This window comes from Acartia tonsa, chromosome 3 (genome assembly GCF_053477335.1).
Source record: "Acartia tonsa isolate MP-2025a chromosome 3, ASM5347733v1, whole genome shotgun sequence".
Lineage (NCBI taxonomy): Eukaryota > Metazoa > Arthropoda > Copepoda > Calanoida > Acartiidae > Acartia > Acartia tonsa.
This window is the reverse complement of record NC_137262.1, coordinates 60897162-61041340: the sequence shown is the minus strand read 5'-3', so window position 1 is coordinate 61041340 and position 144179 is coordinate 60897162. Positions and strand designations below refer to the sequence as shown.

Sequence of the window (144179 nt, the reverse complement as noted above, 5' to 3'; positions counted from 1 at the left end):
GAAATGATCCAAAAGACCTGACAGAACAGTTTTCTCCAGATTGATCTAAGCAAAGCCTTCGATATGGTTAACCATGACAAGCTGCTGAAAGATCTGGATGAAACCAATCTTCCTCCAAGTTTGAAAAGATAGTTCTGTTGCTACCTTAAGGGACAATAGTCCCAGGTCAACTTCAGAAACCAAACCTCAAAACACAGAAACATCAGATCAGGAGTCCCTCAAGGAGCAGTCACCTCTCCTATACTGTTCAACTTTTATCTAAGACATCTTCCTAAACCACCATCTAACATACAGGTTGTACAATATGCTGATAATATAAGCATTTATGCAACAGGCAAGCCATTTCAAAGCTTAGCCGATGCCATCAACAAGTATATTCCTAAGGTTTTGGAATTTCTGGAAGAAAGGGAGCTCCAAGTCTCCCCCACTAAATCCACAGTCACTCTGTTCACCCCTGACACCAAGAAGTATAAAGAACAGCCAGAAATCAAGATGAAAGATGTCACTGTCCCCCATGAACATAAACCCAAGTTACTAGGTGTCACCTTTGACACCATGTACACCTTTTCACACTATGTCAAAAATATCACTAACACAGCTAAATCTAAAATCAATCTCATGAAATGTTTAGCAGGTTCAACATGGGGCCAGGATATGGAAACATTGGCAATAACATACAAATCCATATGTCGCAGCGTCTTGGAGTATGCTGCCCCTTTTTGGAGCCCGATTATATCCGACACCAGCTGGTTAAAACTTCAAACTACACAAAACCAAGCTCTCAGAGTTGTCACAGGTAACCTGTGCATGGCCTCTCAACAACATCTCCATCGAGAAGCTAAAATATTACCTCTAAAGGACCACTGCAGAATGATAACCAATCAATTTCTTCTGACCAATCATTTGCCTGACAGAAGCCCCCCTCCCCCCGCGCAGTTTAAAGCAATTAAAAACAATTCAACACAGAAGGAAAGACATTGCTCATCTTCTCCCTGTGAACAAGGATGATATAAAGGCCAAAATGAAATCCATTCATACTTCAGAAGTTCAAAAGGCCCTAGCACAATACCCGCCAAACAAAGTCCTGCAAAGAAACCCACCAGAGGTAAACAATGAAGAAACCAGCCTAACAAGAATAACCAGATCCAGATTATCCCAACAAAGATCTGGTTATAGCAGATTACTGAACTCCTATTTATACAGAATAGAAGAAAAACCCGATGATAGTTGCCCATTATGCAACCAATCAGCCCACATCTGTTTGAATGCCCAAATAACCCAACCAACCATGATGTTTTATCACTATGGACCCAACTAAAAATGGCGGCAGATTTTCTACAACTTGACGAGGGCATAACCTAAATAGATGATTCTACAAAAACTGACTTGATGAAGCTCTGGAGGCTAATCAATCAATCAACCCCCATCCCCTCCCCACCCACTGCATGGACAAAATTACCAATGAATGAGGTCCATATTAGCATTAGCAAGCAAACTTTTAATTTTCCCCTATATCTCATACATCTATCCATTTGAACATGAATTGAATGGAAATTTCCAAAATAAAAATATTTTGTTAAAATGTTTACTTATAATTCTTATAATAAAGTTACAGGATGACTATTTGTCTGTCTGTGTGTCTGTGTGTTTGTACCAAAGGATATCGTTAACCGCTGAACCGATTGGGTTCTCCTTAACAGGGTAGCTTATCAAAGGTTCCCACCCCAATTTTTTCTTTTACTTTTTCTTAATAATAAAGAATAACAAATTCGACTCTTCCCTCCTCAAGTGTCCCTGGAGGCCTCTAGGAGCGTAGCCGCTAGTTTAAATATAACAGAATTATGAAAGTGTACATTTTAAACTCATTTTAATACTTGAATGAATATCCTATTATAAATCTATAATAAGTATTCTTTTCCATTCATTACATTTTTTTTGTAGCTTAAGATCTCAATAACTACTGCCACACATAGTTCCTGAAATGGTTCCACGGTATTTTATTTTATATTTAAGACTTTGGATGAATTTTTCTGTTTTTTTTTCTATCCCTACCCCTCTCAGATATAAAGGCCCTAGAAACTGGAGGCGCATTTAATTAAATGTGACTTGAAAAGGTTGCAAAAAGTTACATTTTGATAGTCATGTTTTACAAACAAAATCTGGTGCTTTTTTACTTTAAAGATACAAGTACTATATAAATCTTATTCTTCAAAGTGCCTCGCCTTCAATGGCTCCAATGCCGATTATTTCTTTGTATTTATTATACAAAGTAGAACGATGTCTGTCTGTCTTTTCCTTCAAATTAGATATTTGAAATAAAAAAAAAACATTTAAAGTGCCACTAGTTTTTATTAAAGCAATATAGTAGAAAAAAATCCATCAAATTGAATAAAAGAGCTTTTTTCTAATAAAACTTTGGGTACAAGTTTAATTTACATTCCAATGTCTTCTCCATTCCTGTATATAGTGTTCTCAAAGTTCAACTGAAAATTGATTATCCATTTGTTCCCTAATTTCCGAAGTTGTACAACAGATAACCCAACTATTGCAAAAGCTATGTTCAGATACATAATCATTAATTTAAAAATAAATAATAAGACGACTTATTGTACATTATACATTCAAAATTTAGATTTTTTCCTCAAAAGTTTGAAGCTTTTTCTAGCCAGTAGTAAATATTGAGATGAGGGTGATACATAAAATTCTGAAACAAAAAAATTCAGCTGACCTCAAATATTTTAAAGTATCAAGTGTATTATTAATTTTTTTGACCATTTTACCGCACACAAATTTGGGTGGTTTTTTTTTTTGGCCAGATTTTGTACAGTAATGTTCAATGTGCATAAAAATGTTTTAAAAGCAAAGCTTTTCTATAATTAGGGTCAGTCCGTCCCTCCTTACGTCTGTTGATTTAGGCATGTTGGAATTGTCCTATTGATTTCAAACTTTTCATGGTGATTCCTGGTTTTTCAACAGATTTACTTACAATTTTGTTTTGTTCGACTTTTTTACAAATTTATATTCTGATTATTTGGTTATGACACTCTACAAGTATTAATGTCCGTTTGTACTACTGAATTAGTGCTTCGCTTTTATGGATGTTGTCATCCTTGTTTTTTATGAAATAAGTTAACAACCCCAATGAATCAATATTATTACAGTTGGGGAGTTGAATCCATTTTTATAGAAGCAGAAATATAATCTACGATTACTGTTTTGACCCTCTAAAAAATGTAATCTACTATTCCACTTTCCCCTCTCTTGGTGATGATATCATCAATGCCGATATCATTTTTGTAATCTACCATTCCAAGTTTGCCTCTCTTGGTGATGATATCATCAATGCCGATACCAATTTTGGAATATATTATTCCACTTTCAAGAGAGGTGAAACCGGAATGGTGTTTTACACTTTTAACATCGACATAATTGAAATCATACATACTATTTTTAAATTATGTTAATTGTAGGAATGTATAAAATACTATTTATACTTAAATTTTTTTTATGTAAAATAAAAATAATAACCAGAATATACCATTACTATTATGTCAATTTAAATAAGGAAATCAATATTTATGAATACGCTGACATGTAAACATAAATCTACCATTTCAGTTTCGCCTCTTTTAAAAGTGGAATGGTACATTTCAATAATCGTATCGGCGTTGATGATATAATCACCAAGAGAAGTTAAAGTGGAATAGTAGATTACGTTTTTAGAGGGTCAAAACCGTAATCATAGATTACATTTCTGCTTCTATAAAAATGGATTCAACTCCCCAACTGTTATAATAGTATTATATTGGTTATTTGCAATTATCAGTGATCTAAAGGGATAGGACAATGACCAATAAAATTATGTACATCCCCAATAATGATATACAGAATTACCCCTTCTGTGGATTACAATTAGAGTTGTTGAAACATCTCAACACCCAACTTTATGAACCAACTGTATTGAAAATTTAATAAAAAGTCCCCTAGGTTGTTGTAAGCCAACAAATAAAAACGTTATGATATGAAGAGTGTAATAAACATTCCAATATTCCCTCCCTCCCTGGCCAACTATACTTTTTTTACCTACTAGTAGCCCTAGAGGCCTCTAGTGGCACTTTAAATGTTTTTTTTTTGGTTCAGGTCTCTACGATACCTATCTATGTTGCGTTCAAGTCTCTAAGTGTGTCGGTATGTAATTCTTGTATTCCCCGGCAAGTTCGAACCCATTAATCCCTTTTTTCCTTACACCAGAATTCCCCAGAGAATGAGTGTGTTACGCGGCATTCCTAACTATCTCCGCGCGTGGCTTGTAAACAAACAAAAAAGACGCGCACTTTTCCTTTGATGATTCCCATGTGAGGAGCTACGTGAATGAAAATAATGTATTGCTTGAATATACATGCGCTCTAATCCGTGGAAGATCTCAAATAAGCCTTCCTGCTTAGTTTGACATCATATGTGGTAAGAATTTATTTTTAATTCTTGAAAATAAGCGTAGAATGGTACAATTTTATGAAGAAATTTAAATCATTAATTTTTCAACAAATAGACCATTTAACTGCTAAGTTTTGATATACGAATATTTTCCTTTATATTATTGATTATTTTATTCTAAAATTATCAATTTCTGATGCGATTTAATATGTTTCGTGCCAATTTAAAGTTTTTTAGAAAATTCATATTTTTATTAAATTGAAATCACGCAACCTCGATGTTACAAAAATAATAACCATTAATTTTATGTAATTAATTCTTATATTTTTGTTTTAGACTTACTGTTTTCATGGTAATAAATACACATTCGTAAACTTCACTATGTTGGTCATTCGGAGGGCTTCGAGATAAGATTTCGAGAACGGCTAGGCATTGCGTTCCGAAACAATGAAAACAAGACAGAACAGATGCAGCTAAGAAGAATCTGTGAAGTTTTGTGAATGTGTTGGTTGTGATACCTTACCACACATTATTATAGTCATAATCAGTACAGTTAACTTTAGTGACAATCATGGGTCCTAAAAAGAATAAAGGTGAACAATTGGGAAAGCGGCTGCGCCCAGCCGTTGAAGCCCTAACCAGTGAACTAAATAGAGTGATGAAGTTGGTCAGTGATTCTTCAGAACTTGATGTTAGACATTTCACTAAGGAATCAATCCTTGTCCATGACAAGTTCGAGACATTCGATAGCATCATGGTCGGTTTTAGCAAGCTTGGGTTGAGAATCCAAGAGCTTGATGAGTTTAGTGACATTTATTCTGATATAGTTACTGTGCAAAAAGACTATAGTGCTTTGAAGGATGCTCTTGACGCTATAGAAGAGCTTAGTGACATTCAAAGTGTTGTTGATTTAGTTGGTGATAACTTGCCTGACCATAAGGCTGAACTATATGATCGATGTTTGAAGATTGTGAAAGTTATTAAAGGGTCATATTTTCCCTTGCCAGAACCAATTATAAACACTTTGTCTGCTTTGATGAAACGATTGGCTGAGGTTAAGCTTAAACCTGTGAAGCTACCCACAACGACGGCGGGTGCCTCGACAGCATCGCCATTTGTGTCACCGTTTGGCACACCACAGTTCGGCACCGGTTCTATGTTCACGCCAGGATATATGAATCGTGTCGACGAACGTCTTCTTCCATCCTTTGACGGCCAAGAAGCAGCTTACGTAAGTTTCAAAGACAATTTTAAAAAGCTTACTGTAGGACAGGACCCGTCATATTTACAGTTATTGTTGAGCAGTGAGAAGGTCTGTAAAAATAAAGAGCTGAGACTTCAATTGATTCAGATTCAATCGCATGAATCTCAGTGGGCTTACCTTGACGCGCGTTTCAAGTCTAAAACACGTCAAATGCTCTGCCTTTTCAACCAATGGGAGAAGAAGTCTAAACCGTCGGACTCCAACCAGATTGTGACTGTGTTAGCAGAGTTTGGTGGTGCAGTTAGCCAGCTCGAGCAGCTGACTAAAGATGATGATGATGATGAGGTTACCACAAGCCAGTGGTTGACCGTGATCCTTCTGGAGATGTTATCCAAGAAGTTACCCCGAGATTTTCAAGATAAGCTCAACCTGGCGTTGGGCTCGATGGATGTCCCAAACGTGCCAAAGTTGTTGAAGATTATTGAAGAACAGCGGGGCGCCATTGTAATGAGGTGCTCGACTGATGCGGACACCCCCACCAAGAAGAAAGGTAATCCTGCAGCCGCAGCTACAGCCGTAGGTAAACCTGGGTCTCCAGCTAAGACCAAGAAGAAACAGCCTTGCCCGTCGGAAGGTTGTAGTTCTGAACACTTGTTGTTTAAGTGTTCCAAGTGTAGGGATCTGTCTGTTCCTGAACGTAAGAACTTTATCAAGAAGATAGGAGCCTGTTTGTTGTGCTTGCAAAAAGGGCATAGGGTTGCTGATTGCCCTAAGGCCGATAGACTTGGCAGCTGTACCATAGACAGCTGCAACCAGCCTCATAATAGTTTAATTCATGAGTCTGTTGCTAGTGGACAAGTTGCGGCAGTTTATGAATCACAGTTGTTCAGCAAGAACAATTATATGCTGATGTTGCAGCAGCTCCCAGCAGTGGCGGCTGACAAACGTCAAGTCACCGTCAATGCTATGTGGGATTCTGGAGCAAATCTCACATTGACTTCTAGAAGTATCGCCAAGAAGTTAGAGTTGCCATCAACTGGTCGCACAGCTACTATTTCTTTGGCAGATGGAAAGAGCCAAGCATGTCCTACAGTTAAAATCTGCTTGGTTGACCGCAACCGGAATTGCCATATTCTGGAGGCAGCGGTAGTGCCCAGCATTGGTACTGACGAAGGGTTACGTTCTATTGATCCTGCAGCCGCCGCCGAAATTTTTGATATGAAGCCTGATAATTTCTCTAAGGTTGACGGTAAGATTGACGTTCTTATCGGTCATCTTACACCAGCTATGTTCCCGTGTGCAGATAAGATGGTTGGTGATTCTAGACTGTACAGAAGCTTATTTGGTACAGGTTATTTAGTTGTGTCTGCGGACGGCAGGATGTTACTAATCCTGTCGCTTGTAAGGCTACTAAGTTGGAGGTCAGCAAGATGGAGTTCCTGTGTACAGAAAGTTTGGGGATACAGCCGCCATCAATGTGCAGCGGCTGTAAGAACTGCCGTCATTGCGCCGCCATTGCCGCCGGGCAGTCCGCCTTGGACGTGCGTAAGCGGCAGCTAATTGAAGAAGGTTTGACGTTGGATCTTGCGAGCCGTATCTGGACGGCTTCATATCCTTTTAAGACGCCGCCAAGTGTGTTGTTTGATAACTCAGAGCAGGCGTACAAGATTTGCCTACGTGACCGGCAAAGGATGGTCAAAAAAGGTGAATACGACACTTTCTGTCAAGTGTTCCAAGAAGCTGTTTCTCGTGGCGTGTATACAAGAGCGTCGCCAGAAGATCTGTCTGTATTATTCGAGCCTAGTCTGCGCATATAAAGAAAGTATTTCCACGCCGTTGAGGATATGCGCCAATTCTAGCCTCTGCTGCAAGGGGCTAAGTCTCAATAGTATTATGATGGACGGGCCAGTTCCATTATATTCTCTGATGTACAATCTTATTCGGTTCAGAAGTTACAAGTGTGCATTCGTGGCTGACATTCAGAAATTTTATAATAGTTTGTTAGCTACCTATGAAGATTCTCAGCTGAAACGTGTTTTTTTCGCTGATACAGTTGATGGAGAGCCGGAGGTTTATCTCACCAGAACCGTCAATTTTGGTGAAGCCTTGGCCGGCGATATGGCCGTGACCGCCCTCAGACTCACTGGTCGTATTTTTGGTGGAAGATCCCTGCAGGATGTTCAAGATGTTTATGGATCTGAGAAGATTAGAGGTTCTGATGTTGTAGCCCAGCAAGATGTGTGGAGAGATGTTCAGCAGCCACTCAGATCTGAATTTGTTTTGTATCAAGATCCTCCTTCGGTCAAATTGGAGACTTGTACTTACGTGGATGACTGTTTAAGCGGTCATAACAGTAAACCTGAAGCTGTCCAGCTGGTCCGAGAGCTGGAGCAGATGATTGAACCTGGAAATTTCAGATTTAAATCTGTTATTTATTCTGGAGATGATGTTGACAGTGTGAAAGTTTTGGGCATTGTTTGGGTCCCAAAACAGGATATATTGTTCTTACCTGTCAGAGCCAACCACGGCGCGAAGATAAAGGGTAGAAAGTTACTAGAAGACCTGGATTTAGAGGATCTCTGGAGAAGTCTACCTGAGACGGTAACTAAACGAGAAGTTTGGAGAATCGTGCAACAGTTATATGACCCAATGGGTCTTGCAGCACCATTGCTGCTTAAATCCAAGCTATGTCTGCCCTCAGTCTGCATACATGGCTGCGACTGGGATGATTCCATACCTGGAGAGTTGAGGTCAGAGTTCGTGAGCAGCCTCCAGGACCGGGCGGCACTTGGAAATGTGTCGTTCAGACGTTCGATGGTTCCTGATAAGCCATTGGGGCTTCCAATGGTTGTTGGTTTCTGTGATGCATCAAGCTCAGCCTATGCAGCCATCACCTACCTGAGATGGCCAGTTTCTGGAGGATTTGATGTAGTTTTGTGTTGCGCCAAGTCACGTGTCGCACCAGTGAAGATAGAGTCTATACCAAGGTTAGAAATGCTTAGTTGTCTGATCTTGGCAAGGCTTGTGGATACAGTTGTCAGAGCTCTACCTTTCAGCATTTCTGGCAAAGTATTTTTTAGTGATAGCAGCTGTGCCCTGGCGCAGTTATCCAGTGACAGTGTTATGCTAAATGTTTTCAACAGTCATCGTGTTTCTGAGATACAACAGTTGACGAGCCCTGAAGATTGGAGATGGGTTCCAACCCAACACAACATCGCCGATTTAGCTACGCGAGGTTTGTGTACAATTGAGGATGTACAACCTGGATCTACATACCAGGAAGGTCCAAGCTGGTTGCGCCTGGAATAGGACCAGTGGCCCGTTAAAACGGCGGGTGAGGTTAATGCATCTATTCCTGAGAGTGAGCTAAATCCAAAGATGGCGAAGCTCAAGGTAATGTTCACACAAGCAGTGGACAATGATTTCTGGAGGTCGCTGGCAAGAAGGACCTACAGGCAGGCAAGAAGGACTGTAGCTGCAGTTCTTAAGGCTGCCAACTGCTTTAAAATGTTGCTTGTCAAGAAACGTGGTGTTGCAACAAATGAGGATGGTGGTAGCAACAATGATAGTTCTAGGTATTATGAGAACTATACTTTCACAAACACTTACTTGGATTCTGTTTGTGACCTGTTTTTGACATCCTTCAACCAAGAGAAGGAGATGACCATGGACGCCGAGGGGAAATTCGATTCTCTTCAACCCTATCATCACAAAGTCCAGGTTTGTTGGCCCATAGTGGGTCATGATGGGTGTTTTCCCCTTCGGTCATTTACAATACTGAAAATGGCCGCCAGAGGTGATGAAGCTCTTGAGGCCGCAGCTGGAGGCCCAAGGAAAGTTATGAAGGACAGCCCAGGTGTTGTCTTGCTTAGCCGCCACAACAGGCTGGCGAAGCTCATCCTCCAACAGTCTCACGATGAGCTGGGACATGGAGGCCATCGTAAAACATTGGCGCAAAGCCGAAGGTATGCTTGGATCACACATGGCCGCATGGAGGCTATGAAGGTGGTCAAGAATTGTGCTGCATGTTCCATTGAATATGCCAAGCGTTCGAGTCCCGCAATGGCTAATATCCTGCCAGACCGTGTGGAGCCGTCAGTGCCCTTCCAAGAGGTGCACATGGACCTTGCGGGGCCCATAGAAGTTGTGAAACCTGGCGTTGGCACCAGGAATACCAAGTACAAAGTCTGGTTGTTGATTGTAGCTTGTAGATTTACACAGGCTGTATTCATTGATGTTTTGACAGATTATTCTACTGAAGCCGTGCTGGTCGGCTTGAGGAAACTTCAGGCGTTTTATAACATGCCTAGAAGAGTTACTACAGATCGTGGTACCAATATGGCTGGTACCAAACGCATTCTAGATGAACTTTTGAAGAATTCCAGGATGCATTTTGAATGGCATCTTGTGCCCACCGCAGCACATTCGTTCGTTGGCACTGTGGAGAGGCAGGTTGGGCTGGTCAAGCGGGTGTTGAACAAGAAGTTGGCCGGTGCTACTGTAACCTTCAATGATTTACTGGTGTTGTGTGCTGAGACAGCCAGAGTGTTGAATTCAAAACCATTGACGTATGCCACTGCAGGAGAAGACGTCAATACCTGGAGGATAATTTCACCTGCTGATCTGTTAGGTGGCAGGACAAATGATGCAATCTGTACGTTTGAAACCGGTTGCAAAGAGCCCATTACCAGGAGGCTGGAGAACTTGGAGGAGTTGACCCGTCAGTTCCATCAGGTGTACAAGGAGCAGCTCATGCCCGAGCTGATGAAGTCCATCAAGTGGCGCCGCAACGAGGTGCTGCTCGAGCCAGGAGATGTGGTGCTTGTTGATGACAGCACTAGTTTGATGAAGAAGTTTAGACTGGGACGAGTTGAAGAAGTGCGCCCAGGTGGGAGGACCGTGGTTGCCAAGTATAAATTGTCAGATGACGCAGCCGCCACGAGTAACGAGACTTCCGCAAGACGTCTGCTCAAGATCAATCTACCCAAAGTTTAGTATAAGTATCGTTCTTGTTTAACTTTGAATTTTAGTTTTTTTTTCGGTAGATTTATCAGATTTTTTTCGAAAGACAAAAAACGCAATTTTTGATACAATTTCGTTTAAACTTTCAAATCGATGCAAGATTTTTTTCATTTGAAATGCAAACTTAAGTTTTTTATACGTTTACGCAAGTTCTTTCAATGATTTAAGTCTTTCCGGGACCAGGGATTTTTTTCGCGGAAAATTTCCTAGGTACCTACGCAGATATAAATATTTTTATCCTTGTTGGATTGAAATTTGATATGATAAGAAATTAACAAAATGAGATTTTTACATCATTTAAATATTTCTTTAAGATTTATTACAATCACATAAATAATTTAATATTACATGCATATTAAAATTATTACTATTTACCTTTTAACCGATGTACCTAAAGAAAAATGCAGATTTTTTTCGCGTTGAATTAAGTAGATTCTTTGAGTATCGTAGAATTAAGCTTAATAAGACCGCTTTACGCCGTACCTAAGCTCTGTTTCCTCGGCCAGGCATGACGCAAAACGGCAAAACTAAAGCATAAGATATTTTATTTTTTAATTTCGATTTGCTTTGATTGATGATTTTAAAAGTTTCTTTGAATTATTTCATGATTCTTTTTATTTTTTGATTTGAATTAAACATCACTAATTTTGTTTGTTTCAGTTGATGCAGCCCTGCGCCAGAAATCCTGTTAGAAATTATGCAGTATCAATAGTTGTGATGGAAAGTCATAACGTCCAACAGGATAGCTGGAACATGGCAATTATTAATATTTGATGGATATTGTTAGTTTGTATCTTGAGGGATTCATTCTAACTGAGGCCCAAATTGCCTTTAATTATGACTGTATGAATATGTATATGTTGCTTTCTTCTTAAAACAGAGAGAAATTGCAAATTCAGCATTTAGAGAAGTTCTTTTCTTATATTGAGCTTTTGTTTTATTTTGGTAAATTTATTTTGCATAATTCAGTTGCAATTTTAATTTTACGCAATTTTGATTCACGAAGATTTAAAATTATGAAATTTTAATTTTCTGAAGTTTGATGATTTTTTACAGTCATATTTTATTTAGATTTAAGTATCTATTTTATTAAAACATGTTTAGATTTAAGGATCTTACTTATCTTATCTGAAAAATGTTTAGATGTAAGCAAGTTATTTTTCTATCGGAGAAAAATTCTAATTATTGAGAAGTTTTTTTATGCAATTTTACTTTTCTTTTCTAGCAAAAAGATTTAGTAGAAGAAATGTCATTATTTAATCTTTCTTTCTTTTGATGAAAAAAGTTTGAGTTGATTATTTAATTATCGATGCGAATTTTAGTATAAAAATCATTACCTATTTTATTATGTAGGTACCTAATTAAAGTTTAGGTACTAACGATATTAATTCATGTATTCGCAATTACATGGTCTGTAATTCTAATTTTATTGAGATTATGAGGCCATGATATAATGAGATGTGTGAGTGGTAAATGTGCAATTCATGAATGTTGAATGCTTTTCCCATTCCTTATTCCTGTCCTTATGTGGTAGCTGAGGCGGTTTGAGTTATTGTGGTATTCGTAAGTTACCATAATTAATTTTAGGCCTTATAGCCATGACATTTTAAACTCTTGTGGTTTATGTGTTGTGAGATTGTGATTTCGTGGACACTGTCTGCACGTATATTGCAAAGATGAGTATGTGTTCGATTCCCAGTGAATAGACGGGTGTGTTGGTATGTAATTCTTGTATTCCCCGGCAAGTTCGAACCCATTAATCCCTTTTTTCCTTACACCAGAATTCCCCAGAGAATGAGTGTGTTACGCGGCATTCCTAACTATCTCCGCGCGTGGCTTGTAAACAAACAAAAAAGACGCGCACTTTTCCTTTGATGATTCCCATGTGAGGAGCTACGTGAATGAAAATAATGTATTGCTTGAATATACATGCGCTCTAATCCGTGGAAGATCTCAAATAAGCCTTCCTGCTTAGTTTGACATCATATGTGGTAAGAATTTATTTTTAATTCTTGAAAATAAGCGTAGAATGGTACAATTTTATGAAGAAATTTAAATCATTAATTTTTCAACAAATAGACCATTTAACTGCTAAGTTTTGATATACGAATATTTTCCTTTATATTATTGATTATTTTATTCTAAAATTATCAATTTCTGATGCGATTTAATATGTTTCGTGCCAATTTAAAGTTTTTTAGAAAATTCATATTTTTATTAAATTGAAATCACGCAACCTCGATGTTACAAAAATAATAACCATTAATTTTATGTAATTAATTCTTATATTTTTGTTTTAGACTTACTGTTTTCATGGTAATAAATACACATTCGTAAACTTCACTATGTTGGTCATTCGGAGGGCTTCGAGATAAGATTTCGAGAACGGCTAGGCATTGCGTTCCGAAACACTAAGAATAAATAGTTATAAACCTTCCCGGCACCTATGAGAAGCTACCCTGTTAAGGAGAAGCCGATCGGTTCAGCGGTAAGCGAGATCCTTTGGTACAGACAAACAGACAGACACACATCCTGTAACTTTATTACAAGGGTGTATGTTTTAGGTTTACTGGATGTCTTTCTTTTCAAAAGTGCTTTTTAGTAGAAAAAGCAAAGCTCTTCTATATCCTGGGTCGCGCAGTCTGTATGTCCGTAACTGATAGGTCTAAATGTTGATTCAAACATGTTAGAATTGTCTCATTAACGTTTGCTTGAGGATTCCTGTACCTGAATTATAACATGAAGATTTTATATTGTTTTTGGACTCAGCTCTTTCAGTTGTATATTTTTCTATCATTTTCTTTGAATTAGATTCATGGGGCGATAAGCACTATATTTTAAGCAAAGCATCTGTGCAATCATAAACATTTGGTATTTAAAAAGTTTTTAGACATACATATATACAGAATGTCTTGTCTTGTTATTAAACTTCACTATTTTAAGGGAGGATATCACCACCCTCCCAAGAGAAATCACCCCTAGATAAAAATAAACCCCCCAAAAAAATTTTTAAAAATATTTTAAAAACTAAAATTAAACATAGGGGAAAGGAGGAAGTTGACCAGATGTTCTCTGTTGGGGGGGGGGGGGATTTCTTAGAGGATATTACCGGTTCTCTAACCTAAAGACATTTATAAGAATTCTTTACTACTTTACATTATAGGTTTTACATACTAGAATTGTTCTATTGTAAAGTCAAACAATAAGTTTTAATTGTTTAGAAGGCATTCTTATTTCCTTTCCTTTTGTCATAAGTTATTTAAGGTAAACCTGCTTTCTATGAAACAAGACAAGGGTTCACAATTGTTTAATAAAATTAAATATTGTTTTACAAAAATTAATATTAATAATATGAAACTTGAAATTTTAAAAGGTTAAATTAGTTAATTGTACAGATCAGATAAAATTTTACACACAATCACATATTTCTCTTGTTTGTTTAATTAGGAATCATAACTAGACAAAGCATCTTGTTGCTTCTAAAACAATAATATTTTTAATTATCATATATTTAAAATTGATCATAAAGTAACAGAAAAATTATGAAAAAACATCAGTTTTGGTTCAAGATTGTTTAATCCAGAAAATACAATGAATCTTACCAAAATATGTTGAAAAAGGATATAAACAACTTGGCCACTTTTCTCTTTATCCTCGCCATCTATTTTCTCAAATGCAATGTTCATAGCTGTTTTACCTTAATATATTCACAAAACAGATTTTATTTCTATTGAATCAACTTCATCTTGTGTTTAAAGTTTTAGTAATTACAGAAGAAGATTTTAGGCTAGGCTTGGTAACAGCCATTCGTAAGAAAAAGTCTTTTTATACTAAAAATGTTGGATGAGAGGAAATGTGTTAAAATATTACAAAATACAGACCTTCATTATTTTTGGCTTCAGTATCTGCTCCATATTGTATGAGTAACATAACCATTTCAGGTTGTCTCTTCAGTGTGGCAATCATAAGAATTGAATTTCCTACATAAACTTTTAACTGTTACATAGTCAGTGGAGGTGTCAAATGTAATACTGATACATTTCAACACATCATTTACATCAGTTTATGATCTCCAAATATATTTTTCAGTTTCATTATAAATATTGAAATGAAGAATGAATATCAAAAACTATTGAAAAATGTACCTTCATTGTTTTTTACATTTACATTTGCACCACTATTCAACAACAAACTGGCCAGTTCAGTGCTTCCCCAAAAAGCAGCATTGAACAGACTTGTCTCTCCTAAAGTATTGCATTTTAGTAAACACAAACAGAATATCAATAAAACATAAATTATTTTACCATATTCATTTTTGGCTTCAATATCAGCACCATTTTCCAAAAGTATTTTTGCCACTTCAGTTTTTCCATGCCAAGAAGCTTGCAAAAGAGGAGTCCATCCTGTTATTATATCAATATAAATAACCTTTAGAGATTTATTGCATAGAATGTTGCAGTTATTTGGTAATTTAATTTGAACATGTTGACTCTTATTCTTACCAAAAAAAATCTTATGTATTTGCATCTGCAAGGGCTCTAACCCTGAGACTTTAGGGAACCATTCCTAACCTACAATTATTTTTTCAAATGCAATATTATGAGGGAAAATGCCCAAAGTTTGATAGATACTAACCATAATCATCCTTAGACTCTATATTAGTGCCTTGATCTATGAGAATCTGAACAACCTCTTGATGGCCATTACGAGCTGCCCATGACAGGCTGGTTAATCCTATAAAAAAGTATAGAATAACTAGCACCTGAATATTTATCAGTGATATGCCATGTTTTAAAATATAAACATATATCAAATTAGACTAAAAGACCAAATTAATAGATATTTCTAGAACTTTTAGAATCTTTTAACTATATTTTTGGAACAATATTATATAAACGAATTCTGTATAACATTATGTTTATCAAAATAATAAAAGTATTAAAAAATAATAACTAATAATCTAAATATGTATAATTAAATATAAATCATTAACCAACCTAGTATTTTGTCTTTTGCTTCTAAATCAGCCCCATGCTTTATTAATGTTTCAACCATATGGGCATATCCTTCAGTAGCAGCCTTGATCAGACTTGTTTCTCCTTAAAAGTGGTTCATAAGAAAATATCAAAAATACAGGAAAAACTAATTTTTTTATATCAATTTTACCATAATATTTATCTCTAGCTTCAATGTCAATGCCTGCAGCTAATAACTTTTCAACCAGAGGAACATCACCATTTTCAATTGCATTAAACAAATCTGAACAATATGATAACATTTAAACTAATGTTTCTTCATGTGGTAAAAATTTCAACAACCAAACATTTGTGACATTAAAGTTATTAAGGTTAAAGAAGTAAAGTTTAATAAAAAAGATTAACAGATGTAATCAAAACATTGATTGTCTGCAATAAAAGAAATATCTGGCTCTATTATCAATCAGCTAAAGAAGTGTAAGACCTGAAGTGTTCACTGTTTGATTTGATGAGTCATTTTGTGGAATGTTAACATCCTAAATAATTTTATATAAGTATTATGATTTAATAATATTGGCAAAATAAATTTCAATAATGTCATATTTTTTTTACTATTGAGATTTTTTTTTCTTACCTCAGGTGTAACATTTGATGGGGAACAAGACAGTGTAATTCTAACAAGAATAAATATACAACCCTAAAACAATTAAAAAAAATATATTTTATATGTAATTTTGTTATTATTAACTTCTTTATTTTCTATTTTTAGTATTGGGTCTGCCCCTAACAGGGGCTTTATATGTGAAGGGATATACAGGACAGAAAAATAGCATAAAACCATGCCCAGACTTATTTATAGAAATAGAATAGTGAGGACCTATAGGAAGCATCACTGTAATGTAGAAACATATCAGTTCAGCTGTTAGCAAGATCCTTTGCTACAGAAAAAACTTACGACTTTATATAAAATGATAAAAATTAATGATTTTCTTACCAAACTCTCTGCTTTCATGTTGATATTTGCACTGACTAATTACAACTGAGATGATTCATGTAAAAAATGTTTTGCTTGGTTGATTACTTTTATGTGCAAGGCCCCACAATTTCATGATGATTTTAAGGAGCTAAAAAAATATATTGAATGAGCAACTTTTTTTATATACAGTCTATTTGTTAAACAGTTTTAGAATAAATTCTCTTTTAGAGAAGAAAATCTTTAACATCACATCCCGCTCCCCTCTATCTGAATAACTAAAAGTAGATCTCATAAACTGCTGGACTAATTAGGCTCTGTTTTTAAGGAATGTAGGTACTAGTCATACAGCTATTGTTTAAAGGATATATTTCAGTATAAATTATATACTATTGTATGTTGCTCTTACTTTTTGGTTCAAGCATTAAATTACTGTGATCTATTCTTCAACTTTATTATGAGGCTAAACAAGGATGACTACGACTATATGCACAAAAAAATCTTGGATTAAAAAGAGAAAGTGTTTAGTTGGGTGTATGTAATAATGGCCTTGTGTCTGTGTTAGTATATGATTGTGAGTTTGTATTTATCATCATTTAATGTATCATTGTTAAAACTTCTTTTATTTAATTCATCAATTCAAAACCAAAAAGAGAAGTTTGTGTGGCTTGTAAAGCAGTTTATACCAGAAAATTTGCTATATGGGGAGAAGACCAGAAAAGGGTTAGACAATTAAGCTTACTCCCTTACTGACAACTGCATATTACATTAAATTTCAACAAAATTTCAATTAAATGTAAATTACAAAAAAAACATTTTGTAACCCAAAAAGTAATTAACTCTACAGTATTTTCATATTTTTAAAATTCTGTTTTAAAAATAAAGGAACATGGATGCTGTTTATCTGTATATCTATATATTAGTACTATATGTGTATGTTTGAAGCTTAAAGATCTTGGTAAATGCTCAACACCCCCTTTCAACAAATGTCTATTAATTTAAGGGATAAGACAATTGCTGAAAAAATTGTTGCACATCCCTAATGGTGATACTTAAGATTGTAATTTTTTGTTTGAAACGTTTAAACACCCATTCTATCAAAATTAAAAAATCCCCAAAGTTGTTGAGCAAACGAATAAGAAAACTTTATTATATGACTTTTGGGTACTAGAATGATAATCATTCCATTGTCCCCTCTCTCTCAACCAAGACTAATTTTTAATAAAGCTATATAGTCGACAAAAAACCTTTAAAATTGAATGTTTTGAATAATATAGCTTTATTATAAAACTTTGGGTACAAGTTTAATTTACTGTCCAATGTTTCCTATATTTCAAAGTATCAAGTGTGTTATTAATTTTTTAGACTATTTTACCACAAAAAATTTGGTTGGGTTGTTTATTTAGATTCAGATTTTACAAAATAAAATTATAAGATAAGTTAACAATTCCATTAAAATAGTATTAATAGTGGTTATTTGCTAAATATACTTTTTTCAGAGAGGGAGGGGACATTTGGCTGTTTATTAAACTAGTCCCAATAGTTTTATAATAACATTTTCTTATCCAAATGCTCAACAACTTTAGAAACTTTTATTGAATTTTGATTGATCCAAACGTTTGAACCACAAATTGTAATCTACAGAAGGGTTAATTTTGCATATTGTCATTGGTGATGTACATCAATTTATCGGCCATTGTCTTATCCCTTTAGATCTTTGACTTTTTATTACCTGTGTATGTTATCGGTTTACTGGGTGTCTTTCTTTCTCCTTTAAACTTAATTGCAAGTCAGGGAAGGAGAGGATATTGTGCTGTTTATTAAACTATTACTAAAAGTTTTTTTAAACTTTGGGAACTTTTATTGAATTTTGATTGGTTGGTTCATCAATTTCATTGTCCAAACGTTTCAACAACTAATTGTAATCTACAGATGGGGTAATTTGTTTATTAGCATTGAGGATGTACATTGATTTATTGGCCATTGTCTTATCCCTTTAGGTCCCTGGATTATATGCTCATTATACATACTTTTTTTGCCTGTGTATGTTTTCAGTTTAACGATGTCTTTCTTTCAAAATTTCTCCTTGTAAACTCCTTGCAAGTGCATTTTAGTATAAAAAGCGAAGCTTCTCTATATACTGGGTTGCACGGTCTGTATGTCCGTAACATATAGGTCTAATCGTTGATTCAAACATATTAGAAGTGTCTCATCAACGTTTGCTTGATTATTCCTGTAAGAAATCATGAAAATCGTAGCAACTCATAATCATGACCTGAATATTTTGAATATGAATCTTTACAGAAGGAGAAAGTATGTGCATCGTTATTGGGGATGTACATCAATTTATCCGCCATTGTCTTATCCCTTTAGATCCCTGCAGATATACACAGAATGTCATTTGTTTGATTTTTTATGGATGTTGTCATCCTTGTTTTTCCTAGAATTGATCTAGGAAATGTAATATTGCAAGGTCTAATATGTTTAAGCAATTTCTCTTAAAGTGACTTGTAGAGCACCAAAACCCTCTTACCCCTCTCCTTATTTTGAAGCAATTGGATATTGGAATCAATAGGGGGGGGTGGGGCGTTCGTTTTTTTATTATTTTTGGCTAGGTTAGGTTATAATGAGTACTAGATAACCCCTCAGGGTTAGAATACCGCAGTTATAGGCTCTGGTGTGTTAGGGCCCAGCGATCTAAATGGATAAGACAATGGCCGATAAATTGATTTACATCACCACAGATCATACACAAAATACCCCTTTTCTGTTGATTACAATTAGTGGTTAAAAAGTTTGAACACTAAACTTGTCAACTAGGATACAAATCATTAAAAGTCCATAAAGTTATTAAGCCAACAAATAAAAAAACGTTAATATAAAACTTTTGGGACTAGTGTAATAAACAGCCAATTATCTCCTTCCTTCACGGGTAGTGGCCCCCGCCGGTGTTGTTAGGCATAATCTATTTAAATTTTTGGAGGGAGGGGGGTCTTAATGCTTAACTGTCAATTTGAAGGAAAGCAACAATGTTTTTTATATGTATAGAGGTCCCCCCTCTCTTCATAATTCTTGGAACTGTGTAAATTTAAATTTTTCATTTAAAAATTATAACATTTGCATTTAAACAAGGATGACAACATCTGTAACATCGAAGCTTCAAATCGCGTTAGGGCAAACGAACATGTAGCGTGTCAGATAAAATAAATTTGTAAAATAACAAGGATGACAACATCCATAAAAGCGGAGCTCTGAGAAACGGTATGACAAATGAACATAACACTTGAAGAGTGTCAGAACTAAATAAACTGAATTTTAATGCATATGTCTTTACAAAATTGTAAGTAGATTTGTTGCAAAACTGATTAAATACATGTTACTGTTTAAGGACACACGTTTTTAGGACTTGATTATAGAGATACTTCACTTATAACACTATTTTTCTTGTAAAAGGAATCAGTATTAAAAAATCAGAGGTATAGGATAATTTTAACATTCAAAAATTTATTGTCAAAAAGTAAAAAATCAGCTTGTTTAAAATGGACGTACGGACATTCTGGTAATGATTATTGAGTTGCTACGCTTTCTAAATTGTATCTAACTACTACAACAATCACAATGCAAAATTTGAAATCAATAGGACAATTCTAACATGCCTAAATTAACCAGAAAAAGCTATTCATCTCGGACGTACGTACGGACCGACCCTAATTATAGAAAATTTTAAAAATATTTAAAAATTGCATATATTTTTTTGGCGCAAAATTGCTTTAATACAGTCGGGTGTTTAAAGTTATACTTACAATTTCAAGACCTTGTAAGAGAGAGTGTACGCTTTGAAAATTGTTCCTTATTATCCTAGGAATCAGTTGAAAAGATGATTATATGATTTTGTTGTCAAAAGGTTTCAAAATCATGTTTTAATTAAAGCTACGGATTTTCTAGATTATCAACTTGCTACTCTTTATGTATTCTTCCTAGCTGTCATCACAGGAATCATCATGCCACGTTGGAAATTCTCATTTGTTTATCATCATTTGGGATGTACATCAATTTATCGTTCATTGTCTTATCCCCTAAGATCCCTGTTATGTTGTATGTTGTTATCCTTTTTTGTACAATCAGCGCTACAAAAAGCGCACATTTGGTTTGATGACAGATAAATTAAGGGTCTGATTTGTACAGTATACATAAGTTTTTCTCGAGTATTAAAACTTCAAAATAAAATATACATATTCGTCAATGTACAAAAAAGACTAATATTTATTTGAACACTTTAAACTTGCGCACATACTCTCTGACTACTGGGTAACTGTCATTGCGCGTTTTTTATTTTCTTTGTGTATGCGCAGTTTGCTTGTAAAATTTACGTGTGTAAAAATACTTTCTTTAACTTTCTAAATTGTAAAATAAAGCTAGGGGGAGAGGAAAAAATAGAACTTTAAATGCATAATATTTTACTACCTACTAGCGGCTACGCCTCGAGAGGCCTCTATTGGCACTTTAATGTTTTTTTTAAAAATAATACGTTACCTATATATGTTACGATCAAGTCTCTATACATAAATTTTTGTTGTTGATTTTTTTTGTGATTTCTCTTGAAAGGGTGGTGGTACCATGGGACTTATGAGATACTCTGTTAGGGAGATTCTGATTGGTTCAGTGGTTAGCGAGTTCTTTCGGTATAAACAGACACAGAGACAGGCAGACATCGTTCTACTTTATATCATAGATAGTGCTACCAGTTTTTACAGAGGAAGGGAACCAAAATATTTGGGGACTTTTATTGAATTTTGATCTGGGTTGGTTCATTAAGTTTAGTATCCAAACATTTCAACCACTTGTTTTAATCTACAGAAGGGGTAATTTTATGTATCATCATTGGGGATATACATCAATTTATCGGCTATTGTCCCTTTATCCCTTTAGATCCCTGGTTCGCGGGAGAGTAACAAAGTTGCAAGTCACTCTCTGTGTTTATATAATTTCTAAACACTTTATGTGCAGGTACCATAGCTATGGATCTTATAGGAGTACAGAAACCAGCAGTTAAACAATCATATTCTATCTGAGGTACCATAGCTATGGTTAATAGAGGAATACAGAAACCAGCACTTAAATAATCATATCCTATCTGAGGTACCATAGCTATGGGTCAGAGGGGAGTACAGAAACCAGCACTTAAACAATTATATCCTCTATGAGGTACTATAGCTATGGGTCAGAGGGGAGTACAGAAACCAGCAGAGATAAAATCAACCTTATTCGACGTTCACTCAAAGCCCAAAAATAATGGACTTAAAAGTGTATTAAACTGTATATAAGACATTTGCGAATATATTGATACCATTAATTTGCCTCTTAGATAGAAAAAAGTGTGTTTTTTTAATATTTTTCTCTTGCTACAAATCAAATTTCAAATTTAAGTCACCAAAAATGCTAAACTAATTTTTGCTCTAGAAGAATCAATTTTTGGAGTTAGAAAGTGCTTAATACCTCATTTTAATTGCCTGGCATTGCTTTATAATATACAGGTAATGACTTGGTTTTTTATGGAACAGCTGACTAATAAATCGAGGTTTTGTGATAAACCCACTTTTGTTGTTGCTCCATAAATGATATTTTTTTCCCAATTTTTTTGGCTGTAAAGAAGCTTTATATATTCATATAACATCCACCTAAATTTGACTTTTGATATTTCATTTATAACATCACCAGAGGGAATTGAATTTTGGAAAAAAAATATCAATTTATATTTTACACTGCTATGCATTGTTCTTGTTCTTGTTTCTAAAAAAAAATTTTATTATAAAAAAGAGAATTATTTAACGCTTCTATAGGTATGTTTATCATTTTTCTAGGCTAAATATAACTATAATTAGACCATTTTAAAGTTAGACATCATAACATATTAACACAATTATTGAATCGGTCTGTATTATTAAGCTGGCAATTCTTAAAACAGCTGCATTTCATTATCCTATTATATATAGTAATATTATATGTATAAACACAATTAATTTTTTAACTTTTTATTGATGGAATACATATGTTCTCTATAAAAATAGATCATCAATTCCAATTAAGATGTATAAAATAAGAGTTAAAAAAAATATACATATATATGTCAATGCATTTTGAATCATTTTAAAAGACTAAATAAGAAAGAAGTGTTAGAAAATTGTGACCCCTGCGGGGTTTTTTACTGCTTATGTCCTCTTGGGGTTGGGGGGGAATTAGCATCTTTATATAAAAAGGGGGAGGTGTTTAAAGAGAATTTTTAAAGAGAAAAAAATAGGTCATATTTTATCATTTGCAGTTTTACAAATTAATACATATTATATAAAGCTTTTTTGTCTGTAGCGTAAGATTTTGGTAAAGTATAAGGCTATTTTACTAATTTCCTTACTCCTTTAATTACAGAGCTCCTAGATGCTTGGAGTGCAGCTGCTAGTAAACAAACAAAGTAAAACAATTCCTGAATAATTGATTTACAATTTTAAAAAGCAAAACATTTTTACAATTAGGATGTGTATATCCACGCCATGGTTAGCTCTTATTGTTAATTCAGGCGTGTTAGAATTAATCTTAAATGTTGGAAGATGATTTTTGTAGCAGTAAGGTACTTAGCAACTTTATAATTAACAATTATCCTATCTAGTTTTTTAGTAGTGAAGCTACTCTATAATTCAAAATATTTGTCCGTCCATTGTCTGTCCATTCATCTGTATGTCTGTCCATTGGTATGTCTGTCTGTCTGAGACAGAAAGGGGAAAACAAGATTTTCTCGGCTTCTATAAAAGATAGAAGGCTGAAATTTTCATGGATTGAATATTCTCTCTCTCTATCAATACTCCATATTTTCATCAGGTTTCATTAGGATTTGCCAAAAAACTGGGGTGGGCTATATCGATTCCTACATTTCAAGTTAGATGGTTGAAATTCAGGGATTGAATACTTTGATATTTTGCATAATTTTATGAAGTTTTATTGAGATTTACTTATTGGGGTTCTACCTCAAACATAAGAGTCCCAAATGTCGGAGTGGACAAATGCAGGAGTCCCAAACATCGGAGTGGACAAACGTAAGAATGGGACAAACGTCAGAGTGGACAAACATCAAGGTGGACAAACATCGGAGTGGACAAACATTGGAGTGGACATTGCTTAAATAAAACCTAGGAATGTCTACTATTTAATAATATTACAATTTTGAAATTTTTTATACACCTGTCTACAAAATAATGACTATGGCTGCAGCGCTCAGCCCCCTAGCCTAACCTAACCTAACTAAGAAAAGTAACAGGACGAAGGTAGGGGGGGCTGTGTTTGTATAAAAAAAATTCAAAATTGAAAACAAAGTTTGGGACTCCTGTGTTTGTCCACTCCGATGTTTGTCCCAAAAATCCTGCGTTTGTCCACTCCAACTTTTGTCCCACTCCTGCGTTTGTTCCACTCTGACGTTTGGGACTCATGCATTTGTCCCTCCAATGTTTTTTCACTCCTACATTTGGCATGGAACCGATTATTGGTTGGGGTGCTAGTTTGATTCCTAGATTTGTAAGTTTTAAGGATTTTCTTTACTCCTATTAAAAAAAATTAAAAGGCTGGGTTTATACCCCCCATAATATATTACCCCCATCTCTAAAAAAATTACCCTTTTACAATCACCTCCCCCTAGATACTCCTGCACTCCCCCTTGTAGTGACTAGGCCAACTTTATGGTCTCTGGTTTCAGGAAGCCCATTCAATTATGAGAAGTTCACAATATAAGAGCACTCTTATAGCATCCTTTCTATTAGCATTACATGTGTAATGCGTTATAGACAGACAGATAGATATTGTGAGGGATCCTACACTTTATAACACCTTGTTTTGCATGGTAAAAATTGTTCCAATAGTTCTTGATATTGATATTTTATTTAAAAACTAGCGGCAGTGCCCCTAGCATCTAGGGGCTTATATTCAGAGGGCACAAAAATAGCTTAAAACCATACCCAGACTTATTTGAAAAAAAATTAAATAGCCTAAAACCCTCTTAGAGCCTATAAGGGGCTTCACTGTAAAGAAGAACCATATGGGTTTAGCGGTTAGCGAAATCCTTCGCTACAAACCAAAAAAGCTTATTACTTTATATTATAGGATTACAATAACTTGAATATAATGATGTTTAAAAAATGTTGAAATTATTGTTATATTTAGACTAGAAAAATTATTAACATACCTATAGAAGCATTAAATAATTCTCTTTTTAATTATAAAAATATTTTTTAGAAACAAGAAAGAGAACAATGCATAGCAGTGTAAAATATAAATTGATATTTTTTTCAAAATTCCAAAACTATCCATGGTCCTATAAGAAGCATCCATAAAACACAGAACTCAATAGGTACTGTAATTGTCAAAATCTTAAGCTGAAGACAAAAAAGATACTACTTTATATAATAGGATTGGTAGTGCGAATGGGGCGCTTGTCCAATGTTATGGTATGGAAATCGCTCTTCTATGAGTACTACTAAAAATCCTACTTTTACTGCAATACACATAGACATTCTCATCGTCGGTTCGTCAATTTAGAATGCTTATCCCTCTATTCCCACAAGTATAATACAAATTTGGTTGAGCTGGTGGTAGCTCAACAAAAGCTTGTGTTAATATGTTATGATGTCTAACTTTAAAATGGTCTAATTATAGTTATATTTAGCCTAGAAAAATGATAAACATACCTGTAGAAGCGTTAAATAATTCTCTTTTTTATAATATAAATTTTTTTTAGAAACAAGAACAAAAACAATGCATAGCAGTGTAAAATAAAAATTGATATTTTTTTCCAAAATTCAATTCCCTCTGGTGATGTTATAAATAAAATATCAAAAGTCAAATTTAGGTGGATGTTATATGAATATATAAAGCTTCTTTACAGCTAAAAAAATTGGGGAAAAAAATATCATTTATGGAGCAACAACAAAAGTGGGTTTATCACAAAACCTCAATTTATTAGTCAGCTGTTCCATAAAAAACCAAGTCATTACCTATATATTATAAAGCAATGCCAGGCGATTAAAATGAGGTATTAAACACTTTCTAACTCCAAAAATTGATTCTTCTAGAGCAAAAATTAGTTTAGCATTTTTGGTGACTTAAATTTGAAATTTGATTTGTAGCAAGAGAAAAATATTAAAAAAAACATACTTTTTTCTATCTAAGAGGCAAATCAATGGTATCAATATATTCGCAAATGTCTTAAATACAGTTTAATACACTTTTAAGTCCATTATTTTTGGGCTTTGAGTGAACGTCGAATAAGGTTGATTTTATCTCAGCAGTTAAACAATCATATCCTATCTGAGGTACCATAGCTATGGGTCTTATAGGAGTACAGAAACCAGCGCTTAAACAATCATATTCTATCTGAGGTACCATAGCTATGGGTCATAGGGGAGTACAGAAACCAGCAGTTAAACAATCATATCCTATCTGAGGTACCATAGCTATGGGTCATAGGGGAGTATAGAAACCAGCACTTAAACAATCATATTCTATCTGAGGTACCATAGCTATGGGTCAGAGGGGAGTATAGAAACCAGCAGTTAAACAATCATATTCTATCTTAGGTACCAAAGCTATGGGTCATAGGGGAAGTACAGAAACCAGCACTTAAATAATCATATTCTATCTGAGTTACCATAGCTATGGGTCATAGGGGAGTAGAGAAACCAGCGCTTAAACAAAAATATCCTGTATGAGGTACCATAGCAATGGGTCATAGGGGAGTACAGAAACCAGCTCTTAAATAATCATATTCTATCAGAGATACCATAGCTATGGGTCTTATAGGAGTACAGAAACCAGCTCTTAAACAATCATAATCTATCTGAGGTACCATAGCTATGGGTCATAGGGGAGTATAGAAACCAGCACTTAAACAATTATATCCTATCAGAGGTATCATAGCTATGGGTCATAGGGGAGTACAGAAACCAGCGCCAATCAAATTCTATCCTTATAATACAGCCAAGGATATCTTTCTATAGAGGACTCTAGGGGCGTACTATAATAGTAAAAACTAGCATATCAATTTAAAGAATGCAGAAAAAAAGTGCCAAGAAAATTCAATGCTAAAACTTTGGTTTTGTACGCCTTCCTCAAAGCTTTACAATGCAACAGTGAAAGGAAGCTGCTTTTAACTTCATACAGAGCATTGGTGTTGATCACAAAATTGTGTTGCAAAATTTATACAGTTTTTATTATTAGATTAACAGTATTTTCTAATTCAAACCCAGGTTATGAAAGTGTAAAATTATCTGAAAATTAATATTATCTTTTTTTGAAATACAATATCTATCTATCTATCATAATGCTTTCATAACATATTTTGTTCCAATTTAAGCACTTGTTGCTAAAGTCAACTTGACCAAATCCTGTGGTGCCAGCACGGTACTATACATAGTAATACTAGGAATTGCAGACCAGGGAGGGAGGGGACATTGGCCTGTTCATTACACTGGTCCCCAAAGTTTCCAAAGTTAAGCATTTACTTATTCGTAAACGTAACAATTTTGGGGACTTATATTGAATTTTTAATGCTATTTCTTCCCAAGTTAAATGTCCACACGTGTCAACCACTAATTGTAATCCAAAGATAAGGGATATTACTGTGTTTCACAATTGGATATGTAAATCAATTTATCGGCCATTGTCTTATCCTTTTAAATCCCTGATATGCATATTGGTATGAACTGCATCAAAAATGGCTCAGCGAGTGTGTCAGTCGGCCTGTGAAACTGTTGCACACACATTCACTTAATTATTAGAAGCGAAGCTTTTCTATAATATGGGTCGGTCCTTCCATACGTCCGTCAGTCTGGAACTGATAGCTTTTTACGTTAATATAGGCATGTTAGAATTATCCTATCGATTTCAAACTTTGCTTTGCCCCTAGCCTCTAGGGGCTATACCCCAAGAGGTTTGATCAAACGAATTTTTCGTATTTTATATTTAAAAGAAAAATTTTTAAAAAAATTTTTGTGGAGGATTTTTTTTTTTTTGGGGGGGGGGTTAGTCGACCCCACTATTTTAATTTTAGTTAAAAAAAAGGGGGGGGAGGGGTATTTTTAAATTTTTTTTTTGGAGGGGGGTGTCCCATCCCCCAAGAAAATAGTTATAAACTTTCCTGGGCTACCCTGTAAAGTAGAACCCGATCGGTTCAGCGGTTAGCGAGATCCTTCGCTACAAACAAACAAACAATCAGACAGACATCGTTCCACTTTGTATTATAGATATTAACTCCTAAACAAATGGGGTGTGTAGAAACTAGAAAACGGATGGGATTTGGGACTGTTTATTGCATTAGTCCCCAAGGTTTTATAATAATATTTTCTTAATCGTTAGCCTTTCAACATTGGGAAATTTGATTGAATTTTGATTGGCTGTTTAGTGTTTAAACGTTTCAACCACTAATTGTAATTCCTTGTAGGGAATTTTGTATCATCATTGGGGATGTACATCAATTTATCGGCCATTGAATTATCTCCAAATAGTGGTTGAAATGTTTGAACACTCAACTTAATGAACCAATAAAATTCAATAAAAGTCCCCAATGTTGTCAAGCCAACGAACAAGAAAACATTATTATAAAACTTTGGGGACTAGTGTAATAAACAGCACATTGTCCCCACTCAATCTGGATTAGATCTGTTGGTCTCCTATTCAATGTGGATTCTCATTGGTCTTGTGGTTAGGTTTTTTGGGGGAGGGTACTAAAGCACTGCAAATTAAAATCGCCCCCGAAAAAAAAAGGACCCCCCAAAATTTTTTTTTTACTTTTCCCATTAAAATTAAAAATTTTAAGGGGTCTGTACAATAAACGTCTGTCCGTCTGTCTGTTCTTCAGTCAAAAGATAAGAAAACGTGATTTTCCTGGCTCCTATTAAAGATCAACATCCTTCAAGTCAAGGGTTAAGTTAGAAAATACTTTGAAAAACATAGAATGGATTTAAAATTATAAATAAGGTATTATTATAAGTTTTTATCCCCTATTTCAGATTTACAATGTACAAGAAAATTACATTGATGAATGTTTTCTTAATGCTTACTATATGCTTATCAAACAAAAATTTGTCAGACAGCAATTTTAGACTCAACTCTGAAAATCTACCAGCCGAGAATTTATGGAATGAAAGTTTACAGTTTTCAGACCCTTCAAAGTTAGAACTTCCCGGAGAAGAATTTATTCCTCTGTTATTTGTTTTTCTTAACAATAACTATACAATGAATAATGGAAATTTCCAAATTGACACTCCAAGGTAAATCCTTTATCCAGATAATCAAATCATTATAATAAATATTTGTTATCAAAAATAAATAATATATCTTTGTTGATATTGAGTATAGTAAACAATAAATATTGGTTTTAAATTGTTCATGTTTATTAATCTATTAAACTATTAAATAACTCAATTCAATTCAGGTATGTGACATACTTGCACAGGATGTTGCATTCATTATTTTCTGAAAGTTCTGGTTCTCCTCTTCATCTCATTTTCTTAACTGATGAAACAAGCAAGGTATAATAATGATTATGTTAGTTTTGGTTTCTGACCTGAAAATAAAAAAAATAATATAAATCTGTTTTTTTTTCAGGATGTTTTGCTAAAAGTTTTAACAAATGAGGTTGGCAAAGTTTTAACTGAAAAGTTTCTTATGAAAAGCAGGAAGAGCAAAGCAAACAAAAAATGGAATTTTCCTAGGTAAATATTTTATGCTGTCTTTTTTTTATCTTAAACCATCCATCAAACCTTTTGTTAGGCCCTTTTCTAAGCTTTTAGTGTTGTCAAAGTAGGAGTGGTTATTTTTATGTGCTGGGAGGGGAATTGACTTGATAAGCTATAATCCTGCTAGTCCTGATTCTTCAGATATTTAGCAATCTTATTATGGCTCCTGTGACAACTATTTTTAACTTGAATACTTGAAATTTTTATTTTGAGTTTAAGTTTGTGTTATGTGGTTTTTATCACAAATTTATATTTTGTAAAAATCTGCTAAAGTGTAGGGGGTATCTAACACTTTTCTTCATCCCCAGAGTTTAGGGTAAATGCATTCATTTAGCAACCTAAAATAAAGATAAATTGAACATTTTTTATTTTGCAAACAAATAATTAACATGTAATTTTAATTAATCAGAGACTTGAAGAATATTTTTAATGAATTAAGTATAAGTATGTAAGAAGCCCAAGAAATTTGCTTTAGAATTTCAGATATCAAAATATGCATTCTTTCTTATTTTTAGATTTAGAGTCAATTTGCTGGATATGAAGTATTTTAAATCAAATTTCAAAGAACAAATAGGTGAATGAAGAATAATTTGATATAATAAAGTAATAGTAACAAGCCCTTTTCACTCCACAGGGGGTCCATAGGCCACTGACAATTTGTCAGTGTTTCTGTAACAATGTGGCTTATTATAGATATGGGATAGGGTTGTCAGCCCTAAGCCCTATGATTGCTGTGTAAAGCGTCCATTTGCCCATCAGACAACCCACCCTTTGAGTGCAAACCTTTGTCTGACAAGTCCTAACTGTGTATGGTAGTGAGTTGCGCCTGTTTTCCTCCTACTCTAACTATCTATGTTGCACACCTAACATAGCAGCAGTAGGAACCATCTTTAACCATTTTTATAACGCAGTGTTGGACCGAGATTCACCTTTCCGATGACAAGTGGATGCACTAGGTGTTGAGCCACTGTCGTGTATAATATAATAAAGTATTTGATTAAATAAAATAATATTTGTTAAACTAAATCAATATTTTAGATGAATACATAGGCACACTGTGTATTGATGATTACAGTTCAATAGCTATGGTATGTTTATAGAAATTTCATTATTAACTATTATAAATCAAGCAGATGAAGTGACTTTAAAGAACTGACCACAATAATTGCAAAGCTATTCTTTCATCATACTCAAACTTTATACAATTTTAATATTAAAACAATAAAACTATTTTTAAGTTAATCAAAAGTAACTCCTCATTTTTAAAAGGATTTTTTTGATTCTGATCCAGAGGAAACAACAACTTCTGTAGTTTTAAACACTAGGCTGATAGAAGGGTGCAAAAAGGTAAACAAAAACTAGAATAATCAAAAGATTTTAAAATAATGCATTCATGGAAGAATAATGAAATATCATGAAAGTGATTGATCAATTTATTCCTTCAGTAATTCATGTTCCTATGTGATCAAAGGTGTCTTTTGTTTAGCTTTTATACAACACAGCATATTGCAAAAATAAATTTTTAGATCTCTTTATAATAGCTAACAGATGAAATTAAGATTGATTTTAAAAATTTTATATAATCTCTATTGCATGCATGAATAATCTCCTAGTTTGTGACAATTCAGTGCTTTTTTTCGCCATAGTTTTTATTTCTAACACAATATTAAAAAAAATAGTATGAATTATTATTTCAAGGAATATAAATGGGTTCAATTTCTTTTACCTGGCATAATTTCTCCAAGCTTTGAGAGAATCATAATATTAGATATTGATCTCAGATTAAGGTAAGTTTATTGTTTAAAATGAACAGCTGGAAGTCAGTTGTAAAACTACTAAAACTATTTTGTCTGTCCGGAATTCTGTAAATCTGTCTGATTTACTTGGCTTCTAGTAAAGATAAAAGGCTGAAATCTTTGGTGAACATTCCCTGTATCGATGATCATTAGGTGTATAATGTACTTTGTCTGTCAGTTATGACTAAAAGACATTGAAAATAGTTTTATTTATATTTCAGAAAATTTGTGATTTCTAAGAATTAATTCACATTTATAAACTGAACATTTCTCTATAACTCATTTTGTCTGTTTGTTCTTTCATGAATATTACTTGCTTTGCTACTTGTTGTCATCCTTGTTTTTTTTTATTTCTAATCTTGTTTTATATTATAATTGTGGTTTATTCATTGATATATACCAATATATGAATTTTACCAAATTTTGATGGATGAAATCAAAAGAGTATTTTTATTCTATAGTAATTTACTATAATTATGAAGCAAAATATGAAAACCATTGAAAAAAGTATAAATTTATTTTTAAATCGTTGAATGATTATTTTTGACCTTGATGTGATAAAATAGCTATATACTCAATGATACCTAATAACCTTAGATCTTGAATGAAATTTATTATCAAAAATATTTGTTTTCTATCCTTACCTATAACACAAACCCCATGTACAAAATCTTGAAATAAATACAAAATTTATGTTTTAAATCTAGGTGTGATATTGGAGACTTATATAAGTATTTTGATCAAATGAACAGGCAATTTCAAGATAATACAGTTTTGTTGATAAAATTGCATTATTTGTGTACTTAATTTGTATTTCTGACTTAATTTCACTTTAAAATTAGCCAAAAAATTTACTATTATGAAAACCAAATAATACCTTAAATCATTAGCCAATCTGTAATGAAAATTTAGAGATTCTTTATACACTTTTGTAGAAAAATATTTGTATTCAAATAATGTCTTATTGCATAATTTAAGTGAACAGGCCCTTTGACTTGGAAAGGAATGGGGGGATGTATCATATGAAACTGCTTGGTACAGAGGAAGGACATTGACTGGTCTTCAAATAGGAGAACCATATCCATTTTTACAGGTATCAAACTAAACAAACTTACATATTGTCTTAATAATTGGCTTACTTTGGTTAATAAACCAATCATTAATATAAAAAAATTTAATTATAACAGTAAGTTTACTTACGAATTATCTAATTTAAATTTAGAATTTGAATTCTGGTATTGTTCTGATGGACCTACAGAAATTGAGAAGAAAGTCTAAATACAAAACTTTATTTGCTCCAATGAAAATAAAATCCTATATCAAAGAGTTCAATATTCCCACTTGGGGAGATCAGGTAAAAGAATGGCTTTTAAATTGATTAATTGCTAAAATTTTTAATATCCACAGAAAGATGTTTAAAATACAATGCAATAGATAACTATAGAAATATTTTTTTTGACAAATTTTAGTTAATTAATCAATTGTGTTTAAGATAGTTTACTCACTGATCAGATGGAAAGAAAAACATCAGGTTACCTGATTTTCAAAACAATATATTCTTAATCTTTAAGATTTATCTGTCATATCTTTTTTTATTTAAATATCAACATTGCAGACTTATTCAATATACTGTAATTTTATCCACCCCTCTAGATGCATGATAATAATTTAATAAATTTTTGGTTCATTTATTACAGGGCCTATATCTGTAATATAATTTAACCTTACCTGACCTAAAGTAATAAACAATAAAAGAAGCTCCTTTTACTTTACAATTATTCAAAAATAAGGAGGGGGGGGGGGGGAGTCAGTGCTTACTAGTTTACTATGTGAAAGTATCATCTTTTATCTTAAGATATAAGTGGATATTATTATTTAGATATATTTACTTCCATGCTTGTTTAACTATCAGGTAACATTCAAAATATAAAGTTTTAAATATTGCCTGAAGCTTTTAAAATCATATTAAGTTAGCTTGAATCTTGGAATGAAAATTTAAGTTTGGTGAATCATTGTGCATATGTCCCTAATAAAACTTTCAATGTAAATTTGTTAACTTTAAAATGTGAAAAGGGCTGGAAAATCCAGCTTGTAAGTAAAAAAACAAACAATCTTATTTTCAATATTTTCCTCAGTTTAACTTCAGTGCTATGTAACATGTTTACTTGTGTTTTTTCTTTAATTATAAAATAGCGCAGTTTTAAGTGTAAATAGTTCAATAATGTTTATGTTTATGTTGTTTATTTACTTTACTTTAAGAGTCTAGTTCCAAAAATGATGGGAAATTATGACGATATTCAAGAATTTCCTTTGTGTAGACAATGTCATAGCACACAATACTTTTTTTGTAAAGGTAAACTGTTCCTTAAATAGAAATTATTTATTTATTATACTTAAATTAGACTGAATTACCATACATAACTTTTAGATTTTAAACAATAGCACCAACAACATTTTACAAATTATAAAAATGATTTATTCAATCCTTCCAATTCCTTCCTTCACCCTCCCCCCCCAAATTCTATAAACTGACCAAAAAATAATACAAGGTTGTTTTTTTAATCCTTCATTGCATATAATTTTGTACTTTAGGTAAAATTATGATAGAGCATACCAACCATGAAACAGACCTGATTGAAACTTATCCAACATTGTACAAATACAACAACATTTTTAAACTAGACACATGGTGTGACAATACAACCTGGGAACATTGTTACTGAATAGTTTAGGCTTATATTTGTTTTAACCCCAAATATTTTAAGATAGGTGGGGGGGAAAGAATTATCACCTTTTCTTCCTCCTCTTATGATTTTTATATCTCATTTTCTTTCCTCAAACACTTAGGGCTAAAATCAATTGACCTCATAAAAGGGACTTATGCCCAGTTCACAAACAACTTTTAAATGTTGACTGTGGGTCAACCTAAACAAGTAAAACCAACGAATACCTTAATCAAATCGGTCAACCTAAGGCCTAAAGGTCTAGCTAAAATTGAAATATATTTTGATAATTTGCCTTTGCAAATAAAATTTAAAAGCATAAATTTTCTTTATAATAGTAACAGGATCCCTCTCTGTCTGTCTGTATGTGTTTCTGTTTTGAAGGATCTCACTTCCCACTAAACCAATTGGGTTCACTTTTACATAGTATCATCTGAGTTCAGGGAAGGTTTATAACTATTTAGGGGGACAGTACCACTCCCAAGATAAATTGCCAATACTACCAAAAAAAAGTTCCTGGTGAGCAGTGCTAATATTGTAGAAACATGAATAAGAAACATCTCATCTTAACATTAGAAAAATTATTTCTTAAATATTATAAATGAAAACATTTTAAACACCAATATAGGTGTATAACTAGAGGTATTAGGGACTAGCCACTGGTCTGTGATAAACATAGAGGTTTTTGCATGAATATCTGCTGGAGGCCCTTCAATATAAAAAGTTAAATACATATGTTAAAATGTTTATAACTTTCCATCAACAATTATTTCAATGATGTAATTATATTTTGTCAATTATACAGTATACATTACAAAAAATGACCGGTCTTTAAAATTGTCTAGCCCCACCCCCCTGTAATGAAGTTGTTGCCCTATTTTTTTGTGTGTGCTCTTTATATGCATGTGTGATGGTGTTTGTTGTGGTCAATTAGATCAAATAACATTTTCCGACATTCAGCAGGCTATAAAAGGAGATATTCAAAATGAAAAAATTCAGACCCTTATTTTTTAAAGTAAATTTTACTTATGCCAAAAAATCACATAGTAAAATTCAATTAAGCATAGGGGTTGTGTCAAGTTTTAACTTAAGCATAAAATTTTGCTTCCACAGACACCTATCTTGAATTCCTAGCTCTCCTACAAGTCATTTGAGCCCCAAAAGTATGTATTGGCGTAACCAAAATTCATTTAAAATACCTAAGGGTCGGAATTTTTTTATTTTGAATATTATCTTTCATAGCCTGCTGAGTGATGGAAAATGTTCTTTGATCTAATTGACTGATACAAACACCATCATACATGTATATAAAAAGCACACACACAAAAAATATGGTTACAATTTCATTACAGGGGAGGGGCCAGAACATTTTTAAAAACGGTCATTTTTCATAACATATTCTGTATATGTAATATTATTTCTCACCCTTGTCATATCCTTAAGATAACTAATAAAAAATAACAATATCTGAATTTATTCTTTAATACCAATATCAATAGCTGTACAATTTCACTTTGAAATACAATAAACTTACTTAACATAATTTTTTTTCACAGTTGCCTAACTGACTTTTTTTCTTTCTTTTTTTGCAGTATTTCAAACAAATACATGTAAAGAAAAGTTTCAACATTTTAGACTCTTTTCAACTTTATTCATAAAAAAAGTTTGATTAATTTTTTTTGCAGTGTTACCATTACAATATTAAAAAAATAACTGAAAAAAATCATTGGCTCAGGAGATGGATCATGGTTTGCTTTGAAAGATGGCCATGTTATGAGATAATGCCGATTTTTAATGAACAGTTCAATGTCCCCTCCTTCCCTATAATGCCTTAAAAACCGGTTTTACTAAAGGCCTTTATTTTTGAAGTTTTATGGATTTAAAGGTTGTGCAAAAAAGCCTATTTTTTTAAATCAAATTCCGTAGCTTGTTTTATAGTAGAAATATTTTATGAATACTGTTGGAATCATCATAAACTCTAGTTTTTTTTTTTAACTATTTCTGTTCCAGGTATAGTATAGCAGCTCTGTGGTGAAATGTTCCAACTTACTTAAAACTTTTCAACCTTTTTCTCACATTTTTCAATAAAGCATCTAAACTACAATTAAATAAACTAAATACAAAGAACAAAAATGATAATTATATTTCCAAACACGATTTTACACAATCGTAAAATCATAGCTTTTATAGGAATCATAATGCAAAGTTTGAAATCAATAGGACTTTTTTTACTAACCATGATCTAATCGTTATATATCTTATATCTTATAAAGTAGATCTGTATAACATATTTCTCTCTGTTGACCTTGAATGTTAGCTGCTGGCTGACAATGATTCTATTAAAAACCAAAAAAATAAACAATATTTAACTCATGTTTGATGAAAATAAACCACACAAAATCTCTGCCCAAAATGCAGACTCCTCTTAATTTTAATAATAAATTAATATGATATGATGTTTATTATCTTAAATAATGAGAGTGGCGGGAGTATTCAACCAATAATCTACAGAAGAGTTAATTTTGATTATCACATTTGGGGATGTTTATAAATTCATCATCCATTGTCTTAATATCCCTGGATGTTAACCTTAAAGGTGAAGATTCATACTTACCAGGGACCTAAAGGGTTAAGACAATGGTCAATAAATTAATGTACATCCCCAATGATGATACATAAAATTACCCCTTCTGTAGATTACACTTAATAGTTGAAATGTTAGGACATTCAACTTCCAATGATACAAGTTTTGGCGTGGGTTGATCCAACAAAACAGAATTCAATAAATGTATCCAAAATTGTTAAGGTAACAAAAGAGAAAACACTATTATAAAACTTTTGGGACTAGTCATAAACAGCCCCTTGTACCCTTTCTCTCTGAATATGCACATATAAAGTTATAGATTTAATATGCTAGATGGCCAACCAGACACAATTAGAATAGTTATGTATCGCATCATATTAATGACTGCTTTCCGCGGATAGTAAAATAAAAAACTTTAATTTTGGTTTTAATTAAAAACTGGTATTAATATTCTGATTTTTAAAAAAATTTCTAGAATATTGAATAAAACGCAATACAATACTTTTCAGTATGGCTCTAAACTGGTTAATATCTGATGGATTTTAACCGGTTCTTAACTATACTAAAAAATCATGTATAGTATCAAATTACAGACAAATTTCCACGGATATTAAATAGAAATAAAAAATTTATACCAGTATTGTTAGCCCGGGCCTTTGGCACCTCAGGGCTAACAAAATGGATTTTAATCTTTAATACTATACAATAAATAACTGATTGTATAATTATTAAATTACTAACTGCTGCTTCTCTAGTCTCTAGTGTTACAAAGGGGCCTTATATATAGTCTAAAAACATTCAAAGACCGTCATAAGATAGCCCAAAACCGTGCTATGTTAAGTTTCTTTCAAACTTCTGAACTGATGCGGCACTGCTTATCAACTTCATTGTCCTTGTTATTAGATTTATTTTAATTAATTTAGTTTAACTGTTATCAATTCTATTTTATTTCCTGTTTTCAATACAAATATAACTATTGACGTCAATAAGTGGGACTCTCACACTCTGGTGAGTAATATTATCCCTCCCCCCCCCCCCTAGTATCAATTAAATTGGAAAGTGTGATGGGGGGGGGGGAGTAGGAGTAGGTAGTAGGGTGGGTCGATTTTGGACATTCTTATCTGAGACCTAAGCGGGGATCTACAACTGATTTTTATGAGTATAATCCACCTCTGGATGATTTAAAATCTTAAGTCTTTTATGTATTACCCCAAAAGTGGGAGTGTTACTTTATATTTATTTTTGTAGTTATTTAATATTCTTTTGTTTTATTTTTTTTTTGGGGGGGGGATGGGGGCTAGCCTCAATAACCACCTTGGATGTCCTTAACTGCTTGGCTAAAGGATATAGAATACGTGGATATATTTTCAGGAGAAAATTTGTCATATATTTAGGTTGCCCCTATGGTTCTCATTTATTGGTCAGTTCTTTTATCCAGTAGGAAGGGAGGATATGGGGTGGATGGGGAGTTTTGTAATTTTAGCCAGCTGCAGGTTCATGAAAATGGTGCAACATCCAAGTAATAATATATGGATTGCTAAAGGAAGTGATAGTAGTTATCAAAGTTAAAGCTGAAATACTTTTTAAAAATATCACTGATTCATTAGTTGATATCAAACTATACAGCAATATATACGTTAAAGATAAGTATAACAAAATTTTGTAAAAGCAACTTTTCTTATTAAAACTGTTATTGAAAGGAGGGGGGGGGGGGTTAGACTTGACTTTCTTACAACATGCTCAGGGCCCCTAGAGGCCAATAGGGGCGTAGCCAATAGTCATCTTTAGGTATATTTGTGGTTAGGCATAAATAATTTTATGCAATAAAGTAAGTGCATATCTATGTATTACAGAGATCTAAAAGGATGGACAATAAATTGATGTACTTCCCCAATTATGCTTCACAAAATTACCCCTTCTGTACCAATAAACCAACGAATCAAAATTCAATAGAAGTCCCCAAAGTTGTTAAGCCAATGAATAAGAATTTGTTAGTCTAAAACTTAGGATAATAGTGTAATAGCCCAATGTGCCCTCCCTACCTGTATGTATTAACATTATCTTTATATATTTTGATGGACAGTAATAAATACTGTTTCTCGAAGTCGTACATGGTCAATGGTCATAGGTAATGTTAAAGGGTTGGCGCAAATTTCAGATCCCAGTCTTTGCAATTTGATTTACTTATTTTCTCTATAAGATAAAAGCAAGATTATCTGATTTTCTATGATATGAAGATAATTTTTTTTCTCAAATTGCAAAAACTAATATCTGAAGTTTGTGTCACCATTTCATAAGACTGCATATAACTTTGAGAAACAGCAATTTATTACTGATCACCATATTTTTACTTTACAAAGATGAGAGGAGTGTTATTATTGTTTGGTACATTTCTGTTGTGCAGCTCTGCTTCTGCTATCAAAGTTGGACCATGTTTTGTAAAGATGGAAAATAGGCAATTTTTAACAAAATATTTAAAAAAAGAATAATAAGGAGAGCTAAGTTTTATTGTTCAGTGATATTTAAATTTTTCAATGTTTTTTATTATTTATATATAAGTAAAGGAGAGGGGTCGGTCTGTAGAGTAGCTTTGCTACCAGCTTATCAAATGTTCCCTGTCAAAAAACTGACTTCTTAATACACCATAAATTTCAATGCAGGGAATAGAGTTTAGAGGATTGATATGTGATTACCTATCAAGAACACAAGAGAGATTAGTGTCCCTTACCCTTTCAGGCCTGCACCTCAAAAAGCCTCCTCCTTGTCCTACCTACACCCCAATTCACCTGAATTTGCCCATTATAATATATCTTTGTGATTATTAATTCTTGTAAATATTTGTGGCAGTTATAAATATACTTTACTGATTTAAACTGTTGTAGTTCACTATGGGGTGTGTAGCATCACTATAACCTAAGCACACACCCGTCGCCACACAAATGTTTAAAGCCCCATGCTACTTATCCATATATAAAAGTATGAAGATCCCTGTCTATCTGAACCAAAGGATTCGCTAACCCATTAATCAATAAGGCTCTCCTCAACAGTGTAGCTTCCTTGGAAGTTTTTAACTATTTTTTAACTTCATTTCAAGAAAGAAAAAAAATAAACTACTCCTCTCGAAAATATTTTATCTAAATTGTTAAAAAAACTAATATTGAAGGTGGGAAGGGTTTAGCGATGATAGATAATAAAGTGTGTGGGTGTTTTAAGATTGCATGAAAAGGGAGAAGCTGTTTAGAGACATTATGCAGATTTAGTTATAAACTAAATGTATAGCAGATGTTGAGGACAAAATTTACCTTTGTAAACAATTGTTAAAAATTACCTATGCTGCCAGGACTTTTGCCTTCATGGAGGGAATAGTGGGTCCGCTGAATACAACTGAGACAGTAGAAGAGTGTCAGAACATCTGTGTTCAGATGACCAAGTGTATGGCATACACATATGAGGTTGTATCATAGAATAGACATAATATAATCTTTCTAATAATACCATCAACAAAATTTTTTTGAGGATATAATTTCCTGAAAGCTAGTGTGATAGCAAAAAATTTAACCTAGGAAATCTTTATCCTGAGTAATGCAACTATTTATAACTTACTCATAGCATAATGAAATGAAAATATTTACCCTTTCTCACTAAAAACTGTATATTTTCTAACCAACATTATAACCCGGTTGCTCCTCCACTGTTTTCCTATTGGCTAATTTAGAGACAGTGCCATAATATTATCTCTATTTATCATAACATTAATCAAAACAATTAGGAACCAGCAAAACTATAACTAATTAGAAGAAAAAGTAACTTTCACCACCTAAATATATACATATTTCAATGCTTGTTATCCTTGTATCTTGTACCAATAATTAGATTTAAAAGCTATTGATCCATCTCAACCCAAGACTACTTTATCAAACTAACATCTTTGTACAGGCCATGTATATATTTCAACAACTAAGGTTATTATTCTCAATCATCCTGTAAAGGAAAAAAACACAAATCAGTAAATAATATATACAAAAAGTCTATTTTTGAAGAATCTGAATAAGATATTTAATGTTTCTTTTTTTCTTTTTGATTTGAAGAATTGTAGAGATGCATCGCATCTTTATAAAAGGTTATGTAATTAGAAATGCTGTTAAAATTAAATCTTCATAATTTATATTAATAAAAACACATACCTATAAACTTTTTTGACATTTTAAACATATTTACACTCCCGCTACATATCTATTTATGGTCTAACAGCAGACCATTTCAAACCAAACAAAAAAAACAGCTGAAAGAAAGGGTTGAAGATTTTGAATGGGCGTAGCAAGAGGGGATTGTGGTATGGTTGTTATTTTCATTTTTTTAAAATAATTATATAATACTACCTTTGAGCAAATCTGTAAATCATACCTATTGTAATATTTTAACTTTAGTTTAGCTCCAAGAAGTGTTTCATCTACCACTTCTACCCTGACATTGGAAATATGGAAAAAGAAATTCCTTGTAAGGTATTCTAAGCTAAATTGAATGAGATAACCATTTTGCAGATAATGTTTTTTTTGAGGAAAATGTTGTAAGTATTTATAATTTTAACCTTTATTTTAAATATTAACTTTAGGAACCTTGTGTCACTTATTACATAAATTTGCCAACTTTCTGTTACAACATATCTACAGATTATATTTTCTAGTAAGTATCAAAGAACCACTTCTTATCATTTTAATTTGCACTTTTACATAGCCTCAAGAGGCTTTACTACATTAAAACAAAGAAATATGTTTTTCTTTTTCTCAATCTGAAAAAAAGTAGGAAAAACAAATTCTAAAAACTAAGATGAGAATTTGAATATAAAGATAATATTGGTTTTCACAATAGGGCCTTTCTTCATTATAAAATTAGCTGCCACTGCAATGCTCTTTTAATATTCTTTTATTGATCTTACAAAAATTTATTCCTGCCCCTTTTGAAATTTTTTTTATTTTTGTTACAGTCGTGCCTACCTGACCCGGCTAGACGATTGCAATACATTTGCAAGTCTATGTAAAAGTGTTCATATTCTGGAGGTTAAAATTAAATATCAACCATGATGTAATATTATGGCTTTTTTCTAAGTTAATGTAGTGTCAAAATAAGAAGTCTTTAAATAAAATCAAATATCTAAGAAAACATTTGGGTGTTGTCAGTTTTGTGACATTCCCTCTTAAGGGGCATTTTATTGTAGTTTCATAGTACCTTTTTCCTATTTCTAGCCTCTGTGGAGAGCTATAACCTGCATGGCCAATTGCCTAACCCTAATCATTAACATTTACCAAACCTAAAATAACCCATAAAAAGCTATTGTGAAAATATGACAAAACGCCCCTTAAATTATGAATCACAAAACTGACAATATCCAAACATTCTTAAGTCTTAAATGTAATCAGGCTGAAGCAAACTCTTCCAAAAATGTTGTTGAAAAGATGAAGACTGAACACAAGGACAATTACAGATATTTTTTTATAATAATTTAAACTCTCATAAATTTACAACTCTATTTAGAACAAAGCTAAAATTAAAATTATTAAAATCTCTATTGTATTTTTAAAAGCAAAGGATTTTTAGTTGAATCTTTTGCATTCACTATTTGTTGGCTATTTGAGCCAGGGATTATTTGTAGCAAAATGAAATGTTTAAATAATATTTTTTGATATTACAGGAAAAACTGAATAATCATGACAAAACTTTTATTGATATTCAAGATGAAAATAATGCATTAAAGGTTTTTATTATTTTTACAAATCTCATTTCTTTTATTTTATTTAAATATTTGTATCTAAATATATAGCTTTCCATGATGCATTAAAGGTCTTTATTACTTTTCATATCTTATTTCTTATATTTGCAATAAAATTTTTTTTATCTAAATACATGGCTTTTTAAACATTGCCATAAAAGTTAATTTTTAGTAATTATGTCCACTCAGTATCTGTTGCTAAATTTATATTGTTTCAGCAAGCATATCTTACTCTAAATTGTTTTTTTTCAGGAAAAACTGTATGAGCATGACAAAACTTTTATTGATATGCAAGATGAAAATGTTGCATTAAAGGTCCTTATTATTTTTCATATTTCATTTCTTTTATTTTTATTACATTTTTTGTATTTAAATATATAGCTTTCCAAACTTTGCTTCAGAAGAAAAACAAAAGCTTTTTCACAGTTTTAAAATATTAGCTACTTCTAGTCAAAACTGGATGAAATTGAGAAGAAGTTGGTTGGACTGGAACTTACCAAGCAAAACCAAAATGTTGAATTTGTGGTGAGTTTTTATTTGCTCCATCTTCTTTGTTTTAGTTCTAAATATTCCTAAAGAAAAAAAGTAGCTCTAAATCTGTGTTTTTGAGTACTGTTAAACCAGTCTCTATTAATTAAACATGAAATTCATTTCAGGCTGAATTGGAAACAAAAATATCTGTCATAGAGGTTGCAATTTTATTTTTCAAATTTTTTATCATTTGCTTAATTTTACAAGAATATATTTGACACTATAAAGAACAATTTAATGGGGGGGAGCTTTCAATTAGCTCTTTGAGCAAATCCCCAAGGGGCTAAAGTCAAAACCAATAGTTTATTATAAAGTAATTATTATTTTTTTTTAAAATCAAAGTTAACTTTAATATCTAGTCCAAACAGGATGTTCTTGAAGACAAACTTCTTGCATATGAAATGGCACCAAAAAATATGAGTTTGGATATACAGGTATCTCATTATGTTCTTTTCTCTTAATGACATATTCATTGTTTATGAAGGGGAATAAAAAAAGGATAAAATATTTAAACACAACCCTATCTTTATTCCACCACTAATCTATAGTTTTTTTTAGACCATAATAAGTAAACTAGGAAATTCTCAGATGAACAACAACAATACTCAATTGGTACTAATTTGATTTTCCATTCATTTTATGAACATTAAAAATCATTATATTTATATGTATTTTGTATCGATAGAAATAATTTTGTTTTTAGGCAAAACTGAACATATCTAATGAAATGTTATTGAGTATGGAAAATCCTATGGAGTTAGCAAAATTAGCTCTTGAGGTTATTAAATTTATTGTTCAATTATGTTCTTAAATCTTTGTGCAGATTGAACAAGAGCAGGTTTTTTCTAAGGAAGGATTGTTAGTCCCACCCAAACCCCCTGGTTTGGGGGAAGTTTCAGCCCTTAATTAGTTCAAAACAAATTTAAAAACTAATTTTCGAAAAAAGATGAATTTTAAATGGTTCTTATCCAGGGGTTACATGTTCTTAATAGTAATTACACAACTCAGAATAAAAACTTCAGTGATGTAATCATTATTAAGCCCAGACGTATAAGGTACTTATTAGTTGATCCCTCAAAAAAAAGAAACCCACAAACAAACCTTGAATCTGTAATGACATACTTGGAGTATTTGTTTTAATTTTTAAAAAAAATATAATTTAAATTTTTTTTTTTTTAATCTTTTATAATTAATTTGATCTGCAGTCTGCAACTGTTTCAAAAAAGAACTCAATCATTGCTCTGGAGGTAAATTCATATACTATTAAAATAATTTCTAGAATTAGCAACAAACATTTTTAACTTCACAGGAGATGATAAATGAAGTAGAAAATGTTCAACAGAGTAATGAGGTAACAGACACCAAAAAAATAGTAGAATACATTCCGTCATTGCAGGTCTACTCCACTTTGCCATTGATCTACTACACACTTTGATAAAATATCATAAAAAAATCAAGTTAAAAAAGTTTTTATAATCAAAATTTGAAACACTTATTTGTCAGCTAACTTTGTCAATACTTTTGTGCTAAAATTAGTGAATCACATATTAATATGAATTTAACTATGCCAAAGTAGTATAAATGTGTTGCATGTTATAAAAGTTTGCAAATTTTAAAGAAATTGATGGATAAATTGCAAAAGAACAATGAAGAATATTTAAAGGTATATTTGAAAAACAATAAATTTATTTTATTTGGTATTAAACTTTAATTAATCTCAAAGATCAAAAAAAAAGTTAACTGTTTTTCATTCATTTGTTTTAGAAATTAAAGATTGAACTTAAGCAGCACAATAAAAGTCTGGAAATTATCAGGAAGGTAAAACTTTACATTTTATGTAAATTCAATTGATCTTATTTATTTCCTCACTTCTTTCAACTGTGGTAGAAATAAATTTCCAACCATATTTAATTCAGAACAATCAATGTTATTTATAGCCATTTTCCTAGGCTTTGTTTGCCTTGGATACCTTGCATGGAATGGATTATGATACAGTGACAGGTAAATTTCATTTTGCTTTTAAGTCATTGATTTATTATTCATGAAAAGTGTACGAAGAGACTTTGGAATTAATTTTCATACTTAAAACCTGGATAGAAACCCATTTTCCAACCACCTTTATCTATAAGTTATCTATATTCCAACAAAAAAATATTATAAAAAAATAAACATAATTACAAATATACAAATAAATATTACTATTGATCTAAAGCTTCTACAAAGATGCTATAAGAACTGTATTTGATTCTTAAACACTTTAAAGCACTAAAAGTTGATAGAACACTAGAAAAACCAATGAAGTAAAAAATAATGAAAAAAAGTCCAAGACAACTTTAGGTTTCAGGCATGATCAGGTTATCAGGTTATACAGGGTGTTTAAATAAAAAAAGTTTTGCTTCAATTAACTTTTAATTGACAGAAACTAATAAGCAATGTTTTATTTTCTTTGTAGGCTTAGGGAGTTAAAGTAAATTTTAATGCAGCTACCACTTAAAAAGCTGTTAGGACAGTCTCTCTGCACACTGTAATTGGAAGGGTCAAAAACAAATTCAAATTACTAAAATGTACAGAATGGACATAAGAATGTTAAAAAATGTAACAATATTGCACATTTTTAATGTTACACAATTTCTATAAACTTTATTTTAGACCTTCTAATATTTTTAAAGTAAACAACTTTAAAAAACGATTTTAAAGCATAATTTGTTGAAAACCATGAAATAATTTTTTCTGATATAAACCTCCCAAGGCAATGAAGAGAATAAGGTATTAATAATTAATTATGTCAATGGTAAGTGGGTTAAAATGAGCAATACTTTTGTTAATTTAAAAAAACACACTGTGTTCCAATTCAGGCATTTTCTACAAATATATTGAGGAGAAGCTGAGTTGGTATGATGCCAGAGAGAAGTGCAAGGAGTTTGGTGCTGATCTCTTCAGTATCAACTCACAGCAAGAACAAGATCTTTTAAATAGTAATATTATATATATTGATGATTAAAAATCGCATCCTTCATATAAAATAACAGGATGGTTCTGTGTGTTGCTATTTTATAATGGTAAGTCTGTTAACAGTAAAAAAGCCAATGTCAGACTCAATACCTTGAGTTTCTGTATGGATTACTAACTATTATAGACAATAAACAATGCACAGATTCTCCTAGAAGCCTTACTTTATATCTTTAAAATAACTTTTAAATATATTAAATAGTTGGGTTAATTTAAAGTCAAGTGGTTGAGTTTTTATTTTTTTCAAAAAACAGTTTTATTTGGTTGTGGCTTTCAACCTTTTCATGAAAGATTTCTGAATTCTAGGGGCAAAGCTATATTGAACTTTTTAAAACTCCATTTAGGCATTGTTAAGCCAGGAGAGATTTGGATTGGATTAAATGACAATGCTCATGAAGGTGTTTACAAATGGTCTGATGGAAGCCCAGGTAAGATTATACATAATTATCTAAAGGCAACCTGATATTAAAACAAAGATAACATTCATAAAATCAAAGATTACACATTAGGCTAGACTTGAAAACCTCAACAAATAAAGAATAAAATGAAATTTTGTAGAGGGTTAACATTTCATATTCTAATCCAAAGAAGTTACCCTAAACATTATTTATGTCTGCTGATTTGGGAAATACACTTTCAAGACAGGTTTTCCCTAAAGGTAAATTTGGAAAAATATAAAACAAAATTGAGGGGTAACAAAAGCACTTCTGAATACACTTTTAGATTTACATAAAGTATTTGACACTGATGACATTAACATCTTATTTACTAAACTAAATCACTAACGGGTTAAAAACTACCTGACTAATAGAACATAGTATGTAAAAATAAAAGGTTTTAAATCACATGAAAAAGTTATAACACATGGGGTCTCTCAAGGTTCATTACATGGATCTATTCTTTTTCTGCTTTTTAAATGACTTTCCTCAAGAAACAGACCTTCACTCAAGCCTTTTTGCTGATGATACTATGCTGACTAAAAGCATGCCAATGCACTTATACCTTAAATCAAGTGAAAAAATATTATATTGAAGAGTATTTAAAATTCAATTTTACAGCCACATTTACAGTATTCTGTAATAGCCTGGGGGTAATGCAAAGTTAAAGGATTTAGAATCTATCACACTAAAACAAAAGAAAAAGCAGTAAGATTAGTGTCATAATCTAAATATAATGACCATTGTGATCCACTCTTTTCACAACTTAACATCTTAAAATTGCAAAATATATTTCATGTTATTGTGTTTTGTTTCATTTCAAAAATCCGCAATAATAAACTTCCTGATTCACCCAACGAAATATTTTCACCTCTTCACTTATCTAGGGTTAAACAACTAAGATCTCAGATTCCTAAAATAAAAAGCTTGGAAAGATTTCCTGATGTAAAATTTCCTAAGATAATAAACTTGATGAAAACATAAGAAATTGTACTTAATTTAAATCTACCAAAATTAAAATAAAAAAAAGTTTTTAAATTTGCTATTCAAGTTTTAAATGCACAAAAAGAAAATGTTATCCTTGTAAAAAATAAGTAAGGAATGGTCGAATTGGCACCTGTAAATAAGTTAGACCCAATACTGTATCCTTTTTTTCTTTTAGTAATATCTCATCAGTATCTTTTTCTCTTAATTAATTGTTATTTTACTATTTTTTATCATAAAATAGTCTAAAAGCCTATCAACTAACAACAACTATCTACATATCTAAGTATTAACACATTTAAAAAACAAAACAAAATATGGATTACACATTTGTACGGTCATAGTTTTTAGACTTTGTGATTCCTTACTTTTCTGTTCTAGTTGATAATTACAGTGTGTGTTTTTAATGGGAACTTTTTAGAAGCAATTTATACAGAATTTAATGATTAGTAGCTTATTTTTTTCGTTTTTTAAGACAATTAATAGAACAGCAAATAAATATTTAGGTTTTTTTTTTAAAGTAAAGTAAAATCTAAAATATAAACTAAAATTCAAGGTGTAAACATCTAAAAATGGTTTTAGAGGTTAAGTGCTTTTTTTATATTTTGTATTGTCATATATCAAATTATTGTTTTTTTGAGTTTCAGTTCCCAACTTGCTAAATCATCTTAAATAATGTCTTATGAATTCGAATAGACATAGTGTATTCAAGGAAAACACTTAAGAAAAAAAAAAAAAGTAAGTTTCTACATAAAAACAGACCAAAATAGACCAAAAAAGCCTAAAAATACCAGTTCCAGAGGGATTTCTTACCTATCATAAAAGTTAATTTTTTATTTATTTTTTCATTTAGAATTAGTACCTACAGGACTCGGCTTATGTCCAAGAATCTAGCTTAATATTTATACCATTTTGCTCACTGTTTAAGTTTATATGTCATTATTCCCCCCTCTCTTTTTTATAATATGTATTTACCCATGCTAAAGTTAAATAAAAGTTATGCAAAAAAAGGGTTAAGGATATGCAAAGGGGAGGTGTGAAGTGTTAATTAGTTGCCCCCCCCCCCCCACCCAAAAAGACAAATACACAGATAGATAGACATCCTTTTCCTTAACACTAAATAAATTGTTTCTATTATTACTATTTATTTTAGTAGGATACACTAATTGGAGCTCAGGACAACCAAATCAAGATGGAGACTGTGTTCTTGTAACTCGTGTTTGGTATGATAGGGAATGTCATCAGAAAACATCTGCCATGTGTAAACATTAAAATAATTTTGCATATTATTGCTTTATTTTTGCATATTATGTTGCGTCTTATAATAAAAGCTTGAATAATAAATTATAATTTGTTCATAATGATAGGAAAATAACAATCAATTTTACACATAGACCAAAACACAAAAAAGTAAACAATACAATTTGTATAAAAATTAAATTAAATAATATCAACATAACTTAATAATAAGAACATTTACTCTATATTTAGGGTATATCTTAAAAACCTATCAATTAATTTGCAATAATATATTGTACACCATGATCTATTCTAATGTTCATGCTGCATTTGTTTTGCTTCAAAAAATCGTCTCTGATTAGATGTTGGGCTTGGATTTTACCATAAGCAAAGCAATTTAAACCTTTGCAATTCATGATCATTCCAGTAACAATTAGTTATGACTAATAAGCAAGTCTATAATTCATATTGTGAAAATAATTTTATTTACTTCATTTTAAAATCAAGATTTCTTTTTTAAGTCCAGAGATAAGTTTAGTGGTTTAACATCTGCATAATTATTAATTATGCCTTAAAATGTTAGCATGTCATTGTCCAGCATTAATTTATGAAAGTTTAATATTAATTGTTTAAAATCTAACTTGAATACAGCTCAAGTTACTCACAGAGAATGTTTATAGGTAGGAAGGGGATATTAGACTGTTAATAAAGTTTTAAAATTAAGTTTCTTATTTGTTAGCATAACAACTTTGGGGACTTGAAAAAAATAATTGATTAGTTCATTAATTTGAGTGTCAAAAAAAAAACGTTTCAACCACTGATTATAATCTACAAAGGGGCAATCATCATGGGGGATGTCCATCAATTTATCGGCCGCTATCTTGTGTATAATTGGTACATGTCATATTAAAGACCTTAAAAATATCACCTGCTGATGATAAACATAATTTTCAACTGATACATTGGCGGAAATGGAAGAAAATACACCTTAGAACCATAGTAAACACTAACAGAAAAACTAAGCTGAGGCATAATAAAGAAGGGAGGGGACATTGGACTGTAAATTACACTTATGCCCAAAGTTGTCTTTTTTGTTAGCTCAAAAGTTTTGGGTACTTACATTTTGAAAAAGAATATTCCATAAAAGCAAACAATTATAAAAAATTACTTATAGTCACGAAACCTCTCTGTAAGAGAACTCTTTTTTTTTATTTCATTGGTTAAATAAATGTGTAAGTATAGATGTATAATCCAGACAGCTACCTGATCCAAGTGTACGAGACCCTTTTAGTCTTTCTATTCTTTTGTCGGGACTCTGCTGTGTTTATATTTCCGACGCTATTTGCTGATGTTAAAATGGGGACACTAGTCTCCAAAGTTTTATAATTATGTTTTTTTATTTGTTAGCTAAACAACTTTGGGGACTTTTATTGAAATTTGATTGGTTGGTTCAAAAAAATCAAATCATTAGGGATGTACTTCAATTTATTGGCCATTGTCTTATTCCTTTAGATCCCTGGATTTTACAAAGGTAGTTCACAAAACAATTGTTATAGAGTAATTGAGCTATTAAAAGAAATTGTTTTATGTAGTTTTGTACGCATTATGATAAGACAAAAATTTGGCCACAGGACGTATTTTTGTGTATGATATATACTATACCATAATATCATTACATAGATAGATAGATAGATAAATTCATAGGTAGATAGTTTGATGATTGGATAGATAGATAGTTCCACCGTATTTTTGTGTATTATTTACTAAGTATATTTGCGATAACTTTTATTTAATAAAATCTTCCAATTTTTAACATGTACAAAACAGCCTGCTTAATTGCTTCAAGATCCATGTCAGATCTATATAGGAAATAAATGTCTATAAACGAGCTCAAGTTTTCCAAGGAATATTTGTTTAGAACTCATAGTGCTCCAATAATCCATAATAAACTCTCATTGCCCAGAACGATAAAACCCATTATTTTACTTTATTAAAAATAAATTTCTTTTTTTTAATTTCATGTTGCTATTTACCTTATATCAATGTATTTAATTTCTAATCATAAAAAAGAAAATTTAGATTTATAATATAATAAATTTAAGAAACTCTGTTTAAAAGAATTCGATTGTGGCGACACTTTATGTGTTCAAATATTAAACTAAAATTGTATTCATCATCATTAACCCTTTGGTGATGGTAATGTAAAGAAAAAATATAATTTAAAAAATCTTTTTAAAATCATTTAGATTATTAAATATTTACTTTCTTTTAGATAGTAATGCCTGGTGAGGAAAATAGATTTATTGAGAAATAGATATGCATATAGAAAACTAGCCAATAGGGAGATAATTATATCGAGCCAACTCTAGTATATACTATATCATAATATCATTACATAGATAGATAAACAGATAGATAGTTAGATAGATGGTTGGATGAATAGATAGATAGATAGTTACACCGTATTTTTGTGTATTATATATACTATATCATATTATCATTACATAGATAGATAAACAGATAGATAGTTAGATAGATGGGATGAGTAGATTATAATTCCAATGTATTTTTGTGTATGATATGTACTATATCATAATATCATTACATAAATAGATTGATATATAGATTCATAGGTAGATAGTTTGATGATTGGATAGATAGATAATTGGATGATTGGATAAATAGATAATTGGATGAATGGATAGATAGATAATTGGATGCAAAAATAGATATATTAAAAAAAACTAAAGACAAAAGTTGTAAGGAAGCAAATTATAAGCCAAATTTTGTTAGAGTAGGATATGGATTTTTTTTGTAAAAAAGACCTACAGATAAAAGTTGCTAAATAAAAAGTGTAAGGTGACGGCTGTACTTTTTATAGTCGTAACTTCTATACTTATAAAGTAAACTGCACAAATTTTCAGCCCTCTTGTTCATCTAGAAGATACAAAAAGGAGACATTTTCGCCCCCCCCCCTTCCCAAATCGTGAAATCACCGCGGGCCCGTTCTATTAGGGTTAAACTTTGTCATTTAAACAACCATGAAAGATTGAGAAAATTTTATGTACAAAACAAAAAAAAATAAACAAAAATGGATCTTGTCAACCTTATAGTAACAGAATGTTCGTCTGTCTTCTGTTTGTTTGTCTGTCTGATTGTACCAAAGGATCTTGCTAACCGCTTAACCGATATAATTATCCTTTACAGTGTAGCTCTTAGGTCATGTGGAGGTTTATAGCAATTTTGGCGGAGGTTTATCACCCTCCCAACAAGTGAGAAAACACTGCCTTTCAGATATTTTTGGTAAACAGCTTAAAAAAAAACTGGTAGGGTATTTTTTTTTTGTGAACAGCTGATCCTAACATAGATTGATAAGTGTCCCTGGAGGCCTCTCGGGGTGTAACCATTAGTAAAATATTAAGCATGTAAAGATATTAAGATAGCTGTCAATTTATCCACTTTTTTTGGCAGCCCACTGTTATGATCTTTTGGCACTTATTACCATAAGAGAGAGGGGACAATGGGCTGTTAATTTATAGTCCCCAAAGTTTTATAATAACGTTTTCTTTTTCCTTAGTTTAACCACATCTGGGAAATTTAGTAAATTTTAATTGGTTGATTTATTGAGTTCAGTGTTCAAACGTTGAATATAGATACAGAGGTATTAACCACAGTGATAAAAATTATTTGGCATCTCACACAACTCACAGGACAATGAGGGGTAACTTTGTGTATCATAATTGGAGGATACAATTATTTAAAGTCCATTGTCTTATCCCTTTAGATCCCTGGTATATAGAATATAGATATATAGAGGTATTACCCACAATACATGTCAATTAATAAAAATATTTTGGCATCTCACACAACTTTAGGACAATGAGGGGTAATTTTGTTGATAATAATTGGAGGGTTAAATAATTTAAAGCCCATAGTCCTACCCCTTAAGATCCCTTGAATAGAATATAGATATATAGAGGTATTAACCACAATACATGTCAATTAATAAAAATATTTTGGCATCTCACACAACTAACAGGACAATGAGGGGGTAATGGCGGGAGGAGAATATGATAATACAATATCCTCAGAGATATACAGGGTTAATATTTATACATCCCCAATGATGATACACAAAATTACCCTTTCTGTAGTTTACAAGTAGTGGTAGAAACGTTTGGACACTCAACTAAATGGCCCAAACAAGCAATATTCAATAAATATCCCCAAGGTTGTTAAGCCAATGAATAAGAAAGCGTTATTATACGACTTTGGGGACTAGTGTAATAAATAGCCCAATGTCCCCTCCCTCCCTGTATGCATGGTAAAATTCAAAAATTTAATAAATAAGTTTATTTCTTTATAAATAACAATTTATGATTTATAACATGTTATATTCAAAGAAAATATTGAAATTAATATTTACAACAATATTGATATTAATTTATATATATGTATAAACAAATATTATATAGTTTAAAAAAATAGCAGGAAGGAAAACTTCAATAGAAATACATGTTACTAACATTTTAATGCCTAGAATTACTGTCTTTAAGATGCCAAAATTGTTTAAGAAAGAAACTTAGGTGGGTTCTTAAAAAAGCATTGCCAGATCACAAAATTTTATTTTGTTCAAAATTGTTTTGAAATAAAAAGTAAAATGTTCTAAACTCACAGAAGGGCCATAAACATAAGATTTAATTAATTTTTTTTGTAGATTTTTAAGGATTTTTTACAAAAAATAATTTTAGCGATCTGGATACCATGGCCGGTTTACCGATCCAACTAGATGTTAGAACACTAGTCGGCAAAATAGATTTTATTCAAATGAAAAATCTCTGAAAAAATGACTTTGATATATGTATATTATTTCACTATTTCATATGTATATTTTTGTACTTTAACATCTAGTTTTATGTTTTCAATTTCCTTTATTGTTTATTGCTTTTTTTTCACTTCGACTTAAAGTAGAACAAATAAATATAACAAACAGCCCAATGTCCCATCCCTCCCTGGCAGAAATAACTTCCCAAATTTATAATCATTTTATTTTATATCTTCTTTACTGTATTTTAAATACTAAATAATTTGAAAATTGCTTACTATTTTTTTTAAATTTGTACCTGTGTGGTGAATTATATTTACTATCGTATAAGATATGGTAAGTGGATAAGAGGACAATTTATAGATATATTCATGGCTTTCAAAGGGATAGTTGCATGAAGTGCATTTCATAAAAAACTATTTCAAGTATACCATATACCATCAAACATATATAATTTTGTATTACAAATAAACAACAAACAATTAGACATCACTAAATTAGTCTTCATGTTGTTTTTGTGAAAATAAGCTAGATAAATCAATTGCATATATCACAAGAATACGATTTTCAAGTCATTTTAGGAAAATATATGTGGTTCACAAAATTTAATTTCAAATGCATATCGTGCAACTACCCCTTTAGAAATTGTATAAAAAGAAGTGTTAATGGTTTATTTTTTTTATTTTTAAACATTTTGGGGCTCTGTAAGATAATTGTGAATTTAGAGGACGAGTTTTAAAATCTATGTATACTATATTTATATAAAAAAAAATGTATAAGTACATGATTTTTAATTAGATTTTAAACAAATTTATAATTATGAAGCAGCTTATAGTGCCTATTAATAAATTTTACCATTGGTCAATATTAATGTATACTGGCCTATCATTGGTCATATGTATTGTTTGACGTCAGTTTTTATTGGGCACTGTAAGCTGCTTCTGTAATTATGAACATTAAAAAAAATATATTAAAAAGTTTCAAAAATTAATAAATAACTATACATATTTAATGTAAACATAAATTTATATGCATATATATTAGGGTGGGTTCATATCGGAATTAGACAAAGAGGGGATGTGCAACAGATAAAACTAACTTAAATAAAATTTCTGACAGAAAAGGAATTAAAAAAAATTGAGATTTAGAATGCGACCACTTAAAATGTATTTAATTAATAAAAAATATGCAAAGACGACATTCAAATGCTTTCCACTTATTATCTCATTTGCTATTAGTGCTAGAGGGCTAAATATTTTTGTGCATTTCCCCAGTTTAATAATGAATTTCCGACTACAAGTCAGTCAAAGTCATATTTCGCTTCCTTACCCTTTATTTACCAACCTTTTACCAACAACCATACATACAATTGTAGAGCTATTTGCAAATAAGATTAAAAAATTTATTGAATCATAACTATGGCTTCATGGTGCTCCCAGGCAAGGCCTTGAGTAGTAGAATCAGTAACTTTTGTCCGTTTCAAAATATCTCGTTCCTTGCCTTAGAAATCACTAAAACAACATATTTTTTTAAGGTTTATTGAGAATTGTCCAATTTGTAGAGGTTTTTGGAGGTTTTCTCAGGCTAGGAACGAGATTTTTTGAAACGGTCAAAAGTTCCTGATTCTACTCCTCAATGACTTTCCTGGGAGCACCCTGAAGCCATATTTCTGATTCGATAAATTTTTGACACCCTTTTACAAATAGCTATACAATTGAATACCTGGTCGTCAGCGGTTTTAAAGGGAGTGTGAACGTAAAAAATTCTCATCTGATTATCAAATCTTAACATTTTTTAAGCACATTTCACTACACTGATCAACCAAAAACGTCCTATTAACAAAAATATCTAGGAATAATGCCTTGATTTTATGGTATTTTGGGAGGGAAAAAGGAAAAAACAGGGAAAATCTGAACGTTTTTGTTTCTTATAATGTTTGTAGGGATATTTAACTTGTCATATATAGTTGAAACAATTTACTTACTGTTAAGGATTTATTTTATGCTATAAAATTGCCAATTAGTTTTTTTATAACGTAGTAATTAGGTAATAAAGACCTATTTTAAATTTGTATTATTGACAAAAAATACCTCACTGTCTACAAAGGGTTGAATCTCATAGGTTATTTAAAAACATAATATCCTTTTTTTATTGTGTTGGACAATAAATAACCCACTTTGGAGAATTAGTTTACACTTTTATCAGACTGTTTATAAAGAAATATTGCGTCTTTATTATTTACAAATTTGTAATTAAAGGTGGGCGAGAGATGGGCCATCTAAAGTTAATTAGATACTAATAAAAAAAACCTGATTCTAGCTTTGTTATTGTATTTGGTTTTCAATAAAAAATATTGCTTATTTTATCAATTTCTAAGTAACTATACATTGGTTTAAAGCAAGGATTATGTTAAAAGTCAGCTTAACCGTTAGAAAAAATCAAGAACTATGTGAAAAAGTTTAATTTTAGCTATAATGGGAGAAAAAAGCAATTTAATGCACATTTTATATAATACGGAAAATTTCTTCCTTTCCCTGTACCTTATAAAAATCGTCGGAAAAAGCCGTTTTTTAAGCAAACAAAAGCGCGTTTTGCTCTATCTGTGAGATATTATGAATGAGATAATGTTAAGATTTGATATTAAGATGAGAAAAATTTACGTTCACAGTCCCTTTAAGACTTAGGATAAATTTTAAATCATCCAGAGGTGTATTATACTCCTAAAAATCATTTGCAGATCCCCGCTTGGGTCTCAGAAGAAAATGTCCAAAATCGACCCACCCTATGTGTATTTCTAAAAACCGGATGGACAATGGAAAATTAATTAGTCATCCCACAAGTTGAAGTACTTTGAAAATGTTGGAGAAAAGATTAATTCACCTTCCATTAATCTATCCCTGTAATACTAAACTAACGGCAATGCCTCTAGCATCTAGTGGCATAGGGGGGCTAGATATATAGCCTAAAAACATACCAAGACTTAAATCTGAAATCAATATAGCTTAAAACAATCACATGTTTAGCTTACACATCGGTTCAGTAGTTAATGAGATCTTAATCTTCAGACAATATACCCTTACTACTTTACATAATAGGACTAGTGACTGTTCCCCTAGCATCTAGGGGCTCTAGATATTCGAAAAAAATATCCTAATACAGCATTAAACTATCTCAGTACCTATAAGAAGCTTCACTGTAAAGTAAAACCATATAAGTTAAGCAGTTAGCGAGATCTTTTGCTACAGACACAATAAGCTTACTACTTTACATGATAGGATAACAAGAATGTTAATAGTTGACAGCCATCCGCCTTTTAAAAGCTGGCAAATCCACAACAGAATCAATTTCTTCTTCCTAGAAATAAAAAAAAAAATATTTTAGTATCTGTGGTCAATTAGTGGTAGTGATTTGGGTTTTGGATCTTGAGGGATAAGATAATGGCTTTAAAATTATTTTACCTCCCCAATGATTCTCCTTTTGTAGATTACAGTTTGTGGTTAGAACTTTTGGACATTAAAGACCAACTAATCAAAATTCAATAAAAGTAACTTAAGTTTTTAATCCAACGAAAAAGTAAAGGATATTATAAAACTTTGAGTACCAGTGTAGTTTGTAGGCCAATGTCCCCTCCCTCCTGAGTAAGGGTTACAGGAGTAGGTCCATTAAAATTTGTGAATAAACCAACAAATAATAGAATTAACAAGGATAACAACATCAATAAAAATGAAACTATAAACTCAAACAGAAATCTATACAATAGTCTATGCAAATTTGTTGAAAAATTGCTGGATCATGGAAAGAAAACAAAGTCATTCCTTAATTAGGACAGAAGTCACCTTCCTAGGAAGGACATAAGTAGCATCCCTTATGTGAGAATTTGTTAGATGAAGGGCATAACTTGTCTCCCTTAACAAAGATTTTGCAAGATGAAGGACATAAGTAGCCTCCCTTCACCACACAAAACCTAGCTTTTTGGTCCTTCACATAGCAAAATCTTGCATAAAATAGTTTATCTGTCCTTCACATAGCAAATTCTTGCAAAACATAGCATTTATGTCCTTCACATAGCAAATTCTTGCAAAACATAGCAAATTCTTGCAAATCATAGCAAATTCTTGCAAAACATAGCATTTATGTCCTTCACATAGCAAATTCTTGCAAAACATAGGTAATTCTTGCAAAACATAGCATTTATGTCCTTCACATAGCAAATTCTTGCAAAACATAGCAAATTCTTGCAAAACATAGCAAATTCTTGCAAAACATAGCATTTATGTCCTTCACATAGTAAATTCTTGCAAAACATAGCAAATTCTTGCAAAACATAGCAAATTCTTGCAAAACATAGCATTTATGTCCTTCACATAGCAAATTCTTGCAAAACATAGCAAATTCTTGCAAAACATGGCAAATTCTTGCAAAACATAGCATTTATGTCCTTCACATAGCAAATTCTTGCAAAACATAGCAAATTCTTGCAAAACATAGCAAATTCTTGCAAAACATAGCATTTATGTCCTTCACATAGCAAATTCTTGCAAAACATAGCAAATTCTTGGAAAACTTAGCATTTATGTCCTTAACATAGCATTTTGGTCCTTCACATAGCAAAATCTCACAAAACATAGGTTTTTCTGACCTTTTTCTACCAGGAGATCAGAACTAAATCAGAACACACATAACAAGAGTTTTACATAATTTAACTCTGCATAAATTATGATAATTCATTATTATTACCCCTCCCCCCCCCCCCCCTATTTAAAATTTACCCCTGCATAAATTATGATAATTCTTTATTATTACCCCTCCCCCCCCCCTATTTAAAATTTACCCCTGCATAAATTATGATAATTTATGCTGAGTTAAATGTACTGTTTGAACTTCTATCTAACAGGATATGAGAACTGGGAGGTTGTGACACAAAAGAGGCCAGCTATGGTGCCATGTAGGAAAAGTGGCATTGCATTCTAGGGCCTAAAAGGCGTCATAGCTGGCCCCTTTTCAGTCCATCAAATGACATGGGAAGGAGGTTGAGGAGCATTTTATGCAGTCTAAATTCCCAAGAATGCAATGCCACTTTTCCTACATGGCACCACCTCCCATGTCATATGATGGACACAAAAGAGGCCAGCTATGACGCCTTTTAGGAAAAGTGGCATGGCATAGTGGAATTTAGTCTGCATAAAATGCTCCTCAACCTCCTTCCCATGTCATATGATGGACTGGAAAGGGGCCAATTGAATAATTGTTAATCTGAATGTACTATGTAAACACTCTTGTTATGTGTGTTCTGATTAAGTTCTCATATCCTGTTAGATAGAAGTTCAAACAGTACATTTAACTCAGCATAAATTATCATAATTTATGCAGGGGTAAATTTTAAATAGGGGGGGGGGGAGGGGTAATAATATAGAATTATCATAATTTATGCAGGGGTAAATTTTAAATAGGGGGGGGGGGGAGGGGTAATAATAATGAATTATCATAATTTATGCAGAGTTAAATTATGTAAAACTCTTGTTATGTGTGTTCTGATTTAGTTCTGATCTCCTGGTAGAAAAAGGTCAGAAAAACCTATGTTTTGTGAGATTTTGCTATGTGAAGGACCAAAATGCTATGTTAAGGACATAAATGCTAAGTTTTCCAAGAATTTGCTATGTTTTGCAAGAATTTGCTATGTGAAGGACATAAATGCTATGTTTTGCAAGAATTTGCTATGTTTTGCAAGAATTTGCTATGTTTTGCAAGAATTTGCTATGTGAAGGACATAAATGCTATGTTTTGCAAGAATTTGCTATGTGAAGGACATAAATGCTATGTTTTGCAAGAATTTGCTATGTGAAGGACATAAATGCTATGTTTTGCAAGAATTTGCTATGTGAAGGACATAAATGCTATGTTTTGCAAGAATTTGCTATGTGAATGACATAAATGCTATGTTTTGTGAGGTTTTGCTATGTAAAGGACAGAAAAGCTAAGTTTTGCAACTTGAAGGACATAAGCAGCCTTCCTAATGTAAGAATTTGTCAGACAAAGGACATAAGTCACCTCCCTTAAGTTAGATTTTGTTAGATGAAGGACATAAGTAGCCTTCCTTAGACCAATTTTCAGTGACTTCTGTCCTAATTAGGAATGACTTTGTTTTCTTTCCATGATCCAAATTGCTTAAATAAGGAAACTGTTTAAGGTATTTCATAATTAGGTTTTGAAGACAGAGTTCATTTGCTTATAATATTGTACCTTATTGTCAAATTAATGATTATTCTAGAAATCGAATGAGTAAAATAATTATATTAAAAGAAAAATTGTTGTCAAAATTTTTGTTTTTAAAAAATTAACATGTTTTTTTTATGACCCTAAATGTATTCTAGTAATAAATAAAGAATTGCTTTGCTTTCAAAATCATATAGAAATATCATGTCAAAAATAGATAAACCTATTATAGAAAAGCTCTGCTTTTTAATCTTTAAAATGTGAACAACTTTAAGTATAACCATGCTATTAATGAAAATAGGAATTTAAATTTAAATTATAAAGTAAAATTAACAAGGTTTAAATATTAAAAAAATAACTATTGAACCAGTAAATATGCAACAATTTAGTTTAGAAACATTTAATAATTCTTTAACTTAACCTTAAAGTTTTTGCCATTTTCAGAGCTGTAAAAAAGTATTATTTTTCAGTTATAGTGAATCAGATTTTGTATCTAAAGAATAATTGGGGTTATGCCTCAAAGTTTCTTGTCTAGAACCAAACCCCACCCCACCCCCCCCCCTATTTTAAAAATAAATTGAAAATTAGGGATGATTGTAGGTTTTTTTATTTGTCTATTTATAACTGTAGGTCAGGACTACCCCACCCTTTATTTTAGATTTATTTCAAAGTAAGGTGGTTGGTGCTTAACAGCTACAAAAGGATATACCTCATTATCTTGGAGGTCTGAAGCATCTGGCACACCACCAACACTGCGCAGCAGGTCGACATTGGAGATTTTCCTACACCGTAACTTCATCTGACCACTATCTGATATTCGCAATATCTAAACAATAGAGATAGTTTGAAGACACACTCTCAATAAATCAGCCAATAGGAAAATAGTGGTGGAACAACCCGGTCATACTATTGGTTTTAAAGTGTACAGATTTTCCTACACCGCAACTTCATCTGACTACTATCTGATATTCGTAATATCTAAACAATAGAGATAGTTTAGAGACACACTCTCTAAATCAGCCAATAGGAAAACAGTGGAGGAACAACCCAGTCATATTATTGGTTAGAAAGTGTACAGATTTTCCTACACCATAACTTCATCTGACCACTGTATGATATTCGTAATATCTAAACAATATAGGTATTTTAGAGACACACTCTCAATAAATTAGTCAATAGGAAAACATTGGAGGAACAACCCGGACATACTATTGGTTAGAAAGTGTACAGATTTTCATTCACCATAACTTCATCTGACCACTGTATGATATTCGTAATATCTAAACAATAGAGATAGTTTAGAGACACACTCTCTAAATCAGCCAATAAGGAATTAGGGGAGGAACAACCAGGCCGTACTATTGGTTAGAAAATGTACAGATTTTTCTACACCGTAACTTCATCTGACCACTATCTGATATTCGCAATATCTAAACAAAAGATATAGTTTAGAGACACACTCTCAATAAATCAGCCAATAGGAAAACAGTGGCAGAACAACCCAGTCATATTATTGGTTAGAAAGTGTACAGATTTTCCTACACCGTAACTTCATCTGACCACTATCCTATGTCTGTAATATCTAAACAATTAAGAGACTATACACTGAACACTGTAACTTAATTTGACCGTTATTGGATATTGGTAATATCTAAATAACAAAAAACCTGTGATTTACATTAAGTGTTAACCTTACCACTCTCTATTATTATTTTAAAAAAATACTAAATACATTAATTGAAATGTTTTTTTTTAGACTGACTATGTTGTAAACTCAACTCTATAATCAAATAGTAATTTATTACCAAAAGGTATTTATTGTATTCTGGTAAAAGTTTCATTAACTAATATTATAATAATATCAGTTAGAGAACATGATATAGAATACTTACTTTAGAACTAATAGAAATACATGAACAGGATAGAATACATAGAATACTTACTTTAGAACTAATAGAAAGACATGAGCAGGATAGAATGCATAGAATACTTACTTTAGAACTAATAGAAAGATATGAACACTGTTCATTGAACAGGGTATATAATACATAGAATACTTACTTTAGAACTAATAGAAAGACATGAACAGGATAGAATGCATAGAATAACAGGTACTGAGAAGGTCAGTAGGAATAAATCCTTCGTGGCAGAAACATCAAATCTAAAAAAAAAAAATTTTGTAAAACATTTTTAACACCTTGTCATAAACTTTCATGTTCTTAATGTTCTTAAATATAAAAATTTGTATCTTTCATGTTATAAGCTGTGAAAGAAATCAGAAAATAATTCCATTTTATGGCAGCATTAATTTGGCATTTATAATATCAGATTTCTGGCTTTATGTGATAAGAGTTACAATATGATATCAGTTTTAGTGAAAAATACAATGCATTACATTTTTTTCTCTTTATGCATTAATACTTTTAGATAAATAGTAAAAAAATATAATTTGAATTGTAATAATAAGTCAAGTTTTAGCTAGGGTAAAAAAAAGAGACCTGGAATTAAAGAAGGAATATATTTACTTTTTAATGAGATATTGACACCCTGACAAAAAATACTATAAAACAGCTACTCTTCTATCTAACTTTTAGTAATTATACCTGACTGTAACATAATCAGAATGGGCAGGGTTGTAGAAACAAGGATATGTTGCCCTGTTATTTAAAAAAAATAAACTTTAATCTTAAAAATATCATTGTCACCTGCAAGTCACTTCAATGTTAACAAGATATGCTATCTTGCTAAAATATTTAGAGCATTTTTTTATGATCATAACCATAAACAATAAAACTGATCTTTCTATTAATAAAAATTTAACTGCTGGGCCATGAACATCTGTGAGCACTTCATTCAAAAGAAAAGGAAAAGAAGAAAAATAGCCCAAAAGCATACCAAGTCTTAAACCTAAAAAATAAATAGACTAAAACCAATGTGGGACATTTATGAAGCTTTCAGAGAATGGAGAACTTAATCAGTTCAAAAACCTTACTACTTTATATAATAGAATAAAAACATGTAGGTTAATTTTAATTCAAAGGAAATTGAAAAAATGAATTTTTAAAAAACAATAAAAATTTTATTATTTTTCCTGCTGGAGTAATTTCTTGAATCTGTGCCCACATCCAGTAGAAAGGTTGTGCACTCTTTTCTTAATGTGTTCACACACATCTCTGTGTTTACAAACAACTTAAAAAGAAATAATTTTATAATAGGTACCCAGAAATCAAAATTGAAAGATATGATTTTAAAGAATAATTGTTCTGTATGACTTAGAAACTAATTATTATCTGCCGGATTAGAATTGGTATGCTGAAAAATCATTATAGCATCAAATTCCAGACTATGTTCCAAGAAAATTTAAAATCATAAAATTAATACTAGTTTTGTTATTTCAGGTTTCTGGCCCATTTGGGCTACCAAAACTAGTTTTATTATCTGCAAAAGGCTGTCTATAATACATTGTGGTAAATAACTATTCAATCTTTAGATTATACTTAAAAGAAATCTTTGGTTTTATAAACAACTTGAAAGAAATATAATTAGTTAGGTAGGTTAATTATTGATAACACAACTGTTGATTATTTTTTTTGATTTCTAGATAAGTGTTGATAGGTACCCAAATAAACAAATGAAATAATAAAAAAATAATATTAATTTTTAGTTGAAAAAGGTTATACATTCTTTTCCTATATATTTTTTTTTGTAGATAATATCTTAAAGAGCAAAGAATTTGTAGTTACCTAGTTACTAAGTTATGAAAGCAATGATGATAAAAGTAAAAGGATAATTACCTTGGCTAGAGGATAAATCATTAACTCTTCTGTGGTAGGAATCTCTGGTATATGCCTTCTAGAAAGAAAATATTTTAATATATTTTAGCTACCTAGGTAAGGTAGGTAAGTAACTAAAATATGGTTTTGTGATTGATAACTTTCTTTATTATTTATTTTTTATGATATACTTTCTATTAATATACTTTTAATTTGAATTTTTATGTCTTAAAAATCATCTTTTAATAGCAAAGATTTCATCCAGAATCCTGTACTATCTGCTTCACCCCTTGAGGCCTCTGGGGGCACTTGAGGCAGGAAGAGTTAAATATAAAAACCCATTTTTTTAAATTTTATATTCTTTAATGACCATCCTCCCCTAACCCCAAAATAGTTATAAATCTTCCCAGGACAAATGAGAAGCTACCCTGTTAAGGAGAACCCTGTCAGATCAGCGGTTAGTGAGATCCTTAGGTACAAACAGGCAAACATCCTGTTACTTAATATAAAGGATTACACCATTTTGTTTAGACTTAAAAATTGATGTTCTGCTTATTCTGTGCTTATGTTCTGGCACTTATTTGTTTTGTATTTATTTGTTTTTCCTTATGATTTAAAAGCTTTGCTTTAATAAATGTTGTTATCCATGAGAAATCTAAGATCAGTCTGTCTTTCTATATAATGCTGAAGCTATTTAAAATTCAGGTCTGTGTTTATCTTTATTTCATTTAGATATCAAGTTTGACAGTAATAGAATCTTTGGTGATTTTCCTTATAGTGCAGCAACACCTCGACCCCCCCCCCTCCCTTTATTTTTATATAATCATATTGAGTAGGGGGTAATCCCTAGGGTTAGGGCACCTTGTGTATGGGTTATAACCCCCAAGGGGCTATAAAAAAAAGTAAAGGGTGTTAGAAAAAAAACAAAAAAAACAATCGCTTCACTTTTTCAATATAAACCAGTTTGGTACAAAACTAATAAAAAAAGATAATACAATTCATGCCCTAGCAATGGCAATGTGAAAACAATATTAAATTTTGAATCTATTCACACTTCCAGAGCACTAGAGCTTAAGACCTAGCCCTTGCAGATAAATTTGCCCTACACCAAAAGTGAATATTCTATTACACTATTCTAAACAGTATTGTGAATTAAGAAGTAAGCAAGAACAAAAATAAATTATTTTACCCAACCTTTTAAGTAAACTTCAATGTTACCTTTTATTTGTAGAATAAGATTCTGCAAGGAATATATTTCTCAGTTCATACCAGTCTAGCTCATTTACTCCACTAGATAGATAGATAGATAGATAGATATATTGTTCAATAGATAGATGGATAGATAGATGGGTATTTAGATTGATAGATATATAGAGAGATATATGAATAGGTAGATAGATAGAATAAGATTCTGCTAGAAATATATTTCTTAGTTCATACCAGTCTAGCCCATTTACTCCACTAGATATATAGATAAATATGTATATGGATAAATAGATGGATAGATAGATAGATAGATAGAATAAGATTCTGCTAGGAATATATTTCTCAGTTCATACCAGTCTAGCTCATTTACTCCACTAGATAGATAGATATGGTTAGATAGATGGATAGATAGATGGATAGATAGATATATAAATGTATGGATAGATAGATGGATATATAGATGGATAGATAGATGGATGTATAGATAGATAGATATTTGAATAGAAAGATGGATAGATAATTGGATAGATAGATGGATAGACATTAATTAGACAAATAAATATAATAAAGTCAGTATGTTTGTCTGTCTGTCCGTCAGAGATATCCAAAAGTTGTAGAACGACTGACGGACTGACAAAGTAAAATTTGCATATAGTAGCTTCGCTACAAAAAAAACATATTCATATATTGTTTCATAAAATATATTGTACATCAGAAGAATATATGTACTTATAACAATCAATATATTATTACTTGGATGTTGCACGTTCTCTAATACAGTGATACTCAAAGCTGGCTAAAATAATGATACCCCCTATCAACTTCCTTTATCCCCTCCTTCCCCTACTACTGGATATCTAACTTACCAATAAATGAGGTCTATATTAGCAACCTATATAGACGACAATTTTTCCTCTGTCAATATATCCATATGTATTCTATATCCATTTATGTATAACACTATAACACTTCATATAATACTACTCTTGATTGGAAGCATTATTAGATTAGCGTTCTCAATGTTTTTATTTACAAGTGTAGCCACTCATATACTCAATATATAATTATGTTATATTATGTAAAATATACATCTGATTTTTTTGTGTTGATTCCCACAAACATAAAAAAATAAGATTGTTCTGATTAACCTTAATTGAGACAAGTTAGAATTATCCCATCGATTTCAAACTTTGCATGATTATTCCTATTCAAATTAGTTATTGGTAGAGTATCAACTCTATAATCATTACCAAAAAGTCCATACGTTCATTTAAATAATGCTGATTTTTAACTTTTTTTTGACAGGAAGTTTTTGTATGATATAATTATCCTACCCATCTGAAATTATTAGATAAAGCTACAAAGAACAAGATTAAAAGCAATCTCTATGATCAAAAATCCTAAATATAAAAGTTAGTTGTCTGCTAGATGTTACCTAATCTAATAACCTATAGTAAGAGTTAGAGTATGGCATATCCCGATTTCAAGCGGATGAAGCCTTTAGATTCTCTAGATTATTTGTCAGGGATCTTAAGGGTTAAGACAATGGCAGATTAATTGATGTATATCCACAATGAGGATACACAAAATTTCTTCTTGTGTAGATTAGTATCAGAAGACAATTAACTTAATGAACCGACCAATCAAAAGTCCCCAAAGTTGTCAAGCTAACAAATAAGAAAATTATAAATCTTTGGGGACCAGTATAATAAAAACATACCAAAGTCCCCTCCCTCCTTGCAGATTATGTAGATTGTAAAGTAAATCAAATAAAGATCTTGGAGGAAAGAAACAAACAACAACTAGAGGATAATTTGATTACTCAGACAATCAAGAATACAATTATTCATATATACATACTACATACATACCAGGGAGGGAGGGGACATTGGGCTGTTTATTACACTAGTCCCCAAAGTTTTATGATAACTTTTTCTTATTTGTTCGTTTAACAACTTTGGGGACTTTCATTGAATTTGATTGATTCATTAAGTTGAGTGTTCAAACATTGAAACCACATTGAAGGGTTAATTTTGTGCATTATCATTGGGGACGTGTATCAATTTATAAGCTATTGTATTATATCTTTAGAACCCTGTATAAATACTCAGAAAACAACCAGGGATCTTAAGGGATAAGACAATGGCCAATAAATTTATATGCATCATCAATGATGATAAACAAAATTATTGGTTTAAAAGTTTGGAAACTAAATAGTTTGGAACCAAGTAATGAAAAGTCCATAAAAATAACCCAAAGTTTTTAAAGATAGGGTGGTTATAAAACTTTGGATACCAGTATTATTTACAGTCCAATGTTCCCCTCACTCCCTGGAATAAAAACACAACATAAATATTCCTAGAGATGTAATACCATTGGATTTACAACTGAATTTTAGTCTTGTGGAGCCTACTAATGTGATGTTAAATTAATATGAATAAAAATCTTTTAAAATCACCATCTTAACCTTATATGACCTTTAGATGTATTTTTTTATCTTTCATATTACAAAATCTATGAATTTTTAGCCTTTTAAACCAAACTATTTACCCCATCCCTACCCCTCATATGAGGTCTATATTAGCAACCTCAATTGACGACAAACTTTACCAGGTCAATATGTCCACGTATTTTGTATCTATTATCATAAGCTTGCAAAAGTGAAGTGTTTACAATTCCCTTAAAACAGGGTATCATAAAGAATAATGCAGTCTTCCCCCCTTTTTCACACTTAAAAGTTTTACAGTGCACCCTATATTATGATTTTAAATTCATATGAATATTGGACCTATAAAACGACAAGCTTTCCACAATTATTAAAATAAAAGATATAATATTAAAACAAGTTTTGAAAGCCCCGAATGGCAAAACCCATATTACTTTTATGATATTTATTTTAATTGCTATACATTTTGTTTCAGTATGGCTGTGAACCAGTTCCAATCCAGCGAAAATTAATCGGTTTCGAAGCAATACTGGAAAAGTTTTTACAGTGTAGTGTACAGAATTGCACTCATAGAGTTTTTTTTTTGGAATAAACTTTTTTTTGCACAAAATTCCTCTTTTTTAAAGCAGAGACTTAAATAAAAAAAAACTTTAATTATATTCATTAGAAAAACATATTTTAGACAATTACTCTAAATTTAATAGATATTGTCAACAAATCACGGAATATCAGTTCCATTTTATAATTTTCAGACAGTCCATTTATAGCATTAAAATAAAAATCCAAAGATTAAACCAGTTTTGCTAGTCAGGGCCGTTGGCCCGACGAGGCTAACAAAACTGGAATAAATCTTTTTTCATCTTAATATCCGCGGAAATCTGTTTATAATACTATTGGACGTAATTGTCCTTGTTTAAGATAAAACATATTCCTATCCTTAATTGCAGGGAGGTAGGGAGGGAGGGGACATTGGACCATAAATTACACTGGTACCCAAAGTTTTATGATCATGCTCTCTTATATTCGGTGGCTATAAAATCTCTATAAACTGCAAACCCCCAAAAATAGGCAAATCTGAATTTTCAGAATAGCAGCTTTATTTTTCATTTAGGATGGTTTTACTGTAAATATGAAATGTAGATGCATCTTTTGGTTACAAGTTTCCACTGATAATTTTCTGTTAATCAGCACCAATGAAGCACAAGATCTCAAAAACATCATTAACAGAGTCCAAACTTTTCAACCATTAATTTTGAGTATAAACATCAATTTATCCTCCATTGTCTTATCCCTTAATGTCCCTGCCTCTATTGGGATATTTAAATGATATTTATGTTGGGGAATCAGCCAAAAAAATATAAAAATGTATCTAATAATGCAAACTTGATCAAATTTCTGGGGGGTAAAATCCATGAAAACGCTAGTGAAACTCATATAACCCAGAGAGAGGAACAATTTAGTCCCCAAAGTTTTATAATAACGTTTTCTTATTCGCTGGCTTAACAACTTAATTCCTCATAGAGTTGAGTGTTCTAATATTTCAACCGCTTACTTTAATCTAGTAATAATTTGTGTATCATCATTGGGGATGTACATCAATTAATTTTGGTGAGATCTGAAAGGACATAAACAAATACAACTAATTGATTATAACTCCTAGAATTGTAGGGAGCAGTAAAATAGCCTAAAATTACCGTAAGGCGTAATTTTAAAAGAATAGTTTAAAACCTTATTGAAACATTAAAGGACAAACAACCAATATCTTATATAATAATTGACCCTCTTTCTTTTTTCGAAATAGTTGACTCATTTGCAAGTATCTTATTTTTCAAATATTTCAGTTGCATCTATCTATTTTTCTATCTATCTATGTCATTTTTAAGTATTTTATTTGGCAAATAGTACAGTTGCATCTATTTATCTATCTATCTCATTTATAAGTGTGTTGTTTGGCAAATATTTCATTTGCATCTATCTATCTAACTATATATTTATCTATATCATGTGTAAGTATGTTATTTGGCAAATATTTCAGTTGCATTTTGTGCTGTCAAATCAAAATTCTTTATCAATTGCCCAGAATATCTATCTATCTATCTAGCTATCTATCTATCTATCTATCTATCTCTAATGATAAGTCCCCCAGAAACATTTATCTGTATGACTGTCTATCTATCTATTCTATATATGTATCTATCTATCTATCTATACCAATCCCCTCCTTTTTCTTGTAAGTATTCTTTGTTGTTGAGTAAGTAATAGTCCCCAGGGATCTAAAGGGATAAGTCAATGGCCAATAAATTGATGTACATACCATATAATGATGCTAAAAATTACCCCTTTTGTAGATTACAGTTAGTGAGTGAAACGTTAAAACACTCAACCAATCAAAAGACAAAAAAAGTCCCAAAATTTGTTAAGCCAACGAATAATAAAACTTTGGGGACAAATAAAAAGCCAGATGCCCCCCCCCCTCCTCCCTCCCTCACTGTGGGTAAGTAAGAGTTCCAGTAACATTTATGTCTGGCTGTCCCTCCCAATTTATGTTTTGATCATCCGGGTTTCAGAGGGTAAGTTACTCGCGGATGCGCCTATAGAAATTAGGGGAGTAAGGGCTGTAAAATAGCTTAGAAATCCTCTATTTTATGCATATTTATGGATTAAAAATTCACTAAAGTCAAAACATCAATAATTAAATTTAAATAGTCCAAGTAACATTTATGTCTGTCCCTCTCAATTTATGTTTTCATGATCAGGGATATTAAAATTATAAATTATAAAATAAAAAACAGATTTGCTAGACCTACGGTTTTAATATTATGATGATTATTTCAATATTCGTCGACAACTGGCTCTATTTTGATACAATACATGATTTCTCAGAATAGCTTAGAACCTTTTTTTATATTCAGTGGGTGTTAAACTGTTTCAAATCCATAATGAAAATAGCTTCAAACTCGTCATTAAAACCGTATTTTGGAATTGAATAAAGTTGGAATAAAGATATGCTAAAGTCAAAACAACAGTAATTAAGTTTAAATGCTCTCGAATTACCAAACCTAATAAGAAAATAACATTATGTTTTTCTGTCTGTCTGACGGTTGCTTAGAATCATATTTATCTTACTAGTGAAAAACAAGCTAATATAGATTAACATCCCCAATAATGACATTCAATAGTGCTATCTATCTATCTATCTAGCTATCTACTTATTTATCTATCTATTCATAAGTCCACAAAAATCGTATCCCTCTTTTTTTCCGATATGTAAAAAACAGCGAGTTAGCGAATAATGAATTCTTAATTCTACTATCCTTCTACATATATCAAAAGACAGCAGAGCTGGATCTTTTAATCATTTTAGTGGTGAGCCAGATCGGGGTGAACCAACTTTCCACCAATGAGAGCACAGCATTTTATGAAATGCCGCGCTGTGATTGGCTGAAATTCGGCGCACCCCGATCTGGCTCATCCAGCTCTGAATTGTACATTCCATTAGAATTAGAGAAATATTAATTTATCATCCATTGTCTTATCTTAAAAATAGTATCAATATCAGGGAGGAAGTGGAAACGCGACTGTAAATTGAATAGTCCCCAAAGTTTTATAAATACATGTTCCTTTTGCCTGTTAAAAATTCGACATATTTATAAAATATTTATTATTTGATTCTAAGCTTACAGTGTCTAAACTTTTTAACCTATGAATGACACAATTTATGGCCCATTATTCTATCCCTGTATATCCTGTATATATGTGTGTAAACATAAATAACCTTTCATCATTTGCATGTCTAAACTTTTCAACCAATTATCTTAATCTACAAAATGATTAAAGAGCTGTATACAATTTATCTGTCCATTATTCTATCCATGTATATCCTATCAATATGTGTGTAAACATAAATAACCTTTTATCATTTGCATGTCTAAACTGTTCAACCAATTATTTAAATCTACAGAAGGAGTAATTATATTTTGGAGATATACATAATTTATCTGTCCATTATTCTATCCCTGTATATCCTATCAATATGTGTGTAAACATAAATAAACTTTTATCATTTGCATGTCTAAACTTTTCAACCAATTATTTAAATCTACAGAAGGAGTAATTATATTGTGGAACTGTATAAATTAATGGTCCATTATTCTATCCCTGTATATCCTATAATATGTGTGTAAACATAAATAACCTTTTATCATTTGCATGTATAAACTGTTCAACCAATTATTTTCTGCTACAAAAGGATTAATTATATTTTGGAGCTATACATAATTTAACTCTCCATTATCCTATCCATGTATATCCTATCAATATGTGTGTAAACATAAATAACCTTTTATCATTTGCATGTATAAACTGTTCAACCAATTATTTTCTGCTACAAAAGGATTAATTATATTTTGGAGCTATACATAATTTAACTCTCCATTATCCTATCCATGTATATCCTGTATATATGTGTGTAAACATAAATAACCTTTTATCATTTCCATGAAGTTATGTTCCTATAAAACATCTAAAAATCATGTTCAAGCTAGATAACTCAGGGAGGGAAGGGACATAGGGCTGCTTATTACACCAGTCCCCAAAGTTTTGTAATAAAGTTTTATTATTCAGTGTCTTAACAACTATATTGAATTTGGATTGGTTGGATTATTAATATGAGTATTCAAACTTTTCAACCACCAATTTACAAAAAGGGTAATTTTGTGTATCATCTTTCGGGATGTAAATCAATTTATCGGCCATTGCCTTATCCCTTTAGATCCCTGTTAAAAATAATCAGTTTTTTAATTACTTTGCTGCTGTATTCCCATGACATATGCAAATATTTGTTCGCCTGTCGGTTGGTCATGCTTCAAAAAACATAAACCATTTTTTAAAGGTTTCGTGAAAGAGTTTTGGCATATTCACGCTTTCTTTTTCTTTCTTATGAGGAGGGAAAAGGGAAAAGGGACAAATATTTCTGAGGCAAAATTTCCCCAGAACCCCATTCCCTTATTCTCCGGCGCCCTTTGATCATCTAGGGGCACTTAAGATGGTGGGCAGTTGAATTTAACCCTACTTTTTTATGTAACTTAAAAATGAAATTTATTTTTTGGGGGTGGGTCGATTCCTATTGGGAGGTTGTTGGTACCATCCCCAAAATGATTATAAACCTTCCTTGGAATTATGGGAGAACCATATCGCTTCAGCGGTTAGCGAGATACTTTAATACTGAAAGACACACACACACAGATCCTGTTAGTTTATTATAAGGATTTCCTTTCATATTGTTTCTATATTTCTGTTAATTTGTATAAACAAAGGCGTTCGATCTTTGGTAATGGGAAAAGAAAAATTGCTATGGTTCCTATAGTTATTAATACCATAGTATGACAACATAATTACAGCTTGAATTAGCTAGATATTCTACTGTTATACTACTGTAACTATTTCTTTAGGAACCAATATAACAAAAGTGGTTTCCAAAATATGTATAATCCCATAGTATGACGGTATAATCACAGCTTGCACAGGCATGCTAATGTGATGTCATATTGTTTTTTTTTATTGGACTATGAAAGTAGCCGGGAGAAAAATTGGTTACCACCACTATGATAGATGAGATTATTTATTGGGTTTCCCGGATCATAGATAGATATGACAATTGAAGATAAATAAAACCTCCCTCCCCTTCCTGCCATTAAGGATTTGACCATAAAGAAAAGTTTTTAATAAAAAAATCATTATTCTTAAAGTAATAGATTCTCTGTTTGTGTGTGTCTGTCTGTGCACTGAAGGATCCCGCTAACCGCTGAACCGATATGGTTCTCCTTTTCAGTGTAAATTCTCATTGGTCCTTTTTAGGAAGGTTATTAGCTATATAGAAATCATTATATGTATAAATAAAATCTATTATATTATATAAAGTAGTAAGATTTTTTTTATCTGAAGCTTAAGATATCAATAATTGAGTTATTTTTATAATGGTTCTTCGATTAGATAGCGGGATGGTTTTAGGATATTTTAATGCATACCCTTCCTTTATTTAAAGAGTTCCTTGATGCTATGGGCGCAGTCAATAGTAAACAATATAGATACAAAAATTATACAATTTTTTATGTATATTACCTAAGTAACATCAAACAATGTACATAAACTAGCTGGTTCATAAAGTTATTTATCTTCAACATATGACAGTAGAATAAGGACTCTCCCTTGAAACATAAATGACACCTAGGGATCTAAAGGGCTAAGGGCCAATAAATTTTTGTTCATCCCCATTGATGGTACACAAAATTACCCCTTCTATATATTATAATTAGTGGTTAAAAAATTTGGACACTCAACTTTATTAAACAACCAATCACAATTTACTAGAGTTGTTAACTAACGAATAACAAAATGTTAAATTATAAAACTTTGGGGACTGGTGTAAAAAAAAACCCATTGTCCCCTATCCCTCTTAATATCTTTAGGAATAGCCTATATCTTGTAAAATTATTAGATTAACCTCGTAACAATATATATAAAGTAAAGTCTCTATATTACATACTAATATACATTATACCTTATAGTTATCGGTAGCAAAGATACTCTATAATTTTGAAAATTTTTGTTAGAAATAGTTGATATCTTGTAAAATTATTAGATTAACCTCGTAACAATATATATGAAGTAAAGTCTCTATATTACATACTAATATACATTATACCTTATAGTTATAGGTAGCAATGATACTCTATAATTTTAATAAATATTTTTAGGAATGTTGTATATCTTGTAAAATTATTAGAGTAACCTCTTAACAATATATATGAAGTATAGTCTCTATTTCACATACTAATATACATTATACCTTATAGTTATAGGTAGCAAAGATACTTTATGGATTAACTCTATACTTTAAAATATATTATATTATAGACAGCTTTCCACAGATATGAAAATGAAAAATCATAAAATTATAAACAGTTAGTTAGTTAAAGGTAGGCTAACATAACAAGTATTAATTTTATTTCAATATAAATAGAAAATTGTCTGTATTAACAAGGCAATACATGATTTTTCAGTATGGCTGAGCACTAGTTCAAATCCTTCGGATATTGATCGGTTTCGATGCCATACTGGATAAAGAAATCTTACCTTTCTCGTGTTAGAATCGGTTTCGGAACTCTGAAACAAAATAAATTGATAAATTTTTACTAGCTCAGCTACTCTACAACTCTGGAATGTCTTTTGTAGGTCCGTCTGAACAGGAAAGCTATTAGTTCTGGTCATGGTATTAATAAGCCTTCTATTTTGATTATCTTACCATTACAGTAAAAGTATAGAAGGGGTATGAGCTAAATGTAACATTGTCCACAGGGCATGGAGACCATGTCACGATTTTGTTCAAGGTCTTTGAAAACAGCCTCAGAAAGATAAACATCAATTGGCTAGCAGACAAAAAGGGTCTTCACCACTTGAGGTACAGGTAGTTGTCTGGATTATATATCTATACATTAAAAATGTATTATCTGATAGAAATAATGAAGCTAACAAACAGAATATACAAAAACTTCAATTAAATAAATGTTTACCTTGTCCCATTAACACAATCATGGCCACGTATCATCCCTGCTGCCTCATCTATCTCCAAACTAGATAGATAGATAGATAGATAGATAGATAGATAGATAGATAGATAGATAGATAGATAGATAGATAGATAGATAGATAGATAGATAGATAGATAGATAGATAGATAGATAGATAGATAGATAGATAGATAGATAGATAGATAGATAGATAGATAGATAGATAGATAGATAGATAGATAGATAGATAGATAGATAGATAGATAGATAGATAGATAGATAGATAGATAGATAGATAGATAGATAGATAGATAGATAGATAGATAGATAGATAGATAGATATATAGATAGATAGATAGATAGATAGATAGATAGATAGATAGATAGATAGATAGATAGATAGATAGATAGATAGATAGATAGATAGATAGATAGATAGATAAATAGATAGATAGATAGATAGATAGATAGATAGATAGATATATAGATAGATAGATAGATAGATAGATAGATAGATAGATAGATAGATAGATAGATAGATAGATAGATAGATAGATAGATAGATAGATAGATAGATAGATAGATAGATAGATAGATAGATAGATAGATAGATAGATAGATAGATAGATAGATAGATATATGATTAGAAGACCAAATTGTCAGAAAAACAAATATTTTAGAGCTTGTTCTAAAGCCACTTAATAGCGGAATAATAACATAATTGAATTAAATCTCAGGATGTAATTATGTGCTGTCATACCAAAATATTAAATAACTGTAGGAACAACTTTGGTCATCCGAGTTTCCTTAAAATTAATCCCCATAGTGTGACTTTAGAGAATCAGTCTAGCTCTTACTGTAATTATGCTGTCATACTATGGTATTTAACAACTATAGGAAAATTTTTGTCATTATGTTTCCTATAGCAATATTAATAGTAATACAGTGTGTTTTTTTATGAGAACTTTTTAAATTAAAAAGTACAGTAAAATGTAAATTTCAAACTTAGGTGACAACATCTAAAAATGGTTTTAGCGCATTTTTCTTATGTTTAAATCTTATACCCTTTGCAAGAAATTTTTTTTGAGTACTCCCTCCCTGACTGAGATATGGCCTTCAAAGTACAAATTCTAGTACATGTCCCCAATAGTATCTGTATCAATTTTTAGCTCTATATCTCAACTTTGAAGCGTTTTGCAGCCATTCTTGCAAAAGGTAGAACATAAGAAAAATGCGCTAAAACCATTTTTAGATGTTGACACCTAAGTTTTAAATTTTACATTTTACTGTACTTTTTAGACTAAAACTATAATATTTGTTTGTTGTTTTATAAATTGCCTTAAAAAACGAAGAAAATAAGCCATTAATTATTAAATTCTGATAACTATAAGTGGGGTAAAATTGCTATCAAAAAAGTTCTCATAAAAAAAACACACTGTATAACAGCAGAGTATCAGGCTATTCTGAACTGTAATTATACTGTCATACTATGGTATTAACAACTATAGAAACTTGTATCAAAGTAACAGAAACACATAAAGAGAAAATTAGCATCAATTAGACAGTTTATTTATGGTATATAAAAAGAGAGAGAGAGAGAGAGAGAGAGAGAGAGAGAGAGGGATAGAGAGAGAGAAAGAGAGAGAAAGAAAGAGAGAGACAGAGAAAGAGAGAGACAGAGAGTGCAAAAGTCAGACCTTAGTCTTAAATTTGAATAGAAATCAAATAATTTCTTCTTCTTTTTCCTTATCAGTAGTGTAAAAACTCAGGGATCTTAAGGGATAAGACAATAGCTGATAAATTTATACATCCCTAATGATGATACACAAAATTATCCCTGCTGTAGATTACAATTAGTGGTTTATACATTCAACTCAATGAAAAGAAAACAGTTCAATAATTTCCCCTAAAGGTGTTAAGTCAACGAAATAGAAATTGTTTCATTATAAAACTTTGGGGACTAGTGTAATAAACAGCCCAATATCCCCTACCTCCCTGGTAAAACTACTATTGTCTGTTCGTTTGTCCGTGATACATAGATAGATAAAGATAAACATACATATAGATAGATGTTTTATAGATATTTTATAGAAAATTGGCAGAAAGCTATTTTCTCTTCAATAGATCAATATAATAAATCATATGAATAGATGGGCGCAGTAATTTAAAATATACAGATGAAATAAAATGTTTATGTTAGCACTTCTCAAAATAGTAAAAGCAGATAGTTGGATAGATAGATAGATTAAAAAATAAATGGATGTATTAATAAATAGATAGATGGATAGATAGTTGGATGAAAAGATAGACGGACGGATTGATAGATAGATTGATGAAAAGATATAATGACGGTAGATAGATGGATATAAAGATAGATGGATGGATAGATGAATGAATAAATGCATGGATAGATGGACAAATATATATTTAAATGGTTAAAGGGATGAACAGATGTATAAATAGATAGGTGGATGAATAGATAGATGTACAGATTGATAGATAGATGGACATAAATAATAGTTACTACCTAGAACTAGCAGCCATAGCAATGGATTGATAGATTGATGAATGGATAGATAGATATACAGATTGATAGATAGATGGATAAATATATGGACATAAATAATAGTTAATACCTAGAACAAGCGGCCATAGCAATTTTTCCCAAAATCTTTTGATTCTCTTTCGTTCTTCTTTCCTTAACAGAAAATAATACATCATGAAAAAATGTGCTCAGATATACAGGGATTCGAAGGGATAAGACAATGGCCGATAATGATGATAAACAAAATTACTTCATCTGTAGATTATAATTATTAGTTGAAACGTTTGGTCACTCTCCAAAGTTGGTAAGCCAACGAATAAAAAAACGTTGGGATTAGTGTAATAAACAGCCCAATGTCCCCTCCCTCCCTGTCACACATAGCACAGCATTCAAAGACAGTAGCTTGGAAAAAAATATTGAAGAATTAAATGCTTCAAATTAAATAACATCACGAAACCTTGTAATTAAAAAGCAATTTTTAAAAATTCAACTCTTTTGTAATAGACTGTAAAATTGTGATGCTGTGAGTATTGGGTTAAAAAATATGACGTAACAAAAAAAATTAGCCAATGAGAGTCCACTACGCATGCCGCCATTGGTCAATAACGGCCTCTCATTGGCTAATTTTTTTTGTTACGTCATATTTTTTAAACCAATACTCACAGCATCTAAAATTGTTTGTAATACAATCTATAATACAAAGTAGAAGCTTCTCATGGGTCCCGGAAAGGTTTATAACTATTTTCTTGGGGGTGGGACACCCCCAACCCCCCCCAAAAAAATTTCTCCCCCTCAAAATTTTTCTTTTTCTTTTAGATCTAAAATACAAAAAAATTGGTTTCATCAAACCTCTTGGGGCAAAGCCCCTAGAGGCTAGGGGCGAAGCCGCTAGTGCTATACATTTTGAGAATTGGCTGAGAACCAGTTCTTATCCAGTGCGGATATAAATCGGTTTCGAAGCTATACTGGAAAACATTGTTTTTACCTTAACAGTTGTGGAATTGTCTAGTTGAATTGTTTGCTCATGTTCATCCATACCATAAAAACATTTACCCATCACTGTTCTAAATAGATGAACAGATAGACATATAGATAGATAGATAAATATATAAAGGGTGAGCAAAAAAAAATGCGTAGATTTTTAAAATTCAAATTGCGCGACTTGTATTAATAGTAGAAAAATGTTACGCATACTGTTAGAACCGCTATGAAGTGTATTTTTTAGAAATATAAGAACGATTCCTCTGCTGCATATAGTTAGGGAGCTACGTGGTGAAATGTCTCAACTGACTTAAAACTTGACTTGCGAGAAAAATTTGGAACGTTTTACCACCTAGCTCCTATATTATTTGTAGCACAGGCACCGTGTTTATATTTCCAAAAAATAGAGTTCATAACGGTTCTAACGGTATGCGTAACATTTTTCTACTATTAACACAAGCCGCTCAATTTGAATTTTAAAAATCTACGCAGTTATTTGTGCACACACTGTTCTCTAAAATTTAGTAATATACTCGCAAGTCAAGATTTACGTCAATTGGGACATTTTAACGCGTAGCTCCTTACAAATGCGTAGCACAGGAATCGTTTTTTATATATCCAAAAAATACAGTTCATAGCGGATCTAACGGTATGAGTAACCTTTTTCTACTATTAACGCAAGCCAAGCAATTTGAATTTTAAAAATCTACGCATTTTTTTTGCTCACCCTTTAGCTATAGTTTGTTTATTTTTATTCATACCATAGGAACATTTACCCATCACTTTTCTAAATAGATAGACAGGTAGATGGACATATAGATAGATAAATATATATAAAATGTTCATGTTCATCCAAACCATAGGAATATTTACCCATCACTGTTCTAAATAGATGGACAGACATAAAGATAGATATAGTTTGTTCATGTTCATCCATACCATAAGAACCTTTACCCATCACTGTTCTAAATAGATAGATAGACATATAGATAGATATACATGTACATCCATACAATAAGAACATTTACCCATCACTGTTCTAAATAGATGGACAGACATAAAGATAGATATAGTTTGTTCATATACATCCATAACATAAGAACATTTACCCATCACTGTTCTGAATAGATAGACAAATAGATAACCATTTAGATAGATAAACTTATGATGCTCATGTTCATCCATGCCATAGGAACATTTACCCATCACTGTACTAAATAGAGAGACAGATAAGATAAAGACATATGCCACTTTTGGTGATACATAAGAAATAAAGGCTGTACACACTAAAACATATTTTTTTTGTGGGTCTTAAATTTCGTTTCTTACTCTCTCTGCCATTCATTCTCTCTCTTTCTCTCTCTCTCTCTATCTCTCTCTCTATCTCTCTCTCTCTCTCTCTCTCTCTCTCTCTCTCTCTCTCTCTCTCTCTCTTTCCTTCTCTTTCTTTCTCTCCCTATCTCTCTATTAACTATCTATCTTTCTACTCTAAAATACTTTTTTCTTTCTTTTTTCTCACCAAAGTAGAAAAAGTTTTTTTCCTAATGAGATAAAAACTTTCAAGTTTCCGTGGTATTAAATTTCAGATTATTGAGTACGGTTCCTATGGTTGGTAAATACTATAATATGACAGTAAGATTATAGCCTAAGCTAGTCTGACAATTTACTGTCATACTACTGTTTCTAGTATTTTATGAACCACTTTAACTAATGTGGTTCCTTAAACTGTTAAATACCATAGTATGATAGTAAGATTACAGCCTTGGCTAGCATAATACTATACTGTTATACTACTGTTATTTATTGACTTTAGAAATATTAAGTTTGAAGTATAAAACATATGTTAATTAAGATAAGTAGATAGATAGATAAAAAAAGGAATATAATATAGTCAAAGTCCAAAGGAGCATTGCGACTAAACCAAGGTATCTTCAGGGTTAAGCCAATAGATTATGAATTTATGTACATTCTCAATGATAATAATCAAAGTACCCCTTCAGTAGATTAACATTATGGATAAAAAAGTTTGAACATCAACTAAGATTTACTAAAAGTACCCAAAGAGAACAAATGATGACTTTGAGTACTACTATCCCCCCCCTCCTTATGGACAAATCCTTAGTTATATGTAAAAAGAAAGATGAATAAATGGCTCAGAGATCTGAAGGGATAAGGAAAAACAAGGAAAGGATAAGGAAACTTCTTTTGTAGATAACAATCAGTGGTTGAAACGTTTGGACATTTAACTGAATGAACCAACCAATTAAAATTCATTAAAAGTTTCCAAAATTGTTGGCCCAACGAAACAGAAAACGTTATAATAAAACTATGGGGACTAGTGTAATAATATTTACCCTTCCTCCCTTTGAATGGCTAGTATTATTAAAATTACACTAAAGTTTCATGAACATAAGTTTGGGGTCTACAAAATAATTATTTATAAAGAAGGTGTATCAACTTTTTTTTTTATAGCTACCCGGTTCTTTTAGTAAGTAGTAGATGTAAAATTTTTCATAGAATTCAGATATGCAATCGGTTTTTTTTGTAGACCTCTTATTTTTTAAGTAATTTAAGTTCAAAAAAAAAATTAAGTCGATTTTAAGGTACTAAAATGCAACAAAAAAAAGAAAGAAAATGGCCATTATGAACAAAAATAGTAAGATCTTTAATTTGACACCTTACTTTTTCAATTCTGTCAGGTAATTATTGAAAAAATCGATTTTTTAAAACCCACGAGAATAAAAACTTTGAACTTAATTTTATCATTTCACAAGTAAAAAAATATGGGTTCATATATACCTTTAGAATCAGAAAAATATTACGAATCCATTGTAAGCAAAATTGAAAAAAAAAGTTTACAATATAGTATATAAACTACAATAAAAGGAATTATATGAAAATATCATATTATATTGTACAGGCAACGTCTTAATTCTTGAATTGAGTATAAAAATGGGAAGGGGGTAAAGAGGGGGTAAAAAAGGGAACAAAAAATATAATTGGCCATTTGTTTATTTTTTTACTTTTTTTCAATTTTGCTTACAATGGATTCGTAATATTTTTCTGATTCTAAAGGTATATATGAACCCATGTTTTTTATGTCTGTTTGAGAAAATATTTAGGTCTAAAGTTTTTATTAAACCGAGGTTAAAAAAATAGATTTTTTCAATAATTACTCAACAGAATTTTAAAAGTAAGGTGTCAAATTAAAGATCTTACTATTTTTGTTCTTACTGGCCATTTTCTTCTTTTATTTTGTTGCGTTTTAGTACCTTAAAACCGACTTAATTATTTTTTTTAAAAACTTAAATTACTTAAAAAATAAGAGGTCTACAAAAAAACCGATTGCATATCTGAATTCTATGAAAAATTTTACATCTACTACTTACTAAAAGAACCGGCTAGCTATAAAAAAAAAGTTGATACACCTTCTTTCAAATTTACATTTATTTATTTTATAATCTTATTTGATGGCTATTGATATTGATCTAGATGAGGGGTATGTTTGTTTAACATAATTGATGGTGTATGTACATATATATCATCCATTGTCTTATCCCAGAAAACTCTACTGGACCCCTGGGATACAAAGGGATAAGACAATGACCGATAAATCAATGTACATCCCCAAAGATGATTCAACAATTAGTGGTTGAAACGCTTGGACACTAAACTTAATAAAACAAGTAATATAATAAACAGCCAAATGCCCCCTCCCACCCTGATTTGACACACAGACAGACAGACATCCTCTTGCTGTAACTTAGTTTAAAGTATTTCTTGGGCACCTTTTGAAGCACACAGTATTTTCAAGAAAAGTTTTCCAATATTTAAGAAGCTTTACAAGATTATCTTCTTTTTATACAAGATAGATGGATAGATAGATAGAAAAGAAGATATATTTAGCATTTTAGAAAGATAGATATACAGATAGAAAGCTGTATTAAGATAGGTAAACCTCTAGTTAGATAGAAAGATAGTTTATATCGACTGTAGTACTGTAATAACAAAGTGGCCGTGGCTGACATGATACCAATGTTCTATTTTGAAAAAATTGTATCATTGTTAATATTTATGAAAATTATATTGCATTAGTTAAAAGTAGTAAGAGTTGACTACATATTTACAGGAAGATAGGAGACTAAAGGCTGTAATAACGTTTTCTTATTCGTTGAATTAACAACTTTGGGGACTTTTGGAATTTTGATTGGTTGGTTCAATAACTTGAGAGTCCAAACTTTTCCTTCACAAAGGGGTAATTTTGTGCATCATCATTGGGAATGTATATCAATTTATTGGCCATTGTCTTATCCCTTTAGATCTCTGACATATTTATGTTGTTTTAAAGGTTGGTATAGGCAGATCTAACATTTTACATCAAATTATAAAATAGATGAATAGATAGAAAGGGAGAAAAGTGTAAAAGGCAAAAAGTAAAAAAGATAAATGAATGAAATGATTTCTCCAATATTTTAGACATTTTTGACACTTCCTTGGATATTTGAAACTAGACAGATTTATTCATACTGAATGAATGGATTTAAGGATTTATAGATGGATGAATAGATGATTGAATATATAGATAGATTGATGGGTATATGGATTGATAGATGGATGGATAGATGGATGATTATATATGGATGGCTAGAATAATTCATAGAGGGTTAATGTTAATAGGAAATATGGATAGATGGATGAATATATGGATAAAAAGAAGAATAAAATGTAAATGAAAGAAACAATAAATTAATCAATGATATACATTGATTTCTCAATGCTTTTGACTTTTGTAACCTTCTGACATATATTGAATCTAGACTATTTTATTGTCTAGATCTAATTTATTTATGTCTTGAATTCTGTTAAGAAGCTAAATTTAAACCTTAAATAAATTATTATTTAAGTTGTTTCTTTTGATTCTTCAAATATAAAATATTTGCTACAAAAGCCAAGGCCAAATATTAAGCTGGCCTCAGAAGTGAGTTTGATAAACATAGATAATTAGATTAAAATTAAGAGATAGGTAGACAACAGACATAGATAGATAACAAACACAGATAGATAGATAGACAGATAAAAAACATAGATAGATACCTGTCTCCAGAAAGAAGAATCAGATTAATATTGGGGTCTATCCTTTCTACACATCTTCTCCTGAAATAGATAAATAAATTGATAGTTATATAGATAGATATAACTATTAATAATTCGATTTATAAATGTATAGCTAAAAAGATTGATATATAGATGAATTGATAAATTGATAGAATGAAAGATAGATAGTTAGATTTATATATATAAATAGATTGAAACATACATCAATTGATAGATTGATAAATAGAATGATAGATAAATTGATAGATAGATTGATGGATAGATTGGTAGATAGATTGATAGATAGATTGATAGATAGATTGATAGATACATTTATAGATACATTTATAGATATATTGATAGAAAGATTGATAGATACATAGATTGATAGATAAATTGATAGATAGATTGGTAGATAGATTGATAGATAGATTGATAGATAGATTGATAGATAGATTGATAAATAGATTAATAGATAGATTGATAGATAGTTTGATAGATAAATTGATAGAAAGGTTAATAAATAAATAGATTGATAGATATATCACTAGATAGATGTATATATAAAAAGTTTAAACCGGTGCAAATTAAACCATTAAAAAGTTGCTCTCTCCTATGCACTTTGCATGTTAGAGAACAATACAAAGTTTTACAAACACATATACTTTCATAGATAGATAGTAGGATAGATAGATAGATACTTGCATAGATAGATAGTGGGATAGATATATAGATAGTAAGATAGTTGGATAGATAGTGATACATACTTACATAGATAGATAGTGGGATAGATATATAGATAGTAAGATAGTAGGATAGATAGTGATACATACTTACATAGATAGATAGGGGGATAGATATATAATTACATTGATATATAGGGGGATAGATATATACTTGTATAGATAGATAGTATTAGTAGGGTTAAACGGGTAAAGTCCCTTTCGTGGCAACACACCTTAAGTCGCGATTCTTCGTATTTTTCACAGTAGCTTTTCTCCTATTTCTAGCTTCTGCGGAGGGCTCTAACCCTGCGGCGCCAATTGCCTAACCCAGTGGTGCAATCACCTAACCCAATATAACCTAACCTAACCTAAAAAAAACTATATAAAGCCATTTTAAAAATACGACGAATCGCCCCTTAAGGGGCGTTGCCACGAAAGGAAAAATTCCCTTATAAACATACACTTACATAGATAGATAGTAAAAAAAGTAAAAGAAAGAGCAAAATTGACAGTAAAAAAATGAGAAGAAAAAAAAAATAAAGAAACCAAATTAAGCCAATATTTTATTTTATAATTGATTATCAGTAATTTTCTGCGGTTTTTAAAATTAATTTATACTTTAAGCTATAACCAGTAAAAATGATATAGAAAAGAAACAGGCATTTAGACTGATAGATAAACTAATGTATATTATATAGATTAATCAATGAATAAGTGGATAGATTAAAAGATAGATATACAGATAGTTTGATAGATTGATATTTGATATCTGTCTAGTAAGTATCTTGATATATAGTTAGATTTCTAAATATATGTATACAGAAAAAGTCAGATAAATGTTTTTCGTAATAATCATCCAATATTTTCAAAAAAAATAGTTATTACATAAAGAAAAGCAAAGCAAAGCCAAAAAATTTTGAGAAAATTAATTGTTTTCATTTATTATATTTTATAATTATAGATTAAGAATTGTTATTAATGTCTTTATATCACATAAAAGTACAGAAAGGGAGGGGAAATTTGGCTGTTTATTAGTTTTAGAAGATCGTTTTATTAACTCAACAACTTTGGGGACTATTATTGACTTTTGATTAATTGGTTTATCAGATTAAGTGTCAAAACGGTTGAAATACTAATTGAAGGGACATTTTGTGTATCATCATTGGGTATGTACATTGTACATCAATTTATTGGCCATTACATTAGATCCCAGCATAAAAGTTCAGAAATTGACGAGTTTCTTAGATTGATAATATCATAGTATGACAGTATGATTAAACACTTTATTATTCTGTAATTGATCTGTTATTTTACTGTTACAATTTGACTTTAGAAATCTTCATTTAAAATCAATTATACCCTTGCTAAAGGGTGAAAATGACCTATATGGTATTTCTTTAAATAACATCTAGGGATCTAAAGGTTTAAGACAATGGAAGATATTTTGATGTACATTCCCAATGATGGTACACAAAATTACCCCTTCTTTAGATTTCAATAAGTGGTTGAAACGTTAAAACTCAACTTAATGAACCAACCAATCAAACAGTTATATTTAAGACTTAATTATATTACATACAAACAAAAAATCCCAACTTTTATTCTATTCAAATTTAATTTAAGATTAATTAGATTATTTTTATAACATAAAATTTGCTTCTGAAGTTTCTAAAGAAGATTTCCCTAATATTCTATATTTTCATTAATTGGGAACTTTTGTATGTTGTCATCCTTGTTTTTCATATTTTTTTGCTTAGAGTTGCACTTTTTTTGCCAAGACCTTTCACTTAAAACACCAATGGGGGAGTCCATACAATATTGTTAAAAGGTATCTAAAGTGATAAGACAATGGCCGATAAATTCATGTACATCCCCAATGCTGAGACACAAAATTTTCCCTTCTGTTGATTAAAATAGTAATTGAAACGTTTGAACACTCAACTTATTTGACTAACCAATCAAATTTAGTCCACAAAATTGGTTAAGCCAATGAATAAGAAAAAAATTATATAAAACTTTGGGTACTAGTGTAATAAACAGCTTATTGTCCCATCTTTTGTAAAAGGATAGAGAAAAAGGACATGCATTCATTTATATTGTAGCTATTTGTCCAATGAATCATTCAAATTTCAAAAATTAGATAATTAGGATAATTATATCACATATAATGTTGTAAATCAAAAAGAGTAAAAAATCAGCTTGTTTTTAATAGACGTACGGACTTTTTGGTAACGATTATAGAGTTGCTGCGCTTCCTAATCCAAAGTTTGAAACAATTCAAAATTAATGAAAAGAGCTAACCGTTACTTATGGATCAATGGACCTACCCTAATTACCCTACAGTAACCATTGAACCGCTTGGACTCTTCAGGGAATATACTCACTGGTCCTGTGATGGTTTTAAGCTGTTTTCTAGTTTTTCGTTTGGTAGTTGTATAAGAACAGTTATGTGTGTACAAAGCAATGCAATATTTTGTTATTATTGACCAATATCAACCTTCCCTTTCCAAGGAGGGATATGTGTCTTCTGAAAAAGGAATATCATTTTTAATTAAGATGTCGCAACGTATTATAAACAGTTTTCCGTGGATATACAATCAAAAATTAAAAGATTAAAAGCAGTTAAAAGGGACTATTATTTATATGATTTTTGATATTCGTGGAAGATTGTTTGCAATACGATACATGAATTTTCAATCAATATTGTTATAATCCTGCGGATTACTTGAACCTAATTAACCCAATGAATTTGAATTAAACTACCTATTTTGTGTAATAAAATCATTGCTAAAAAGTTTGAAACTTACTTATTAAAATTCAATAGAAATGACTTAAAGTTTTAAAAGCAATGAATGCGTTAACGTGGTTATAAAATTATATTTATTTTAGATGTACATATATTTATAATACAATTTATCGCTTTTAGGGTTCTTGAATTTTATGCTAAATTTAACTTATCCCCCTAACTTTAAATCCCTGGTTTTACCCCACCCTCTTGGAATATCTCCAAGTTATACAACAATACACAGTGATAGGATAATGAAGTTTAATAGGCGTTTTCTCTAAAAAAAGACCTAATTGTGTACAGAAAACAAAAGAATCTAATGGGATTAGACAATTGTCTATGTATTCATGTACATCCCCAATGATGATACACAAAATTACCTCTTCTGTAGATTTAAATTAGTGGTTGAAACGTTTGAACACTGAACTTAATGAACCAACCAATCAAACAGGTTTGGTTTGGTTATATTGGTAGGGGTTAGGCATTGGTCATTTAACAACTCCCGTACATCAAATACAATTTTTTTTCAAAAAAAAAGGTTTAGAGGGTTAAAAAACTATGCAATAATTAAGTGGTAGTAATTCCCCAATGATGATAAACAAAATTGTAGAAAAGGGCCCATAATTTTTAAAGCCAACCCAGAAATGATCATGAAACTAAAACTTTTGGTACCAGTGTAATTTACAGTCCAATGTCTCCTCCCTACCTCCCTGGCTAACACCCTGTACAGATAGCCTGATATCTAGTTGCCGAATGTGTACGCAGTTTCCTGAGTGTTTCCTCATCCTAGCTCAATATTTACTACTAGCTAAAAAATCTTCAAACTTCAAAAAAAAAATCAAAAATTCAAATTTATAATGTATAATGTATAAATCGTTTACACATTCAAATTTTGATTATTTCAAGGAAAGTTTGAAGATTTGTAGCTAGTAGTAAATATTGAGCTAGGATGAGGAAACACCCAGGAAACTGCATACACATTCGGCAACTAGATATCAGGCTATCCCTGTACAGAGTTTTCTTAAACTTATTCCTAAAGTCACTTAGTAACAGAACTGTAACACCATATAAGCAGGCTTGCCAAAGCTGTAATTAAACTGTTACACTATTGGTATTAAACAAGTATAGGAACCACCGTACTAAGTAGCCACTACATGCCGTCGAAGTCAGGGATCTAAAGGGATAAGACAATGGCTGATAAATTGATTTACATCCCATATATGATAAATAACAAATTTACCCCTTCTGTAGATTACAACGTTTGGATATTTAACTTAATGAACCAACTAATAAATATTCAATAAAAGTCCCCAAATTTGTTAAGAAAAATAGTTAATATGGAACTTTGAGGACTAGTGTAATAAACAGCACAAAAAAACATAAAAAAACCCTCCATTCCTGAATCGAAGTAAAGTTCAGTTGCGAAAAAGCCTTTAATTTATATGTAATTATATGGTGCTTGCATAAACTAACAATTCTATAGATTAGCAAAAATAAACCATTTTTAAATCCAGTTATATAAAGAAGTAAGGTTTTTTTTGTCTGAAGCTTAATATATCAGGAAATGCTGGTCTAAATGGGATGTATTGTTTATGAAATCTTTTTAAATGTCCTTGGGTGGTTTTAGGCCATTATCCTGACCTCTCCCTAGAGGCTAGGGGGCAAAGTATCTCGTATTTTTATTGGAACTGGTTAATAGTTGTTTACACATTTAAGTTGTTATCATTATTACTACATTACAATTTAATGTTCTTTTAAAAAATTATTTTATCTTTTATTTGCTATAAATTTAAATACTTATGAAAATTATAGTAATAGTTTTTATTTATTTTACATCATAATAATCACACCATTGTCATTTTATGATCTTAATTTTGCAATTTTTAGAAATGAAGCTACTCTATAATTCACCTTGTATTTCAGTCCGTAATGTTATTGGAGAAATGTGATTTTCTCAGCTTCTAGTCATGATATATGACTGATTTTTTGTGGAGATTCCCAATAGAATAGATTGAACATCCAGTATGTGATTTACTTTGTCCGTCGGTCTGTCAGTCATGCTACAAAATATAAATAAAAATAAAAAATCTTAAATACTCTTTAAAATACTTTTCCATGATTTTTTGTGCTTCGCTACTTATGAATGTTGACATCCTTGTTGATCACAGGGGTGTGCTTTGTTTGTTTATATGTGTGTGTGTGTGTGATTAGTGTTTTGTGTGTGTGTGTATGTGTTTGTGAGTGTGTGTGTGTGTCTTAATCCACTCTTTATTTGGATTAATTTAAAGTATTATTATCTTTATCATATATTAGTATAAATATCACTGTACAGTTTCAAGAAAACATCATTCTCAATTGTTTACTCATACAAGCAACAACAAACCAAACCAAACCAAACTAAAATGATTGCTTTTGCCGCCATTTTTGTTGCACTGATCAGCTGTGTAACAGCTGATGCTCCCCCACCTGCCCCTGCACAGGCAGCCTATGGAGCTGCAGCCGCTGAACCCGTGGGGCCAGCTGTTTATGCCTATAATTATGCGGTTGCTGACGATTATTCAGGTATCTTTCTTTCTTTTCATCGGTTAATCTATTTCTATGTCTATCTATATATCCATCTATCTAAAATACCATTTTTATTTCAAAGTTTTTAACTTCAATTCTATTCTAATCTAACTTAAAGTTTCTTGCTATCTTAATCTTCAGTAAGATACAAAACTTTTTATTAATAATAAATTAATTTAAATGTTCATAAACTTAACAATCCATTTCTCGCACTCTTTATTCATTTTATGAATCAGTGATTTTATCCTTCATTTTGATTATTTGGTAACTATTCTTAAAACTTATCTAGCTACCAGTGGATCCTACTCTGTTCATCTTCCCGATGGTCGTGTCCAGACTATTTATCTATCTATCTATCTATCTACCTATCTATCTACCTATCTATCTATCTATCTATCTATCTATCTAGGTGCCAACTTCAAGATGGAGAGAACTGTGATATGCTACCAGTGGATCCTACTCTGTCCATCTTCCTGATGGTCGTGTCCAGACTATCTATCTATCTATCTATCTATCTATCTATCTATCTATCTACCTATCTATCTATCTATCCATCTATCTAGGTGCCAACTTCAAGGTTGGAGAGAACCGTGACGGGTACGCTACCAGTGGATCCTACTCTGTCCATCTTCCTGACGGTCGTGTTCAGACTGTTACCTACACTGTCAATGCTGATGCAGGTAGGAAAATAAACTTTAAACAGTTTCTATGGCTTTTAATAAAAAAACATATCAAAAACTTTTTTAATTAATGAAGATTCTGCTTCCTTAACTGCAGTTTAGCAAGATAGGGTTCAGTAGATAGGGACAGTGGTAATCTTGTTGTCCATTCAAGCCTTCAATGGTGATGTAGTTATAGAAAATAGTTTTTATGGCTTTTAGTAAATTGAAAACCATTTTCAAAACTGTTTATATGGCTTTTAGTAAATTAAATCCATCAAAAAAATCAATGAACATTTTTTAACCTGCATTAATTTTCTAGGTTATGTAGCTGAGGTGACTTACACTGGGGAGGCTACTTACCCTCCAGCCCCTGCCCCCAAGCCAGCCCCAGCTGCCTACCAACCTGCCCCCAACCAAGCTGCCTATAAACCTGCTCCTCAATATAAGCCTGTCCCACAAGCTGTCTACAAGCCATCTGCTTAAGTCAATATAAATCAAACTCAACAAGTTGGAAATCAAGAACATTTAGCTATTATTTTTTAAAGTCCACTTTATTATGATATATTTATTCAAAACATATTTATTTATTTATCTATTTATTCAATAAATTTAACTTTATCTCTTATTTTACATGTTAAGTCTATTATTATCTTACAAATAAAAAACTGAACTTACACCATATATCAATTAATTAAGAGTCAGTTTAATTCAGTCAACTAAATATTTTTAAAATTAAGTATATGTGGTGAACTTTATTCATATGATCTTTATATATAAATGGTAATAGACAGTTGCTATAAACAATAAATTTCAGTAGTATGGCAGCATAATAAGAGGCTTATTTGGTTTAAATTCTTCTGTTATTATTATGATTCAATGTCTATAAAACCAGTCCAATGTATGTTTACTTTATGCAAAACTGTCACAAATCTGTTTCAAACTTTCAGAGGCTTTAGCATTTCAATGCTTCAAACTTGGGTGGAAGGGATTCAAAATACCAGTTTAAATAACCTTATAACAATACAATATACCCAGGGATCTAACGGGATAAGAAATTATCACATATATTGATTAGCATTCTTAATGATGATATACAAAATTACCACTTCTGTAAATTAAAATTAGTTGTTGAAATGTTTGATCACTCAACTGTATGAATCAACCAAAAAAAGTCCCCAAAGTGTTTAAGCAAACAAATAACAGAAATTTATAAAATGATAGTTTTTTTTAAAAAAAGGAGTTATTTTCTTTGTTAATAATAATAAATTGTAGCACCCCATCTAAGTTCTTAATGCATACAGCACTAAAGCTATAAATCAGAGTTTGGTTGCTTAAAACCTGGGTCTACAAAAATGAATTAAGGTAGTATAACAGTACAGTTGTAAGCTAGCTAAGATTGTCGGTGTACTGTGATAATTAGTCATTTAAAGACTCTAAAACTGGTCATAAGTTAGGATAGCAACATATTTAGAGGCTTAATATTAATTCTGATATATGTGGTACATAGTTATCATTAAATAGATAGATATACTCAAATATTCTACATACTGTTTTAAATGTAGATCATAAGCTTTTGAAACTTAGATTGAGATAAAGATTTATAAAATATTTCACAAATTAATTAAACTTATTAACTAATATAATTTATTTTAAGTTGAAGGCAGTTATTATAGAAAAATGATTGATGATTTACTATACATCTTATCATATAAAGTAATAAGGTTTTTATCTATTATGTAAATTAGTAAGGTTTTTTTCTGCAGAACTACTGAACTTACTGCTCTTCTTAATGTAAGCTCTAAATAGCTCATGTAATGGTTTTAGGCCATTTAATTTTCAGATTTAAGTCTTAGGACAGATCTAAGCTATTGTTCTAGCCCCTCCCTGCCTCTGAATACAGAGCCCCTAAAGGATATTACATGATATGTTATTTGGTTGCAGTAAAAGACAATTTAGATGGGTAGATGTAATAATTCTTTGAATGCCAGATTTAATCTTGGCTAATTGTCTTAGAGATGATAGATTGATAGGGTTACAGATTGTGTCTGTGTTAATTTGCTATAGGAAATCGAGGATCAATGATGATAAATAAAAATACTCCTTTTGTAGATCAAAACTATTGGTTAAAAAGTTTGGACTCTAAATGCTTAGAACTTAAAATTTTCTAAATAAAATTACCCAAAGGTTTAGAGACAATTGACCATTTTGTTATAAAACTTTTGGTCCCATTGTAATTTACTGACCACTGTCTTTTGCGAAGTAGAAAATTCATGGATGGCTGGATTGATAGAATAAAAGACTGTTTTATAGATCAATATATGTATTGAGAGATAAATGAATAGATGGGTATATAGACCAACAGATAGATAAATAGAAAAATACATAGAGCAAATAATAGACGAAATGATAGATAGATAGATTCACAGTACATATTTTATCTTGAGACTTAGCTAATTGCCTGTATGTGTAACCAATCTATCTTTGTGTGATGATAGATAGATATACAAGGTGTTTAAAAAAAAACTGCGTTTTCCGGTTTTAGGAATCAACCAGTAGGAGTATGAAAAAATAATTATATATTCTAATTCTCTATAAAAATATGGATAAATTTTATAAAAGGTGATTTTTAATATCTCTTGAAACAATAGCGCCTTTTAGAGCCCAAATAATTCAAAATGTATGTGTGTTGCTTTATTCTTGTAGAATTTAGGGCTATAACGTTCAACTAAAGTCTTCTTTTTACTTGAAAACAACATTATATATAATGCCCAACGAAATATTCTAATGATCACGTTTTAAATTTAACTTAAATATGCTTATTTTTACAAAACATATGGTTAACTTTATTCTTGCTTTAATTATAATTTAATTTGATAGTATTAAAAATCTTCATTTTCATTCCTCACTCCTCCCCCTTTAATCTCCTAATCCCTTTTGATTGATACATGACAAATTACTCAAATATCAAGTTATTAAATAAAAAGTTACTTGTTTTATTCTTAAATGCGCACAGTATTATAAGAGATTCCTTACTGAAAATGATGTTTAAAATAGAGAAAAAGAAAAAGTAAATTCTGAAGAACCTAAAAAGCTCTTTGCATGTAGCAAAAAAAGAAAAAATGAAAAAAATCTTAAATAGTTACATTGATTTAACCTTTTGTTACTTTAATATTGCACTTTTCAACCTATATGTTGCACAATAAATGATTTTAATTGTTATCACAGTTTTAGCATCAGGCATTTTTACTCTACATATACCTTTCAGAAAAGCCTCATTTTTAGAGATATCTTACGTAAATGTTAAGTACATTTTTACAGAGAATATGGACATATAATTATTTTTTTCCTGCTCCTTCTGGTTGATTCCCAAAACTGGAAAACGCAGTTTTTTTTAAACACCTTGTATAGATAGATATATAGATAGATAGATAGATAGATAGATAGACAGATAGATACACAATACATATTCTATCTTTTGTCTGAGCTAATTGTCTGGATGTGTAACCAATCCATCTTTGTGTGATGACATTATATATAGATAGATAGATAGATGTATATATAGATAGATAGATAGATAGACAGATAGTCTGAGCTAATTGTCTGGATGTGTAACCAATCTATCTTTGTGTGATGACATTATACATAGATAGATAGATAGATGTATATATAGATAGATAGATAGATAGACAGATAGTCTGAGCTAATTGTCTGGATGTGTAACCAATCTATCTTTGTGTGATGACATTATGCATCAACATCTAATTAATGTTCAATGACCAGTAAATCCCAGGCAGGGAGTTTTCACCTCAAGAAACTTTTAAACAATTTTGTAAGTGTCATGTTTACATATCTATAATACAAAGTAGTACGATGTCCGTCTGTTTGTTTGTAGTGAAGGATCTCGCTAACCGCTGAACCAATCGGGTTCTCCTTTACAGGGTAGCTTCTCATAGGTCCCAGGAAGGTTTATAACTATTTTCTTAGGGGTGGGACACCCCGAGCCCCCCAAAAAATGAAAAATACTCCCACACCCTGAAATTTTGTTTCTTTTTAAAACGAAAATTAAATAAATAGGATCTCGCTAACCGCTGAACCCATCGGGTTCTCCTTTACAGGGTAGCTTCTCATAGGTCCCAGGAAGGTTTATAACTATTTTCTTTGGGTTGGGACACTCCGAGCCCCCTCCCCAAAAAAAAATCCGCCCCCAATAAAAAATTTCTTTTTAAATTTTTCTTTTAAATCTAAAATACGAAAAATTAGTTTGATCAAATCTCTTGGGGCAAAGCCCCTAGAGACTAGGGGCGACGCCGCTAGTCCTAATATAAAGTAGTAAGGTTTTCTGTTGTTGGAAGCTTAAGATTTCGGTAAATGCCAATCTGATTGTTTTCTCCCCTCAAGAGGAGCTTCACATAGGTCCCCGAATGGTCTATGGCTATTTTCTGCCCACTTCTTAGTCAGAGTTCCTAGATGCTAGGGGCGCAGCTACTAGTATTATACTAAGAAGTAAGGGTCTTTTTAAGGGATTTTTGTCTGAATCATAAGTTCTTAATAACTACTGAACTGAATGGATCCTCTTTATAGGTAAGCTTCAAAAAGGTTAAGTGATGTTTTTAGGCTGTTTCATTTTTATATTTAAGATTTGGAATAGTTTTAAGCTATTTGTCTAGCACCTATGATTGCTAGGGGCAAACCGCTAGTTTGATAAGACAAATATATACATATAGATAGATCTGAATATAGTAATAATATTCATATTAAATGGTTAAGTAAAAAACAATGTTTTGGTTGACATCCACATGATAAAGTAGGGCTATTATTAAACTTATTATTAATATATGTACATTATTCTACAATAATGTAACATTATAGCAAAGATGATAACATTTTTATAAAGGAATCTTCACAAATCCATCAGTAGAAAATAACACACATTATAATTATTGAAGGAAAGTACTTTTATAATTTAAAACTAGATTTTATTTAAAAATATGTATAAAAATTCATCTTTTGGATATTTACTTCAATACAAAACATTAAGTACTAACATAATACAGGGATCTAAAGTGAAAATGGCCAATAAATTGATGTACACAAAACAATCCATTTTGTAGATGACAACTACTGGTTGAAATTTATGGACATTCAACTTAATGAATTTGACAAACAAGACTCAATAAAAGTCAAATAGGTTGTTGAGCCAATGAATTAGAAAACATTATTATAAAACTTTGGGGACTGGTGTGATAAACAGCCCAATGTCAACTCCCTCCCTGTACAAACAAACATAAAAATATTTCATTACTGGAAAATATAAAGGCTCTTTTATTAGTTTATTTTATTGATAAAGTTTTGTAGTAAATCTGATGACAACAATAATTATCAATTGAAAAGTTGTATCTATCCAGGGATAAGACAATGGCCAATAAATTGATGTACATTCCTTATGGTATTATAAAACTTTGGGGACTAGAGCCCAATGTCTCCTCCCCCCCTGGTATCTATCTTTATTGTCTGTTATTAAATGCATTATCATAGATGAACAAATGTATAGATTAATAGATAAATGATTTTGATTTATTTTATAAAAGGTATATCAATAGACAAAGTTTATGTATATAAACTGTATTGGTATTTGAATAGTATGTTTCCCGTGTGGATTCAAACTCATTTTCCTTATCCCAATAGGTTTATTAGAGGGACGCTTATACTTTTGAATTTTGCATGAGCGAGCGGCATTCTAAACAATAATACGCGCGCTATATAAACAAACGCCATATTGCTTTGATCCCTTGAGAAGCGCGGAGCTTGTGTGTATGAAAAACTATGTTTTGCAATGAAATGTGGTGTTCTTTGTGCTGAATATACCTCGAATGCTTCCCTGCTTGTCATGATCAACGATTTGGTAAATATTTAATTCTTTTTTAAGCCTTAAAATTAGAATGGAGTGATATTTTCAAAGGAAGCAAATTAATTTTCTTATTTTTATTAAAATAGACCAAGTAATTGATTTATTTTTGTACCAGAACATTTTTATAGTTATTCTATCTAAAAATTATCAATTCGTATTATGTTTTTGATTTGATTTTGAAGAGAAAAGCTTATTTTTTTCGTTCGCTTTTATAAAAATCTATTGCAAATCACGAAACCTCGTTCGTTGTTTAGACAATAAGAATTTTTAAATTATGATAACATTTTAATATATCTTTATTAATTTTGTTATTTTTGTTTCAGTGCCCGCCATAATATTTTAGTACATATATTTTTTTGTTCTTCAATCATGTTATAGAAGAATGATAGATGAATAGATATATAGACAAATACATAATTATATAGATAGATAGATACCTGCAATCATAAGGCCATAATATTTCAGTGCATATCCCCTCCTCACATTCAAATAAACCAGTCAATGTTATACAGTTCCTCTTGTCTCTGAAAAATAAAATATTCAATATTATGATCTACTTATCAATCTATCTATCTGTTTATCTCTTAATAATTTGTGGATCAAGCAGTCTAACTATTCACTGTTCTATCTATTTAATCTAGCTATATTGCTCAGTTTACAAATCTATTTTACTATCATATTATCTACTGATCTATTTAAAAAATATCTATTAATCTAATTAAAAATATATCAATATCTATTTATCTACTTCTATGTTGATTTACTTATTTATCTAACTATTTATGTATCCATTAATCTATGTATCTATCTATCAATTTTTATATCAATCTATCTATTGAACCATATATCTCTTAATCTGCACACCAATCTATCTAATCTGTCATTTTATCAAATAAAAAGTTGATATAAATAATTGAAAGCCTAGGTGTGTCCTTTTAATTGGACACTCAGCATCTGTAAGATCTCATTGAATTTAATATTACTGCTGGTTTCATAAATCTAAAATAATTACAAGGGTAACATTACAATTGCAGTTTATTCTTTAAAGAAAATGTACTGTTATCTTATTTTTAAGGTAAATTTAAGAATTGGCTCGTACTGAAATAGTATTGCATATGATAGCAAGCCAGATTAACAAGTAAGGTAACATTCAAAAGAAAGAAAGAGGACAATCTAATAATCACAATTAAAACTATTTTGTGCTCAAAAAATTCTGAAAGTTTAGAAGCTAAAGTCAAATAGTCATTATTAGAAAAGTGTTGGATTAGAAGTTGAATTAGAATTAAGCCTAGTTCACAAAAGACATAGGTCGACCTCTGGAAATTTTAGGTCGACCTAAAAAAGCTTTAGGTTGAATGATTTTATAAAGGCATTTGTTAGTTGGTTTAGGTCAACCTACAGAATAAATCGGTCGACCTCTAAAAGTTGTTTGTGAACTGGGCATTAATTTTTTATAAAATTCTGTAGTCCTTTGGAGGAATAAAGCCAATTTTAACAGAAAGCTTTCAGGAAAACAGAGTAATATGAAGCAAGCAGTAAGAAAGCATAATGTATCCTTTTATATCAAGCAGTAAGATTTTTTGTCTGTAAATTTCTATAACTACTGAAATGATTGAGTTCTCTATTTTATGGAAGCTTCACAAAGCTCACAGGATGGTTTTTAATGTTGTTGTTCACCAAGATACTAGGGACACAACAGCTAGTATACTTATAAGATTGTAAAGAATACACAAATGTACAGTAGCTTTGCTTCTATTATAGTGAGAGAAAGGAAACATTAGCAGTATGGAATAATGATAATAGTATACATACAAGCATTATCAACACAGCAAGATAGAAATAGATAGATAGTTAGATATTTAGATAAAGAGATGCATTATACTAAGGAATAATGATACACCCTAGTAATCTCAAAACGTGTAAGTAAGCAATTAACATTTTTTTTGGCTTACTTAAATGTGCCATTGTGCCATTTTTGTGGTAAATTACTGATAAGCCATAAAAATACTAATTGCTTACTTATATCAGCATTCAACAACAATTTGGTCTTACTTGTGTGATAAAAGAGGGTGGAGTAAATAAATACTCAGTCATTTACAGTAAAAGTGACTTATATAAGTTAAAGTGAAGAAAAAGAAGGAGGAGTAATAATTAATCCCTTCCTTCCTGTAAGCAGTTTATGAAAAAAAGAGAAGATTTGGCTGATATAAGCCAAATAAGCAACAAATGTGATTGATTGCTTATAAGTAATTTATCAAAAAATTGGATGAGTTGGTATATAAGCCAAATAAGCAATAAATGTGATTGATTGCTTATAAGTAATTTATCAAAAAATTGCATGATTTGATATATAAGCCATATAAGCATTTATTGTGATTGATTGCTTATAAGTAATTTATCAAAAAATTGCATGATTTGGTATATAAGCCAAATAAGCATTTATTGTGATTGATTGCTTATAAGTAATTTATCAAAAAATTGCATGATTTGGTATATAAGCCAAATAAGCATTTATTGTGATTGATTGCTTATAAGTAATTTATCAAAAAATTGAATGATTTAGTATATAAGCCAAATAAGCAATAATTTTCATTGATTGCTTGTAAGTAATTTATAAGAAAAATTGTATGATTTGGTATATAAGCCAAATAAGCATTTATTGTGATTGATTGCTTGTAAGTGATTTATGAAAAAATAGCATGATTTGGTACACAAAACAAATAAGCATTTATTGTAGTTAATTGCTTAAAAGTAATTTATCAAAAAATAGCATGATTTGGTATTTAAGCCAAATAAGCAATAATTTTCATTGATTACTTATAAGTAATTTATCAAAAAATTGCATGATTTGGTATTTAAGCCAAATAAGCATTTATTGTGATTGATTGCTTATAAGTAATCTATCAAAAAATTGCATGATTTGGTATATATGCCAAACAAGCATTTATTGCAATTGATTGCTTATGAGTAATTTAACAAAAAATAGTATGATTTAGTATATAAGCCAAATAAGCATTAAATGTTATTGATTGCTTGTAAGTAATTTATGAAAAAATAACATTATTTGGTATATAAGCCAAATAAGCAATAATTTTCATTGATTACTTATAAGTAATTTATAAAAAAATTGCATGATTTGGTATATAAGCCAAATAAGCAATTATTTTCATTGATTGCTTATAAGTAATTTGCCAAAAAATAGTATTATTTGGTGTGTAAGCCAAATAAGCAATAATTTTCATTGATTGCTTACAGGTAATTTATCTAAAATAGCATGATTTGGTATGTAAGCCAAATAAGCAATAATTTTCATTGATTGCTTACTGGTAATTTATCAAAAAATAGCATGATTAGGTATGTAAGCCAAATAAGCAATAACTTTTATTGATTGCTTACAAGTAATTTATCAAAAAAAAGAATGATTTGGTATATAAGCCAAAAAAGCAATCATTTTCATTGATTGCTTATAACTAATTTACCAATTTACTTGTAAGCAATCAATGAAATTATTGTTTACTAGTGGCTATGCTCCTAGAGGCATCTAGGGGCACTTGAGAAGAGGAGTTGAATCTCAAAACCATAAAATGTTTTATATTAGTTTATTTTGTTTATTTCTCTTCAGAGGTGGGTGGTACCCTCCCCCAAATAGTTATTAACCTTTCTGTGACCTATGAGAAACTACCTTGTTAAGGAGAAACCGATTGGTTCAGTGATTAGTGAGATCCTTCTGAACTTGTTCTTATGCCCTAGAAGCCTAAAAGGGTACTGGAGTATATGGGAGGGGGGGGGGGTGGTCATTAACCCTCCATTTATGATAATGTAGATACCCTTCCTGAAACATTCTCTGTACCTATACCTACCATCACAATAAAGAAGAACCATATTGGTTCAGCGGTTAGCAAGATCCTTCACTAGATACAGACATACAGACACCCTGTTACTTTTAAAATAAGGTAATAGCAAGGCTAAATCATCGTGAATGAAGAAACATCCATCAAATATTTACATCACGCCTATTAACATTCTTAATACTGCTTTTGTTTCATTTCTTCAAAACAATGAGATATGGTAAACTGATAGCTAGCTGGATAGATTGATATATTAAAACAGGGAACTATAGGGATAAGATAATGGTTGTTAATTTATGTATATCCCCAATGATGATACACAAAATTACCCTTTCAGTGGATTAGTAGTTGAAACATTTGAACTCCCAACTTAATGATCTAAACAATCAAAATCACAAAGTCCCCAAAGTTGTTAAGCCAACGTATAAGAAAACGTTATTATAAAAATTTGGAGACTAGTGTAATAATTTTGGGAGAGTACTTCAACCCTCCAAAGAAAAATTGCCTTAGAAAAAATAAATCCTCCTCAAAAAAGTTTCTACTTTTTAAAACTGAAATTTGGGTGTGATTCACTATCTCCCCCTTTTTCTACGGGCAGAATGGTGGTGGTACCCTCCCTCCAAATAGATATAAACCTTCCCAGGACCTATAAGAAGCTACCATGAAAAGGAAAAGTATATTGGTTCAGGGATTAGCAAGATCCTTCAATACAAACAGACACACACATACACAAATATCCTTTTACTTTATATGGTTTATATACCAAATAAAATTATTTTTTAATAAATTACTTGCAAGCAAACACTCAAAAATTTTGTTTATTTTGCATAAATACCAAAGCATACTATTTTTGATAAATTACTTGTAAGCAATAAATGAAAATCATTGCTTATTTGACTTATATACCAAATCATGCTATTTTTGATAAATTACTTGTAAGCAATTAATGAAAATTATTGCTTATTTGGCTTACATACCAAATCATACTATTTTTTTATAAATTACTTGTAAGCAATCAATGAAAATTATTGCTTATTTGGCTTACATACCAAATCATGCTATTTTTTGATAAATTACCTGTAAGCAATCAATGAAAATTATTGCTTATTTGGCTTACATACCAAATAATACTATTTTTTGGTAAATTACTTATAAGCAATCAATGAAAACCATTGCTTATTTGACTTATATACCAAATCATGCAATTTTTTGATAAATTACTTATAAGTAATCAATGAAAATTATTGCTTAATTGGCTTATATACCAAATCATGCTATTTTTTCATAAATTACTTACAAGCAATCAATAACATTTAATGCTTATTTGGCTTATATACCAAATCATGCAATTTTTTGATAAATTACCTGTAAGCAATCAATGAAAATTATTGCTTATTTGGCTTACATACCAAATAATACTATTTTTTGGTAAATTACTTATAAGCAATCAATGAAAACCATTGCTTATTTGACTTATATACCAAATCATGCAATTTTTTGATAAATTACTTATAAGTAATCAATGAAAATTATTGCTTATTTGGCTTATATACCAAATCATGCTATTTTTTCATAAATTACTTACAAGCAATCAATAACATTTAATGCTTATTTGGCTTATATACCAAATCATGCAATTTTTTGATAAATTACTTATAAGCAATCAATCACATTTGTTGCTTATTTTGCTTATGTCAGCCAAATCTTCTCTTTTTTTCATAGTATTTATTTACTCAACCCTCTTTTATCTCACAAGTAAGACCAAATTGTTGTTGAATGCTGATATAAGTAAGCAATTAGTATTTTTATGGCTTATCAGTAATTTACCACCAAATTATGCTATTTTTTTGATAAATTACTTGTAAGCAATCAATGACCACCATTGCTTATCTAGCTTATATACCAAATCATGCTATTCTTTTGATAAATTACTTGTAAGCAATTAATGAAAGTTATTGCTTATTTGGCTTACATATCAATCATACTATTTTTTGATAAATTAATTTTAAGCTATTTAAGATACTTTTTCGTGGGTCTTACTGTTTAAGAATCATTTTTTGTAGCTAGAAAGTGCTGAATACTTCATTTTAGTCGCCTTTAATTGCTTTATAATATACAGATAATAATTTGGTTGTTTTAGAACAGTTGACTAAAAAATCGAGGTTTTGTGATAAAAGCACTTTTGTTGTAACTCCAAAAGTATATTTTTCCCCAAAATTTTTGGCTGTAAAGAAGCTTTATATATTCATATAACATCCACTAAAATTTGACTTATGGTATATTATTCATAACATCACCAGAAGGAATTAGATTTTAGATAAAAAAGTTTACAATTCATTTTTTACACTGCTATGCATCGTTCAACGCCCCTCTCCTATTATCTCAGTTCCTATTAGAGCTAGAGGGATAAATTTTTTTGTGCAAGTCCCCTGTGTTATGATGAATTTCCGACCTTAAGTAAGTCAAAGTAAATTTTTGCTTCCTTCACCCTTTTATTTAACAACCTTTGTTTTTAGGTACTTTTTTAATTAAAAATTACAAACAGCTGTAATTTTTTTATTTTTGAAGCTAGAAGAAAATTATTTTGCAGAAAATGTTTTTCTGTATGTAAATTTTATATTTGAAATATCAAAATATAAATTTCAGAGGCCGCAGCTGTACTTGGCAGCTGCCAGCCGCCACCGTCGGCGGGAAAACGGCGGCGGATCTTTATGAAATTTATTACATACATTATGTAGACATGGAAGAAAAGCTTAAGTTTAAAATTTAAAGTCAAAAATTGCGGCCACAGGAGCCTTTTAAAGATTTCTAGAGACCTGGAGAATCAGGATCTGCGGGATCATACCTAAGACCTGAAATTGACACCTGTATCTAATATGAGGATGTATTACTAGAGAATACTTTAGTATTTTGGTAAGACAAAATGCTTTGTTTAAGTCAAAAAAATATTTTTGCTCTTTACCTGGATGACCCTGCCAGGTTTGCTGGCATCTGTGCCCGCCAGGATGGAGACATTCAAAAAATTCCAACTCTCAGTTATGTGTCATACCCATACTTAAAAAGTCACCCAGTTTGGGCTCTTTATCTTTAACACACAGAAAATGAGATAGAAACCCCCCCCCCCCCCCCCTAACCGTAAAGGGTTAATAATGGGAATGTTGTCAAAAAGTTTCAGCCTTTTACCTTTTATAGGAGCTGAGAAAATCACGTTTCCCCCACTTCGTGACTGACAGACGGACGGACATTTCGAATTATAGAGTAGCTTTGCTCTACTAAGAATTATAGAGTAGCTTCGCTCTACTAATAATAATAAGATTAAAACTGGTTTAATGATTTTATGATTTTTTAATATTCGTGGTGGAAAATTTTCTTTACGATGCTGTCCTTATTTTTTTTAGTATTGCTGAGAACCGGTTCTAATCCAGCCGATACTAATCGGTTTCAAAGCCATACTGGAAAATGGATTGTGATTTTTTTTAAACAAAGCTTTTCTATGATTTGTGTCGGTACGTCCGTTCTTACACCAATATCGATTTAAAACTTTGGATTATAATAAGGTACCAGAATGATTGTTCATACATCAATGTTGATTTTTTAACCTTTTCGACAAAAAAAAATTATTCATCCTGTTCATTTTTTGGAATACTAATTCCTGTTACAACTAGGTACAATGTTATAAGCATCTTTATAAACATGTCCTAACAATGTAAGATGTCCTGGAGCAGTATCATGTTTATTCAGTTATGCCACTCTTATACAATTGATAATGTTCATTTTAGAGCTTCGATTTTATGGATGTTGTTTCTTTGATATTTATCAGGGATCTGATGGGATAAAACAATGGCCGATAAATTGATGTACATCTCCATTGATAATTCACAAAATTATGACTTCTGTAGATTACAATAAGAAGTTGAAATTTCTGGACTCACAACTTAATAAACCAACCAATCAAAGTTTAATAAAAGTCCATTATCTGTCCCATTTTATTAAAGTCAGAATTTAGTTCATAACATTTTTCGTCCATTGTTCCATCCCTGTAGATATATGTATATACCAATATATATTCAAAATCAGTTTTTTAAAAGCGAAGCTTTTCTATAATTAGTGTCGGTCCGTACGTCCGTCCGTCCGAGATAGATAGCTTTTATTCGTTAATTTAGGCATGTTAGAATTGTCCTATCGATTTCAAACTTTGCATGATGATTCCTGTAGTAGTTGAGCACGATTTAGAAAGCGTAGCAACTCTATAATCATTACCAGAATGTCCGTACGTCCATTTTAAAAATGTTGATTTTTCTACTTTTTAACAACAAATTTTCAAGTGTTCTAATTATCCGTTTGATCTGATTTTTGGTATATTGATTCCTGGGACAACAACGAACAATATTATAAGCGAAGCAACTCTATAATCAAGTCCAAAAATGTAAGTATGTCCATAAACATTATCCTGCTTCAAGCAGTTTTTTCAACAAATTTACTTACAATTTTGCTTCGACTCTAATACTTTTAAATTCTGATTATTTAGTTCAGATACCATACAAGTGTTAATGTCCGTTTGTCCTACCGTTTCAGTGCTTCGCTTTTATGGATGTTGTCATCCTTGTTTATATTGGACACCAGTTGTTTCCAGTATGGCTTCGTAACCGATTAATATCCGCTGGATTAGAACCGGTTCTCAGCAATGTATAGCATCTTGTTACATTACAGACGAAGTTCCCATGAATATTAAATAATAATATTACAAAATTATCACCAGTTTCGTTAGCCCGGGGTTTCGGCCTCTTGGTTATGTAATCGGTATATCCCTGCATTTTACTTCCAGTTTACTATATTTATAACTAGCGGCTGTGCCTCAGCTAGGACCTTTGCCTTCATCTAACAATTTCTTAGATTATCATTATCTTATATTTTTATATCCTAGTTTATTATTTATCTTTTATTGACCTGTTGTCTTTGTGTACCATTGTATTTATTTGAAATTGGCATTGCCCTGTATTCCATTAAATCACGGATATCAAGGGATAAGGCATTGGACGATAAATAGATATACAATAATGAATAATGAATAATGAAAAAAATAACACCTTTAGAAAATTCAAATTATAGGTTGAAACGTTTTGAACATACCAATCAAATTTCAATAAAAATGCCTAAAGTGTTTAGGCCAACGAACGTGGTTAAAAACTTTGGGTACTAGGGCAATTTACAGTTCAATAAGAAGCTTCACGGTAAAGGAGAACCATATCAGTTCAGATGTTAGCGAGATCCTTTGCTACAGAAAGACAGACAAAGATCCTGTTACTTTATTTATGACCCCTCATTGTCCCCAATTAGTTTTTTGAAAATTAAAAAAAAATTTCTAGGGGCGATTTCTCTTGGATGGATTTCTATGAGAAGCTACCCTGTAAAGGAGAACCATATTGTTTTAGCGGTTAGCGAGATCCTTCGGTACAGACAGATCGACTGACATACATACATACAGACAATGATCCTGTTACTTTATCATAATGATTAAAAAAAATAATGGCCTAAAACCACCTCAGGATCTTTAGGAATCTCCACAGTAAAGGAGAACCATATTGATTCAGCGGTTATCAAGATCCTTAGAGACATACATACATACAGACAGAATTCCTGTAACTTTATTATAAGGAATACAAATACAGTAGCCTAAAACCATCTCAGGACCGATAGGAAACTACCCTGTAAAGGTGAACTATATCGGTAACGGTTACCGAGATCCTTCAGTATAGACAGACAGACAGACATACATACAGATAAAGACCCTGTTATTTTATTATAAGTAATAAAAATAAAATAGCCTAAAACCATCTCAGGACCTTTAGGAAGCTTCACTGTAAAGGAGAACCATATTGGTTCAGTGGTTAGCAAGATTCTTTGGTATAGACAGACAAACATACATACAGAGAACCATATCGGTTCAGCGGTAAAAGAGATCCTTTGCTACAGAAAAAAACTTTCTATTTTGTATATCGATAATATCTATTCTTTTTTTTATATTGCTCTATGTTTTATATTTTTATTATTTACTTGCGGTTGCGCCTCTTTTAGTGTAAGAAGGAGGCAGAAAAATAACCTAAACCATCTAGGGGCTCAAATCTAAACATGAAATAGCATAAAACCAACCCAGGACCTATATGAAGATTCTCTTTAAAGGAAATTCAATTAGTTCCGTAATTTATGAAATCTTTGGCTTCTTAAAAAAACCTTACTATTTTGTATAATAGGATACAACTAGTGGTTTTACAAACAAATCAGTAATTTTTTTATTGGTTAAGTGTTAAATGTGTGTGTGTGTGAGTGTGTGCATGTGAGCGTGCGTCCTTTAGGTTTGACTGTGGCATTATGTGGTAGCATTGCGGTCAAAACAGGTAGTAATCATGTATCCGTTTGAGGATTAACACTGAGTGAACATTGTGTGTGTGTTACAACAGTTAAAATTATTAGAGTATTAATAACCATCAATTCAAAGTTTGGAGTATGTGCAAACAAATTAATAATTATTTAAGATAATGCTGTTAACATTTTTAAATTCAAATATTAAATTTGATTGTTTGAATTCCAATATGTATACAATGCAATATTTTATTATTTACATTTTTAAGAATCGATGTAAACAAACAAACCAATACATCAAATACCAAGCCATATGAATTACGTATAAGGTAGGGTGAAGTAAATAAACAAACATATTTCAGTATGTATTTTAAATCAAAATTTCCTTCTGAATTAACCGACTCTTATGCATACGGAAAAATATGTATTATTATGTAGATAATTTCGTGGCAACGCCCCTTAAGGGGCGATTTGTCGTATTTTTTAAATAGCACTTAATAGGTTATTTTAGTTTAGGTTAGGTGATTGTCCCGCAGGGTTAGACAATTAGCCCTGCAGCGTTAGAGCCCCCCACAGGGGATAGAAGTAGGAGAATAGCTACTGTAAAAATACGAAGAAACGCCCCTTAAGGGGCGTTGCCACGAAAGGGGCTATACCCAATTTCCTAGTTAAAACGAAATTTCCAGTATGGCTTTGAAATCGATTAATATTTGCTGGATTAGAACAGGTTCTCAGCCACACTGAAAAATTATGTATAGGATCGTATTACAGACAGTTTTCCACGTATCTTAAAATAAAACTCATAAACCTAAAACCAATTTTCTAAGCTTGGGCACCGCGGGTTGAAGAAAACTGGTTTTAATCTTAACTTTTCATTCTGATATCCGCGAAAAGCTGTCTATAATACGATGCAATAAATAATTATATTCTTTCTTTTACACTTACATGGAAACTTTACAGTATACTGGTAGTAATGTGATTTTTTAATATTCATGAAAAATTGTCTGTAATACGCTGCTTTACATATTTTTTTAGTATATCTAAGAACCGGTTCTAATCCAGCGGACATTAATCGGTTTCGAAGCCATACTGAAAATGGATTTATTAATATTTAAAAGCAAAGCTTCTCTACAATTGGGTTCGGTTCGTACGTCCATATTGGTTAGCTCTTTTTGTTAATTTAAACTGGTTAGAATTGTCCTGTCGATCTAAAACTATGCACTATAACACTACAATCAAGTCCCAAAAATGTAAGAATCTACAATACAAAGTAGAACGATGTCTGTCTGTTCTAATCCAGCGGACATTAATCGGTTTCGAAGCCATACTGAAAATGGATTTATTAATATTTAAAAGCAAAGCTTCTCTACAATTGGGTTCGGTTCGTACTTCCATATTGGTTAGCTCTTTTTGTTAATTTCCTCGTCCGTTCCTTAAGATCTCGGTAACCACTGAACCGATCGGATTCTACTCTTCAGGGAATATACCTACTGGTCCTGTAGTGGTTTTAGGCTATTTTCTTGGGGAGTGGGACACCCCCAACCCCCCAAAAAACAAAAAATCCCCCACCCATTTTTTTTTGTAGGGGATTTCCTTGGTCCTTTTACGTATTTCGTCCAATTTTTTTTTATCACCTCTTGGGGCAAAACCCCTAGAGGCTAGGTGCGAAGTCGCTAGTGTCCTTAAATAGTATCATGCTCCTTTCATAGCTTTGATTTTATAGGTTTGTCATCCATGTTTCTTTGATATTTATCAGGGATCCAATGGGATAAGACAATGGCCGATAAATTGATGTACATAAATTTTGATAACTTTAAGGATTTTGATTAGTTGGTTTCAAACTTATTTTGCCCAAACTTCAATCAATTCAATTAACGATTTAAATCCACATAAGGGGTAATTTTATTTATCATCATTGTCTAATTTCTTAAGATCCCTGAATTATACACTACTCTTAAAAATGGGATTCTCCTTCAATTTTTAAGTAATCATCTAGGGTTGTTAGGCGAAAAAAAAGAAATTATGAAACTTTGGGAACTGGTGTAATAAACAGCTAAATGTCCCATCCCTCCCTGAAAAAAAACCTCGTTCATTGGTCAGCTAAAAACTTTAAAACTGTAGAATTAGATCTAAATGTTATATTTTGATATAGTTTATTATTAGATTCAATTGACTTTTATTGTCCTATCTCTCTCTGAAAACATAAAATTCTTTGTAAAACCAAAGTTGGTAGTGCTAGCACAATGAAAGATTAATCATACTATTGCATTATTGCAAAGAGCGGGTATAGTCCCTTTCGAGGCAATGCACCTTAAGGGGCAATTCTTAATAATTTTTCACAGTAGCTTTACTCCTATTTCTAGCTCCTGCGGGGACTCTAACCCTGCGGGGCCAATTGCCTAAACCTGTGGGGCAATCACCTAACAAATTATAACCTAACCTTACCTAAAATATCCTTTAAAGAGCCATTTTTAAAATACGACGCATCGCCCCTTAAGGGGCGTTGCCACGAAAGGGATTATTCCCCATTATTTATTATTTGGAAAGATGGTGAAGGACAATGAAATATTAATTATCATTAACCAAGCAAATGTTGCACTATGTTTTATGTAAAATAGGTATTGTTATTAACGTAACTTTGTCCCCTCCCACCCAGAAAGTTCAACACATATTATATTTTTTCTCATACATGAGTTTTTGTAAAAAAAAAACATTTGTTGTCGGGAAAAGAAAACAAGGATAAATGCATTTACAAAAACAAAGCTAACAAATAAAAATTATGAAACATTAGGATTGAAAAGGGATAACACAATAGCCGATAAATTGATGTACATCTCTAATGATGATTTACAAAATTACTCCTTCTGTAGATTAAAATTGGTGGTTGAAAAGTTTGAACTTTATAAACTAATCAAAATTTAGTAAAAGTCATAAAAGTTGTTAAGTCGACGAATTAGAAAACGTTATTATATAACTTTGGGGACTAGTGTAATATACAGCCTATTGACCCTTCCCTCCGTAATAACCACGTCGCCCTTTGGTCAGATTAAAAACTTTGGGTACATAGTCCTCTCTCTCTCTCTCTCTCTCTCTCTCTATTAACAAATAATAACTAAAACAATAGTTAAGAGCGAAGCTACTTTACAATCCATGTCTTTGTCTGTCATGAGTTTGTAACTTAATTGATTTTCCGGTATGGCTTCGAAACAGATTAATATCCGCTGGATTAGAACCGGTTCTAAGCTATACTGAAAAATCATGTATCATATTGTAATATATCCAGTTTTTATGAATTTAAAAATGTACAATCATAAATAATATTAAAACCAGTTTTATTTAGTCATCTCGGGGTTGAATGTATTTATTTTAAAGTTTATAAATTGTATCTTTCTACATATAGTCCGTCCGTTATTTGTCTATTTTTGAAAACGATTTGACACGAACCTTTTTACATTTTTTATAAGCTAAAAATTTTGTTATTAACATTTTCTTGTTATAACTTAAGAAATAAAGGAAATGGGCGGGGATTTAATATTGAAGTTTTTGGATTAGAAACTTAAATAATAGTCAAAACGTTTTTTTATGTGATGCATATATTTGAGCATGGGAGGTGTCATTAGACCATAAATTACACTGGTACCCAAAGTTTTATAACAATTATTGGGGGCGGATAGTGAGATCCTTAGGTAGAGACAGACAGAGAGACACACACAGATCCTGTTACTTTATTAAAAAAGGATATAGAGCAGGGTTATACATTCTATGATCAAATAAATAATAATTATTTCATAACATCTTATTATAGTCAGCTTTCTGTGGATATAAATATGTACAATTATTAACACCAGTTTTTTTTATGTTTAATCTTTTGATTGTGCATTATATATTCATAGAAAACTGACTATAATAGTTTTTCAGTATGGCTGAGAACCGGATATTTATCGGTTTCGAAGTGAAACTGAACATATTTTTCCAGTATGGCTTCGAATTCAATTGATTTCCGCGGGATAAAAAACGGTTTTAAGTGGGACTAAAATTTATGTTTATCGCCTCCAGGGATCTAAAGGGATAAGACAATATTCGATAAATTGAAGTACATCCAAACATACCCCTTTCTGTAATTTACCATTAGTGGTTGAAAAGTTTAGACACCATACTTACTTAATAACCTAACCAATCAAAATTCAGTAAAAGTCCCCAAAGTTGTTAAGCAAACAAAATGAAAACATTATTATAAAACTTCGGGAATGAGGGGAGACAATGGGCTGTTTTATACACTAGTCCCCAAAGTTTTATGATAACGTTTTCTTATTCGCTGTCTTAACAACTTTGGGGACTTTTGGTTAATTTTGGTTGGTTGGTTTAACCACTACCATACTTGATAACCTAACCATTCAAAATCCCAGAAAAGCCCCAAAAGTTATTAAGCCATCGAATAAGAAAACATTATTGTAAAACTTTTGGGACTAGTGTAATAAACAGCCCATTGTCCCTTACTTACTTAATAACCAAACCAAAAATTAATAACCTAATTCAAAAATTCAGTAAAAATCCCCAAAGTTGTTAAGTTAACGAATAAGAAAACGTTAATATAAGACTTTTGGAACTAGCAGAGAGAGAGAGCGAGAGGGAATGAAGATTGTGCTGTTTAATACACTAGTCCCCAAAGGTTAAAATAGCGTTTTCTTATGTTATGGCTTAACAACTTTGGGGACTACAGAAGGGGTAATTTTGTGTGTCATCATTGGGAATGTACATCTTTTTATCAGCCTTATTTTATCTCTAAAGATCCCTATATTTTGATATAGTAAAAACAAGAAACATTATAGACAGATTTCCGCGTATAGAGGAATGCTATTGGAACTATATAACATTAAAAATAATCGTTTTTTTCCTCGCGTTCAACTGTTGAATTAAGGGATCTAAAGGGATAGGACAATGGATGATACATTAATATATATCTTCAATGATTATAAACTACCCCTCATTAATTGTAATTTTATTGAGTAAAACGTTTGCACATTGCAAGTAAATTAATTAACAATGGATAATATTTTTTTATATATCCCAAAAAGTAATGAACAAAATTATTGAATCGAAAGTACCCAAAGTTTTTGAGCCATCAAGCTCAACATTGTGGACCAGTGTAATTTACAGTCAATGGTCACCTCCCCTTATATTATTCAATATTTCTTTCTGTGTTACAATTTATTAAAGCTTTGTATAAACACTAGCGGCTTCGCCCCTAGCCTCTAGGGGCTTTGCCCCAAGAGATGACAACAAAAAAATTCAAAAAAAAAAAAATTAGAAGAACTAAAGAAATCTTCTACAAAAGAAATTTTCTACAAAAGAAATCTTCTACAAAAGAATTCTTCTACAAAAGAATATTTCTACAAAAGAATTCCTCTACAAAAAAAAAAAAAAAAAAAAAAATGGGAGGTATTTTTTTTCTTTTTGGGGGGGTTGGGGGTGTCCCACCCCCGAAGAAAATAGCTTAAAACCACCACAGGACCAATAGGTATATACCCTGAAGAGTAGAATCCAATCGGTTCAGCGGTTACCGAGATCTTAAGGGACAGACAGACGGACAGACGGACAGACATCAAGCTACTTTGTATTATAGAAAGGAGGGAGGGGACACTGGACTGGAAATTATACTTGTGAGAAAAACTAATCTGTTGTTTGTTGGCTTAAAAACTTGTATGTTTTTTTTGGGTTGTACAAACCAACAGTGCCTTAACCTTTCTATTACTAAAGTGTTACCTACAAAAAAAGATTTATTGTAATTGAGGTGCTTACATAAATTTATCGTCCATTGTCTTATCACCTTTCCTGGTAAGATCGAAAATTTAGTCTATAATGAAAACAAGGATAGTTCACTACATTAAAGGGAGGGAGGGGACCATGGGCTATTTAAAAACTAGTTCCCATAGTTTTATAATAATTTTTCCTATTCGTTGGCCTAACAACTTTGGGGATTGGTTGATTCATTAAGTTGAGTGTACAAAAGTTTCAACCACTAATTGTAATGGAAGATTTTTGTTTTATCATCGTGGATGTACATTAATTTCTCGGCCTTTATCTTATCCCTTTAGATCCCTGCATTAAAGCAATAATAGATAAGAAACAATTTAGTTATTTTAATTTCGTCTAGTGTCACATCCCTTCACTATCCATACAATGCTTTACTGTGGTGGGCCTTCACGTCTGCATATTGTCATATTTAAAACAAATATTTTTGCAAATTAGTATAAGACCATACATATTTGAATAGAATTTTGTTTGATGAAGGTAAATATAAATGGGAAGATTAAGTAATAAACTATGGTTCTGAATATTCTATCATTTTGACGAAGGTGAATATCCTATCATATAAAGTAGTAGCGTTTTTTGTCTATCCCGAAGGATCTCGCTAACCACTGAACCTATATTAGTCTCCTTTACAGTGAAACTTCTTAGAGGTCCTGGGAAGGTTTTAAACTATTTTTGAGAAGGGTATCTTCACGCCCCCCAAAACAAAAAATAATTTTTTACTCTTTTGAAACTCAAATTTAAAATAGACTGAGGTTGACTTTTCCCCCTCCTACCCCTAGATGCTTCTAGGGGTGTAGCCGCTAGTTAATTATCATAAAGAAAGACAAAATAACCCTTTCCTTTGTTATATATTTCAAATACTAACATTTAAAAAATAAGCAAACAAGATCATAGGTAGGGCAACAATAACAATTCAACCTTTATAAATCTTTATATTTTTTTCATAAGAAGCGCAGCAATAACAATCTACATCTTCTTAAACAAGAATGATTAGATTATAAGTAGGCAAGTAGCTTCTTAAAGAAGAATATTAACCCTACAAATTGGATATTGATAGCTGATTACTTTTTAGTAGCGAAGCTACTCTATAATTCGAAATGTCCGTCCGTCCGTCTGTCCGTCCATCTGTCCGTCCGTCCGTCCGATCGTCCATCCGTTCGTCTGTCTGTTTGTCCATCTGTCAGTCTGTCTGTCTGTCAGAGAAAAAGTGGGAAAACATGAATTTCTCGGCTCCAATGACAGAAAGAAGGCTGAAACTTTATGACAACATTCCCATCACTAAGGATTATAATTAACTTTCACACATCCATGGCGGTTGGCATAGACGTCCAAGGGTGGGGTAATGGGGTGATTACCCCCCCAAAAAATTTTTTCATTTTACCCCCCCCCCTAATTTAAAATTTACCCCCAACCATTTAGGATGGGGTATTTACCCCCCCCCAAACAATTTTGGGGGGGTAAATACCCCCCCCACCCAAAAAAAAATCTCTGGTAAAAAAAAATTTTGCGCGCTTCTCGCACATTTTTAATACTGAATATTTAATAAAATTTAAATTACCCCCCCCCCCGAAAAATTTTACCCCAGGGGTAAATTTTTGGGAGGGTACACTAAATTTACCCCTGCCAACAGATTTCAGGGGGGGTAATTACCCCCCCCCAAGCAAATTTTACCCTCGGGTAAAAAAGATTTGCTGCTCGCTTTGCGCGCCATTTTACCCCCCCCCCCCCAAAAGCGAATTACCCCCCCCTTAGAAAATAAAAAGCTTGGACGTCTATGGCAGTTGGACTGCTTTTTAGCAGGTTTTAGGCTATTTTTGTTGATTTCACCAAAACTTTGGTGTTCATAATCCGATTTTCAAAATTTTTTTGTTATAGATATTTAAATTAAATTTCCTGCCCTTTAATGAAACATTTATGGAGGTAGGACTGCCTTTTAGCAGGTTTTTGACTATTTTTATATTTTTACATATTTCCCCATATCTTTGGTGATTATGGTCTAATTTACAAAATTTTTGTAGTTAAAGAATATCAAAATTAATTTTTCAGTTGTTTCATAAAACATCCATGGTGATTGGACTACATTTTAGCAGGTTTTTGGCTATTTTTATATTTTTACATATTTCCCAATATCTTTGGTGTTTTTGGTCCAATTTTCAAACTTTTTTAAGATGACCGTATCATAATAATTTTTCCTATTGTTCTGAGCATCCAGTATGTAATTTACTTTGAACATTTGTATGTCAGTCAGGGGCGTCCAAGCTTTTTTTTTGGGGGGGGGTAAAAATTTTTTAGGGGGGTGGGTAATTCGTGTTTGAAGCGTGATGCAATTTTTTTTTACCCCCCCAAAATTTTTACCCCGGGGGTAAAATTTGCTTGGGGGGGGGTAATTACCCCCCCTTAAATCTGTTGGCAGGGGTAAATTTAGTTTACCCCCGGGGTAAAATTTTTGGGGGGGTAATTAAAATTTTATTAAATATATAGAATTAAAAATGCGCACAAAGTGCGCAAAAATTTTTTTTATTAGAGATTTTTTATTTAAATAACCCCTCCTAAATGGTTGGGGCTGCCTACGGCACCCCCAGGGTAGGGGTAAATTTTGAATGGGGGGGGGGGGGTAAAATGAAAAAAAATTTTGGGGGGGGGTAATCGCCCCATTACCCCCCCCCCCTTGGACGCCTATGATGTCAGTCATCATACAAAAAAAAATAAGGTTTTGTCTGGTTTTTGGGACATTTGTCTGTCTGTTTGTTTGTTAGTTTGTTCATTATGTTTATTAGGGTGGGTTCATATTGGCAATTTATCTGACACCAAAGCAGGAACTAGAACTTGATTTTTATAACTACAATACACCTCTGGATTTTTTTTATTCATCTTAAGTCTAAAAACTGTTGGTTACCACACATTCAATTGAATAGCTATTTGTGAATTGTCATAAGCTCTAGTTTTTGGATACGTAAGAATTATTCCTGAGCTAAGTTTAGTATAGGAGCTATATGGTAAAATGTTCCACCTTACTTAAAACTTTTCAACTTTTTTCTCACATATCAATATAGCTCCTAAACTACAAATAGCTGAAAAAACTGGTATTCAAGGCACAATAATAATCAAAATGTTTAAAAGTTTCCTTATAAAAGTTCTACCCTAAATTAAAATACTTTTTTGAAATTTATTCAGGTTTATTAACAAACAGGCATTGGAATATTATTTGTCTCTATATTTTATATATTTTATTAGTATTTATTGTTATTAAGGGTTGATAAAATTCTTGAATGTTTAATTGGAAATTGTTAAGAAATATTTTTATGTAATCCTATTTAGTACATTTGAATATATTTTGTTTGTCTGTAATTATTTTTCATTAGATTACTTCAGTGAAGAACATAAACTTATCACCTGAAAAAATAATAGGGTGCATTTAGAATCACTTTAAAAATAGATTGTTGTTTTTTTATTCAGTCTGTTGTTAGAGTGGTTTTGCTGGAACTCCTATAGACTTCATTTAATCAGAAACATCAAATTAATTTGTATCAACTTGAATAAATTTTCATCAGAGTCTTTTGTATTATAAATAAATATATAAAATATTTTTTTAAAATGTTTGAGCAAGTTTATGTGAGGTTTTAGTAGCTCAAAAGAAAGGTAAGTAAACATAAGATAGCTGGTGTTCAAGCACATATTTCACATTAAAAAGGTTGAATTAAAGAAAGCATAAAATAAATAAATGGATGACTTAAGTAAGCAATCAACCCCAAATAGCTTACTTAAATCATCCATTTTGGTTGCAAAATCCTTACTTAAATAAGCCATTTTTGGGGTTGATTGCTTACTTAAATCATCCATTTTTGCTACAAAATCCTTAATTAAATAAGCCATTTTTGGGGTTGATTACTTACTTAAATCATCCATTTTGGTTACAAAATCCTTACTTAAATAAGCCATTTTTGGGGTTGATTGCTTACTTAAATCATCCATTTTTGCTGCAAAAACCTTACTTAAATAAGCCATTTTTGGGGTTGATTACTTACTTAAATCATCCATTTTGGTTGCAAAATCCTTACTTAAATAAGCCATTTTTGGGGTTGATTGCTTACTTAAATCATCCATTTTTGCTACAAAATCCTTACTTAAATAAGCCATTTTTGGGGTTGATTACTTACTTAAATCATCCATTTTGGTTGCAAAATCCTTACTTAAATAAGCCATTTTTGGGGTTGATTGCTTACTTAAATCATCCATTTTTGTTGCAAAACCCTTACTTAAATAAGACATTTTTGGGGTTGATTACTTACTTAAATCATCCATTTTGGTTGCAAAATCCTTACTTAAATAAGCCATTTTTGGGGTTGATTGCTTACTTAAATCATCCATTTTTGCTACAAAATCCTTACTTAAAGAAGCCATTTTTGGGGTTGATTACTTACTTAAATCATCCATTTTGGTTGCAAAATCCTTACTTAAATAAGCCATTTTTGGGGTTGATTGCTTACTTAAATCATCCATTTTTGTTGCAAAACCCTTACTTAAATAAGACATTTTTGGGGTTGATTACTTACTTAAATCATCCATTTTGGTTGCAAAATCCTTACTTAAATAAGCCATTTTTGGGGTTGATTGCTTACTTAAGTCATCCATTTTTGCTACAAAATCCTTACTTAAATAAGCCATTTTTGGGGTTGATTACTTACTTAAGTCATCCATTTTGGTTGCAAAATCCTTACTTAAATAAGTAATCAACTCCAAAAATGGCTTATTTAAGTAAGAATTTTGCAACAAAAATGGATGATTTAAGTAAGGGTTTTGCAGCAAAAATGGAGGATTTAAGTAAGCAATCAACCCCAAAAATGGCTTGTTTAAGTAAGGATTTTGTAGCAAAAATGGAAGATATAAGTAGGACATTAATCACAAAAATTGCTTGTTTAAGTAAGGATTTTGTAGCAAAAATGGAAGATATAAGTAGGACATTAATCACAAAAATGGCTTGTTTAAGTAAGGATTTTGTAGCAAAAATGGAAGATATAAGTAGGACATTAATCACAAAAATGGCTTGTTTAAGTAAGGATTTTGTAGCAAAAATGGAAGATATAAGTAGGACATTAATCACAAAAATGGCTTGTTTAAGTAAGCAATCAACTACAAATATAGCCTAAATGGCTGAGAAGGGATTAAATTTTGAGGAAAAATAATCCGGATTAAAATCTTAATCTGTAAGACATTTACGTCAAAAGCGTCCGATTTGGCTGATTCTTATCAGCCACCCTTATTTTTGGGGATTTTTAGGGGTTTATAGGGCAATAATAGTTCTTCAAGTAAGCAATTAACCTACGAAAATGGCTCGTTAGTCCGACATGTCCGATTTAAGTAAGCCACTTTTGTTGTAAAGTGCGGACTTTCCCGATGTGAGCACGTCCTACTTAAATCTGACAAAAATGCTTATATAAGCACAAAAAAAGGTAAATTGCTGAGATAGAGATTACTAGGGACATATAGACAGCAATAAGGGATAGATAATAAGCATTCTGGTTATACAAAGAAATTTTTTACAAGTCTACATTCACACATTATCTGATAATATTAGGCTGTACTTTTTAAAAGGTAGGAAAATGATCAAGCAGTTCACATTGCAACACTTGATTTAACTTTTTTTTCAAACAGAAGGGGAATAAAAGTTAAATATTACTTAGGAACTTTATGCCTATATGCCTTATATAAAAATGTTATTATTTACTTTTTTCTATGAATTATCTGAAGCTATGTTTGTTTCAACTTTTGTCATAAATTAACAAACTTGATAAAATTCATAATATATATTTCAACTTGAAGCCCAGCTTAATCTTGAATTGAAACTTGACACTGAAGCATCTTATTATATCTAATTTTTAAATGTTTTACTCAAATTAATATTGGTCTTTGTAAAATTTATCTGTCGATCTATTTTTCCATTACTACATAACTCTATCTATCTGTTTATCTATCTATTACAATGGTATCTTTGAAAGGTAAATGTTAAAAGAAATCTGTGATGCACAAAATTTTTATCTTTTTCACATTTTCCACAGCCTTATGGCCTCAGCATAAGAAAGGTTCCTATAGTTATTTGACACAGTACATTCACAGTTATAATTATATCTTTTACTAGATGTTTTTTGTACTGTTATACTATAATGGCAGTGTGAAAAAAGAATCCACTATTAGCCTTTACTGTCCAACACTTTAAAAAGACAAAAAAAATTGACAAAAATTTTGGAATAAAAAAATCATATTCACCAAACCTAGAATTTTTTTTCTTTCTAAAATGTTAAATATATTTTTTTTTATTTATATCTATATATATGGTCCTTTTAGAGTGCTAAGCCCTGGGATTAAAGATGGGAAGAATCAATCTTTATTTCTAAAGCCTTTTGCTTCTCAGGGATACAGAGATACATATCTATTTATATATTAAAAATGATAATCCACTGCTATTTACATCTTATAAAAACAAGAAATTTAAAAAATCGAAACAAAATATCAAATGAATAATTGATTTCTCCCTTAACATTTTCATTTCTGGATTAAATCTACTAAACTTAAAAATTATAAAATCATTAAATATCCCTGAATTTATTAAAGTTTATGAAGCTATCAATTTATCTATCCATCAGATCTCTGCAAACCTTTGAATTTTTCATATTTACATATTCATTTGATTTCAAACATGTGCACTTGTGTGAAAGTGTGTGTCTGTGTGCTTGAGTGGATTATGTGTATGTGTGTGTGTGTGTGTGTGTGTAAGTTTGGGAATACCAATTCTTACTTTGTTAATATGTAATTCCTATGCTTCATACTTTTCACACTGGAAGGTCAAAAAGATAAATCTTCTTTCATTTTATAATATTTCAGAATTTGAAGGGATTGCATGATTTTATTTCTTACTTGGCAGTATAATAAATTTTGAATATATATTTAATGAATATAGGTTAAATCAGATTTTAAAAATAATAACTACATGACAAATAATGTAAAAATTTCTTTCTTATGTAACATATACAAACAAAAGTAAGTATGATAAAAATTTAAAATCCTTACCTTTGTATTTTTGCCATAACAAATCGATTAGAATAGCCTTTTAAAAATCAAATTGTTAAAATACTAAAATTATTTTTTTATATAATTGATAAAATTTAAAAATAATTGAATAAAAAACTTCTCAACTCATATCTTATTGTTTGATATGGAAAAACTAAAAGTATGTTTTTAACTATTTAAATGTTTAAAATTTATTTAGTTTTCCTGCATTTTATGCAATGCATATTTAGAGAAGGTTGTGCATTGGTTTTATGAGAAGGGTGTCACTTAAAAATTCCTATAAAAATAAAAAAAATATTTTTTTATGAATTCATGTTAAAACTAGAGCAAGCATTTCAACCAATGAGATGATTTTTAAAAAAAAATTGGAGCTTGTCATCCACAGAAATAAAGGTTAAAAGCATGCAATGTCTATTTTTGGAATATATTTTAATCAAATCTTAAATCAGTTTATTGACCTGAACACCCTGTATCTACATATATGTACATATATAATACACATATGTGCAATCATTTCCAATCTATATGTTGTTCCAAAGTATACTGTATATATATATTTATATATATATATATACTCTTCTATATATGTTTGTTGTTCCCTAGCATAAGCTGCATCAAAAATAAAGTTAGTAGTTTAGTATTTTTAGCATCGCCTTTCATAATATTAACAAAATTACCAATATTATCATTAAATATTTTTAGATTTTTTAACTTTTATGTTTATTTTTCTACAAAAATATTAATAACATAAGTATGGATGTATCACGATTTTTCAAATCTTTTAGTTAAAACTTTTAAATGAATAATATTTAAATATATTTGATGTCATTGTTTCTTCTTTCTGAAATATATGTAATATTTTCAAAACCAAAAACAGGAGGAGTAAAGAATTCATTGTTCAGAGTTAACTCTATTGGAAAGTGGCAAGATACAGCCTATTGATGTGTTTTCAATGTGTTTTCCACCAATGTATACAAGCCAAACTCACACACACACTTATTTGTTTAGGATAGGAAAATATGTTTTAACTTAACCCATTACCTTTATTTTATATTGATATAAACTATAAGTAAGTAAGATTTCTTTAGTACGTTGACCATATAAACTATGTTAAAAAATATTTTTGCAATTATACCCTCAACGGTCCAGCCAAGCTTGCTGGTATCCGGGCCTAACAGGATTATGATATCAAACAAAAAATTAGCTTTTATGAAAAAAATGTCAATTTTAAATACGAAAAATAATAATACTCCTAATCCATTAAAAAATAATTAGAAATTTCAAGAATTTCATAAAGATTTTCATATATTGTAAAGATATCTAAAGAGCAAAAATGACAAATAGAATTTAGATGTCAAGGGTATATTTGTGACTAAAATATTGGAAAAGTAAACAAAACTTTACTTCCTCTTGGAAAGACAAACAAAAACAAAGACTGTTTCTTTTCTTTTGACACTTTTCTTGATAATCTAGAAGTTAAAAACAGTAGTAAATAATAAATCAATTTATTTTGTAATAAATTTTAAAGTTGTATATTCATATATAATTTGACATAAAAATAATTTATTTCTTATGGTCTTTTAAGCATTCTTGACATAATGGAAAATTGCAATCTTTTTCTGTATTATCTGTTTCCAAACAAGATGACAATAATAAAAAGAGCAGATAAGCAAGTGCAAAGCAAAACAGATCTTCACTGTGGATGAAAGTTTTTCTTATGGAATATTTCAGTGATGTAGATCCCTAAAATTTATAGTTTTATTAAATAGAAAAGAATGTAATTTACTGAACATATTAATTACTCCTTACTTTTTGTGTAAATTATCTTATTAAGGAAGTAAATGGGTTTAAGTTTGGTCTCTAGGGTTATATTGAGGTGCCTTTACACTATGAGCCAGTTGAAAACATTCCCCCCTCATTTTGCTATTTGGTCTATACCTGTGAACTTATACATAAAAAGGGCTATCCAGTATACAATACCTAAAATTACCTAATGAAAAACAACTCTCCAATGTTTGTGCTTTTTAAGGCACATCCCATATTTAGGAGGAGTGTGAAAGCACAAACTTACTTGGTTGTCTGAAAGATATAATGAACATTATATTGAACATTAAAGTTTGTTATTCTAAGAAAGTATAGGATCCTAATCTCTGGAATGTAAAGAGGATGTTAACAGGATGATTGGGTCCAGGTTTACAGCCACTTTATCCACACACTGTCAAATCCCAGTCACTTTGGTGTCCTTTCATTACAACACGTATCTTTTTTTTTCTTCTTGGATTTAAACAAGCAGAACATTTATATTCTTATAAGCTATTTTCTATTCTTTAAAACTGAATAATTTATTATTTTATCTAATTACTTATTATTTTTCTCTTTTGTCAATTTATATTCTCAGACTTGAGGTCAGTCTTAGGACATTTTTGATTGATTAGGTTGGCAGAAGGAAAAAAAAGATAATGTAAGTACAATAGATAACTATGGTAAATATATATAAGATAAATTCTTTTGAACTAGAGTGAGTCTCTTTGTTTTGTTTTTTATCTAAAACTTGATTATCTATTTACAGATTCTAAAATGGACATAATTGTCATTGTTGATAAATATGTGTCAGTTATTCTCATCTCAAAACTAAAGCTCTTTTACACCTACTACAGCTAGTAAATCAAGCAAAAATGCAAAATTACTTGTAAAAATAGATGATAAATTATGTGGTATTTTTAAGCTTAACATGAAATACATAGCAAAAAAAATGCCTATATATACTAAATAAATTTGTAAATGTATGTAGTGAAATTTCATGAACAAAATTTGGAACAAAAGTTTAAGCCTTAAGGGTGGGTAAGGGAAGGATAGGCTTAATTGATTTATTTTTGATTACCATATATCTGTCTTGTCCCAAAGTCATAATAATTTAAGTGAATGTGTTAAACTGATTGAACTGATATCTCACACTTGAACAATCCACTTTTAGTTGAAAACAAATTTTCCATTTGTCAAACTTTGTTGTTGTTCTGTTTTGACAGCTCTCAAACCAATAAAAGATGATTCTCAAAGACATTTTCTCACATTCTACAACATTACCGTGCAATAGAAAAATAATCATAAATTCTACTGCGTTATTAAATGATTGAACATGTTACTAAACAGAAAAGAATCAGACCTTGAAAACATTTCTCATGTCACTTTATCATAATCAATTGTCTTACACTTGAAGATTCATTCTTGATATTTTAGACCATGCCATCCAAAAGTTATAAATTTCTAGAGATAATAAAACAGGAGATAAAGTCATTTACATCCCTAATGATGATTACAAAATTATCCCTTCCGAAAGGTTTTGGGTTATAAATCTTAGGATACCAGTGTAATTTACAATTCAATGTCCACTTTTCTTCTTAATATTGCTTTCTGATTTGTATATTCAATCTGAATTTACTAAAGCTTAAGATTGTGAAAGGATTTCTATTGTCAAACTAAATTTGTGTAGTGCACATGGCAGCTAAACAACATGGGCCTAGAATAGTTCAGGCCCAGAGGTAACCAGAGGTAAGAGAATAATGGATCTTAGAATAAAGGGAGAAAGAAACATTTTTGAATAACTTTAACATTAGTGAATGGATAGTTTCCTAAGTTTTTGTTACAAGAGTTTATGTATTTTCACTTCAAATACATACATCTAAGAATATAGAATGAAAGAATAAAATTTTGTTATCCAAATATTTTACATCTATTGTAGGTCTACAAGAAAATGCTGAGGTTTATTTGAGTTGACAAACAGTGCATCTAACCCATTCTCTATTCAGCTCTACATTTATATCTTGATATTTTTCTAAAAGTAACAAAAAAATTATATAGCATAGAAATAAAATAAAAATAGTTTTAATAGTTAAACAAGATATAACAAAAATGGATGAGTGCACACATTTCTGTAGGATAGATGATTCTTAAATTTGTTTTTAATAGGTAAAGTTCTAGAACTTTTTAATACCTGTGACTTAAATTCAAATCATGCATCTTGTACTTGATTTTCTTATATTCAATCTGTAACTAATGCATAAGTAATATTTGTATCCTTATCTTGCAAAACCAAATAAAATTTTATTTTATACTATCCTAAAAACAAATATTAATATTTCCAAAGTACAATGAAATATGTTATAAAACTAGTTGAACACATCCTATGAGCTCTGGTAATTATAATAATTGGAAGCAAGGTAAAATTTTGCATTTACTGTCCTTACAAGACAGCCAATATTTTGTAAAGGCAGCATTATTACATAAATAATTTGTAATATATTAGTTGCTTCGCCCACAGCCTCTAGGGGAGGTTGAGCAAATAGCCTAAATCCGCCCCAGGATAAATTCTGACCAATATTTTTTGTAACCTCCAGCTTCAGACCAAAAAAAAATTACTATATAAACCATAATATGAAAATAATAAACAATATTAAAAAATTTCTTTATGTATGTCCATTTTATTTTTATGAAAAAATTTTTTTAATAATTTTTACGTAATCTTAGAATTGATTTTGTTATGTTATAGGCTATTTGGTTTGGGGTTGAATAAGAGGGTGACTTTTACACCCCCCCCTTTTAAGACTAATTAATGAAAGCCAAAAGTGTTCTAAATAGATGCCATAAACCAATGCAAATGAATGGTACTTTCACTATATTGTAGCAACACTGAATGTGTGTTTGATCCTGAATTTTGACTGGATTAAGTTAAATTTGCATAACATGCTTGATGCCTTTATAAATACTCATAGAGTATTACAGAAATAGGAACCTTATTATATGTTGGTGTTTTTTTACAGATTATTTCAAAAGCCAAGATATTGCTTCTACTTTTGTGATCATGTATTTGTTTGATATGTCAACAAAACATAATAATTGTTATTTATTACTTTTTTCATTTTGTGAAGTGCTGTATATCCCCCATTGAACTATACCTTTTCCCACAATTGTCCTAGATACAGTAATTAATTAGTGACAGTATTTCCTCTCAAAGCATACTGAAGTGTTCCAGATTTTTATCCAGACTTTTACTCAATTAAAGGGATTGATAAACATTCTTTTTACAAAAGATATTTGTTGTTTTCATCCAGCATCAAATCTCAAAGATTTTTTTATTGGTTAAAATGCGTTTAATAAATATTTAGTCTAAAACTACTCCTAAAGTTGGTTTATTCTATCAAAAGTAGAACCAAATTAGTCAAGTGATTGTCAAATAACAAGTGGACAAAGAACTTAAATTCTTCTTCCTTAAATAGATGGAGAGTTTTTAACATTTTGAAAGATATTTGAAATAATAGATTCCACTCCTTACACTCCAATGCATTCCGTTGAAAATTTAATTAATACATCTCTCCCTTAATTTCTGAGAATAATATGGTAAAAGTTAATGATGCCAATTATTCCGAATGCACGGCTGTCTGAGATTAAACACTCAGACAATACATTTGTCATGAGTTTAGAATTGATTAAAAAGTTGCAGATTGTATTAAATTAAATTTACAATGCAAGTATAGCTTTTTAGAAGACAGTTTGGTTTTAACATCCAATAAAGTTCGATCCTTATATTATCTTTCTATTAAAGAAACAGGAACTGTTTGTGTGTATGTTTGTATGAAAAGGATCTTGCTAACCTCTGAACCCTCCCAAAAGAAATGGCCCTTAGAAAAAAAATAATAAGAAAAATATTAAAAATGCCACTAGAGATTGTCACTATATGACTTTGGGCTTTCCTTCCTACAAGGTTGCTGTAACTTTTAAAACTAGATAGGAAGGGTGTCAACATCTCCTTACCCCACCCCTCCTCCCCTAGAGGCCTCTGAGGAAGTTTCCGCTAGTTTTATTTTTATTAAAGGAACACTACATCATAATTAAAAAGGTCTGAATAAAAATTTGATTTCTAGTTTATATAAAAATATCTAATAAACGTTAGTAATTCCTAAAAACTCAAATTATATTATTCCATTTTAGCATCTATCTACCTTCCTTCTGTAACTACTTTTATCAATTTCCAATGTAAACTTGATATCTTTATAGTTGAAACTACATGTGAATAGTTCATTTATAGCAACCTATCTACAAAAATCTTTGTATCCAAACTAATGATTATAAGATCCAATTTGTCCAAGGAAGTAAAATGTATTAATGCCATTGATGTAGGAATTAAATAAGATCAATCTTTAAACCATCAAAACTTTTAGATCTAGAGCATAAAAGTTATAAAAGTATCTCTGGGATTTTTAATTAGAAATTTCAAATGTCTACTTCATATAAAAAAGAGAAATTTATTTTGATCTTTGGGAAGTAGAAAAGGATATTTACTGTTCTAGGATTGATGCCAATTAATATAGGTAGAAAGATAACTAACAATAGAAGTATTTGGAATAGATATTTGTTTGTTGAACTTTTAAATGATATTTTAAAGCAAAGATTAGAATTTCTGTACTTTTAAATCTGGCTAAATTCTTTAGTATACCAAAGTAACAAGTTGCTTCACCTTAGCATCTAGTTAGCTTTGGGGGAGGAAAAGAAAATAGCCCAAACAAAACCAAGACATTTATAAAGGTTCCTGTAAAGTACAACCAATTGGAACCTGTATTTTCTAGGATCTTAAAAAAATATCTTTCCTTCAGAACACAAACTAATAACTTTCAATTGCAAAGCTTAAAGCTTCATTGAAAAAAAAAAAAAAAATAACGTTTCGACGTGGTAGAAACAAACATAAACATCCAATTGCTTTAGAATAATAGAATTGATGGTCTAGTTGGTATTATATCTACTATATAGTAGGTGGATGGTTGGGTGTGCAAAAGAATGGAAAAGATATTCTTACAGTGTGTATTGTTATGAGAATAGCAAACATTCTAGAAATTTAAAATGTAATAAGTTCTTAAATAATAAAGTATGATTCATTTTTTTTTAAGTGCAGCTACTCTACAAACACTCTACAATGAACATAACAGTTCAATTATAATATACTAGCAGCTACGCCCCTAGAGGCCTCTAGATGCACTTGAAAAGTTGGAGTTAAATTTTTATTTTAAATTAATAGATAAAAAGTAAATTTTTTTTGGGTGGGTTTAATATTTTTCTAATGGCAATTTTTCTTGGGAGGGAAGTGGCAACCTCCTCCAAAATAGTTATAAACACTCCCAGGACCTATGAGAAGCTACTCTGTAAAGGAGGACCATAACGGTTCAGTGCTTAGCAAGATCAGACAGACGGAAAATATACAAAGATTCTGTTACTCTATTAGAAGGATATACCTTCTTGTTCTATATGACTTCAAACTTCACAAATACAATTAATTTTTATTTAAACAATCTTTGGATTAAAAGGCTAATTATATATTTATTTATTTTGCTGTTTTGTAAGAAATACAATGCTATGAAAGGAATTTATCTTATACAAGAGTAATTAAACAGAACATATTGTTGATTGGCTTTGCTCCAAATATTGGGATAAAGGTCTGGGAGGAAGGGAGGGGACAATGGATCTAAAATTCATATTTCTGACAGTCTTGGACTTTGGGTACCAGAGCACATGCAACTTTTATAATTTTGGCAAATTTCAAAGACTTTGGGTACTAGCGCAAAGAATGCCGCTAAAACAATTATTCCCAAAAGCAGACGACTCTTACTGAACTAACCAATACAAATACCAGCAGACCATTGAAAAAAAATTCAAAACAAGTTTATTTTGGTTTTTAAACAAAACAGTTTTCTTTTAAGAATGGGTGGGATAAACCACAAATTCTACTGTGATACTTCTGTAACTATCCATTCTAATCAACCCCTTGTCAAATATGAAAACAAACCCCAATTATGGTGTCAGTACTAAGGTCATATATCTTATGATAAATTACAGACTATTCACAGGAAAATAAGACATCATAATCTAATGTTAAATACTTTTTTTTGTGTTTAATAATTTCTTATTATACAAATAAAAAAAAAGATTGCTAAATTTTTGGAATTTTCCAGATATATCTGGTTTTGTAGATATTAAGTTAAAACTCTAAAATTTTATTAATTGCCTATTGTCCCCTCCCTTTCTTCCTGGATAAAGGTAGATGGATAAAAACACGAGTAGATAGATAGAATTATCTCCTAGAAAAGTAATACAGAAAATTTTACTTGGTTTATGAGTGTTGTAAGGAAATTCACAAATAAAGTCTGTACTAATAATATCAATCTAAACAGCTATTAATTTATCTATCTATTCATATATCAATCTATCTATCTGTTAGTATATCAATCAATATATCCAGGAATTTATTCTGTAATTATAATTATTTTAACTTTAAGTATAAGAGTATTCACATCTGCTTATGTTACCTATCTATCTTTCTTTCTATGAATTTATCTATCTTTTAATCTATCTACTCCATATATCTATCTATTTATCTATCAATTATAAGTATTTCCAGTATAGGAATTTTCACAAACAACAAGTCACTGCTCATATTAACTATCTATCTATCTATCAATCAATTTATCTATCTATTAATCTAACCTGCAATCATAAGTATCTCCAGTATAGAAATATTCACAAACAAATTTTTTTCTCTTATTATCTATTTATTTATCTATTAATCTAACCTGCAATCATAAGTATCTCCAGTATAGGAATATTCACAAACAAAGTTTTTTCTCTTATTATCTATTTATCTATCTATGGATCTAACCTGCAATTATAAGTATCTCCAGTATAAGAGTATTCACAAACAAAATCTCTGCTCATATTATGACATAGTCCATTACTGAAAGAAAATAAATTGATTATTCAATTTTTGTTTCAATATTTGTCCAAAATTATTTGCATAGGGGATAATTCTGCAATTAAAATCTACAACCCTTTTTAAACCAAAATTTAACCTACCTTATGCAGTAATATTAAAAATTTGAATTAAGGGACAAGAAGACAATGGACAATAATTTAATGTGATATCCCAAATGATGAAAAACTAAATTTTTCCTTTTGTAGATAAAATTATTATTTAAAAATTCAGACATGAATTAAATTAGTTACCCAAAGTTTTTATGCAAATTGAGTTTTGGGTACTAGTGTAGTATACAAATGGCTCCTTTATATCTGTTATATGTCCTTATATCTGTGTAGATATATAACTTTCTCTTTGTTAATCTATCTATGTAAGAACTTACTAATTACAACACATTTTCAGGTTTTTTTATCTCTCTAAAAATATATTGAATTATCTTTCTTATCACCTAACTATTTATATACATACTTGCATAAGAATTGGTTTTTTAAGTAATGACATTTTCTGTTCATCTTACAATTTCCTGAGGTCATCATGTCACAGTGCCTTCGAAGGTGCTTTGACTTTAGTGTCAGAACCTAAATTGGGACATAGTGCATTTCATTACCCTAGGTTAGGTAACTTCATTCCACTTTTCAATAAAATCTAAAATGCAGCGGTTTTTGAGAAAATCAAATTTGAAAATTTCAAGTTCAATTTTCACCCACTAGGAGTTACCGCATAATCATGACAAGAAAAGCAAAGATTATTTATTTAAAATTTTGAATAACTTTGCTTTTATAAAGTCAGTCATAAAACCTCTCTATATAAGATTTATTTAAGGCTGAATTTCCGTGACCTTTGCAAAGCAATTGATAAAAATGGCCATTAATTAACTCACTTCAGGAGTGGTTTTATGAAGAACTTTATAAAAGCAAAGTTGTTTAAAATTTTAAATAAATAATCTTTGTTTTTCTTGTCATGCGGTAACTCCTAGTGGGTGAAAATTGAACTTGAAATTTTCAAATTTAATTTTCTCAAAAACCGCTGCATTTTAGATTTTATTGAAAAGTGAAATGAAGTTACCTAACCTAGTGTAATGAAATGCACTATGTCCCAATTTAGGTTCTGACACTAAAGTCAAAGCACCTTCGAAGGCACTGTGCATGTATCTGTCTATCTAAATATCTATCTATCTACTTACTTGCATAAGAATTGGTTTGTTAAATCATGGCATTTTCTGTTCATCTTACAATTTCTTGTTTCCCTCCTAAAATAGACATTTTTATAAGTGAATATATTCGCACTAGGGACTTTGTATTTAAAGGGTTAGAAAAGACCTAAAACCATCCCAATATTTAAATCTGGAAATAAAATAGCCTAAAACTATCCTGGGACATATGTAAAGCTTCCCTGATAAAGTTATTGAAATCTTAAGCTATAGACAATAAAAAACACCTAACTATGTATTGTTCATTCTCTCTATTTTAAAGCTGTTCTATTTATCTATCAATCTATTTATCAACCAATCTATCTATCCATGAAACTATGTGTCTCAATTCCAAACACGTTTTCATCTTTAAACTTTTATTTGGACAAAATTAAATTTGGAAAAGTTTCAAATTACACTTCATTTTACACTGACAAAACATGGACATGTATTCCGAGTGGTAGGATATTTGGTTGTCTATTTTTTCTTAAGAAATTACAAATATTCATGAAGGATTATTGCAATTTTTCCCAGAGTTTTAAATAACGTTTTCTTATTTGTAAGCCTAACAACTTGTATTTTGTGAGTGAACAAACGTTTCAACCTCTAATTGTGATCTACAAAATTGGTACATTTATGTTTCATCATTGGAGATACAAATCAATTCATCAGCCTTTGTCGTAACCCTAATGGGTTATCTCTGGATAAGAAGTGTCATTACTTTAAAAGCAGAATCCAGATTTGAGAAGGCTACTAAGTTCTAAAGCCTCAGAAAGACAAACTCATTATAAAAAAAGTTTCTTTCTTTACATTTTGCAGCCCATTTTCTCAGTGAATATTTCTTTAATTTAACAAGGCTCTATTCATTAAACAGTTGTAAAGTTATATTTCCCTAATTTAACTAGGCTCTATTCATTAAATAGTTGTATAGTTAAATTACCTAGATTTAACTAGGCTAAATTAATAAAATAAATGTGTTATATTCCCCTAATTTAATTAGGCTTTATTTACTAAATATGTTTACAACTAGTCATATTCACTTACTCAAGAAGGATCTATTCATTAAATAGTTGTAAAGTTATATTTCCTTAATTCAACTAGGCTCTATTCATTAAATAGTTGTAAGTTATATATCCTTAATTTAACTAGGCTCTATTCATTAAATAGTAGTATAGTTAAATTACTTAAATTTAACTAGGCTAAATTAATAAAATAAATGTGTTATATTCTCATAATCTAACTAGGCTCTATTCATTAAATAAATGTAAAGTTATAATTCCTTATTTTGATTAGGCTGTATTTACTAAATAGTTGTAAACATATTTTCCCTTAATTTAACTAGGCTGTATTCATTAATTAGCTGTAAAGTCATATTCACTTACTCAACAAGGCTCTATTCATTAAATAGTTGTAAAGTTATTCATTCAATAGTTGTAAATATATATTTTCTTAATCTAACAAGGCTCTATTCATTAAATAGTTGTAAAGTTATATTTCTTTAATCTAACTAGGCTCTATTCATTAAAAGGTTGCAAAATTAAATCTTTAAGTCTTTGTACAAATTTATTATCATTTAACTATTTGAACTTACCTGATATCTCTTATAATTTTAGGTAGAACTGATAAACTATTAGTAATAAGAATAATTTTCAATAACTGCTTCTCTATAATTAATTAATTTGTACTTATTTATGGAAAATGAACTTTTTAACAAACAAAAACATCATTGCATATCATTCTAAACTATGTCAAACTTGCAACTTCTAAGTTTAAGGTGAAAATAAAGTTTAAATTTTCTCTCTCTTCATTTAAAAATTAAATTGACACTCAAGATTAAAGCAGAAAATTTTCACTAATTTTCCTTTCATAAAGTTCAATTGAGACCGGTTCCATGACCTTATTATATTATAGTATAACAACAGAATTTTTATTTGAAAATGTCTGATATTGTAGTTATATACTAATACCACTAATGGTTTTAGAAACAATAATTAAAAAGGAGCTCAAATACTAAAATTGTACTGTAATTTATACTGGTCCTAAAATTTTAATAAACACCTTCCTCATTTTTTAGCTTAAAATCTTAGGGAGACTTTTATTACAACTTAATTGGGATTTACAAACTAGCATTTTCAAATATTTTCACCAATGATTAAATTTTGTGTATTATAATATTTCATCTAAATTATTGTTCCATTTCTGTATAAATGTGCTGTAAAGTTAAAAGAAAATCTTTCAATTCAATTAAAATTTACATCTCTAAGATATTGCTTCTTGAAGTCATATAAATTTTAGGCTTAGGAATTATTTATCTACAGCATGACCCTCGAAAAAGTATTCTTAAGCATCTCCAGCCCTTATTTCTCAATGAATTATTAAAAAATGCATATGTCCTTGTTCTCCATAGTATTCCACGTAAGTAGATATAAAAATATTTTTTTTACCTCCATTAACACCGGAGATTTTTAGAGCTAAAGTTTTGAAAAAGTGACTGAGAAAAAGAATTTTTTTTTGTTTCTCTTATTTTTTGGATGGTTATATTATGTTTTTCTGGCAACTGAATAATGAGACACAAAGAAAAACAAGTTAACTAAATATTTCTTTTTTATTCCACCAAAAAATATAAATTTTTAATGGCAAAAAATACTACTGAATGAATTGATTATTTGCAAATTTTAGGTTATTTATTAACCCTTATTTATAGAAAAGGATTAATTATGACAGTTGCTCCGCCTACTTTTCTGACATCTCAATTATTTAATAGGGGGTAAATTAAGCTTTTTAGACTAAAAAATCATTATGTTTATTTTTATTTTCTTTATAACTTTTTTGTTATTAAAGTTAGGATTGTGAAACAAAAACAATTTTCCTGCTATATTCATAGAGATTTATTTGGTTTTTTAATCTTAAACAATTTTGCCTAATAAGTAAGTTTTTCAAAATATCATTAAACTAAAAAGACTCAAAAAATATGTGTAAAAAAATGCTTTTTACTCAAAAACTTAATTTTTTATTTCATTTTTGTATAAAGTTTCTGCTAGTAACAAAAATAAAAGGATTTCTAGCTTAATTTTGCTAAAAAAGTCGTTTCATGTTAAAAGTTACTTTTTCCTCAGTCACGTTTTCAAAACTTTAGCACTAAAAATCTCCGGTGTTAATGGAGGTAAAAAAAAATATTTTTATATCTACTTACGTGGAATACTATAGAGAACAAGGACATATGCATTTTTTGATAATTCATTGAGAAATAAGGGCTGCAGATGCTTAAAAATACTTTTTCGGGGGTCATGCTGTATCTGTTGAATTAATTATTGAAGTTATACTTTAAAATAATTATATCAAATATCTATTTTTGTGTCTGTCTATCTATCTAATCATCAATCTGACTATCAATTATACCTGCTAACACAAGTTTCTTGTTCACAAGCAAAAATGTTATTAGTATCTTCAGGGCAAACTTTGTAATAGTCACATCTCTTTAATAACCTGAAAATAAGAAATAAATAAAGGATATTGAAAAAGAGAGTTAAACAAGAGAGAATTTACACACAAAATGTTTTCATTTCAGTAACTTTTTCAACTAGCATAATATTTTCTTAAAAGAGGGTGAATTAAAGAAAGAAAGATAAAAGCGAAAGATATTAAAAGGGAAAGTAAGTTATATGAAGAGAAGAAAAAAAAAGAAAAGAGAAAAAGAAAAATTCTGAGAATTTGGTAGAGAAAAAGAAAAGAACAGAACTATTGTATAGACTATTAGTAATGCAATTGTTGTGGTGTTTACCACTGATTGATTGTATAAATACACAAATTATCTAGGCTCCTCAGAGGTTAATGGATAGTCAAATTGGCTAATTGATCTTTATTTCTGTAATCTTTTATAAGTGTAACATAATCCCATTATAAAGTAGTAATCTGTAGCCAAAAATCTTGCTAACCGTTGAACCGTTTTTAATGTGGGTTTTTAACCCTCCAAATGAAAAATAAAACCCCAACCCCTCACTCCCCCAAAAATTAATTTCTTTACAATTTTTTAAAACTCAAATTGAAAAAAAGGTTGTGAGACTTTTCCCTCCCACTAGAGGCCTATATTGAAAAATACAATATTATCAGATATCATATATACAGACAGAAATATTTTCACCTCTTGTCAAGAGGATAACAATCAGAATCTTTTGAACAGGATAATTCTTCTACCAACATCTAAAATAAAAAAATTAATACATAAATACATTTTTTTCAACAAAAATCAAAACAATTAATAAAAGATAGAAAATGAGTTAAATATTATATTTATTAATTTCTCAAATATTTATGTGTTTCAGTTTGGTTAAACCTTTATCATAAAGAGTAGGAAAAAGAAGATGAATTTTTGTTATAGAACAAAGGTATTTTAAATAAAAGTTTTTTAAGGAATTGAAAAATTAACTTTTAACAAAATAATTGATGAGGATAAATATTAAAAAACTGGACAACTTTATGTTAATTTAAATTTCAACAAGTTTAAACTGTAGACTTGTAAAAAGTTAAAGGTAAAAAGTATATTCAATTTAAAGTTTAGGGCTAAAGGAATTTTTACAGATGGTTGAAAGTTGAAAATTTAGATAGAAAGAGAGATATATCAATTGAGTTCTATCAGTTCATAATCTGAATAAAAGATCGAATGATTCATTGTTAGATCAATCACAATAATTATTAATAAATGATAGGGTTGGGCCGGATACTTTTTTGGCCGGATACCGGATACCGGATATCCGGCTAATTTCTAATGCCGGATATCCGGTTCTGGCCGGATATCTGGCCAACGTTCGATATCCGGCAAATTACTGGTTATCCGGCCGGATAACCGGATATCCGGCGTAAAAAAACAGCCGGATTTCCTGTAACCAGATAGTTTTAATATCCGGTATCCGGCCAGATATTGAAAAAGACCGGATATCCGGCCGGATAACCGGCCAAACCGGATATCCGGCCCAACCCTAATAAATGAATTACTAGATTCATTAATAGATTAATTAATGGATTTATTGATAGATTGATAGACAAATAATAGATTAGGTGTTTGATCAATCAATTGATGGATATTTTATTCATAGATCTTTAGATGTATAGATATTATAACACTTACCCTGTCTGGAATAGTACAAACAGAATCATTTAAAGCAGAACACCCAAAAAACTCCAATTCAGAACCATTTCTCCTAAAACAGTAATTCATAATATAAAGTAAAATAATGTCCATAAAGATCTTACAATATTTTTCTTTACAGTGCCTCTTGAATTGAAAAGTGAATTAAATGGATAAATTTGTATTGCAACTAAAGCATACACACTCAAATGTAAAGGTAAAACTATTACTAAGGATAAAAAACTATAGTAAAATGACAATACAGTAGCAGGTTAGCATTATCTGTAATTCTACAGTCATATTATGGTATTAAACATCTATAATAACCACTATTAAAAATTGCATTCCAATGAATGCAATTTTTTGCAATACTAGAATCAAACACAATAGTAATGTATTAGACAAATGGATGAATACTTTATAATAGATATAAAAAAACTAAGTTGTACAACATTTACTTTCAAAATATATATAATTGTTATTTAATCTCTGTAAGGTTTTGACTATGTTGTAAATAAAAAATGACTAGGGGAAAAATCCAATCATATAATTGAGAAACCAAAGAGTAAAATGCACTCTCATTTAAAAATTTTCTGAGAAAATAGAATGTTTAAACAATTTAGTTCAGTTTAAATTCTAAATATTATTATTATGGAAATAATTCTATAAGGCTTACTTGATAAATCTTTTCAATAAAAGATAAAATAGATAAAATTAAGGTAATGATTAAGTTTGCAATGTCTTTGCAAGAATAAGAACAAAGACTAATTGTTCTTGCATTGATGTTTCTTTACCTGACTTCACTCCAGATTTGGGTACAGAAATTAGGTTGGGACAGACACCATTCAAAACAAGAGGCCCAATCACACATATCTAGATAGATAGACAGAGATAGAGAGGAAGATAGCTACTTAGATGGATAGTTAGAAAGGTAGATTCCTAGATTTGGGTACAGATTTAGGTTGGGATAGACACAACTCAAATTCATATATAGGTAGATGGATAAAGATAGATAGGTAGGTAGATAGTTAGATAGCTACATAGATAGACAGATTGAAAGCTAGTTTTGGGTACAGAAATTATGTTGGGATAGATACCATTCAAAACAGGAGGCCCAATCACACATATCTAGATAGATTCACAGAGATAGAGAGGAAGATAGCTAGTTAGATAGATAGTAGATAGATTGATTGATGGATAGTTAAAAAGATAGATTCCTAGATTTGGGTACAGAAATTAGGTTGGGACTGACACCATTGAAAACATGAGGTCCAATCACACATATCTAGACAGAAAGTAAGGTAGATATCTAGATAGATAGGTAGACAGCTAGATGAATAGGTAGGTAGATAGATTGAAAGCTAGATTTGGTTCAGATCAGGTTGGGACAGACACTACTTAAAACATGAGGCCCAATCACTCATATCTAGATAGATAGATAAGTAGACAGCTAGATAGCTAGTTAGATAGATAGATTAATTGATGGATAGTTAAAAATTTAGATTGCTAGATTTGGTTACAGAAATTAGGTTGGGACAGACTCAAAACAGAAAACCCAATCATATATATCTTGATAGATAGATACATAAAGATATGTAGTTAGCTAGTTATATAGACAGTTGAATATGTAGATGATTGGTAGATTTAAAATCTACTAAATAGATATCAAATAAGATATTTCTGAATTATTTCTGAATATCTACCTATTTTATACATACATTATCTACCTATCAATCCATAAGGGTGCCAAATGCATTGTTAAACTGTCTTTGATAACTTGCAGACTATTCCTATAGTTGTTTAATATCATGGAATGACAGTATAACTATTACCCAATAAATTATGGTATTGATAAGTTAAAGTTATGTTACTTCTTAACTTTAGAAACCAATTGGTTGATTTTCCTTTCTTACACCAATACAGTGCAGAGGAAGGAAATCAACATGTATGTCAATTTTCATAACATTACACCATTTTTTTACACATTTTTGTTTTAATAATTTCCAATTTATTTACAATTTTCATGATAAATCCTGTAACAATTTGGTAAAATTAAAAGCATACCAACTATATCAATTTATAATTATATCAATGAAGAATTTAAAGATGCCTGTATTGAAGCAATTTACAATATAGTCTAGATGTCTACACAATTTCATGAACAAAATTTTATTAGCTCTTAGTAGAGTTGCAATGCTCTCCATATGAAATATCTTGGGATTGAACAATGATTTTCTCTGCTTGTTTTTGCCATGATATATCATATGAAAGTGAATTATCAATCTATACTTGGTTCCTAATGCTTTACATTGAACATGTTTTACAGAACAGTTGCAGATAATTATTGAATTAATCCAAAAGGACTGTCTATAATACCTATCTAAACATCTATCTATCTATACCTGTATGTTCTCTCTCTCTAGAGTTGTACAGGTAACATGACTGTCCATATTATCTATCTATCTATACCTGTATGTACTCTCTCTAGAGTTGTACATGTAACAGGTCTGTTCATAATATCTATCTATCTATACCTGTTTATACTCTCTCTGTAGAGTTGTACAGATAACAGGACTGTACATAATACCTATCTATCTATACCTGTATGTACTCTCTCTAGAGTTGTACAGGTGACAGGACTGTCCATAATATCTATCTATCTATCTATACCTGTATATACCCTCTCTAGAGTTGTACATAAAACAGGACTGTCCATAATATCTATTTATACCTGTATGTATCCTCTCTAGAGTTGTACAGGTAACAGGACTGTCCATAATATCTATTTATACCTGTATGTACCCTCTCTAGAGTTGTACAGGTAACAGGACTGTCCATAAGGCCAGACTGCAGTTCCCTTTTGGCTGGCATGTACACTAAAAAAATGAAAATTTGAAGAATTTTGTTTTCTTACTATTCATTCTCTCTCCATACAAAAATGGTCCATCTATTCAAATATGTGTCTATCAATCAAACAATCTATTTATCTGTATAAATATGTCTCCATCAATCAATCTATCTATCTATGTTCCCCATGACTGATTATGTGAGACTTGGTATGTTTATCAAATTGTATTATCTATTTATCTATCCATCCATCTATCCATCTATCTATCCATCCAACAATCCATCTATCTATCTATCCATATTCATCAATCTATCTATCTATGTTCCCCATGACTGATTATGTGAGACTTGGTATGTTTATCAAATTGTATTATCTATTTATCTATCCATCCATCCATCCATCCATCAATCCATCCATCCATCCATCCATCCATACAACCATCCATCCATCCATCCATCCATTCATCTATCCATCTATCCATCCATCCATCCATCCATCCATCCATCCATCCATCCATCCATCCATCCATCCATCCATCCATCCATCCATCCATCCATCCATCCATCCATCCATCCATCCATCCATCCATCCATCCATCCATCCATATATCCATCTATCTATCTATCTATCAATCCATATCCATCAATCCATCCATCTATCTATTTATCCATCCATCTATCTATTTATCCATCCATCTATCTATCAATCCATATCCATTAATCTATCTATCTATGTTCTCCATGACTGATTATGTGAGACTTGGTATGTTTATCAAATTGTATTATCTATTTATCTATCCATCCATCTATCTATTTATCTATCTATCCGTCCATACATCTATCTGTCAATCCATATCCATTAATCTATCTATGTTATTTTCCCATGACTGATTATGTGAGACTTGGTATGTTTATCAAATTGTATTATCTATTTATCTATCCATCCATCTATCTGTCTATCCATATATCCATCTATCTATCTATCTATCAATCCATATCCATCAATTTATCTATCTATGTTCCCCATGACTGATTATGTGAGACTTGGTATGTTTATCAAATTGTCAGAAACTTTAGTCCATTGTTTTATGTTTCCACAAATGAGCAATTCGTCATAAATATTCTTATAAATTACATTAGTACCCAAAGTTTTAAAAAATTATCTTACTCATTGGCTTATAACCTTTTGGATACTTTAATCAAATGGTAGTTTTAAGCTAGTAGGTTTCAAACTTTTCAACCATTGATTTAATCTACAGGAGGGGTAATATTTGTTTATCATCATGTTTATCAATTTATTGTCTATTGTATTATCCCTTAAAATATGGTTGTCTTAATTATCATCTTAAGGACCTTTTACCCAAGAAGGTAGGGGAAATTGGGCTATTTATTACACTAGTCCCCAAAGTTTTATTGTATATATTTTAGGACTTTTATCGAATTTTGATAGGTTGGTTCATTAAGTTGAGTGTCCAAAATTTTTAACCATTAATTGTAATTATGAACAATTTTGTGCATTCTTATGAGAAATGTACATAAATTCATCAGCCATTGTATTATCCCTTTAGATCCTTTTACCAAATTATCATGAAGTAAACTTTAATTATTTCGGCCATTTATTAGATCTTCAATATTTCTATTCTTAATATTTAGTTGTAATGTATGACACACATTGTTTTTATCTTTGGTTTATAGGATTTGCCCGAAGTTTTTTCTTAAGAAATGTATTTTTCATGTAAAAACATTTTATATTTTCACAAGAATTTAGCAAGGATCTAAAGGGATAAGACCGATAAATTAATGTACATCCTCAATGAAGATACACAAAGTTACCCCTTCTGTAGATTGCAGTTGAAACGTTTGGACACTTAATGAATAACCAATTAGAATTAAATAAAAGCGCCCAAAGTTCTCCCTGAGAGTTTGGACAAAAAGAAACAATATAAAATAATAAAATAGTTTAAGAAAGATTTTTTTACAGCAAAACTTCATGAACAAGGGATGTAGATTAAACAAGGATGACAACATCCATATGTAGCGAAGCTCAAAATTTATTGATATTCAGGAAAAAATAATCTTTTGAGTATGGTAAAAAGACATAAATGAAATAAATCACAAAACCTTTTAAAAATGTATAATATCTTTTTAAGCATTAAGCTAATAATAAAAACGTAAAATCTAGGAATCGATCTAGCTCCCCAACAAATTGCAAGTCTTTATCAAACTTGGTAAAAATATGTATAATGTTGACTTAATTAATCCTTAAAAATTCCAGCGGTTTATCTTGAACAGGAGTCGAAAAAATCAGGAAAACTTTAAAAACTAGGAATCGATCTAGGAACCCAACCAATTATCATTTCTTGAAAAAACTTTATAGTAATGAGTAAAATGTTGACTTAATTAATCCCTAAAAATTCCTTATTATTCCTTAAAATTATCTTGAACAGGAGTTAAGATAATCATGAAAACTCGAAAAAAAACTAGGAATCGATCTAGCACCCCAATCAATATACAAATCTTAATAAAACTTAGTAAAAACATGTAGGATGCAAATTTACTTAAATCGGGAAAATTTCAGTTGTCTGACTTGAAAAGGAGTCGAGAAAATTACGAAAACAAAAAAATCTAGGAATCGATCTAGCACCCCAATTAACAAACAGATGGACTAAACAATATATTGATTAGATGCGCATATGTCATGGGAATTTTCACTAAAAATTCAGCTGTCTATCTTTAATAGGAGCCGAGAAAATCACGTTTCCCCCACTCTGTCTCAGACAGATGGACGGCCGGACAGACAGACGGACGGACATTATAGAATAGCTTCGCTACTAATAATGGAAAATCAAAATAAAATTTATTTTATATAATAATAACTGTTTGAATTTGACTCTAAACAAAATAATGTTTAAAAAATAATATGCAAAAAGAAAATTAAGAAACCTTTTAAAAATGGGTATTTTTGTCTTTTTAAGCAGACTGACTTACTGAAGGTTGACATACAGACAGGCAAAGTGAATTATAGAGTAGATTTGCTCCTAAAAGAAACCTACCTAACGCCGTAAGGTAGACTAGAGACATGCTTCTAAAAACTGCCACTGCCATACACAGACACAAATCATCATCCAAAGTAAAAAATCAATAGGACAAATCTAACAAGTCTTACCTAGCGCTGTAAGGTAGACCAGAGACACGCTGCTGAACACTGCAACCGCCATGCAAAGACACAGGCCGCAGCAGACAATCCGCTCGGGGCCTTCCATCACTAACTGCCAGTTTAGTTTCAAGCCAAATTTAGCAACATGCTTCCTCATTTTCTAGCTTATAAGCAACATTTAGGGTTAGCAGGTTTTTTGTCTATAATTAATGGCCAAAGGATTGATTATAACAATAAAATCATTTCCAGTTTGTCTTCGAAACCAGTTAATATCCGCTGAATGAGAACCGGTTCTCTGCTATACTGGAAACTCACGTACAACATCGTACTACCGAAAATTTCCGTGAATATTAAAATAAAAAATCATAAAATTAATACCAGTTTTGTTGACCCGTGTCTTTGGCCCTTCGGGCTTACACAAATGGTTTGGTATAATCCTCTTAGAAATAGTTTTGAAAATTTAGGCGCTCGGCTCCCTACCCTGTCTAGCCGCAGCGCTCGGCCCCCTTGCCTGCCTAGCCGTAGCGCTGGCTCCCTAGTCTATAACCTAACCTAAACTAAATAGTTGTTCTATAACAGAGTCATAGTTCTGTCGAGAATTGAAAAAAAATAGGATAACACCAATGGTTTTGATCTTATAACTTTTTATTTTGATATCTGCGGAGAGCTGTTTATAATACGCTGCGATTGATAAAAATGAATTTAAATTTGGCTTTCCTAAGTTCAGATTTATTTTAAATAACTAATTTTATTTTTTCACATTTAAAATTTGGTCTTATTATTTATATTTCCATTTTAACTTTAGATATTTTTGTATCATTTCACAAACAATTTGATGAAAGAATTTTTGCATTTATGGTGGTTTTAGGCCATTTTATTATTCTACATTGTTTTCTGAAAAAAAAGAATTAGGTTATTTGTTACTTTTTAAATCATTTCCATACACAGTTTTAGGACTTCCAGACAAAGAGACTAATATCAAAGGTTAGGTTATTTATCAGTTTAAACACCAAGGATATTAGGCAAGTAAACAATCAAAAGATAACCAAATCGTTCACTGTACATCCTTTGTCTTGATGTCCAAAGTTTGAAAATTAACAAGGTGGCACCTCTTTTAATAATTATCATTCATAATACAAAATTTGGTGCCTGACATAGTAGAAGAGCAGTAACTAGATTAGATTAAAAATTTAACAAACAAGTGCAACAACCTTTTTAGGGCCAAAAAAGGTCGTCATTATTAATATATCAAACCTCTTAAACAGCTGGAACACAAAACCTTAAAAAAAAACATCTTTTTAAAATTTGTTCATTTGGTTGAATTATAGTGAAAAATAACAATAATATCTAAGACAGAAATGTGTAAGCTTCCAGGACAAATAAAGCTTTAAAAATGTCTTAAATTATGAAAAAAATATTTTATTTAAAATATATCACAATTTGATAATTCTTATATACAGGAAATGATATAGTTTTTTTTTATTAATTGTTACAATTTTAGATGCTTAGCCACTTTATGTTTAGCCCTTCTTAGAAAAACCACGTGCAAGCCTTTTTCTATCTATCATAAGAAATGGTTATTATTGTATTATCTTCTTGTAAATAATGCTTTATAACAGCGGGATTTATATGATAACATTCAATAATGGGGATTGATTGATAGATACATGTGATTAATAGATAGATAGATAGATCAATGATTAGATAGATTAATGAATAAGTTAGTAATAGAGTAGTAGATGGATATATAGATTGATTGATCTATTGCTAGATGGATAAGTTTATCTTTTTAATTTGCTTATAATGTTATCTAATAAAATTAAAGCATTAGACAAATAAACAAGGATGACACAATCCATAAAAGCGAAGCTCTCAAATCAGAAGGAAGGACAAATGAAAAATCACTCTTGTAGAGTGTCACAACTTAATAAGCAGAACTTTAATTTCTTAGTCTAAATGAAATTGCCTAAATATAGGATAGAGTAAAAAATCATATTATTTATTTATTATTTTAGGTTTTGTTTATAGAGTTGAGTTGTTTATAATACTACCCTATTGTCCCAAGAATCATTATTTCAAAAATCAGATAAATATAATAATAAATTGATCATATCATACGAAATAATGTTAAAAAATCAGCATGTTTTTAAAGGACGTACGGACTTTCTGATGGCAAGGATTATAAAGTTGCTACGCTTTCTAAATTGTACCTAACTATCATAGGAATCATCATGTAAAGTTTGAAGTATATAGGACAAGTCTAACATGACTATTTTAATAATTATACCATACAAAAATAAATGTTGTCAACATGTTAAAAATAAGCATGTTCTAATTTTATGTACGGACATTCTGGTAATGATTATAAAGTTGCTACACTTTCCTAATTATAGCATAATATAGAAATCATCATGCAAAGTTTGAAATTGATAGGTCAATTCTAACATGTCTTAAGTCACGAAATATTATGTAGCAGATAATGTTTCTAAATCTCCAAGTATATCTAACTAGCTAAGAAGTGTAAGCCAAACTTAAACCTAAGAAAACCTAAATAATATTTATATGGTAGGTAGTGTCACTAAATCTCCAATTATATACAGGTTGGGGCAAATAAGACCGGACAAATTCTAACTTCTATACAAATGAACATAAAATCGTCAATTTTAAAGATTTTATTGAATTTTAAAAACTGGCAAGCAAAATAGGTATATGACTATTAGATTATTCATTAAAATCGCCGCCAGCCTCAATCACCGCCTTTAACCGCCCCATGAACCGCCTGCAGGCCCTGGTCACCATGTCCTTGTCAAAACTGGCGAATTTCTCCTTGATGGTGGCAATGAGGGAGGTCTTTGTTGTATAGGCACCTCTATTGGTGCATGCTTCAAAGTAGCCCCAGGCCCAAAAGTCTATTGAATTAAGATCGGGCTGCTGGGAGGCCCCATTTCCGTTGGAACGCGAGTAACCGCAGGATCCAAATTCACCCAACTTTAACGCTACCCTTTGACACGGAGGCTCTTATTTGGACCACAGTTGAGCTGGAACGACGTTCTATACCTTTTTATAAATGGCATGAAAATTCAGCTAGAGTTGTCAGCGCAATTCATAGTCTAAAATTATTTTTTAAGTTTCTTATGGGTCTCTAACGTCGAGAACCGAGAAATTTTCACGATTTCACAAATTTTTGATATCTTAAAATCTGCCACATTTCACTTTGCCTGAGTACTACAGCCAAGCCACTTTATATAGAGAGCTCTAGTCTTTTCAAGTGTCTTATTTATGTATATAACAGTATCCCCAGCAAGTTGCATAACTCTACCTCATCTACAGATGGGCTGAGATCCGATTTAGTGGGCCCTAGTCGAGAATCCAGATTATTCCACCGGCGCATTTCGAATCTGCCTTGTTGAACATAAGCGCGGCCAGCTCGGAGCACGAGCCCATCTTCGTCCAAAGATTTTTTTGTGCTTAAAGGTCATTACCTAAGCTTTTTATAGTGGGGTCAAACGTCCTGATTGGTCAAGTAGTTTTGGTGCTATGGCCGTTTAAAGTTTGTCCGGTCTTATCTGCCCCACCCTGTATAACTGATTGAGAGGTGTAAGCCATACTAAAACCTGAGAAAACCCAAATAATACATATTTATATAGCAGGTAATGTTTCTAAACCTCTAAGTGTATCTAACTGCCTGAGAGGTATAAGCCAAACTAAAACCTAAATAATATCTATATTACTGGTAATGTCACTAAATCTCCAAGCATAGGCGTCCAAGGGGGGGGGGTAATGGGGCGATTACCCTCCCGAAACGATTTTGGGGGTGCACCCTCAAATTTTTTTTCATTTTACCCCCCCCATTTAAAGTTTACCCCTACCTTGGGGGTGCAGTAGGCACCCCCAACCATTTAGGAGGGGGTATTTACCCCCCCCCAAAATAAAAAATCTCTAATAAAAAAATTTTTGGGGGGGGTAAACTAAATTTACCCCTGCCAACAGATGTCAGGGGGGTAATTAACCCCCCAAAGCAAATTTTATCCCCGGGGTAAAAATTTTGGGGGGGGTAAAAATTTGCGGCGCGCTTCGTGCGCCATTTTACCCCCCCCCCCCAAACACGAATTACCCCCCACCTAAAAAATTTTTACCCCCCCCAAAATAAAAAGCTTGGACGCCCCTGTCTCCAAGTGTATCTAACTGCCTGAGAGGTGTAAACTAAACTAAAACCTGAGAAAAAAACC

General features: G+C 30.9%; 3 protein-coding genes and 1 long non-coding RNA gene across 5 annotated transcripts; 2 read left to right on the top strand and 2 right to left on the bottom strand.

Annotated features, from left to right (window-relative positions):
• Positions 1–13952: 13952 nt before the first annotated feature.
• Positions 13953–16680, bottom strand: LOC145315341 (uncharacterized). 2 transcript variants are annotated; one of them, XM_080155349.1, is made up of 11 exons: positions 16631–16680; positions 16271–16333; positions 16121–16172; positions 15827–15919; positions 15658–15759; positions 15296–15394; positions 14965–15063; positions 14806–14904; positions 14542–14640; positions 14263–14357; positions 13953–14139 (listed from the first exon to the last, which is right to left on the bottom strand). In XM_080155349.1, exons 1-11 carry the CDS (start codon positions 16646–16648, stop codon positions 14104–14106), a joined length of 855 nt encoding a protein of 284 aa, XP_080011475.1. In that variant the 5' UTR covers positions 16649–16680; the 3' UTR covers positions 13953–14103. The 2 variants fall into 2 exon arrangements, with proteins under 2 accessions (XP_080011475.1, XP_080011476.1); XM_080155350.1 differs by lacking the exon at positions 15827–15919.
• Positions 16681–40907: 24227 nt separating this feature from the next.
• Positions 40908–41528, top strand: LOC145312912 (uncharacterized). Its single transcript, XR_013877176.1, has 3 exons — positions 40908–40987; positions 41098–41168; positions 41470–41528. It is a non-coding gene; the product is annotated as an uncharacterized LOC145312912 (long non-coding RNA).
• Positions 41529–60096: 18568 nt separating this feature from the next.
• LOC145314992 (uncharacterized) lies at positions 60097–140107 on the bottom strand. Its single transcript, XM_080155061.1, has 21 exons — positions 139960–140107; positions 136739–136822; positions 134741–134819; positions 133947–134019; positions 132963–133021; positions 132221–132307; positions 128816–128881; positions 127537–127611; positions 96186–96272; positions 83104–83163; positions 78014–78092; positions 77120–77181; positions 74487–74546; positions 74050–74079; positions 64482–64553; positions 63285–63342; positions 62586–62679; positions 62196–62205; positions 62094–62147; positions 61552–61651; positions 60097–60316 (listed from the first exon to the last, which is right to left on the bottom strand). The coding sequence occupies exons 1-21, from the start codon at positions 140105–140107 to the stop codon at positions 60140–60142; spliced, it is 1614 nt and encodes a 537-aa protein (XP_080011187.1). The 3' UTR covers positions 60097–60139.
• Positions 88964–90451, top strand: LOC145315340 (uncharacterized). The gene is made up of 3 exons (XM_080155348.1): positions 88964–89175; positions 89742–89858; positions 90160–90451. Exons 1-3 carry the CDS (start codon positions 89016–89018, stop codon positions 90321–90323), a joined length of 441 nt encoding a protein of 146 aa, XP_080011474.1. The 5' UTR covers positions 88964–89015; the 3' UTR covers positions 90324–90451.
• Positions 140108–144179: the final 4072 nt, after the last annotated feature.

What these genes read in the sequence shown, in the direction of transcription:
- LOC145315341 (XM_080155349.1), bottom strand. An exon ending in TGAAGCCAAAAATAATGAAG is followed by an intron (nt 14,358 to 14,541) that starts GTCTGTATTTTG and finishes GAATATATTAAG; the next exon opens with GTAAAACAGCTATGAACATT. An exon ending in TCCTTTTTCAACATATTTTG is followed by an intron (nt 14,140 to 14,262) that starts GTAAGATTCATT and finishes TTATTGTTTTAG; the next exon opens with AAGCAACAAGATGCTTTGTC.
- LOC145315340 (XM_080155348.1), top strand. Translation starts at nt 89,016, where the DNA reads ATGATTGCTTTTGCCGCCATTTTTGTTGCACTGATCAGCTGTGTAACA. An exon ending in GGTTGCTGACGATTATTCAG is followed by an intron (nt 89,176 to 89,741) that starts GTATCTTTCTTT and finishes CCATCTATCTAG; the next exon opens with GTGCCAACTTCAAGGTTGGA. An exon ending in CACTGTCAATGCTGATGCAG is followed by an intron (nt 89,859 to 90,159) that starts GTAGGAAAATAA and finishes TTAATTTTCTAG; the next exon opens with GTTATGTAGCTGAGGTGACT.
- LOC145314992 (XM_080155061.1), bottom strand. Translation starts at nt 140,107, where the DNA reads ATGAGGAAGCATGTTGCTAAATTTGGCTTGAAACTAAACTGGCAGTTA. An exon ending in TTTGTACTATTCCAGACAGG is followed by an intron (nt 133,022 to 133,946) that starts GTAAGTGTTATA and finishes TTTTTATTTTAG; the next exon opens with ATGTTGGTAGAAGAATTATC. An exon ending in GCTATGGCCGCTTGTTCTAG is followed by an intron (nt 74,547 to 77,119) that starts GTATTAACTATT and finishes CTATCTATCTAG; the next exon opens with TTTGGAGATAGATGAGGCAG.